The sequence below is a fragment of the Arachis stenosperma genome, chromosome 5 (assembly GCF_014773155.1).
Source record: "Arachis stenosperma cultivar V10309 chromosome 5, arast.V10309.gnm1.PFL2, whole genome shotgun sequence".
Lineage (NCBI taxonomy): Eukaryota > Viridiplantae > Streptophyta > Magnoliopsida > Fabales > Fabaceae > Arachis > Arachis stenosperma.
In genome coordinates this window covers 129750474-129894652 of record NC_080381.1, presented here as the reverse complement: position 1 = coordinate 129894652, position 144179 = coordinate 129750474, and the positions used below count along the sequence as shown (strand labels likewise).

Below are 144179 nucleotides of genomic sequence, written 5' to 3'. Positions count from 1 at the left end.
TCAACCTTGTCCCTAATTTATAGCAACTAAAACCCCGTTATTATGTTGTTACTATTTCCTTAATTCTCTCTCTAATTCTTGAAAGTTTCAAAATCATGGAAATATGGAATCCATGTTCTCCTCAAATTCCTCACCTTAACAACACCGACATCAAAATCAACAACTTCACATTCACACTTCCCCTCTAAACTCACCAACTAACTAAAAATGGAGATTCAGCAAACCCTAAAGCTCATGGTCCACCACCACAACAGAGGAAAGGAAAACAACACACCAAAGCTGAAATGGAGGAAAATTTTCACTCTCCAACGATCACCGCCGTCATCAAAACCCATCCAAACTCCACCGCCGGAAGAGTTCATCTGCCCAATCTCCGGTACTCTAATGGCTGACCCTGTGATCGTATCTTCCGGTCACTCCTTCGAACGAGCGTCCGTACAATCATGCAAAGATCTCAACTTTACCCCTCAACTCTCCGATGGAACCACCCCTGATTTTTCCACCGTGATCCCCAACCTCGCCCTCAAATCCGCCATCTCCAAATGGTGCCACGCGTCATCCACCCTCCTCCCTCAACCCCCACACCGGTCCCTCACCGACAACCTCGTACGGACCCTCATTTTCTCATCTTCCTCCCGCAAAAACAACGCAAACGAGTTAGTGGGAGAGAGAATGCTAACAGCGAACCCTTCTTGTTGTTCTTCTTCTTCCTCCGTTGAGTCTATTGCCACGTCAGCATCGAGCTCCACCCCACCCGCTCAACTTACTGCAAAACCAAGCTTCTGCTACTCTTCGCCTTCTTCCTCCGAACTCGAACCAACAACCCCAGAGGCCGAAGAATTCATCTCGAAGCTTCGGAGCAATCAAGTCTTCGTAATCGAAGAATCTCTGCAGAATCTGAGGAAGCTCACTAGAACTAATGAGGACTCAAGGATCACACTCTGCACCCAAAGGATGCTTTCGTCTTTGCGTGGCCTCGTTGCTTCGAAGTATAAAATGGTTCAAGTGAATGCCGTCGCATGTGTCGTGAACCTCTCTCTGGAGAAAATGAACAAGGTGAGGATCGTACGGTCAGGGTTAGTTCCGCCATTGATAGAAGCTTTGAGGATTGGATCCCCTGAGGCGCAGGAACACGCTTCCGGTGCGCTCTTCAGTCTAGCGCTTGAAGACGATAATAAAACCGCGATTGGGGTTCTCGGAGCTCTTCCACCGTTGATTCACGCGCTTCGAGTTGGGACTGAGCGGACTCGGCATGACTCGGCCTTGGCGCTTTACCATTTGTCGATGGTTCAAAGTAACAGAACCAAATTGGTTAAGATTGGATCGGTTCCGGTTTTAATTGGGATGGTTAAGTCTGGTCAGATGACGGGTCGGGTTTTGATGATTTTGGGCAATTTGGGTTGTGGGCCGGATGGGCGGGCTGCAATGTTGGATGTGGGTATGGTTGAATGTTTGGTCGGGTTGTTGGCTGGGTCCGAGTCAGTTCATGGATCAATAAAGGAGAGCTGTGTGGCGGTGCTATACGTGTTGAGTCACGGAGGGTTGAGGTTTAAGGCCGTAGCGAAGGCGGCAGGAGTGGTGGAGGCGCTCGAGAAGGCAGAGAAGGAGGTGGGGAGTCATCGAGCGAAGGAAAAGGCAATGAGGGTTTTGGAGATGATGAAGGGCAAAGAGGACGATGAGGAGGAAGAGGTGGATTGGGAGGAGCTGCTCGACTCCGGTCTAGGAAGCCGGAGTCACAACCACCATGATGGCGAGTTTGCCGGGCTCAATGGGACGACCTCAATCCTCTGAATTTTGAGTAGGACTGATGGTCTGTTTTCTTATTTTTGATGTAATTATTTTTTATTTTATTTTTTTAATAATCTTAAAGTGGTTTTAGACTTTTAGTTTACCCTTGGTTTTCTTTGAGTTATGTATAATTTTTTTTATGGTTTTGAAAATTGGATGGAAATTTGTAACATTGAACAACAAAAATGCAAATAACTTATTTCACATTTTTGCTTTAGTGATTTTTTCCCTTTTATTTATGGGTTTAGTGGGATGGAAATAACAAAATAAGGGATGGGGATGCAATGATGCTGTGGAGTAAATGAATAAAATGGCCAATAATCGTTGAGGATTTTTGGACCTGAAAGTGTCCATCTTTTGCTTTATTCCTTCACCTGCAAAGTTTTTTTTTCCTGGCCAAGTACCTTTACACACATCCCGCTCCTTTTTTTTTTTGGCATGGGTTTTATATATCAACTCCTTAGTCATAACTAGGATTTAAACCCAGTGCAACATCTAACAAGACAAACATAATTGTCACTAAACTATGCCATCTGCAAAATTTACCTGCTAATGTTCAACTTTTTTGTTTTTATGCCTTTTATCTTTTATCTCCTTTTGGACTTAAAATTTTGGCATAAGCTGCATGATTCTTTTTATTTTCACAACCAAATTCATTCCGATCAGATTCGCCGTCCAATGACCGTTGTTAGTGTGATCAAATTTTGATTGTTTTGACTTTATTTTGAGCATGCTTAACTTAGCATCAAATGAGTTGAGGCTTTAATTGATAGGGTAAATTATGTTTATTTAAATTCGAAACTTGGTAAAGGCCAAATAGTAGATGAGAATTCTCAAATGTGATATGTATAATGTGTGTGAGTTTATAATATTATATAGCTGTTGAATTTATTTGACAAAAAAAAAAACTTAGCATTAAGTGTAATATAAACATACAGTTACTTAGAGATGTATTTATTTTTAAAAATATCTTAATTCATTGTATTTATATTTTACTTATTTAGTTAGCAGGTTAAGCTTTATGTTAGTGGATATAGTAGTTTTATCTTTAACTTAATATAATGTGTATAACTACCTCCTAAATAATTATAGCCATTAGATAGAAAAGTGGGCGTTAAAAATTACTTTTTAGTTTTGTGATTGATGTGAATAAGTAAAATTGAATGAGTTTCTTTTGTTGCATAAAGAAAGTGAATAAGTCACCAAAAAAATAAAGAAAGTGAATAAAAGACAGAATGATTTCCTTTTTTTAATTTAAAAAAATATTTTAAAAAACTGTTAAAAAGATTTAATTATTAAAAAGAACCTTTAATACTAAAATTATTAAGAAGGATTAATTTTTTTATAATATTTAAGAAGAAAAACCAAATTATTTTATAAAAAGACAAATATATTTTTAACTATTTTTTATTTTTTTCATAATCTTTAATATATATTGTTTGATTCTCAACGCTATATAGATATGTATGAATTACTCTAAAAGATCGGTGGAGAGATTTAATTATTAAAAAAGATCTTTAATATTAAAATTATTAACAACAAACAAATCTTTTTAATATTTAAGAAAAAAGACCAATTTTTTATAAAGAGACAAATATACCTTTAATTAATTTTTATTTATTTATTTATAATTTTTATATTAACAAACTTTTTTCTAAAATTTTAGTAATTTTTATTATTTATTTATTTATTTACTTTTTTGATCTTTTGTCTTTTTTTTTTGTTAGGTAAAGATCACAAAAATAAAAAAATAAAAAAATAAATAATTAATAATAATTAATAAAATTTATCTTCATAAATATTATAAAAAATAAATAAATAAATAATTAAAAATATATTTGTCTTCTTATAAAAATATTTAATTCTTCTTCTTAAATATTATAGAAAGATTTGGTCCTTTCTAATAATTTTAGTATTAAAGATTCTTTTTAATAATTAAATCTTTCTAATGGTCCTTTAGAATAATTTTTCCTAATTTTAATTTATCTCAAACTATGATATAGACAAGGTTGAGAGATTTTTTTATATATAAAAAAATTTTATAGATTGTAATGTGATTTTCTTCCATTCAATTTCAATCTATTCATCTTGAGTGTCTTTTTTTCATTTTAACACTACAAATTATTTCTATTCTCATGAAAAGCTCTCACAAATCAAAAGATTTCAGCCTAGTTTAATTAGAAATTTATTATGTTTGAAAATCAATTTAATTATAAACTTTTATTTATTTCAAACTCACGCTAAATGATCTAAGAATTAGTACTAAATTAAGGTATGAAAGTACACTTGGTTATGTATTAAATACATCTATAAGAATAAGTACAATTTAGTTTCTATGATTTAACTCGAAAATTGAATTCGTTTCCAATATTTTTTTTGCGTTTGAATTTGTCCTTAAAGTTCAATTTAGTTTTAAAATCGTTCTTTTGGACAAAAATACCTCTCACTGAACACATATCATTCTCTTTCACACACCTCACTCAACATACACACCTCCAGGAAGAAAGAAAAACAGAACAGAGGGAGAGAGAAGCAGGGAAGGAAAAGGGAAAATGAAAGGGAAAGAAGTGGAAGGTGGGAAGGAAAAGAGAAAATGAAAGGGGAAGAAGTGGAAGGTGGAATCGACAAGTCAAAGTATTGCTATTGTTGTCGTTATTGAAGAAAGAAGCAAAGAGAGAGGTTGAGAAAGAGAAGGGACGTAGAGTAGTGAAGAATCAAAGAAGGAAGGAGGAGAGGAAAAAGAAAGAGGGTGCAGCAGTAGTGAAAGGACGAACAGAGAAGGACGCCATGTAGAGAGAGAGAGAGAAAGATAATCGAAGAGGGGTTGATAGAGTCTTTTCACAAATGGATTTGCTAGTGGATAATTCTAGATCAACAGGGCTAGATGTATGCTTCAATTTGTTGTCCGATTCGGGTCAAATCAAGGTTCCAAAACTTTTTTTCACCTCAAAGGTGGGATTTAGAGCTTCCTACTTGGAATTACATGATTGGTGATTTGAATTCGGGTGCGTGCGTATACACAAATTCTGTTTTCACACTTAAACTATGTTTTTAATTGTTTGACTTTCCTGGCAAGCTTGTAAACTTTCGTAACCTTTAATTAAGATATGACAACTTGTTTTTAGACTTGGGAATGAGTGTGAACTTATGGATCGGATTAGATTGACACTTTGGATGAGATTATGGACTTGAACTAATGAATTTTGATGAAAGCCTGTGAATAATGAGTTTACTGCAAATTGAATTAAGATAAGACATGAATGATGAGATTGACGATGACTGAGTGTAGCCAGATTGGCTGAGATGGTAAGGTCTGGTTAATATCCTACGTGCGTATGATTTGAGTATTTGTTTATTGAAGAGGTCTGGATATTGTCCCACTTGCGCGATGAATTGAATGTTGAATATTGATTGATATGATGCCTCCTTGGGTAGATACAAAAGCAAAAGCACAAACGCAAAAATAGAAGCAGGTAAAAGCAAAAATCAGAAGCAGAATAACAACAATCAAACAATAATCAACAGAATAACAACAATAACAATTTGAAAATCGAACCGGACCGGCCAGTTCAACCAAATTAATCGAAAACCAGAGTCACTAGGCCAGTTCTATTAACCTCATAAATTGCCTGGAAAAAAACAGGTCGAACCGACAGTTAATTGGTAAAAACAAACGATTTTTTAAAAAGATTTCCGGTTCGAATACCCATCCAAACGGCGCCGTTTTATACTTTATTAAAAAAAAAACCTAAATGGCTACCCAACCCACTCCCACTCCCACTCTCACTTCCACTCCTACTCCCACTCCCACCCCTCGCGGCCTCTCTTCTCTGAAATTGAAGAAAGTTTGAGATTGAAAGAAGACGAAGAACCCTAGCAACCCACAGCCACCCAGCCCATAGCCACCACAGCCCCGCATTGTTTGTCATCGCCGAACCCTTCTCTCCCTCTGTCGCCCTCTTTATCTCTCTGTCGCCGCTTCACTGCTTCTCGTCGTTGGTTGTCGCTGCTTCTCCTTTCCTCCCCTGCGTCGTTTCTGCTTCTCCCCTCCGCGTTGTTTCTACTTTTTCCTTCCTCGCCGGCGTCGTTTCTGCTTCTCTGTTTCTCTTTTACGTGTGGTGTCTCGCAGTTTATCTCCATGGCCAAATTTTTCAAAATTTCAACCCTCAGGTCTCAAGTCTCAGACTAACTCTCTCTTGACTCTATGACTCTATTCTTCTGGTATTTGAAATTTATTTTGAATATGCATATGATGTATTATTGATGATTCTGAGTATTGAGATATTAATATTTGGGATTTTTATTTGATGATTCTGAATTTTTTGAATTTTGAGATATTATTGATGATTCTAAAATTTGATAAATTCTGTCGTTGATGAGTTATACATTCAATTGTTTAATTTATTAATTTTGTTGAGATTGATTTTTAAATCTAATCTATTGTACTTGTTATTTTGGTGAATTTTTATTTTGGTGACTCTGATTGCTGATTTTCTAATTTTAAATTGTTGATGGTCCTATAATGTATGTTTCATTGCATTGTGCTGAATTGCTGAAATTTTTCTGATTTTGAGATATTTATGGTTTAATTTGCTGCATTGTGTTTATGATGGAATTTTTGTTTATGCTATGTTTTTTTTTATATATTTTGTTGATTATTTGTGAATTTTTAATAATAAATTATGAAAAATTGTAAAATTTTAAAATTTATCAGCTAAAAAATTATTAAATTCGAATATTTAAAATTATATATTAATTTTTTATAATTTTATTATATATTTAATTAAATTGGTTAAATTTTAATTAAATTTAGATTAAACTTCTAAATTATTAAACTAATTACTCTATCAATTTATTGATCTGTTTGATTCTTGCGATTTTGCATAAAACAGATGTGTGTATATATGGTTGGGACTCGGGAGGCTAGCGCCAATAGTGCCATAGAGAAGGCGCCCAGTGTCTATGCAAAAAATGAGGGTATTTTCCAGGGTGAAGGCGTCCCGCGTCCAAATTGTTTTTTTGTATATATATAATCAAAATGATGGTGCCCTTTTACAACAATCATCAACATATATATAGATATATATATACATAAGATAAGAATATATGATATAAAGTATAGGAAGCGGTTCTGGTATGTTATTTGCTTTAGTCAAATATTACATTTCATTCTTTTAAAATCAATCAGATTTAATTTAAAATATATAAAAGGTTCAGATTTAAGAAAGAACTTTGTTGTGGACATAAAGCCAAAAAGTGCATGAAGGATATATAACCAGTTCATTTTTTCTGCAGTGTATAAACATTAAACATGTCATGTGTATCCAACTTGGTGCTAAACTAGCTTTATGCCATTTACTTTAAGTAAAGCTGGCTTAAATGCCAAATGGTGATAATCTTCTTTATATATATATATTAAATAATTATAATTATATAATAATATTGAAATTAAAAAATATATTAAATTTGTTACAGTAAAATAATTTAAAATATTATTTTAATATAATTTTTTAATATTATAAATTTTTGTTACATATAATTAATTTTAATAAATAAAAAATACTCATATATTTTATATTTATATATTTTATATTTAATTATTTAAGAATAAAAGATCTTATTACCGTTTAAAGTATTATATATTAAAATATTGTCATTTAAAGTTTTTATTTATGTACTAAAATATTTGATATTTATTAGAGTCTATCAATACTCTTCTTTTATATTAGCCTTTGATTTTCATCTAATAAAATCTAATAGTCTATATAAATGTGGCTCGTTCAATAAACATATAATTGTTGAGTTCATTTTAGACATATTCAATTTATTTTGATAGTATTTTTTATTTTATTTTTTTAATGTTCTGGTAATATCTTTTAATTTATTTATTTAATTTATTAAATCAAATCAATTATATTAATTATGTGTATTAATTAATTGATTTGATTAATTTATTAGTTATTAAAATAATAAATTTACAAATAAAATAGATAACTAAAATATTTTTAACTAATAATTAAATCACATTAAATCATATTAAATCATATGTATTAAATTAAATTTAAATAATACGAATTAAAGAGTAAACTAAAATAAAATTATTTCTTACTTATTTTGTATAATGTTTTGCGTAGGGCAACAGAATATACACTAGTTTAGTTATAAAAGTTTGTGGGACGTTATTTTTTTTTGTAGCGAATGTTGGGGCTGGTTGTGGGCTTGTGGCTATGACTTATGATTATTCCTGAAGGAAATTGCCCGATACAGTCCCATATAGTATTGTGCAGTGACATTAATGGAAGTTTGTAGCATAAAGGTAGAATGATTTTAAGTGGCAAAAAGGATGGCAGTGGTGGCATACGCATAAACGGAAGCTAAAGAGATTAAAATTAAAGAAAAGAAGCAATAAGCATATGAAGTGTGCCCGTACTGTAGGCACAAATGTTGTTTATATTCATTTATAAAGTTAGAGTTTCTAAAGTGATGAGATTGATGAGGTAATAATGGAATTGTCGAACTCCATCTCCAATATCTCAGCAGTACTATACATTAATGGTTCACAGGGGACTTTACCCTTATCTTCGCATTCATCGTATGATTCCCCGTCAAACTCTTCCGCTTCTATTCCAATGTCCAGTGATCCTTGCTGCCCAGATTAAAGGAAAAAAATTACCACACTTGTGTATGTTCATCTAAATTAGAAATAGTAATTGAAACAATGAAAACATGCAAATTATTAAACATCATTCATACCAGAGCATAACCATCAACATCACCATCTTCGCCGATGCCATCGAAGGAGCCTTCCTCACCATGCATTGTCAATATCCGGTGCGGTTCGGCTACATGATGCCATTTTTCCCACCTCCAGATGGCCCAACTAACTCTAAACCCACCCCACCTTTGACGATGAAGATTCAATCATCAACCACCACAACAGTATGTCCCCCCTCACCATTGTTTTTTCGCTTCTGACACCACTCCGCCAATTCACTACTTCGCCAAGACACAATATCAGCCTAATTGATTTAATCTGGTTCCAACGACCTGGCGCTACAACTGGTTTTTATGAACTTCAGAAACCAATTAGCTATCAATCCTTGTTCTTGGTCATTTACGTCAATTCACTATCAAACTCGAAGATTTTTTTGAAATTTCGTACTTCACTACACGACAACAATAAGCTCGGCAACTTGTTCGTACCTACCATACCATGTTCCTCTCTTTTTGATTGGTACATGGGATAATTTTCCTAAAGTATATATAATAACCATTAACAAGTAATGGAGTTGGGCGACAGCCATGTATTTTGAAGCTTCTAAAGACGTTAGGTGCTAAAAGTTGACGTTAAACGTCTGTAACGTGTTAAATCTTTTTTTCACGTTTCAAAGACGCTCGGTGTCAACTGTGGGCAGTAAGCGCCTTGCTCTGTGAATAATAAAATTATGGGTTAAGTACGATTTTGGTTTTTAATTTAAAGGTAAAAAATTTATTTTATTTTCAATTTTTTTTCGCGATAAAATGGTCCCAAAAATTTAATTTAGTTTAAAATTGTTACGAAAATGTTCCTCTCTTTCTTCTTTTTTCCTCCTCTCTTCTTCATTAACATTAACCAGAAGCAGAAGCAGAAGCGTAAACACAGAAATAGAAGCAGACAAAAGTAAAAAACAGAAGTAAAATAACAACAATCAAACAATAATCTGTATAATAATAACAATAACAATTTGAAAATCGAACTAGACCGACAAGTTCAACCGAGTTAATCGAAAACAATCACCAAGCCAGTTCTGTTAACCTCATAAATTGCCTAGAAAAAAACAGGTCGAATCGATAGTTAATTGGTAAAACCGGCCAATTTTTTTAAAAATTTCCGGTTCGAATACCTATCCAAACTGCGCCGTTCTATACTTTATTAAAAAAAAAACCTAAATGGCTACCCAACCCACTTCCACTCCCACTCCCACTCTCACTTCTACTCCCACTCCCACTCCCACCCCTAGCGGCATCTCTTCTTTGAAATTAAAGAAAGTTTGAGATTGAAAGAAGATGAAGAACTCTAGCCACCTACAATCACTCAATCCGTAGCCACCACAGCCCCCACAGTTCCGCATTGTTTGTCATCGCCGAACCCTTCTCTTCCTCTGTCGCCCTCTTTGTCTCTCTGTTGCTGCTTCACTGCTCCTCGCCGTGGGTCGTCGTCGCCGCTTTACTGCTTCTCGTCGTTGGTCGTCGCAGCTTCTCCCTTCCTCCCTTGCGTCGTTTCTGCTTCTCCCTTCTTCGCCGGCGTCGTTTCTGCTTCTCTGTTTCTCTTTTACGTGTGGTGTCTCGCAATTTATCTTCATGGCTAAATTTTTCAAATTTTCAACCTTCAGGTCTCAAGTCTCTAACTAACTCTCTCTGACTCTATGACTCTATTCCTCTTAAATTTAAAATTTATTTTAAATATGCATATGATGTATTGTTGATGATTCTGAGTATTGAGATATTAATTTTTGGGAATTTTATTTGATGATTCTAAAATTATTGATGCTTCTGAATTTTTTTGAATTTTGAGATATTATTGATGATTCTAAAATTTGATGAATTCTGTCGTTGATGAGTTATACATTCAATTGTTTAATTTATTAATTCTGTTGAAATTGATTTTTAAATCCAATCTGTTGTATTTGTTATTTTGGTGAATTGTTGTTTTGATGTTATTGATTAAAAAAATATTACCACAATTCTACATTGAGTTGTTTATGCTAATTTTTTCTGATTTTAAATTGGTGACTTTAGTTATTGATTTTCTTATTTTGAATTGTTGATGGTCCTATAGTGCATGTTTTATTGTATTGTGTTGAACTGCTGAAATTTTTTTAATTTTGAGATGTTTATAGTTTGATTCTGCTGCATTATGTTTATGCTAGAATTTTTGTTTATGCTATATTTTTTTTATATATATTTTGTTGATTATTTGTAAATTTTTAATAATAAATTATAAAAAATTGTAAAATTTAAAATTTATCAACTAAAAAATTATTAGATTCAAATATTTAAAATTATATATTAATTTTGTTATAATTTTATCATATATTTAATTAAATTGGTTAAATTTCGATTAAAATTTTAAATTATTAAATTAATTACTCTACTAATTTATTGATTTGTTCGATTTTTGAAACCTTACTTAAAATTGATGTGTATATATGATTGGGATGCTTGCGCCAATAGCGCTATAGAGAAGGCGCCCAGCGTCTATGCAAAAAATGGGTATTTTCTAGGGTGAAGGCATCCGGCGTCCAATTTTATATATATATATATATATATATATATATATATATATATATATAATCAAAATGATGTCACCCTAGAACTTTTTATTTTTAATATAATGAAAGGAATGGTGTATATCTGAGTTATGGGGGTGTATGGTGATTCACCGACGTATGATTGTTGTCCAAGAGAAATCGGACCGTCCGATTTGAGGTACTGAAAATCCTGGGTCTGATTTGTGTACCGATAGAAAATTCTGGGTCCGATTTCAGAAAACTCTGGGTCCGATTTGTGTACTAGCAGAAAATCTTGGGTCCGATTTCAGAAAATCCTGGGTCCTATTTGTGTACTAGCAGAAAACCTTGGGTCCGATTTGTGTACTAGCAGAAAACCCTGGGTCCGATTTCAGAAAATTCTGGATCCGATTTGTGCCCCCTCTCTCTTTGCAATGAAATCGGACCCTCTAATTTGTATACTTTCCACAATTTTAAAAAACACCAAAAATTATAATATTAAAGTATATCATCATTCCTACTTTTATAACAAAAAAAATTAGCCACTCTTTTACAACAATCATCAACATATATATAGATATATATACACATAACATAAGATAAGAATATATATGATATATAGTATATATAATAACCATTAACAAGTAATGGAGTTGGGCGCTAGCCATGTATTTTGGGCGCTAGGCGTCCATTAATTAAGCCTCCAAAGACGCTTGGTGCTAAAAAGTTGATGTTAGATGCCTGTAATGTGTTAAATTTTTGAAAAAAAAGATAAATATGCTTTTGATTTTTTGTCTTATAGATATTATCGTCTTTGACCATTAAAAAATACTTTTAAGTTTTTGACTTTTATAAAATTTAGATGGATCAATTCCTCCGTTCAAATGTCTCCATCAGACCCAACAAAAAAGACTGATATAGCTCCCGTAATACTTATCATGCGTACTCGTGACGCGTCGTCTGAAAACTTGTACGCATCGCCATGAATTCAACAAATTCTCATTTCTTCATGAATTTTCTATTTTGCATACTTTTTTTCCATTTTTTTCAAACTATTCTTACCTTCAAAACTTTAAATCACTAAAACAAACATCAAATGGGAAAAAAGTAAGAATGATACAGCCTCTACATGATTAAAGAAAGTTATAATGATAAAACTGCTCTCAAAATTAAAAGTCACTGTTAGTAACATTTTTTGTCGTTTTTTTTCATCATTGTAGCCTTGTATTGTACATCAAAATGTTAATTTAGTATTCTTTTACATCGTACTCTTGTTCAATAACATTATTTTGGAATCCAACATTTATGATTATATTATTATCTATGATTAAATTTTTATTTAATTTGCCTTTTTTAATGAGATTATAATTTATATTATAAAAAAATTACACTAAAATATAGTACACGAGAATTACAATCATAAAAGAGAGTACTAAAAATAATAAAAATTAAATATTTATCTTGACAATGATGGAAATAAATCTAAAATTTTTTATGATATTTTTATATAGATATTTTTAGTACTTTTAGTACTCTTTTTTAATACGTTATAATTTTACTATTATTATTTTATACAAAAAAATAATAGGTAAAAAATGTATATAAACAAAAAAATTAAGAATAATAATATCCATGAGAGAGTATTAAAGAAAAAATATTATAAAAAAAAACAAAATTAATCATATAAACAATGAAGTATAAAATTGGGAGATAGAAAATAAATTTCAATCTAACGTGAAAATGTAAATGCAAAAACTATCATTTTTTACTTTGACTAAACTTAGGTTGAAGAGTATAATCATGTTTACGTTCAAAAGAAGAAAAAATAGGCAAACTAAAAAGTGAAACTTTCAAAGAAAAACTAAACCTACGTTTGATGCTTCAAACGCTAAGCCAAACACACCCTAAATGGCTAAATTTAATTTACTTTTTTCCCATTCGACGCCATGATATGTCTGTTTGAGTGATTTAAAGTTTTGAAGGCAAGAATAGCTTGAAAGAAATGAAAAAAAAAAAACATGCAAAGTGGAGAATTCATGATAGAACCAGTATTTGTTAAATTCATGGCGACGCGTATGCGTAATCCACGCATACGCGTGAGAGGGAAGTTTGCCAAGCGACGCGTACGCGTGACTCACGCGTACGCGTGACAAGTATTTTCCGTTGGGACCGACGGAGGCATTTGGACGGAAGGACTGATCCGTCCAAGTTTTGTGAAGGTCAGGAACTTAAAAATATTTTTCAATGGTCAGAGATGAAAATGTCCGTGGGACAAAAATTCAGGGACCTATTTGTCCTTTTCTCTAAATCTTTTTTCACATCTCAAAGGCGCTCGGTGCCAATTATTGTGGGCACTAATCACCATGCTCAGTGAATAATAAAAATAAGGGTTAAGTACGATTTTGGTCTCTAATGTAGAGGTTGAAAATTCATTTCGTCCCTAGTATATTTTTTTCTACAAAATGGTCCCAGAGGTTTGATTTAGTTTTAAAATCGTCCTTCAGAAGAAAATACCCCTCTCTCCTCTCTTCTTCCTCAACATTAACCAGAAGCAGAAGCAGAAGCGCAAACGCAGAAATAGAAGCAGGCAAAAGCAAAAACCAGAAGCAGAATAACAACAATCAAACAACAATAAGCAAAATAACAACAACAATAACAATGGATAATGGAATTAGAACGACAACAGAAACAAAACCAAAAGTAGAAGCAAAAACAGAAGCAGACAGAAACAGAAGCAACCAAAGCATCAATAACAACAATGGAATAAAAGGAATAAACAGAAGCACATCAACAACAACAACAATGGAATCCTTTAAATATGAAAAAATAAAGAAAAAAAGAATAAAAAATTGAAACAAAGAGGAAGGGTTGCGACAGTGATGGGGGAGGAAGGGTTGCGGCGGTGAACGATGCAGTGTTGGCGGGCTACAAATCGCCACGAGGAGGGCGCTGTGGTGGTCAGCGGTACTGTGAAGGGCTTCGTTCATCTCTTCTCTTTCTCTCTCCTTCTGCTCTCTCCTCTCTCCTCTCTTGCCGTTAGTGTATGTGTAGAAGAAGAAAGGAGAAGCGGAGGCGGCGTGGAGCGGCTGCGGTGACGTAGAGCAGTGACCTTTCCCCTTCTCCGATCCCTCTTCCCCCTCCCCCCTTTCTCCTTCCCCCTGGAAACAGTACCCCCATTCTCTTTCTCCCCCTCGTCCCTTTCTTTCTTTTTTTTCTTTTAATTTAATTTAATTTTATTTTATTTTATAATTTTTTTAGTTAGGGGTAATTTAGTAATAAAAATAAAAATTTGGTAAAAAAAGACAATTTTAAAACAAATTGAAATTTTTGGAACTATTTTGTAACGAAAAAAAGATCAAAGATAAAATAAATTTTCGACCTCTACGTTAGAGACCAAAATCGTACTTTATCCTAAAATTAAAAATAAAATTTTAAAAATAATTAAGAGAAAGGGTATAGTTTATTAGAGTTAAAAAGCTAAAATGTAATTAACTTAGAGTATTGAAGAGCTACTGTAAATAAGTTAAATTGTTGATAAGTTAAATATAATTAATTAAGGTTTTTGGACTAAATTATAAATAACTAAAATTCTAAAGCTGAGTGTAAAACTTAAAGGTTAAAGGATAATTAAAAGCTAAAAGATATAAAAGGGTTTTAAGTATAAAGTGAGACAAGTAATATAAAAACTTAAGAATATAACAGTAATTATAATAAAAAATGTAGAAAGAATATTTAGTAACTTAACTTCTAGGAATTTTTTTATAAAACACTTTAGGAAGAGGCTTGAGATGAGAATCAAATGATTAAATATTCACGTACCAAAGAGGAAAGTTCTATTCCCCATGAACTCTTTGAGTATTGATCTTGGGGATGCCCACAAATTGTAGGATTGCTATTTCTCTCTATGCATATATTATGGTATCAAGTTTTGTGACGATTGTCGGTTGTCACGAACTAGTGGTGCTTTTTACCACATCGACACATATGCACGAACAGTACACAAAGGAAAACTATATCGAAAACTGGTTCTTAGATAATGTAGAGTTGCAGAATGTAAACTGACATATAAGTTCATGACATGCATAATACAGACATACATCATATTTATTTATGCATATTTTTCTGTTATACATATATTCTGTGTGTATGTGTATGCTTTTTGTATTCTTGTTTGTGTGATATTTCTGTATTTTTTGTTTGCATATTGCTTTCTGTATTTTACTATTTTCTATATTTCCTGTTTATACACCATTTTTCTAGTAAACAACAAAACCTTAATAAACTTAATTAAGAACCCCTAACTTTACTAAGAACCTGCAAGTTCTTACCCTTTTTCTCCCCTTAAGATGGAGCACCGGTGATCTAGTAATGATGTATGATCGTGTAGATGAGCGATGGATGATATTTTGTATTTTGATGGCGTCGACTTGGTTCAAGTTTTTTAAGATCTAGAGTATTATTCTCTTGCTTTTGTAGTCTAGAAAAATTAGAGGACGTCATACATATGTGTATATAAATAGTTAATAGTTAGTTACTTCTAGAGGCATTATAACTAAGTATTGCTAATTAATATGATGAAGAATGCTTAAGTGTGGTTATCTATAACTGCTTTATCTGTTATTATTTGTGATTTTATTTATATATGTCTTTTTGATTAACAAATCAATCACTTTCAAACAAATTCTTCTACTAAATAACTACGGGTTAACAACGAATCAAAAAGTTAGTTAAAGATTAAAAAAATAAATTAGTAACACTTAGCTTCTAGTATAATCATAATTTGCTAGAAGTTGTATTGTTAAAAAAAAAAAAAAAGTATATTTTACCCTTTTGCATATTATTCAAAAAGAAAAAAAAATAATCAAATTGACTTGAACGATATATTTCATTATCAAAGTATCAAAGAATTAAAAGAATTCTACAATTACTTTCAACATTCTTCCAAAATCGTTTTAATCCTATGACAATGAACAAGAAAAAATATTACGCATTGTATAGGATATCATAATGCATGCATCCATCCACTCCCTTCCTCTTTCTCTTTTCTTTCTTTTGCTAATGCTCAATTTGGGCATGCATCAATGAGAGAATTTTGTATGCAAAAATAGAGACGATTTCTCTAGCAAGGTTGACCAACTCTACATTTAAGGGAGCCAGCAAAAGAAGTAAGTCTTTGCACATATGAACCAGGCTTTGCTGTAATCATGTCCTTGCTTGAGAATGGTTTGGTTATCATTTCTGGTCCAGATTGTACGAAAAATGCTCCATTCTCAAACTCATCATTGATCGATCTCCATTGCCATGATTTCCAATCTCCAGTGGTTACTCTCTTTGTGACCTTCACCAATTATCCAAAAAAAAAATCACATTTTGTCAGAATATTATAATCTTTGTTAAAGACAAAAAAAAAAAAATTTCTATTCCAATCCTTATTTTGTTGATTAAAAAACGCATGTAGTATATTACAAAATATTATTTTGAGGTCCTTAACTAAATATCCTACATATATGAGGAGGATGAAATCAAGAGAAAAACATAATGCAGTAAAAGCTAAATATGTATGGTTGAGTAAGGAACAAAGATAAATGCATAAAATCAAGAAACTATGAGTAAAAATAATACAAATGCATGCACAAATTTGCAAGTGATATATTTTTTTCTAAGCATGAAACTGTGTATAAGTGCATGTGTATATGCATACCTCTTTAGCATTGTTGTTATCAGGAGCCACAAACCGATTGCCTTCACTAATAATTGTTGGATGACTGCTACCACCAATGGCATACATTTCCCAATGAGTATAATCATTATTGACAACATGCACAAATCCGAATCTGCACCTTGGCATCCTTTGGATTAACCTTTTACCAAAGTGGTTAAAAACCAGGGTGATTTGCATCACCTTATCAATTGTGTGTTCGTCATTAGCACCAAAGAGCATCACCTACAACACAAACAAAATCAGTGAAATAAGTAAAGAAAAGACACATAATTCTTTATTTTAGGATGATTGTCATTTAAGGATATTTTATAGGTATCAAAAGAAGTATATAATTGTGTTTATTTTTAAATTATAAATTAAAAAGGAAAAGAAGACATAATACAATACCATGGTAGTTATAAAAATACATTAAAAATGCATAAAATTTATAAAACGTATTTAATATTTTATAATGATTTTAAAATAAGAACGATTAAATAAAGTATATAAAACCATTGAAATATATAAAAAATGCTCTTAGAAAAATAATTAACATAAAAAAATGTTAAACACTTGAAAGTAATTACTTACGTCATTATGATCCGTGAAATGACTATTAGAGATGGTAATGGCCGTAGATCCCATAATGGCGTCAATAAGTCCATCGGAGCATTTCCTCATGGAAACATGGTCAATCCAAATATTGCTGGCACCAAAGATGGAGATTCCATCACCATCACTGCGTGTCCTAAACCCAAAATGGCTCTCAGAATCCCTAATAAGTCCACCGGTACCGGGAACAATGTCATGAATCTTGATTCCATGGATGATGACATTATTGACGTATTGGAGAGTGATGCCTGCACCCTTAGTAATGTAGATATCAACTCCTCTTCCATCAATAGTCTTGTTACTAGAAACCATGAGCTCTTGGTTGAGTCTAATATTCATGCTATGAGCAAAGATAATCCACAAAGGTCCATCTCTTGTGACTGCATGGCGAAGGGTACCGGGTTTTGGATTAACCATGTCATTGTCAGCAGGACTAGTAACAATGTAGATTGGACCTCCCTTTCCTCCAGTAGTATTTCTTCCAAAACCTTGAACACAATTTACAAGTTTTTGGCGATTATCTGCCCAATTGGGGTCACACCTCCAACATCTGTCAATGTTATTGGTTGCCTCACATGCAACTCCTGCCCTTTGACCATTCAAGTTCCTTCTTGCATGCCTGCTACCAGCCACATGTCTAGTTTTTCACAAAAATAAAATAGACAAAAGTTTATTTATCATGTTATAGATATTAATTACCATATATAATCGAATCAATGTTATATTTCACTTGCAAAAGAAAAATGATAAAAAATTAAAAGATAATAACAATGATGAACAAATGAACATGTGTAGAAAATGTTAATAATATGACTCCGAAATAATTCGATGGTGCCTAAAGATATGGAATTGAATTTTGCTTTGTGAAAAGAAATTGTCCTTATAAATTGAATATGTAATAGCTTGAGAATACGCACTCAGCAATGGTAGAAGAAAAGTTTCTAGAAAGTTCATGTGGGTTAGGAAAATATGCTTCTTCGCTCATCTTTCTAGCAATAGCAGCCCTTTCCTTCCAGTATTTATTATCAACCATTTTGATATGTTGATCTACATTTGTAGTATTCTCTAAGATATTGGCTTGCAAGGATGGTATTACGACGACCAAACACAATGAAAGGAATAAGTTGTAAACCTTTGCCATAATGTTATTTTATTGATTTATGGCAAAAAGGTTTTGGTTTTCGATACCAATCTCGCTAAAGTAAAGCCAATACCTTAGCGAGATGGGAAGAACTAATTTGCAGAATATCGAAAAGTTCTTACAAATATATTGAACACATCATTTGGTAATAAATATGGTGGGACTATGAATGGTGACAGCAAAAGACGGTAAGACCACAAGCCAAATTTGTGATAAAGCCATAGATAAACACGGAACACTTTTTAATCATGCATAAAATTCTATATTAGGAATGGAAAAAAGGTAATATTTCCTTATTAAAGTCAACGAAAAAATTGGTGTGGTTCTTCTGGAATTAAAATCCTATAAATATAGTATGTTCAATTTTTAGACCCGTGAAGACAATGATGTTGATTTTGCTAATTCATGTTGTTTCAACTTTTATATATATATATATATATATATATATATATATATATAGTATTTTTACTCGTAATAATATTATAGAAATATAAATTTTTTAAAATTATGTTAGTTTTGATTTGATATTATAGATTATAGAACAAAAAATTCATAAAATCAAATTAATTTTACAAAAAAATCGTATGTAGGAGACAAAAGTTTTCATCGAGTAAGAAGATCATGATCTTCGTAGATAAAAAAATTAAACAATAAGATTTTTAGGTATTATTTTCATTTGAAAGAGTTTAATTTTTTACTAATAATTAATTTTAACATTCATTATCTAAAACTTTAAAAGAATTTAATGTGTATATTGTTACATTTGATTGGGTGTTAAGTTTATAGTATAAAAAATAATTAATTTTTATACTTGTTATTTAAAAATAATATATTTTCACACTCTCTTTATATAAAATATAATTAGGTATTAATATAAGAAATTATATTGATAATTATAAAATTAACTCAAAATTAATTTCTTTTTAAATAATTGAATCTTGATTCTAATTATTAAATATAATATTAGTATTTTTTCTAAATTATATGTAATAAATATTTGAAGAAAGAAAATTGAAAGTATAGTTAGAAAGATAAGCGATAAAAATTTAAAACTAAATTAAAAAAATAAAAAATATGTGCATAATAATAATATTTTTTATGTGAATAATATTATGGAATTATTTTTAGTTATATTTAATTATAAATTTACTATATTTTTTTATAATTTTATGAATTTATTTGATATATCATTTTATTAATCTTATTTTTTGTAGAATAGGTAGAGAGATAGAGAATGAGAGAAAAAAAAGAGAAAGATAAAGAAGTAAAGAGGGAGTTTGTTAATTTTTTTAAAAAAATTATTTTAATTGTAATAAAAGAATATCTCATGACACATTATGATTTGTTAAATTAATAATAAAAAATATAAATTATAAGTTATATATATAGAAAGAGCATAGAAAAATAGCAAAGATGAGAGAAAAAAAAATACATAAGATGAAAAAAATATTTATTAATTTTAGAGAAAAATATTTCATCCCAAAGACAATTCTCTACATTGAAAAAGCATACAAGACCCTACATACAACGTGTATTCTTGACTAAGAGAATCTTCTCACTTATTTCCAACATCGATGGGAGTTTAGTGTTGGACATAAGTATGCATGTCCAACAAAATACTATCATGAATTATTATTATTATTATTATTATTATTATTATTATTATTATTATTATTATTATTATTATAGATTTCTTTTTATAAGAATAAATTTTTATAATTTATGATAGTGTCCTTAATTAAAATTAGAAACGAATAATTACGATAGAGATCGTAATAATGAGATATACGTTTTTCGAGTACTTTTAATTTAAATTGTTCTTAATCATAGAATCACTAAAAATGGGACATTATTAGTAATTCAGATAGATTAATATATATATATAATAGTCTTCATTGGATGAAGATTAATATATCTCATTTATTAAATTATATATATAAATGGTATATATAGAGATATAACCATTGAACTGACTTACTCTAAGAATTCCTAATGGTTATAGTTACCGTATATTTGTCAATAGGATATTCTTATGATGAACATAATATTAGAATTTTTCTTTGACCCGCGACTATCATAGTAATTGATAATGTATTTGTTATACTTTGATTTCGGACACCTAACAACCTGCGGTGTTAGTTGAATAGACATTGGGTATAATTTAAATACTTATAGAATTAATTATTAGTCAAAATGGAATCCATCAACTATGGTAATGAGTTTGAGCTCTACGGTTATAATGAATGAATACAATGCCTTGCCCAAGCGGTTTGAATGAATTAAGAAATGAGTTTCTTAAGTCATTCATAATTCATTATAATAATGGTAACAAGTTAGAGTTTGACAATCAAACCGTACTCTAAAAGTTAGCCAAGAGCTGAAAACATGGAAGGAGTTCTATTTTTTGATCATCTTGGGTTCTTAGTAAAAAATATTATTACTTCATACTATCGGGTCGTCAAGGAGCATTGCTAGACGCCAACCTTGATTAGTAAATTTAGTATGACTAATTTACTACCCGCTTAGTATTGAACCTATGGGGTCACACACTAACAAGTGTTCTAATCCTTGGTAAATAATCATTTAATTAATATTTTGATTAGATCAAATAAATAATTATATTAATTCAAATGGAATATTATTATATTCTTTGCTAGCACCATGAATATAATAATTGAGAATATTAAATAATTAATTATTTATTCTATGATGAGTTTTAAACATGGATAAAATCCTAACTGATTCTGTTTTAAATTAAGTTGTAATTTGATTCACAAATCAGTCACCAATCTCATACTATATATATGTATCTGATAAAAGAAAGACAACACAAGTTTTTCTTTTAACTCCACATACACAAATATTCCAATTCTTAGTGAAGAATTGTTAGTGCAAGGAGTTGCGAGAAATTTCTCAGTTAAACCCATTGGTCAAGGAGTTGACAACAAGGATCAGTCTTGGTGTGGATACACATAGTACCTTCATACTATCGAAGGAGAAAGTTTTAATTAACTAGGATACTCAGGTATTAGCATCTAACCCATCTTATTTCAATAAAATTTTAAGCACAAAATAGATCAATAGAATTACTTTATTACTTCCGCCGCGTGTTATGAACACTTATAATCCTACAGTGATATCAGAGCCACGACCTTTTTGTGTTTAAAATTTTATTGCCAAAATTTTACAGAATTAAAAGGATTAATTTAGATTTTGTTATTATAATGAATGAGATTCCTAATAATGGCATGAATAATGGCATGGGATGCTATTATCAAAATTACAAATTTATATGGGATAAAATTATATGTATATTAAGGAACATACTGTTATTATTATTATTATTATTATTTATGAAATAAAATTGAAAGAAAAAAAAGGTAAATAGATTTTATACTTTGTTTATGAGGAGTTACCTGACAACCAGGAGATTCATACTCAAAGATAAAATTTATATATGTATTTGATACATGGAATGAATTAATTTTTACTTGAATCTAGACAACCTAGGGGTATAAAATATAATTTAATTAAATAATAACCTGACAACCAGGTAATTATTTGGGATTAAAATTGTATGTGATACATTTAATCATCTATTTAAAAAAAATGTATGAGTAATGATTTGACAACCAAGATACTCATTCATGATTTTAAATATATTTTTTTAACACTTAATTTAAGAAATAAAGATTTCTTAATTTTCTATAATAATAATTATTGTAGAAAGTGTTATTTGTATGTGTGAATATGTACTTATATTTATTTTTTTCTTTTAGATTCATGAATAATATGTCTGCTCTATCACTGTGTGGCATACTTGAAAATAACAAATTGGCTGGAGCCAATTATGATGATTGGTATCGCAATTTGAGAATTGTTCTCATGTATGAAAGGCTAATTGATATAATCGACAAGCCTGCTGTTATGGCCGCAGTTCCGAAAGAGGATGGAAGTATTGATAATGAGGCAACCAAGGCTTATGAGAAGTTCTTGGAAAATGATCTTACTACCAAATGCATCATTCTGACATCTATGGGTTCTGATCTTCAGAGGCAACATCAGAATATGGATCCACCAACTATTATTGAACATCTTAAGAAGATGTATGGTGCACAAAGTAAGACGGTCCGATATCAATTGTCCAAAACTTTGTTTAGATCCACACTTGATGTGGACTCTCCTGTTGGACCCCATGTTCTTAAGATGATTGATCTTATTAAATAACTTGAGAAGTTGGGATGCAAATTAGGCAAAGAACTTTCACAAAATTTGATCTTGCAATCTCTTCCAAAAACTTTTTCACAATTTATTGTTAGCTTTAATATGATTAAAATAAGTTGTGATCTTTATGAAATGCTCAACATGCTAATTAATTATGAGAATTAAATTGAATCTGAGAAAAAGAAAGGAGTTGCTATGATAGTTGGCTCCTCTTCTAAAAAGAAAGGAAAGTGAAAAGCAAAAGGAAACGGAAAGAATAATTTTAAAAGAGAACCCATGGCACTTAAGGGTGGTGTGACCAAACCCAAGGGCAAACAAGAAAAGGCAGATAAAAATGATGCTGAATGCTTTTATTATAAAGGCAAAGGTCATTGGAAAAGAAACTGCAAGGAGTACCTTGCTTCTTTGAAAACCAAAGAGGAAGATAAGACATATTGAAAAACAGTTTTCATGATTTCTTTAGCTACTATTAATTCTTCTATATGGGTATTAGATACCGGAAGTGCTCATAATATTTACAATTCATTGCATGGACTACGAGTAAGTAGATGGCTGAAGAAGGGAGAAACTTACCTTCAAGTCGGGAACAGAGCAAATGTTGCTGCTGTAGCTATAGGATCTATTTCTTTAACAATGCCTACGGGCAAGACATTAGTATTGGAGAATTGTCATTATGTTCCTAATTTTATTGCAAATATTATTTCTGTTTCTATGTTGGATAAATGTAGTTTTTATTTTAATATTAAAAATAGCATTTGTTCTATTTATTATGGTGATGATTTATACGTAAATGACTATCTCCAATATGACATTTATATTCTTCCCGATTTAAATGATAATTCTATCATGCATGTTTCTACTCTCAAAAGAGAGAGGAATAATCAAGTAAATGAATCATATCTTTGGCATTGTAGACTTGGTCATATAGGAGAAAAAAGGATTTATAAGTTACATAAAGAAGGTTACCTTAACAAATATGATTATGAATCATATGTAACTTGTGAATCCTGTCTCAAAGGAAAAATGACCAAAACTCCATTTATGGGATATAGAGAAAGGGCTACAAAATTATTGGGACTAATACATACAGATGTTTGTGGACCAATGAAAATTCAAGCCAAAGGAGGATATTCCTATTTTATCACTTTCACTGATGATATGTCTAGATATGGCTTTGTGTATCTTATGAAACACAAATCTGATTCATTTGAAATGTTCAAAATTTTTTGCAGTGAAGTTGAAAATCAAACAGGTAAAAGCATTAAGGTGCTTAGATCTGATAGAGAAGGAGAATATCTAAATAATAATTTTCTTGAGTACTTAAAGAAAAATGAGATTCTTTCTCAATGGACACCTCCTGGTACTCTACAACACAATAGTGTTTCAGATAGGAGAAATCGAACTTTATTAGATATAGTTCGAACCATAATGGATTTTACTGATCTTCCATTGAATTTATGGGGCTATGCTTTAGAAACAGCAGCATATTTGCTAAATAAAGTATCCACTAAAGCAGTTTCTTCAACACCATATGAGATATGAAAAGGACGAAAACCAAATCTCAAACACATTAGAGTTTGGGGATGTCCAACATATGTTAAGAAATTGCAAAGTAATAAACTTGATGCTAGGTACGATAAATGTAAATTTATTGGTTACCCTAAAAAAACAATAGGTTATTATTTCTATCACCCTTCTGACCACAAAGTGTTTATGGCAAGAGGTGGAACCTTTTTAGAAAAGAAATTTCTTTCTGAAGGAAGACAAGGTGAAGAAATAGAACTTGATGAAGTTCAAGAAATCAATGAAATAGTACAAGCTCAATAATATGAAATTCAAGTTAAGCAACCAATTTTGGATGTACTCAAACTAACACCAAATTTATCATCTTCAAGAGTTGAGGATAACGAACCGATAATAGTTCAAAGAGAGATTAATGAACTAATCCTTGAACTACCTTTGGAACCGGTTCAACAACCTCCAAATTTGGTACAAGAACTACCTCTTCAACGGTCCACAAGAGAACATCGTCCACTACTAAGGCTAAACCTAATGGTGCAAGATGATGTGGACAATGGGATCGATTATGATGATAATGATCCTAAGACTTATGAAGAAGCAATGCAAAGTTCTGAAAGTCTAAAATGGCAGAGTGCCATGGAATCCGAAATAGAGTCTACGAGGATCAACAATGTTTGGACTTTGGTTGAACCCTCAAAAGACATAAAGCCTATTGGTTGCAAATAGGTTTACAAGAAAAAAGATTGGAGCAGATGGTAAGGTAGAGACCTATAAAGCCCGTCTAGTTGCCAAGGGATATCGTCAAAAGGAGGGAATAGATTATAAAGAAACATTTTCTCCTGTGACAATGCTCAAATCCATTCGGATTCTACTTGCTATAGCAGCATACTATGATTATGAAATATGACAAATGGATGTGAAAACAGCTTTTCATAATGGAGAACTCAAAGAGAAAGTGTACATGACACAACCTGAAGGTTTCACACTTCAGTCTGATCAAAGTAAAGTTTGTAAGCTGCAACATGCCATTTATGGGCTAAAGCAAACTTCTAGAAGTTGGAACATTTGCTTTAATAAGATAATCGAAAAGTTTGATTTTATCCGGTGTGAAGAGGATCCTTACATATACAAAAGTTTAGTGGGAGTACAGTCATTTTCTTAGTACTCTATGTTGATGACATATTACTAATAGGAAATGATGTACCAGCATTGCAAAATACCAAAATTTGGCCATCTCAATAATTCTCCATGAAAGATTTGAGAGAAGCAGCCTATATTCTAGGAATAAAGATCTATAGAGATAGATCTAAAAGGTTGCTTGGACTCTCACAGTCTATGTACATTGATACCATATTAAAAAAGTATAACATGGAAAACTCCAAAAAGGGCTATTTACCAATAGGCACCGGAATTACTCTCGGCAGAAAGGATTGTCCTAAAACTTTTGAAGAGAGAGTACGCATGAGTAGAATACCATATGCTAGTGCAGTGGGAGCTATCATGTATACCATGACATGTACACGTCTTGAATGCGCTAGGAGAGCCAGTCGATATCAGGCAAATCCCGGTGAGGAACATTGGAAGGTGGTTAAATCCATTCTTAAATATTTAAGAAGAACCAAAGACCAATTCCTCATCTATGGAGATTTTGAACTTATACCAAAAGGGTTCACTGACGCAAGTTTTGCCTCAGACAAAGATGATAGAAAATCTACTTCAGATTATGTTTTCACCTTAAATGGTGGTGCAGTGAGTTGGAAAAGTTCCAAACAAGCTACTGTAGCTGATTCAACGACTAAAGCTGAGTACATAGCAGCAAGTGAGGCTGCAAAAGAAGCTGTGTGGATGAAGAAGTTCATAAACGAGTTTGGTGTATGTGGTGTCTTCAATTAAAGAACCACTTCCATTATTGTGTGACAATAATGGAGCCATTGCACAAGCAAAAGAGCCAAGATCACATAAAAAATCTAACCATATCTTGAGAAGGTATCATTTGATAAGAGAGATAGTTGAATGTGGAGGCATTGAAATTCAAAAGGTTGTTGGGAAGGATAATGCAGCAGACCCATTCACTAAAGCGATTGGATCAAAATAGTTTGATAAGCACATGTGGGAATTGGGATTGAAATATATGACTGAATGGCTTTAGTGCAAGTGGAAGATTTTGTTAAAAATACATGTATGCCCTAGATCCAATCTGTCATTGGCTCTAGTGCAAGTGGGAGATTGTTGGAGATAAGTGTGTATGTCTAACAAAATACTATCATGAATTATTATTATTATTATTATTATTATTATTATTATTATTATTATTATTATTATTATATTCCTTTTTATAAAAATAAACTTTTATAATTTATGATAGTGTCCTTAATTAAAATTAGAAACGAATAATTATGATAGGGATCGTAGAGATATACGTTTTTTGAGTACGTTTAATTCTTAATTGTAGAATCACTAAAAATGGGACATTAGTGATTCGGATATATATATATATATATATATATATATATATATATATATATATATATATATATATCTATATATATATATATATAATAGTAATTGACAATGTAGTTGTTATACTTTGATTCCGGACACCTAACACCCTACGGTGTTAGTTGAATGGACATTAGAGTTTGACAATTAAACCGTACTCTAAAAGTTAGCCAAGAGCTGAAAAGATGGAAGGAGTTCCATTTTTGTTCATCTTGGGTTCTTAGTAAAAAATATGATTATTTCATACTATCGGGTCGTCAAGGAGCGTTGCTAGACGCCAACCTTAATTAGTAAATTTAGTATGACTAATTTACTATCCGCTTAGTATTGAACCTATGGGGTCACACACTAACGAGTGTTCTAATCCTTGGTAAATAATCATTTAATTATTATTTTGATTCGATCAAATAAATAATTATATTAATTCAAATGAAATATTATTATATTCTTTGCTAGCCTTTTTAGTCCATATTAGATATCTCACTAACCTATGAGCTAAAGATATTCTTTTGACCTCCTCAAGTAAGACTCACGTTGATCAGATCATAGCCTAATCTCACTAGTAGAAACTGTTTATTACAGATGAATTTATAGACAAATTTGATTTTTATTACAGACGAATTTATAGACAGATTTGGTCTTCATTACAGACGAATTTTTGGTTACCGACAAAATGATCGACGGAATTACCGATCGAAAAAAGCCTCATCGGAAATTATTTGCGACAAATTTTTCTTGTGATCCTCATCACATATGCCGGGATCCCAAACTTTGTTCTTACACCCATCTTCAAGTTGGTTCTTGTGATTCCATCCGGGTGATAAGCAATCCGAATTCTCATTTAGGCACCAAACCCTCCTCCTAGATCCATTCAATTGAGCTCTACACCAACCATTGCACTTAAATTTTGACGATCCAAGCAAAATGAACCTAGAATGGCGTTTCCAACCACTGACTATCTCCCTTTTGCTCTTAAAGCCACAAAGAGCTCTAAGTTGACTATCCGTCTCAAGCAAACCATATTTAAGTGGAATAAAAAAACTTAGGGATAAGAGATTTACCCACTTGAATGAAAGAATGGATGGTGATGGCTTGGGGAGAGGTGTTTCCAATGGTCTTGCAAGTTTCACTCCCTTGTTCTCTTCTTTGATTACCTCCACCTTTTGGCAATTTTCATCAAATTCAACTTCTTCCTCACCAAATTCTTTAAGATCTTTCCCATCACTCAAATTATACATTGGAGATTGAGTAAAATCCATCTCAACATCAGCCTCAATTCCAAGGAAGGAAGACTCCTCGAACTCAAAGGATTATATGTTGGTGTAGAATTATTGTCACTAAGAGGACTTGTTGTTTACTCCATTTCTTCCCATTCTTCATTCACAATATGTCTTGGAGGTTGTGCACCCTCCTCATCATCAATTTCAAACTTCTCAGAAGAAGGCTCTACAACTTTAGATTCCTATGGGTATTCAACATCTCCTAAATCTTCAACCACTTTTTTTTCTTCAATAATTTTGGCTTCCTCCACTTGTTCCAATACGAAACTCCACTCTTCATCCTCCACCTTGGTTTTTAATCTCTCTTTCATACTACGCTCTTCACTTGATGCTCTACATTCGGCAATAGAAGTGCTTTGAGTGTATATGCATTGGGAGACTAAGTTGGTTACTACCTCGGTTAAGATAGCTATGAGTTCTACTTGCCTCCTTTGTGCTTTATGTCGCTCTTGAATAAATAAAATGAGAGTGTCGTTCATTAGGAGTTGGGATGGATAGAAGGGTTCATTATGTGGGAGAAATGTTTCATAATTGGGAGGTAGTTCATATTGGTGAAAATATTGAGTTGGTGTATATGGAATTTGTGGCTCTTGGGAGTATTGTTGTTGGAATGGGGGTAGTTCAAAGTATGGTTCATATGGGTCATATGGTTATTGGTACGATGGATATAGGTTAGGGTCATATGAAGGTGTTAGGTGGTATGAGGCTTGTGAATGAGGTTGAGAACAATGTTGTGGGATTAGTTCATATTGGGGTGCACTATGGGGAGGATTATGATCATTGTTGGATGGAGGAAATTGGTACGGATACCATGAGGTCCGTTCATGAGAATATGATTCATCTCTCAGTTGATTTCCGTTCCCATAGCGTCTACCATCATTGAAGTTCGGACTTCCTATAACATAGTTGTAACCAAACTCATAGCCAAAAGGATGAGAATTTATAGTAGCAAGAGAAAACAAAAGCAAACACTAGTAAGAAATAATGAAAATAAACTCCTAAAACTAGCAAAAACTAACAAACAAACCAAAAATCAAGATATTTACAATATCAACATATTAACAATAACCAATAACAAGCGCACATTTGCAATTCCCCGGTAACAACGCCAAAAACTTGATAGAGAGTTATTGCCAGTCTAGAATTTCTCAATAGAAAAGAACCTTGTTGTAAACATAGATCTAAATCAACAAATAACCCTATATAAAATCTGAGAGTATTTAAATCTCAGGTCGTCTCTCAAAGGAATTGCAGGGGAGTGTGCATATTATTGGTTATGAGAATTTGGGGGACGTTTGCAGATAAAGAAGCAAGAAAGTAAAATGACAAGAAAGTAAAACTACAACTAAGAAAATATAAATGCTAAAAGGCTACTCCTGGCAAGGATCAAGAGTCAAGGATTTTCATCTCGTATCATTGACTACAACATGGTAATTACAAAGGGTTAATTTCACTTAGTTTTTCTCTAACATCGGAAGGTTAAGTCAACTGGACGTAATTGGTCATAAAACCAACTAACAACCTTAAATCACTAATGACACTGGACATTAATGACATCAAGGCACCTAAGTCCTCAATCTCAAGCAAAGAGTATAAAAATCTACTCTAAAACCCAACCAAACATTTTTTCAAACACTTGGAAGGCATAAAAGGAAAGCATAGTAAATAGCAAGAATTAATAAAATCTAAAATTACCAAATACAAGAAAGTAACAATAACAACTCAATTAAATAATAAAAAATATAAAAAGACATCAATTGCATTAAATGGAAAGCAAAAGTAACAAGAGTTCATAAGTATAAAAACAACAAGATAAAAGAAATAACAAATAAAGCTACAAGAACTATGATGCTAGAAAAATAAAGAGTAAAGGAAATTAGATCAAAACAATAATTAAAACCTAAATCTATAGAGAGAAATAATCTAAAATCCTAATTTCTAGAGAGAAGAGAGAGTTTCTCTCTCTAGAAATCTAACCTAAAACATGGCTAAAACTAAAACTAATTACTCTCCTATGTTCCTTCTTGAATTTGGCCATGAATACTTTAGAAATGAGTTGGATATGGGCTTAAATGAGTCCAGAAATTGCCAGCCACGTTTTCTTTAATGAAGTCACGTGCTTCGTGTCCCACGTACATGCAAGGTCACGCGTACGCGCCGCATGACGATTTTCCAGGTCACGCGTACGTGCAAGGCCACGCGTATGCGCCACATGACATATTTCTAAAACTTCATTTCTTCATGAATTCTCTACTTTACATACTTTTTCTTTATTTCTTCAATCCAAAGTTTGCCTCCTAAGCCTGAAATCACTTAACAAAATACATCAAGGCATCGAATATAATTAGAATAAATTAAATCTAGCATTTTAAGAGTCTAAAAAGCATGTTTTTAATCTTAAGTGCAATTTAGTAGAAATTCATAAAACCATGCTATTTTAGTAAATAAATGTGGAAAAGGTTGATAAAATCCACCAAATTCAATACAAGATAAACCATAAAATTGTGATTTATCAATGACTACATCCCTGAGTCTCCCCTAGTAGATTTGGATATATCGATAGAGTCTCTTTCTACTCGCTCCTTTGACCCTTTCACCATAGAGCCTATCGGGACTTCATCCGTAGTTTCTGGTTAACACTCAGCAGTTGAGCAGCTTTCTCCTAGTGGTACAGCTTTCGCAAACAACAGCAGTGATGGTAATCCCCAGAGTACATTAAAGGTCATCGTTATTTCTGACGACGAGGACACCAAGGAGATAGAGATGGTGGATCTAACTTCTAAGGATGATGAGGATCTTGAATGGATATAAAGATTGTAGACTTGACTTCCAATAGTGATTAGGTAGCGACATCAGCATCTTCTTTGGGCATCTCTCCGGTTTAGTGTCTCTTTTGTTTTAGACTCACACTTTTGTTTTTTTGAGAGACAAGGTTAGAAGACTAGGCTAGTCTGGACGTCAGATTTGGGGCATCCTATATGGGCCAAACCCCGGAGATGTTTTGAGTTGTATATATGTACATAACTGTGAGGGAGTAACTAACTTTTTATGTGTGTGTTTATCGCTTTGGTTTGCGTAATCTCGCGATTCTCTTGGGTTGCGATTTTTATTTTCTTTAAGGAAAGTTTTTCATAAAAATCGAGTTTTGTTAACCTGATTTCAGGCTTGATATTATTAATAACAATGTCATTGTAGTTTCAAATTGGTAACACTCGATGTTTCGGTATGAGCATGCCATACTGAAAATTGAGTCGTTATATGTGACAGGGCTAAAGCTATAAAAAAGTCCGTTGTGAGATCTGTATTTACTAAAATATCTAAGCTCTTTATGCATACTATATTTGTTTTACTTGTGTTCTATTTAACTATTATGCTTTTGTATTCTCTTTTGCTGAAATTCTACAATCAAACTTCAAGCTATTGCGGATTAGAGTTGAAGTTAAATTTATTTCATCTTTTTTGTTGAACATATCTGCTACATATGCTATCATCTATTCTAAGACATCCAAACTTCATTGAGCACACCAGTGAAAAAGCCAATGAAACTAACGATATACAAGTGAGAGAGCTAGTGGATACATAGATTATGCATCACAGAAACTCTTGGAAGCAAAAGGAACTATGGATTAAGTTATAGTGTTGGGTTTTAAATTGTAGTAGAAACATTTGTTTGTATTTGTGAACATGTTGTAAAAGCAAGTATATCAATGAATTAGATTGACTGGTTTGTTGACATTGAATTCTTGAATTAGATTGGCAGTTTTGAAAAATTCTTCTATTCTTCACCTAACTACAAACAAAACAACTACAAAATCTTATTCAACAAGGTTTTCAAAACAACTAAAATGGTATATTGTCATAATTCCATATAAAGCATTAATATAGATGGGAATAACAACTTGCTAATAACATAGATGGTAGTAAACTATGAATTTGGCATATTGAATTCATCAATATAAATTCATGAAGCATTAATTTGAAAATTTAGTATCTAATATTAACTTGAAAATTTATGAAGCAATAATTTGAAAAGTCAGAATCTAATAATAACTTGTGTATTAGGACATTTCACCTAATAAGTTCTTGAATTTATAAAAATATATGAATCATCCTAACTATGTTCAACAAGAATCGTTAACAAGAACCACTTATTCTAATTGAGAATGGATCGCACATAACCACTCTTCTAGGAATCTTTTAAACCCCAGAAAACCTTCTCATGTGTGCATTACTAGCAAACTTCACCGCAACCTGCACCACCTCATTGTTATCAAATCCAAGCTGTTCAAGCTTTTTACTGACCATGAACTTCTCATTCACCCCATATATAGCATCTGCATGAACTTGGACATGATTTTTTTGGGCTGCAGTTGAAAACTGTACTTCTTCAACCATCATCTCTAGAATATCATTTTGCTTCTGCTTCTTTCCCGAATGCCTTCTGCTAGCTGCACCAGCATCAGAGCGTGAACCTGCACCTTGCCCTTCATGAAAACTTACATTTGCTAACATTTCGAAATCGTCCAAACTTGGACTACGATCTTCCTCCTCCTCTTGAACTTGCTACTGTGCGTCAAAACCATTTACTGCACCTGCACCCATGGCTTGATCCTTTCCGAATATACCTTTTAGTCGGTGGAACAAAGGGAATGGCTTACCAGGAGTATAGAATTTGGTCGGGTGTGCTTGCAACAAAACTTACAGAAGTTAGTATACATATTCTAAAGTCACAAATCAATTAATTTTAAGTAAGTTTGTTAACGAACTTCATCCACTCATCAAGAATGTCTCTATTGTCAACATCTACACACTGTTTATCAGAATTAAAATCCACTGCATGCTCGCATCTTAGAGGCATATTGATACTTCTCCTTCTATTGCTTATGTTTTTTCTTGCAATGCTTGGTAGTTAGCGTATAAGTTGGGAATCTCTCCAACATCGTCAAGGCTAATTTTTCAAAAATTTCTGGTCTGAATTGTCCACAATCAGCTTTCAAACCGTTAACAATATACTCCTCCATGAAACCAACAAATGCTTCAGTTTCTTCATCAGTCCACATGCATTTATCCATTGTCACCTAAGAAGAAATGTAACATGCAATAATTGTACAATCCAATAAAATCAAACATCACTTATAATAATACAAGACAAACAAATTACATCAAACAAGCAATAATAAGTCATATTAATAATTATAAAAAACTTACAACCAAGTCTTACAATAACCATTTATAAATTTTAATGACAATAAGTCCAGCAACACAATAGAAAATCTTGCAAACACAAATTTAGCTATTACATCACAAGTGTCATGCCAAATTAAACAAGGAGATTCAAGTTGGGCTTATAAGTTATTTCTATTACGTACGACTAGTTCGCCACTCTTCGTACATCTCAATTGTAATATTGTCATGCCATTATGTCCACTCATTTACATTTTTATAGGGTAAAAGCTAGGACTACTTCTTAAAATTGACCATCTCTTCTTGAGTAAACCAAAGCATTGCTCTATGACATTCCTAGTAGAAGAATGCTTCCTATTAAAATATTCCTGGTAGTTACGAGATGTATGTGCTCCTTGAGCCCACTCTCTAACATGATAGCGAGTGCCTCTATATGGTGCTAGGAACCTAGGACCATTTGTGTAACCTGCATCTACTAAATAGTAATTGTTTATAAACATTACATACAAATAACGTAAGCTCTACTATTTTGCAGTCAAGTTTAATGTCAAAATCTGACTTATGACTTATAAATTAGATATTACCATGAGTGATTGCATCTCGAAGTATTCTTGAATCAGATGCTGATTCCTCCCATCCATTAAGTACATAAACAAAGCTCATATCTCGATTACACACTCCTAGGACGTTGGTACATATTTTACCCTTCCTTATTTGATATCTTGACTTATCAGATTCAGAGACTGTTACCTCTGTATAAGTGTCATCCAATGCTCTCAAACAAGTCTATATTACTTTCCTATATAATTCTGTTGTGCTTGCAACTATAATAGTATAAATTGTTTAAAAGTGACAATCAAATATTTTATATTACTCTTTTTTTTTTTGCTTGAGAAAATGAAAAGAGAAGTTCAAATTGGGTTATTACATGCTCAAAGAGAGTGTTGACTCCAATATGAATCTAAATCCACGTATACTTGAATACGAAATGCACTTACTATAAAACTTTAATTTAAATTTAGTCTGCACCTTCTATGAGTATGAGTAGTTGAGCACACCTCCTTATCCAATTCCACCAAATTTGTAGTCCAATATTATTAAAAATCACACAAACTTTGTTATTCATTACTTCAACATATCTCATTGAATAAAATTATAAAACCATGAACAAGAGATAATAATACATATTAAACTCTGTCTATTCTGTCTTAGATATAGTAAGTAAGCGGGTAAGGGCATAAGACATTTTAGTTTCAACAAGAAATCAGCACACAAAATTAATTTTATTAAGACACAAATTTAGATTATGCAAGACACAAAAACAAAAAATACCGAAAGAAAAGATAATCTGCAGAACATACTGAAATATTCCAAAAATTTTAATAAATAGAATAGCAGAATTTTTTTAATAAAAAACATATAACTTCATACAACTTCGTATAAAACTACAACAAAAACAAACATAAATACAAAAGAGATGAGAAGATACGACAAGAAAAATGCGAATTTAGAATATTAGCTATTATTCCTTAACTACAGCTCTACAAGTTTCCTTGGCCCTTTGACTAAGCTTTAGCTACAACCATGAATATTAGCAATTTAGAATACATATTGGTCTTGAAGCCTAGCCGAGCATTAACCCATCAATAACAAAAGCAACATAGATGCAAGATAATAAATATCCATACCTCTTTTCTTCTTGTTTTTCCTTCCCTATTTTCTCCTTGTACTTCTACCTCTTTTATTCTAATTTAAGCCTTTCTTCAACCTAGTTCTAAGGGTGGTAAAGGGTCAATTTCATTTGAACAAATTAGGAACCAAACTGAATAAAAAAGTTTTTAAGGTTGGTTCTTCATCGGATTAAGTGGGAACTTTTTATGGTCTTTTTAAATCATATTTGGGACATTTAAGATAGCTAGACGTGTATTTTTTCGATATATATATTGAAAATTTTTTTGGTTAGAGATATATATATACCCTATAAATAGAGGCTTTGAATTAAAAAAAAAAAAAGAAAGTTGAGGGATTACATTGTAGCAAACTTCAAAGCTTATCCAAATTAACTCAAACAATGAGTTTCTTTCACCTCTTTAGTACCATTCCATAATTTCAGAGGTCGAAAAACAGGTGAGGCCAAAATGGAAGAAAAGAAAATTGGGATCAATGCAATAAGGGAATTGGCACGTTCTCACTTAGTTAAAGTAGGTACGAGTGCGCTTTAAAATTTCGTAAATTTTAAATATAAAATTCAGTAAGTCTTTGAATAAGAACTAAAAATCAATTATTTTATTGTTTAAATTATAGAAAAGTATAGGTAGATAATGAAAATATTAAATAATGTGAATAATGAATATATCGGATATTCATTTTATTAGGTGTGTGGATGGTTATTCTAATATTAAAATTTAGGTAAATAATTTGGATGTGTAGTTAGTGTATTTTTATTTGATTGGTGGTTGTTCATATTGTTCAAAAAAGTCATTGATTATCTAGTATTGTCCTTAAATTATTCAAACCAAACACATATAATACAATCAGGAATTAAATTCTTAGTCATAGTTATTTATTACTCGTAAAATTTTTATCTTACTTTGTATTAGATCGCATTATCTATTTCAACATTTAATCTTTATATCATATTAACTTTTCCAATCGCCAGAGGGTTAGTTATATCACATTGTACAAATATATTTTAATAAACAAATTAAAAAAATAAATAACCAAATTACCCTTAACTTCTAAATAGAAAAAAAATAAGCAATGTGATATATTTCAACATCCCTTGCCTAGGTTGCAAAAAGAAATTATTGAATTTCAACACAAAGTCCAAAAAGATAAAATTAAATAATTTTACAATAATTTCAACCTTTTTTTTCAAAATCTTTTTAATCCTATGGACAATTGAACAAGAAAATTGATCACACATTTAATAGAGCATCTTGCATATATCCCTGCATCTTTTGCCCTTTCCTTTTCCACTTGTTTGCCAAAACACAATTTGTGCGTGCATCAACTAGAAAATTGTGCAAGTAGAGATAAGGATGAATGACTAGCAAGGTTTACCAACTCTACATTTAAGGGAGCCAGCAAAAGAAGTAAGTCTTTGCACGTATGAACCATCTTTTCCTGCAATCATGTCCTTGCTTGAGAATGGCCTGTCTACGAGTTCAGGTCCAGATTGTACGAAAAATGCTCCATTAACAAACGCATCGTTGATTGATCTCCATTGCCAATTCTTCCAATCATCATTGGTTACTCTCTTCGTGACCTTCACCATTTATTTATTAGTATGTTAATGTAAAAATTCATTCACGTAGACTTTTTTATTGCCTTTAAACATGTTAATTAAATGTCACATACCTCTTTAGCATTGTTATTATCAGGAGCCACGAACCGATTTCCTTCACTAATGATCGTAGGTTTGCTGCTACCACCAATGGCATACATTTCCCAATGAGTATAATCATTGTTGACAACGTGAACAAATCCAAATCTGCACCTTGGCATTCTTTGGATTAATCTCTTGCCAAAGTGGTTGAAAACTAGGGTGATTTGCATCACCTTGTCAATTGTGTGTTGGTCATTGGCACCAAAGAGCATCACCTACATCACAAATAAAACAAAATAGAATCACTGAAATAAGCCAACAAAAGACAAAATAATTCTTTATTTTAGGATCATTTTCATTCAAGAATATTTTATAAGTATCAAAAGAACTATTTAATTGACTTGATTTTATAATAAAATAATGTGAGAAAAGTTGAAAGTAATTACTTACGTCATTATGGTCTGTGAAATGACTATTAGAGATGGTAATAGCTGTAGATCCCATAATGGCATCAATAAGACCATCAGAGCATTTTCTCATGGAAACATGGTCAATCCAAATATTGCTGGCACCAAAGATGGATATTCCATCACCATCACTGCGTGTCCTAAACCCAAAATGGCTCTCAGAATCCCTAATAAGTCCACCGGTACCGGGAACAATATCATGAATCTTGATTCCATGGATGATAACATTACTGACGTATTGGAGGGTGATGCCTGCACCTTTAGTAATGTAGATATCAACTCCTCTTCCGTCAATTGTCTTGTTACTAGACACCATGAGCTCTTGGTTGAGTCTAATATTCATGCTACGAGCAAAGATAATCCACAAAGGTCCATCTCTTGTGACTGCATGGCGAAGGGTACCTGGTTTTGGATTAACCATGTCATTGTCAGCAGGACTAGTAACTACGTAGATTGGACCTCCCTTTCCTCCAGTAGTTTTTCTTCCAAAACCTTGAACGCAATTTACAAGTTTTTGGCGATTATCTGCCCAATTGGGGTCACACCTCCAACATCTATCAATGTTATTGGTTGCCTCACATGCAACTCCTGCCCTTTGACCATTCAAGTTCCTTCTTACATGGTTGTTACCAGCTATGTCTCTGTTTTTTTTTTGCGAAAATGAAATAGAAAAAGTTTAGTTTATTATCCTATGGTAGATGTTATAATTACCATAATCCCAGAATCAATATGTTATGTTAAGAAGAAAATGTTAATTATTATAAATTCACATTATATTATGAAAAAAAATAATGGTAATAAGACTTATAAATAATGGAATTTGTTTTTATGAAAATATTTGTGAAGTATCCAAAGATCTTCCATTAAGTTTGTCTTCATGGAAAAACTTGTTCCTACGAAATTAAATATATAATAGTTTGAGAATACTCACTCAGTAATAAGAGAGGTAAAATTTCTGGAAAGTTCATGCGGATCAGGAAAATATGCTTCTTCACTCATTTTTCTAGCAATTGCTGCCTTTTCTTTCCAATATTCATTGTCAATTGTTGTGATATGTTGTTTCGCATACGTAGTATTCGCTAAGATATTGGCATGCAAGGTTGGTATCACAGCAACAAAACACAACAAAAGGAACAAGTTGTACACCTTTGCCATAGTGTTGTTTTATTGTTCTATGGCCAAAGGGTACTGTTTTGGCTTTAGATACCAATCTCGCTAAAGCAAAGCCAATACCTTAGCGAAATGGGAAGAATTATTCTGCAAAATGTGCAAAACTTCTTGCAAATGTATATGGCGTTGCAAATGGTAATAAATATGGCAGGATTATGCATGGTGATAGTAAAAGATGGTAGACCACAAGCCAAATTTGTCATGAAGCTATAGAAAAACACGGAATAATGGTTAATTATACATAAAACTCTATATATAGGAAATAACGTGTATGCTTTTCCGTTAATAACCCTTAAAGAATGGAGTAATACTTCCTGTAATGGTCAAGATGGAAATTGGGTGATACATTTTGTATTAAAGCCTATAAATTGATTATTTTCCATTTTTACACGTATGCAAACAAAATATTGATTTTGCTAATTTATTTTAATTTAATATTTTTTATTTGTTTCATGTGTGTTTGTATATGTGCACATGTGTCCGCGAGTGTATGGATACTATGTTTTCCTAATAAATAAAAAATAATAATAATAATAAGAATCTTGTGTCATTAGAATATTTTAAGTAGATAGAAAGCCAAAATTTTCGGATTTTTTTTATCTATTATAGCAAGTTTTTATCTCTCAACCATTTTAAAGAAAATCTTTTAATTTTCTGAATCAAAACCTTTTGAAAAAGTAGAAATATATAATTTCTCCTTTTTGATAAGTCATTCTATCATTTTCGTAAAAAAAAAAAATTGACTTCAAAGCAAAAAAATCTACTTTAAAATATCTTTTTGTTTCTGCTAGAAATAGAAATACTGACTTTTCACTACCATTTTCATCCAAGGTTCTATCTGCTAGAAGTACTGACCTTCCACCATCATTTTTGCTGGAAGCATTGGCCTTTCACCACTATTTTCACTGATAAGAGAAGAATCAGTTTCTACTGATATTACCTAGGAAGAACCGAATGCTAAAAGTGTTAAAAAAATAGAACTAATAAGAGAACAAATAAAAAAATCAATTACCTAATTGATTGTAATCTTAATAATTAGGTTATGTAAAATCAATATTTAATATTGAAAAGTATTTGTTATCATCATTATTTTAATATCTATTTTCTTGTGTAAAAAAATTGTATTTGTTGAGTTATTTATTCAAACGCTACAACTTTAAAATAAATACTTCTATAACTAAAAATTTAAATACAAAGTAACTTATATAAAAATCTTTATACTTCAAGTTCTTCCTTCAAATGAACTTATTTAAGTTATTTATCCAAATTGAACCATATATATAAACCTAACTATTCCATAAATGATTAGCACCCAATAGTTTTTATTAATATTAATTAATATTTTAAGTTGGCATTTTATTTTTCTATTATTAAAATTTAAAATTTAAAATTCAAAATTCAGTCTTTAATATTTAGAATTTTTTAAATATATTAATAAAAAATAATAAATTTTTTATTGATCTCATATCATTTCTCTTAAAAATATAATCAACTGCACGTTATTTACTTTCACTCTTCTTTTCTTTTCTAGTCTTAGTGTGTCATCAGTATCCTTGATGAGCTATACGTATATATATATAATAGTTCAAGGACTTAGATCGAAAAATAGAATACTGTTGTGAATTTAGAGGTAATTGGGTGCATAATAAACTTGTGACCAGATTGAAAGGTGTTGAGTTTGGATATGGTGAAGATATCGTTAATGTCAAAGTTGCCTAAAGAAACAGTGCGTTTTCTTTAGCTGACTTGAAAGGCATTAAGGCAATAATAGAATCAAGAGGATGTTTTAGTTCTCTTATTTCATGGCCTTTAAATTAAGTTCATTGAAATTTGTTGAATTTTTTTATAAATAAATAATTTAAATATTTTATTTACTAATATAAATAATTTATAGCATATTTATTATTTATTATTTTTTATATATTTTGTTTACACGATAAACGAATTAAAATTTTTTATATTTCGTTTACACTGCAAACGAGATATATAAAAATTTAAAAAGTATATAACGAGATATATGTATTATTACAAAAAAAAATTTATAATTAAAATAATATTTGTGATATGATTTAGATCAATTTATAAAATAAAAAAAGATACAATTTATTACTATTTAGATCAAATTAGATAAATTTATAAGTAAAATTTAATTTAATCTAATTTGACAAAAAAAAATCTGTATAAAAGATACAATTTAGATCAAATTAGATTAATTTATAAATAAAATTTAGATATAATATAATTTAAATTAAATAAAATAAAATTTAGAAATAAATTGGTACTGTTGCATTCAGAAGACCTAGATCTAATTCTTAGAAAATATAACTATAAATATATAATCTTTTGAGAAAGTCATTAATAACTACTTGTGTACTCACAGATTATTTTTATCTCACATTATAACATATTTTTCATATTTAAATAGTTAATTTTTTTTAACAAAATTAAATAAGCGATTAATCTCTCCCACAAATCTACAAAACTTTGATTTTTTCTAACGTTTTCAATTTAAATTCATAAATTAGTATTCAAAAGAGTACATACAAAAGTTTTTTAAATTTTGTAAAATTTTTTTATGTATTCTCTTAAATATTAATTTTTAAATTTAAATTATATATATTTTAAATTTTGTTCATTGCACGGTCATTTATCATATTGAGAATGTCAAAAAAATAAAAAATTTATAAATTTGTAAGAGTGATTAATTGTTTAAGACCGTCTAATTTTACAAAGTTAGGAGATGAAAAATACTTAAAAATGGAATAAGAAGAGTAGTTATTAAATATTAATGACTTGAACTAAGTCTTGTACACTGTAACCGTGTCAATTTATCACTAATTTTTTAGTTATATTTATATTATATTTAAATTTTACTTGTAAATTTATTTAATTTAATTTAAATAATAATAAATTGTATCATTTTTATTTTATAAATTGATCTAAATTATATAATAAATATTATTTCAATCGTAAATTTTTTTTTGTAATAATACATATTTTTCGTTAACACTATAATTAAGATAAATGTATTTTTTGAATTTTTATATATTATATTTATACAATAAATGAGATATATAAAAATTTAATTTGCATACAGTGTAAACAAAATAGATAAAAAAATAAAAAATAACAAATAACAAATAACATGTTACAAATTATTTATATTCATAAATAAAATATTTAAATTATTTATTTATAAATAAAAATCCAAAATTCATTATGTCTCCTGCAAACAGTGATTCCATGCTATGAGTTGATGTGAATTTGTTTTGAAGAGAAGGTTGGCAGAGTAAGGTGATGGCATATTATTATCAAATCAATGACTCAATCGAATTTTAATAAACCATAACTCATCTTCGTAGAAGCCGCCATGGAAACATTCAGCAAGTTTTGGAGGCTCTCACACTGTTTGCAAACGTGTCCAAACAAGCACTCATCGCCACCAGTCTGCTTCGCCACCAAGGTTTCACCTACTGCACCAACCAACCAACCTCGACTCCAGATCCGCGATCAAGATTTATACCTAGGTCGTCGTCGTCAAAAAACCTCTTCGTAGATCTTCACCTCACCGACCGTTAGCGTATTTAATGGTGTTCTACAACCATTGTTAAGCATTTTCACCATTCCAATCATAAAACAAATCCAAAGTCCACTGTTTACCGACCAACCCTTGCACAATGCAATAAATACCGAGGTCTTTTTTTCGTCCACCTTTCAGCAAGCTGTTGTTCACTTCTATCTCTCATTTTGAAGCTATCCATTACAGTTTTTGTGATATTGCAAATGGGGTATACAATGGTAATTCTAATCCGGAGTACACAACAAATTAATACCTGGTACCTGGTCGTACATGGAACATTGACATGTCATTTTCATGCTTTGCCACACCTAAAACTTTTCCTATATATATATAGATGAGTTTTGTGGTGGGTTTATATTTGGTGACTAAGGGTGACTAAGGCCGACTTTTGGTTAACCATCCAATAAATTTTAGAAACCTGGGTTGTTAGATTAAGTTGGTGAAGGCTTAGTCCGTTAAGTACGGTAACTATTTTTTGTTTACAGCTGGAACTTTTTGGAGATTTTAAGGTTAATAATTGTGGTTATGAAATGGACTGTAGTAGTTGGATACTAAAAATTTATAGGATTTTTGTTTACAATAAAATAAAAAAGATGAATCGTTTCCTTCGTTACTATAGGATTTTTGTATACAACTAAAAGGCTAGAATAATATTATTAGTATTATTATCATCATTTTTATTAATGTTATAATTATAATTATTATTATTGTTAGAGAAAATTTCACTCCTCTCCCTTACGAGATGCTAAAATGACACTCCACTCTCTTCTATTTTATAAATGTACATTCTCCTCCCTTCTAACTTTTAAAAAACCTCTTCTTTAATCCATTTAAAATTTTTTTGTGTTAATTAATGTTAACTTTATCCATTTTTTAAGAAAAAATAAATTATTTTTTGAAAAAATATCCATTAACAAAAATTTTATTTTTTATCATTAAATTTTTCTTACCAAAATACCCTTTAATAAATTATTCTTTTATTGATTAAATTGTATTTTTTACCAAAATATTTTCAAAAAATTTAATAATTAAATTATTTTTTTCTAAAATACTTACCCTTCAATAATTTTTTAAATATTAAATTGTAATTTTACTAAAATTTTTGTTAACAATTATTTTTATATTTACTATTAATTTTTTGATATCAATATATATTATTTTAACATTAAATAAAAAAAATCTTACCACTGTTAATATGTATAACAACTAATATATATTGATATTGAAAAATAATTTTACTAAAATTTTTTATTTAATGTTAAAATAATATATATATATATATATATCAAAAAATTAATAGTAAAATATAAAAAATTGTTAACAAAAATTTTAGTAAAATTATAATTTAAAAATTAAAAAATTATTAAGGGTATTTTAGAAAAAAATAATATAATTATTAAATTTTTTTAAAAATATAATTTAATCAATAAAAGAATAATTTATTAAAGAATATTTTGGTAAGCAAAATTTAATGATAAAAAAAATTTTGCTAATGGGTATTTTTTTAAAAAATAATTTTTTTTCTTAAAAAATGGATAAAGTTAACATTAGTTAACACAAAAGTTTAAATGGATTAAAGAGGAGGTTTTTTAAAAGTTAGAAGGGAGGGAAATATACATTTATAAAATAGAGGAAAGGAGAGTGTCATTTTAGCATCTCGTAGGAGAGGAAAATGGAATTTTCTTTTATTGTTACTATGATTATTATTATTAAAACTTAACAATTAAAATGTGTCACATGATTATTCTTTCGTTAAAGAATGGAGAACATATTTTTTGTTTTTTGAATTTAATAAATTCTGTTGTTCCGTCATCTCATTTACCTAACAATTTAGTATAGATTTATTTATATGAAAGAACTCTTTTTTGTATAAATTATCGAATGACATGAATTTAATTTAAATAATTCATATTAATTTCGTATCCTCCTGATAATTTGAAAAAAATATGAATTATTTTTTATGAATTATCAGGAGGATACGAAATTAATATGAATTATTTAATTTAAATTCATGTCATTTGATAACAAAAAATAGTCAAAAAAAATTTATACAAAAAAGAGTTTTTTCATATAAATAAATCTATACTAAATTGTTAGGTAAATGAGACGATGTAACAACGAAATTTATTAAATTCAAAAAATAAAAAATATGTTATCCATTCTTTAATAAAAAAATAATCATGTAACACATTTTAATTGTTAAGTTTTAATAATAATAATCATAATAACAATAATAATTATAATTATAACATTAATAAAAATGATGATAATAATACTAATAATATTATTCGAGCCTTTTTGTTGTATATAAAAATTCTATAATAACAGGATAAACGATACATCTTTTTGGTTGTATACAAAAATTCTATAAATTTTTGGTGTCCAACTACTGCAGTCCATTTCATAACCACAATTATTGACCTTGAAATTTCCAAAAAACTCCAGCGATAAACAAAAATTCGTTACCGTACTTAACTGACTAAACCTTCACCAACTTAATTCAACAATCCAAGTGTCTAAAATTTATTGAATGATCAACCAAAAGTCAGCTTTAATCACCCTTAATCACTAAAATATAAATCTACCACAGAACTCACCATATATATATATATATATAAGCCAATAGAACAATTGCCATCATAATTAGCAAGAGTCCCTCCATCTATGTATTTTTCGTTTTGTTTTGTTTTATATTTATCATCAATGACACGTGTTTTTTCAAATTTACATGAAGAGTATATGTTGGTTGAGTTCCACGTTGCACTACGCTACATGAAAACAAGTTTTTTGTTACGCTTTTAAAGCGTGACAAAAAATATAAAAACGTAACGATAGTTTTTTGTCATACTTTTTAAGCTATCGTCACGTTTTAGAAAGGGTCACATCTGTAAAAGTGCCGGTTGTCCTATCACAACGCTTTTGACAATCTATCGCCATGTTTTATTTTATGCCACACTTTTAAAGAGTGCCATACTTTAAAAGCGCGATCATATGTGCCAGATATAGCTACACTTTTAAAGCGTGCCAATAATGAGACATATGGCTACGCTTTTAAAGCGAGCCAATAGCGTGAGATACAACTACGCTTTTAAAGCGTGGCAAAAAGTTTGTTCAGTAACTTATTGTTCTTTTTTAATCTTCGTAATAAAACCTTAGAAACTTCATAGATAATTTTAAAATTTAGACAATGACCAATAATTTTAAATCAACCAACCCAACATGCATAAACTTGTCACCAAAAAAAGTGTTTAATCACATGATAGTATAACAAAATACCAAAAATCAAAGTCAGAGTTAATACTCAAATTGGCCCCTGAAATTTGACCCCCAACTCAATTTAGCCCTCAAGATTTCAATTGACTCTAATTGTACCCTGAAATTTTGACCGATGCCTCAATTTGTCCCTTACGTCATTTGCTGTCACCGGAAAGCTGACCTGACAATTTTGGTTGACACCTGGCACTCTCAAAACGATGTCGTTTTACTCTTGGCATTGAAAATATTTAGAAACGACGTTGTTTGACATGAGAAAGGGGTTAAATGAAAACCCAAACATTAACCACTTCAAAAGTGAAACCCCAATTGACCCTTCTCCTTCCTCCTCTTCCCCTCGTAAACGTTCCTGTAAGAGAATAACCACGGGTGTCGCTGTAACGGTGGTTTGAAGCTTTTCTTACGTGTTTCGCCCCCCATTGTGAAGATTAATTATCTGGGAGTTACCATCTCTTTAAAAATCAGTTAGTAACAAAATCGTTGCTCTCAACATACCATGGTCTGTTTTTTTTTTCAAAATGTTGGTTGTGGGTTGTTTTTCATTTTTTTCACTCTACTTCATTAGTGAAACTCTGGGTGAATATGGTTGATTATGGTTGTTGATGATGATAGAGTTCTTGTATGTTAAGGTTTAATTTTTTTGCATGTATGTTGCTGTGATCAACTGAATCTTTCAATTCTTTGTCCGTTTGAGCAGTCATTGATTTTTCATATTCCATTTTAAAATGACAATTTTACTCCTTCATATCCCATTAAAATTTAATTGTTGACTGGCTAATTTCTTGTAAAAATAAAGTATTTCATAACAATTTTAGTAAAGACCAATAGCTAACAAGTGTTAGAACACTCAAGTATTTCTTACCGTAGACATACACAAATTAAATATTGAGCCATTCTAAGATTTTTATTTAGTGTTTATACTGTATGCATTGATTTGGAGATCGAACATGAATAATTGTTTATGTTTTCTTTATTTTCTTTATTTCTTCCTGTTCTTTTTACTTCAAGTACAAGAGTGAAACCTCTGCCTCACTGTGGAATCTGTTATAAACGAAACTCTTTAATATCTGTCCAGTATTTTTCAGTTGAAATTACATATATTTATTTATTGGAGCAACTATTATTAGAACAATTGTATTATTCTTTCATCAATATAAAAGGACAATCTTATTCTTTCATGTTTCTCTAATAGTGTAACTGTACAACTACATATATTTAGACAATCATATTACTATAGCAACTCTTTAGTTTAGTGCTTATGAATTTTCTAATACTTGGTAATAACAAAACAAGAAAACCTGTTATTGCTGTAAGGTTGCTTTTTTAGGCTACTCGATATTCAGTGACATTGTTAAATTTTCTGATGCATTTAGTGGTCATGAAAATATTATTGATAAGCTGAAAAAATGGAGAACAATTTTCTGAAGTTGGGGACTATTACTTATACTTTAATTTTTCACTTATACTTTATTTGTTGAGTCTAAATTGTAGCAATGTATCTGACTCTTGGTATATGGATCTGTTCTCGCCAATTGATGAGTTAGAAAAGAAAAAGGTTCTAAGGCTGGAGAAACTACAGATCCAGCAAATGCTACTACTGCTGACACACAAGCTGATGAGATTAATGAAAATGCTCTATTAGCACCGCTTCAATCTGTTGATGATGCACACGCTTCAGAGATTGTACTCACCCAACCCACTTACTCACAGCCAGAAAATCAAGAATATATAGTGATTGGTTTCTAATATTTGATTAATTGTTATCTGGTTTGTATTGGTTTATAATACACGAGTAAATGTTGGTTAGATCCAATAGAATGATACTATTTGATTATATATTGATTGGTTTTATTTATTGGGTTGTATTGGTCACTGATTCTGTTAACAATTTCACTAGGTCCCTCCATCAGACCTACTTTTACCTCCACAATAGGTGACAAGGCCTGACAAGCTGCAACTAAGAGGAAAACAACTTCCAAGGTAGACCCAATGCAAGGAACAAGTTCTGGGACATCTGCACGCTTGGCAGAGTTTATGAAATTTGTCCCCACGTAGACTTCAAACCACCAACAACAAAATAGAAAACGATTTGCAATGTTGACTGGAAGTTGTGTAGAACATATTTTGTAGAAAGCCTTTGATCAAACTATACTCTTTTGATATTTTGATATTCTGTTATGTAGAGTAATATGTTTTGGTTTAGGATATTTTGAAACTATGTTATCTAGGATATTTAAAGTATGATACAGATACTGCTATTGCTAATGCTGTGATATTGATAATGATTAATGACTATGATATTTTGTATTCAATGTTTTCACAAATAAACTATACACTTAAATTTATTCACTAATGGAAGTGCATACTACATATATAGTTATTAGAGCCAGCTCCTGATCTTGTCTTCATACTTGACCAATTTGATCAAACTATGCCCTTTTGATACTTATTTAGTCATAAGTTATACCTCCTCTTTCATATAATCTCAGTTTTAAAGAATTTTTACAGGATATATCATTACCAAGAAAAACATAAAATTCCATTTCTATTTTGTTATCAAATACATAACAATGCTTCATTCACATAACCGATATCATAGTTACATATATTTCATCCCACCTAATCCATAAGCTACAATCACAAATCCAAAAATAATAACAAGCACAAACAACATAATATTCTACATTTTTAATATTCTAATTTCAGCTTCAACTATACTAATTTTTCATCCCAGAGATATTTTTCAATTATCTTTACTAACTGAACTTTCATTTCTGCCAACTATGGCTTCTTCTTCTTCAACATCTGCCCATTTAAAAAAATCGCACCATCTCTTACTGGTATTCTACAACACCAAAAATCTAAAAAAAATTGAGAGGAAGAATAACGACAAAACTAACAGGAATTTGAGAAATAAGACACACAATCAACTTGCAACAATTCAACCAACTCACATAATAGTTAGGGCATCCATAAAATGGTCTTCTGGATTGGAATCCGTCCTAGACCACCAAAGCATATGACACAACCCACAACCGCACCAATGTGGAACCTTTCCACATCTATCATGGTGTGCGTCTTCACCCAGCCACCATGCGAACGAGCTCTACTAGAGCTACCTGAGCCTTGGCTGCTGCTCCCCAACATTCTTCTCAACTCTTGGAGACACTCTTGCGATTTGAAAAAATTGGGGCTGCTAGATTTTATTTGAAACTTTTAGGGGTTAAATTGATGCATTCAAACATTTTGCCACGTCATCTAACTGCTGTGGTGCCAAGTGTCAACCAAAATTGTCAGGTCAGCTTTTTGGTGACGAAAAACGATGTAAGGGCCAAATTAAGGCACGGTCAAAATTTTAGGGTACAATTAGAGTCAATTAAAACCTTGAGGGCTAAATTGAGTTGGGAGTCAAATTTCAGGGGCTAATTTGAGTATTAACTCATCAAAGTCATAACAACTACACATGTATTCCTAATACATGAATTATAATTCCAACAACTTTGCCATGCTATCTAACAATAATTTTGATCAACCTTCTCGCATATGTGCACCCAATTCACCAAACTGATCATCAGCCTTCACTATGTCCTCAGATAGACGTACAACATCCATTTTCTGCTTCAGGATTTCAGTGGCATTTAGCAACAACTGAGAAGCTTTTATGGCTCCAGTAGTTTCTACAGTGAATATAAAGCTATCTTGTTTTGCATTGATTTCTACAAGGCCAGACTTCCCTATTGCTTTAGCTTTCTTGATGACCTCATCATCATAGGTGTATGCCTTAGCATCAACCACGCACCATAACCTGTAAAATACTAGAAGCAGTGATAACCAAAAATCAACATGGTATTTGAATGCACTGCTCTTCATCATCATCATCAATAGAAAGTAGATAGAGCCTGCCCTCATTCTCAAGCTATAAATAATAAAAATTAAAAATAAATAAATAAATGTATAAAGAAATCAAACTTTTAGTTAATTATCGTATCAAAGCTAACACCATACTCTGTCAAACAGAGCAATCAATAGAACATGGTATATTGAATAAGAACAAAGGAGAAATACCTCAACACAAAGACCAGCAACATCAGCACAAAGTGGATGATATGCTACTTGGCAAGAATTGTTTGAACACTACAGAATTGATATTTGAAATAGAGAAAAATACAATTGAGTCTCGCATAGAGTCTTTCAAAAAAGAAAAAAAAATCATGCACATGATTGTGCATTTGACAACTAATTGGTTTTTCTTTATGGTTCAGTTAATGCCTTAATGGAGATTTAGTTATCTAACTAGAAAATGCTTACTTAAAGTACTCTTCTATTAAAAGCTCAAAAGTCAAACTACTTGCTTGGATGCAAGCATCATAATATACATCACATATGCTACATAACAACTTCTAATAGTCCTATTCAGATTAAAAATTCTCAGGATCAATAGGAAAGTAAATCAACAGAAGTTATGCATGAACTGAATAAGGACTCTGGTAAAAAAAATTAAATATAGAAGATCTAAAAAGAAATAAACAAAATGATAAATACAGAAGAAAAGTCATTTAACAAAAAAATGAAATAGAAAAGTTTGCATATAAAATTCAGCTTGGATTGGCCGAATGAAAATTTATCAAGCAAAACAAGAATTACTATCCAAGGAAGCAGACCACACATGATCTGTATTGTGAAAATTTTATTCAATCCACACCATAGAATTTTTCAAAAAGAAAAAGGATGAATTTACAATGCATTTTGTATACCAGTTAATTATTAGTGTTTCAAATGCAGCAATTGCTCCTATACCTATTGCAATTGCACCTGTTTCAAAAATCCCAAATGCATCAACACAGTGTAGGTCTCCTTAGTCAATGGCTGGTAGTGTCAATGTTTCAAGAGGAAGAGTCATAACAACAAATATCAACAATTGAGATAACTGCAACAATTATTGGGTGTTTAGTTCAACATCACAAATTTTCTCCCTCTAAATGTTTTGTCAATCAATAAACAAACTAAATTAAAAATCTAAATTTAAAACTAATTACTAAATCAGCCAATCAACAAACTAATTATCTGAAATGTAAAACCCTAAATCAAGTAACTACTAATACAACAAATTAATTAACTAAGTAATGAAGAATCCAAACACAAGTAGGGGAGTAGGTAACTCACCCTCACCAAGCCATTGGATAAGCCAAAACTAGAAGGCGAGTAGACAATCGCGTAGCACGAGCCAGCAGCGATGGCAAGTAGAACCAGCGACAAGGGCGAAGGGAACTAGCGGTGAACCCAAGTTAGATTTTGTATTTCTTTTTTAAAATTAATATAAAAATACAAATTTATGAAGACCTTTCTGAAAATGATTACTGATAGTATAAACCCACTATCTATCTGCAAAAATAACACAGTTTCTATCTCATCAAAGCACAGAAGCAAAAAGACAGAATTGAAGAAACTTATTATAGAGATAGTAGATGAAGTACTTGTGAATTAGGAGAACCGCGAAAGAAAGATGGAGCTATTCAAAGCTTGGATTCTTGCGAAGAAGGAGGAGAAGGAAGAGGAGGAGAGAAGATGAAGCGGTAGCAGGCATTGGGAGAGTGATGGTGGAAAGTGTCAGTAAATATTTTCTCAATAAAATCGCGTTGCAAGTATAGTTCTAAACCGACAAATCAACCTCAATCAAATTTAATTTGTTTGTCACTTAAGCAAACCCAATAAAATTAACTGAAGTATTAACCTCGGGTCATCTCTCAAGGAATTACAGGGAAGTGTATTTATTGTTGGTTATGATAAAGTATATTTTTGGGTTTTTGAAATAAGGAACAAGGAAGTAAAATGGCAAGAAAATAAACTAATAATTAAACAAGCTCTTAACTAGGATTGAGAATTAGAAGTCATGTCCTCGTTATCATCATCAATTGTAATGGTAATTATATTTCGCTTTCACTTAGTTAACCTCTACAATGAAGGTGAGTCAAGTGAGCAAAATCAACTTAGGTTCACAAGTCCTAATCAAAGACTAGATTTAGTGAAGCCTAAGCCAATCAACTATTTTCAATTATCCTTCAACAAGAGAATTTGATAACTCTATAGTCTCAACTAATCAATTCAAGTCAAGAATGTAAAAAAAAAAAACTAATTTAAAATCCAGCCAAGCATTTTATCAAACACTTGGAAGGCATAACATCAAAACATAGAAAACTAACAAGACATAGCAAAATCTAAACAAACCAAAGCAAATAAATAAACTTAACAAAGCAATTGAACAATAAGAAACATGAAATATAAATTGCATTAATATGACTAAAAGGAAACAAGAAGAATTCATAAACCAAATTGGTAACATAAAGGAATCAATGCTAGAAGTAGATAACTAAAGCAATAAAACAAATAAAAATAAGAGAAAACTAAATTAAAGGAACATTGAATCTGAAATTTGAGAAGAAATAAACCTAAAAATCCTAAAACCTAGAAACCTACATCTAAAACCTAACTAATGTGTAAAGTGAATGAATAATTGAATGCATCCCATTCTGCTCTAATCCCAACCTCTAATCTCTACTTTCGGGCTAAAAACTAGGCCAAAAACAGTCCAAAAATTGCCCCCAGCGATTTCTGATATGTGCAGCATGTGGCTCTGTCGCTGAACTTTCGCAAGGTCACGCGTACACGTGATCCACGCGTGCGCGTCGTCTAACTGCATGGCAACTATGATAAATTGCATATCATTTTGAAGCCCCGGATGTTAGCTTTCCAACGCAACTGAAGCCGCCTCATTCGGACCTCGGTAGCTAAAGTTATGATCGACTTAGTATGAAGAGGTCAGAATTGACAGCTTAGCAATTCCTTCAATTTCTTGTATTCCTTCCACTTTTGCATGCTTCCTTTCCATCCTCTAAGTCATTCCTGCCCTATAAACCCTGAAAACACTTAACAAACATATCACGGCATCGAATGGTAATAAGAGAGGATTAAAATTAGCAAATTTAAGGCCAAATGAGCATGTTTTCAATCATAGCACAAAATTAGGAAGGAGAATGTAAAACATGCAATTTATACGCATAAGTGTGTGAATAATTGATAAAATCCGCTCAATTCAATACAAAATAAACCGTAAAATAGCAATTTATCAATCTCCCCACACTTAAACATTAGCATGTTCTCATGCTAAGTTCAAGAGAAACTATAAAAGAGTGAAGAGGAATGGTAGAATGTGTGAAATGCAACCTATTTATATGAATGCAACTAAATGTTAAACTGTTTCTACCTACTTGGTTAAAAGCAAAAAAAAAAAAAACTCTCCAAGACAGACATAAATAGATTCCACTAATTCAAATCACACAATAAGATACAAGTGAACTTGTAACAAGAAAGCTCATGAAAGCCGGGAACATAGGGTTGAGCATCGAACCCCCACTGGAAGTGTATATCACTCTAAGCACTCAATTGTCTAGGGTTAATTCTCTCTAGTCTCCTCTAGTCATGCTTTCTAAAATTTTGTTCTTTATCTAACCAATCAACAAATATTTAGTGTACAAATGCAAACATCATGAGGGCTTTTCAAGGTTGTAATGGGGCTAAGGTAAGGGTGCGGATATATGTATGGCCAAGTGAGGTATGATTTGAATCTTTGACTAACCTAAGTTCTCACCTAACATATACACGCACTCTATATAATTCTCAAATCATGCTTAGCTACCCAAATTCTCATTTTTGCAAAATTTCACACACTCATGTATTAGTTTTAATTCCATCACATATGTATTGATCTTTTTATTGAACTTAACATTGGGATAATTTTTTTCCCTATCTATTTATTCCTTTTCTCTCTTTGTTTTTGGATTTTTTTTAAAACATATATAATTGAAAGCATAATATATCAGTGCATATGGTTTCTCTAATTTTACACGAGTGAGCACCCAAATTCTCAATATTTGTCAATAAGAGCGGAAACACATTCTCATCAACCATAGTTCCCATATTTTTCCACACTTAGTTGACACACAATCTCTATCTTAAGCTAACCAAAGATTTAAATAGGGTAATTAATTGTTTTTCCACTTAAGACTAGTGATGTGGTAATATAAAGAACAAATGGGGGTTAAAAGGCTCAAAGTGGCAAAGAAAGGTAAATGAAATGGTAGACAATTTGGAATAAGTGAGCTAGTATCAAATGATGGCCTCAATCACATATATGCATGAATATACACTAAACAATGGACATATAGAATAGAACAAACTAAAGATTGCAATTATAGAGAAGAAAACACACAAGAAGAAAAAATCATGGTTAAATAATGTAACCATATAATTAAGCTCAAAATCTCACAGGTTGTGTGTTCTTAGCTCTTGAAACCATGTTCCAAATTAAAATCTTCAAACAAGTTTAACAAATTTTTTTATTTGAATTAATGAAATGCTATAGAATAGTGTCTTGAGAAAGAATTTATCACTCAACCAAGTAGTACCTAAATGCAAACAACTACTACTAGTCATGTAAGTTATTCTATGTAACAAAAGAAAAATAAAATATTGGTGTTGAAAGAGAGAAATGTTACCTCCGGAAGTCATTCTGACCTCCCCACACTTAAGGTTTGGCATGGTCCTCCGTGCCGTTAGTGATGAGAAAAGTGGTGTTGGGAGCATCGCTTCCACCGTCCGGCTCGTCATGGCTCTCCATGCTACGAGACGAAGTGGAGTCCGGGGTGTCTGTCTCTTCCCGAGGTGGGTGAGTGATAACAATCAGCTCCTTCAGGTAGTTATATCAGCGCTTGTTACGGCGCTCCATTCGCTCAGCCTGTCGGTCTTGCCGGTCCAACCTCTCAAGAATCTGAAGGAGCAGCTGATTGGTTGAAGGTGCTTGTGGTGTGGATGATGGTGGAGTGGAAGGAGAAGGAACGTTGTGGGTCGGGCCTTCAGTCTGGCTTGCAGTAGATGCTGGAGGCCTGATGTACTTCCCATTCGGGACATACTGATTATCTTGAGGAATCATGGCCTTCGTGTCTCCAGCCCGATAGGGGACTCCCGCTGCGGAGAACAAATCTGTAACTAATGCGGGGAAAGGTAGGTTGTCCGCTATTTGTACATGTTCCATGGCATGCCGGATGAGGCAGGGCAAGTTCAGTGGTTGCTCTGTCAGAATGCACCAGATTAGGACGGCCATGTCAGTAGTGAAGGTTGACCGTGGGTGCTCAGAAGGACGTAATGAGACAGAATATGTGCCCACACACGGGCATTGAAGGTAAGTGCAGTGGCGGAGATGCCCTTGGGTCTAGCCCGGTATTATCCATAGATCCAGTTGCTGCCAGGTAGGGCGATGATGCCAAGAACGCTTTTCCAGTCAAACTGGTATACTTGGCGTTCTAGCTGGGCTGCTTAATAAGCATCTAATTCCTCTGGGCTAGGTGAAAGATCTAGCACTCTCTAAATGGCACCTTCGAAGATAGGGACTAACTTTTGGTGAACATAGACAGACTACAAGGTAGGCGAGTAGAAGTTGGAGTAGAATTCAACTACCCAAGATAAGTTGGCCTCTTGCGGCTGCCTTCTTAAGAATCCCCACTGTCTCCTTTCGATGCGAGGTTCCACGAAGTCTACAAAATGTGTCGGAAGGATGAGGAGGTGCTCATTATTGTAGTTTCATTCCGCCAATATGGGGATCATCCGCTCACAGTAATGGTTGCTGAACCGTGCGAAGTCCCGGGCAGAAAATGCCTTTTCTGCTTCATCCACTCGGATAATCCTCTTCACCAGCTTAGTCGGTGGCTTGACTGTTGTAGAGGGCTGCTCCTTAGCTTGTGCTCTTTTAGTTCCTTTCGTTGCTGGTGTCTTGTTAGAAGCCTTTTCTTTACCCTTCTTGGTGGCCATCCTGAAAAAAAGGGAATAAAGAAAAGGGGTATCAAATTTAAATAGTTAAAACCGGGAGGAGGAAAGGCCAGGTGATAATCAATGCCAAAGGAGAAGATAGTGTCTTAAATACATGGTCGCTCTATTCAAAATCTTTTCCATTTCCCTCCTCGATGGACATCCTGAAAGAAAAGAAAAAGGAAGAAGAATAACCCACAAACAAAAATATGCAAACAAATAAATCTAGGTGGGATAATGCCAAATAATAATAAAGTTCTCAACTACATGGTAGCTACAACATGCAAACGAGAAAGCAATATAGGTGAATGGCATATCAATAGTGTAAGAATTGCAACAATGAGGGAGAGAGAGTGGGTCATGAAAGACAATATAAGTTCATACCAATGCAAAAGGAATACAAGTGTCATAGAAGATTAGCATTGACTTAAATAATATCACCCAATCAGAATAAAACAAGTCACGAAGCACCAGAATAATGCAAGAGATATTCAACAGTTGAGCAAGAAAATTCAACATCAAAGAAAAATGATCAAATTTAGAAAAGAAAATAAAAACATGCACAAAATTAGCACCTCCACGACATTTATTAACACCGCGCACAGTGCAACTCCGCCTCCTCCAAAACGGCGCCATCCGGCTCCAGCTCCCCTCGCAGCTTCGTAATTGCAGTGCCGAAAGGTTAATGGTTTGCAGTGACTGAAGGGAGCGTCGACGGAGGATTTGCAAGACAGAGTGAGCACCGAGGAGGAGGCCTTGCCAGAGGGAGTCACCCCCCGAAGGAGGGTTACGGCTTTAATGCGTATAGGGGAGACGGAAGGAGCAGTAATGGTGGGAGCACCGGAAAAGGGAGTGTCGACGGAGGCATTGCGATAGAGGAGAGAGTGCGAGCGCCGGCGATGAGAGTGTTTGTTACGATTCTTCGAAGATTTTTAGGCCATTATTTCGAAGGAGAGTGTGTTTTAAAGAAAAAAAAGCGTAGGGCTCTTTGTTGTGTGTATGCATAATGTAGCTCTGATCTCATTGTTTCGAAGTTGGAAAACCTTTTTTTTTTAACCTTGTAGCCATGTTTTTGAAGCGTGCCAAAAGAGTTAGAGGAAATGAACACCCGTTAAAAATGTCACGATAACGAAACTATTTTGCCACGCTTCAAAAGCATGCCTATTGTTCTCTATCGCTACCTTTTTGAAGCATGGCAAAAAAAGAACTATGGTCAAATCATGAAGCAATCGCCACCCTCATAAAAGCGTGATCAAATCTCTAATCATTTGCCCCCCTCATAAAAACATGACCATTGACTTCTTTCGCCACGCTTTTAAAGCATAGCAAAAAAAAACGTAACTAAATCTCTAATCAATCGCCATCCTTATAAAAGCATGACCATTAATCCCTTTTGGCCACGCTTTTAAAATGTAACGAGAAAAGAGCGTGGTCACAGACATAATGTCTTGTAGTGCTATTTGTAGTCACACCGTGAAATCAAAAATTAATTTTGTCAATTTTTTCATTTATTTATTCTATTTTTCTTAATTGTAAATAGTCATTTATCCTTATTTAAATATCTCATTTCAAATATTTTATAAGAAAAAATAAAGTGAATTGTATGTGTTGTGGATTTTGCTTTTTATAAATATTTAAATTAATAAAATATAATTGTTACATTCTCTCTGTATTCTATGCACATTATTAGTATGTATGTTAATATTGTCCTTTCATGTATACTTACCAAAATGTTGATTATTTGAATTTCAATTATACTTTAACTCTCTGGTTGACACCTATTTTTGGGAACAATGATTTTAGTTATGTGAGTTGGTACATAATTGTTGTTTTCAATTATATCCCACGTGATAAAACTAGTGGACTAAATTAATCATTTTGGTGCTTCATATGGATCGTTGCCACCATCAAACATAGGTGGCCTAAGATAAACCTTAATCAACATGACTTGAGGACTTAGCCATTGTGGATCTTTGTCTCAACAATCATTATTAAGAAGCTTAACTCCTTACAAAATGGGCTTTAATGCTAATTGAAATGACTTAAGTTTAAATTGTGTTTTAAAACTTCTTATGAAATAAACGAAAACCAAGAATGCTTAATAAGCTTTCTGGCTTGTGAGACAGAGAAATTTTAAGTTAGAATTAATTTAAAGATAACCTTAAGTTAATTGTTTATTAAAACCTGATTTCTCATGTGTGTTCAAAACAAAGAAAGACTCGGAAAGTAAAGACATGGGTTTAGAAGAAAGTACACCAAGATATATATACTGGTTTGGCCGAGACTTGTCTATGCCCAATCCAAATAATAGTTGAGATTTTCACTATGTAAAGTATTGTTACAAGATATTTTTTTATTAACATTCTCAAATAACCACAAATCAGATCCATCCGTCTAAGATTTTTCGATAATCTTTCCGCAAATTTTCTCAAGCTAAGCATTCATTCATATTATAAGATCTAAGAACTTTAGATATTCTTTTTTCGAGTCTTTTTAGGCTAAGCAATCATCATTATTGCAGTTAAAAGTCTTTGTTGTACGTATATTTTCATTTTACTAATTAGTTTATTATGGCCAAAAGTTGAACTACTAATTATAAGGCAAAGAGGAAGAACAAAGCGACATCGACAAAAGACATATGTCTAGAGTAGTTGGAAGTACAACATGGACTTGATGAAAAGAAAGTTCACTTGGTACGTAGAGATGTAACTTAGTAGAAATGTACGTATAAAGTCTTCAATGACTTACACCTAAAAGGGTCTGTCAGATGGTCTTTCATTGTTATTGGGTCAAAAAAATGATTCCGTGCAATACGCGGATCTAAACCTAGTTATACATAATTTCAAATAAAAAAAATGATATATTTCAACAACCCTCCTCACTTAACTTGCAGAAAAAAATAAATAATCAATCCACGCCCCCCTTTCTTTTTTATCTCATTTGCCAAAGCTCAATTTATACATGCATCAGTTAGAGAATTCTTTTGGTAGAGACAAGGATGATTGGTTAGCAAGCTTCACCAACGTAACTCTACATTTAAAGGAGACAGCAAAGCGAGTAAGTCTCTGCACATATGAACAAGGCTTTGCAGTAATCATATCCTTGCTTGAAAATGACTTTTCTGCCATTGTAGGTCCAGATTCCACAAAAAAATGCTCCATTCTCAAATTTGTCACCGATTGATCTCCATGGACATGATTTCCAATCTCTAGTGGTTACTCATTTTGTTACCTTCACCAAATTATTCAACAAAATATCAAATTCTGTGAGAATAATATGAAGAATCTTAGATGAAAAAATTCTCTCCCATTTTTCTTGAATTCAACATGAGATAAAACTCCATGTAATGCAAAAGAAAGAATATTATTTTCAGCTCTCTAATTAGATATCCTACACGCAAGTGGATAATAAAATCAAGAAGAAAATAAGAGCACTAAAAGCTATTTATGTATGGATAAATAAGAAGCAATGATAATTCTATAAAATAAAAAATAACATGAGTACAAATAATACAAAGGGTTAAGTATAATTTTGGTTCTTATGGTTTAAGCCAAAAAAATTTTTCATCTTCAATCTTTTTTGCATACAAAATCGTTCCTAAGGTTTAACGTAGTTTTAGAATCGTCTTTCAGACAATTATACCCTGTTCAATATCATTATCTCCATCACAAAGAGAAAAAAGCAGAAACTTAGAGAGAGAAGCAAAAACTCAGAGAGAGAGAGAGAGAGAGAGAGAGAGAGAGAGAGAGAGAGAGAGAGAGAGAGAGAGAGAGAGAGAGAGAGAGAGCCTCGCTGTCACCCTCACCGCACCTCGCCGTCACCGTCTTTTGGCCCTCGCCCTCCCAACGGCATGACTTGCACTCCAGTCTCGCCGCGACTTGCTCCCTAGCCTCGCTGCAATTGGCCCTCACCTAACCGCGACACGCCTGGCCTTCGCCCTCATGTTCCTCGTTGTCGTCGGGGAGGTGGTTGTGGTTGTCGTGTTCCTCGCATCTTCCAACCGTGTCTCTTCCTCTGGCAATTAGATAGTACCTTTAAAATCAGCCACCAAGAAAAAACGTAACCTTCCAGGAGTGCCAGGTACAAACAAAAATTGAAAAAAAACGTCATTTTTATTTTCTTCTTTCTTCTGATTTTATTATAATTTTTTTCTTAAAATATATGTATAACCTTCACTTTACATATCCAGATGTTGAGGTGATTGCTCTGTGTCTAAAGACCCTATTGGCGACGAACAAATTTGTGTGCCAAATCTGCAATAAGGGTTTTCAACAGGATCAAAACCTTCAGCTCTATCGAAGGGAGTCACAAGCAATTCATCTGAGTTTTATTGACTATTTTTAGTAATTAGATTTATGGATTTTTTGTTCTTTTAATTGAAGATGAATTTAAAAATTTCTGATTATTATAATTGGATCGAATTTTGTTAATGGAAGAAGAAGAATTTTAGTTCCGAGTTTTGTTAATGATTCTGAGTTTTAACGATGATGATGGTTTTCTTGTTTCTTGTTAATGATGATGGTTTTGGTGATGAATTATTATTTTGGTTTTGATTTATTTGAGGTTGTTGTTGAAGGTTGGATTTTTTTATTGGATTCATGAATAGATGGCGATGGGATGGTAGTAGGTGGGGTGATGAAGATAGTGATGGAGTGGTAGTGGGTGAGATGCTGATGAGAAGAGAGAGGAGATATTTTTGTCTTTTAAAAAATTAATCTATTAAAAAAATTTAAATTTTATTGAATTTTAGGGACAATTTTGTATGTAGAAAAAAGTTGAGAATAAAAAAAAATTTCGACCTAAATTATAGAGATCAAAATCATATTTAATCCTAATACAAATCCATACATAATAATAAACTTAAATAAAATAACTAATATATAAAAATATTTATAGGCTCCAATAGCTCTAACTTTTGAGGATTTTCTCGAAATATGTGCCCTCAAACTTAGAAAAATAAGATTTATACTTGACCATAGAAGGGTGGTAAAGGGTCAATTTCGTTTGAACAAATCAAGAACCAAACTGAATCAAAAGGTTTAAGGCTCGTTCTTCATTGGGTTAAGTGGGAAACTTGTTATGATCCTTTTAAATCATATTTGGGACATTTGAGATAGCTAGGCGTGTATTTCTTCAATATGTATAGTGCAAAATGTTTTGATTGGAAAGATACACCCTATATATGAATAGAGGCTTTGAATTAAAAAAAAAAAGAAAGTTGAGGGGTTGCATTGTAGCAAACTTCAAAGTTTATATGCAAACTAACTCAAACAATGAGTTTCTTTCACCTCTTTAGTACCCTTCTATAATTTCGGAGGTCGAAAAATAGGTGAGGTCAAAATGGAAAGAAAGAAAATTGGGATCACTGCAATAAAGGGATTGGCACTTTCTCACTTAGTTAAGGTAGGTACGAGTGCGCTTTAAAGTTTCGTAAATTATTTACAGAATTTGAGTTCCTGTCAGTTTTAAATATGAAATTGAGTTACTCTTTGAATAAGAACTAAAAATCCATTATTTCATTGTTTAGGTTATTCAAACCAAACTCATATAATACAATCAGGAATTAAATTCTTAATCATAGTTATTTATTACTTGTAAAACTTCTATCTTCGTATTAGAGATGACATTATCTATTTTTAACATTTAATCTTTATACCATATTAACTTCTCCAATCTTCATAAGGTTGGTTATATCATATTGTACGAATATATTTTAATAACCAAATTAAAAAATAAATTACCAAATGATCCTTAACTTCTAAATAAAAAATAAGCAATGTGATATATTTCAATATCCCTTGCCTAGGCTGCAAAAAATATGATTGAATTTCAACTCAAAGTCCAAAAAGACAAAATTAAATAATTTTACAATAATTTCCAACTTTTTTTTTCAATTTTAATCCTATGGGCTACTGAACAAGAAAAATGATCACACATTTAGTAGAATAGCATGTTGCATATATCGCTACACCTTTTGCCCTTTTCCTTTTCACTTGTTTGCCAAAACTCAATTTGTGTGTGCATCAGGTAGAAAATTGTTCAAGTAGAGATAAGGATGAATGACTAGCAAGGTTGACCAACTCTACATTTAAGGGAGCCAGCAAAGGAAGTAAGTCTTTGCACGTATGAACCATCCTTTCCTACAATCATGTCCTTGCTTGAGAATGGCCTCTTTACTAGTTCAGGTCCAGATTGTACGAAGAATGCTCCATTAACAAACTCATCGTTGATTGATCTCCATTGCCAATTCTTCCAATCATCATTGGTTACTCTCTTCGTGACCTTCATCATTTATTAGTATGTTAATGAAAAAAATTCATTCACGTAGACTTTTTTATTGCCTTTAAACATGTTAATTAAATGTCACATACCTCTTTAGCATTGTTATTATCAGGAGCCACGAACCGATTTCCTTCACTGATAATCGTAGGTTTGCTGCTACCACCAATGGCATACATTTCCCAATGAGTATAATCATTGTTGACAACATGAACAAATCCAAATCTGCACCTTGGCATTCTTTGGATTAATCTCTTGCCAAAGTGGTTGAAAACTAGGGTGATTTGCATCACCTTATCAATTGTGTGTTGGTCATTGGCACCAAAGAGCATCACCTACATCACAAATAAAACAAAATAGAATCACTGAAATAAGTCAACAAAGGACAAAATAATTCTTTATTTTAGGATAATTTTCATTCAAGAATATTTTATAAGTATCAAAAGAACTATTTAATTGACTTGATTTTAAAATAAAAAAATGTTAAACACTTGAAAGTAATTACTTACGTCATTATGATCCGTGAAATGACTATTAGAGATGGTAATGGCCGTAGATCCCATAATGGCGTCAATAAGTCCATCGGAGCATTTCCTCATGGAAACATGGTCAATCCAAATATTGCTGGCACCAAAGATGGAGATTCCATCACCATCACTGCGTGTCCTAAACCCAAAATGGCTCTCAGAATCCCTAATAAGTCCACCGGTACCGGGAACAATGTCATGAATCTTGATTCCATGGATGATGACATTATTGACGTATTGGAGAGTGATGCCTGCACCCTTAGTAATGTAGATATCAACTCCTCTTCCATCAATAGTCTTGTTACTAGAAACCATGAGCTCTTGGTTGAGTCTAATATTCATGCTATGAGCAAAGATAATCCACAAAGGTCCATCTCTTGTGACTGCATGGCGAAGGGTACCGGGTTTTGGATTAACCATGTCATTGTCAGCAGGACTAGTAACAATGTAGATTGGACCTCCCTTTCCTCCAGTAGTATTTCTTCCAAAACCTTGAACACAATTTACAAGTTTTTGGCGATTATCTGCCCAATTGGGGTCACACCTCCAACATCTGTCAATGTTATTGGTTGCCTCACATGCAACTCCTGCCCTTTGACCATTCAAGTTCCTTCTTACATGCTTGCTACCAGCTATGTCTCTGTTTTTTCGCGAAAAATATCATAGACATTAGTTATTTTATTATCTTATAATAGATATACTAATAATCATATATTCTCGAATTAATATGTTATGTTATGTTAAACTTGTGAAAGGAAAAAAAATGTTAATTGTTGTGAATCTGATATATGTTATGTTAGAATTTGTGAAACGACAAAAATGCTATGTTAGAAAATGAATTTGTATAAAAAATACTAAGAAGATGAATCGAAATAGTTTTGAGGTGATAAACGACATGTCATTAAATTTGTATTTATGAAAAAACTTGTCCACACGAAATTGAATATGTAATAATTTGAGAATACTCACTCAATAATAATAGAGGAGAAGTTTCTAGAAAGTGCATGTGGATCAGGAAAATATGCTTCTTCGCTAAGCTTCCTAGCAATTGTTGCCCTTTCTTTCCAGTATTCATTATCAACCAAGTTGATATGTTGTTTCGCATATGTAGTATTATCTAAGATATTGGCTTGGAAGGCTGGTATTATGGCAGCCAAACACAAAGAAAGGAACAAGTTGTACACCTTTGCCATAATATTGTTTTATTGATTTATGGCCAAAGGGTTTGGCTTTTCGATACCAATTTCGCTAAAGCAAAGCCAATACCTTAGCGAATTGGGAAGAACTATTTTGCAAAATATGCAAAAGCTCTTGCAAATGTTGAACAGTGTACATGGTAATAAATATGACAAGGTCATGAACGATTATAGTAAAACAAGGCAAGACCACAAGCTAAATTTGTAACAAAGTTATAGAAAAATACGGAACATTGTTTAAATTTACATGAAACTCTATATATAGAAAGAGGAGAAATTGTAGAGTTTTCTTTTTATAACCATTAAGGCAAAAAAAATGGACGGTATTTTTATTTAAAACCTATAAATTGATAACACGTATGAAGAGAAAGATTTTGATTTTGCTAATTTGATTTTTATTTTCTATTTATTCGTTTACCTTTTCAGGACATGAATTAATTTTTGTTTAAATATTTAAAAAAAATCAGCATATTTATATGATTTTGGGCAAATAGCCCCATAAGTATAATTCTATAAAACATAGTAATATATAACCATAAATAAATAATATTAAGTAAAAAACATAACATTTTTACTATTTTATTGAAAAGACGAGTTGACAAAGTGTAACTATACAAAATTGATAGGTAGAGAATGATGGTAGGAGAGTTACAAAGTTATTGGAGTGTGTTTTTTTGGTGTGATAGTACTAGAAATACAGTTGTATGGACTTTTGACTCTGATGGTAAATACTTGATAAAACCATTTATGGATACAGCAAAAGGAAGAATGCATGGAGTACCAGAACAAAAACGTATCTTTAATGGGATATGACAAGGGTTGGTTCCACCTATAGTTGAAATATTGTCACACTTTGTGATAACTGTTGTAGTGAATATTAAACACAAGCTAGTAAGGAGGCATATCATAAATCAGGGCGAGGAATCATGTGCATATTATGGCAAGGCTTCGGGAATTCCTTATAAGTTATGAGGGTTAGCTGAACCTAGGAAAATGTTAATTAGGTAGGACATATGGTTTGAGAATTGGTTAGAACAAGAAGTACAATGAATGAGAAAGATCAGAAGTGGATTGTTGTATTATTTGTTGTTGTGTGTATTGTATGGAGTAGTATAAATCAAAAGATTTTTCAGGTTATGACTATATCTTATGAGAGTGCATGAAAACAAACTAAGTCCCTTGTGAACCAATGGTTTTTGTTTAATAAAGTAAAAATGAGTAAAGTGATGCAGTGAGTAAAGGGGTGAGGATATTAAATGAACTTGATGGAGTTATGTCTTTTATAGTCCAGATACAGGGCATTATATTGTATGAGCTACTTGACAACAATGATGGGAGAGTTTTGTGTCTTGTGGGAGATAAAGTTGATGGAAGAACAAGTAGTGAGATGACTATTACTGGAATACAAATTTCTATACCATTTTTGCTCGAAGATGTGAGTATAAAAGAGGATAACTTGCCCAGAAGCGAAGGAAAACATCAGACTCCGGGTGGGCTTACCGGGGAAGGAATATGCTAGTAAGAAAGCCAGAGGAAGATTACACGAATCATGAAGTTTGATATTTTGTAACGAAGTATGTAAAAGAATTGAAGTAAATATGTGATAGTTGTTAGAATTGTAAATCAGATATTAGGAATAATAAGAATTCATATATAAACTTGTTTATGACTCGGACTTTTGGTATTTTGTTAGAATGTTGTCATGATCAAAGTCTATTTTTTTAGTGACAAGTTTATATATGTTAGGTTGGTTACTGAACAAGTTTACTCTTTCAAACTATGATTTAAGATTATATATGAATTTTGCAAGGTTTTTATTAGAAAAAAAAAAAAAGGAGAACAATAGGTTACTAAACAAACTTATAGCCATGCTTAAAAAGAGTGGTCACATGGTATTGTAGTCATCAACGGCCAAGCTCAAAAAGTGTAGCCATATCTATGGCTATTGACGCGCTTCTAAAGCCTAGCCATATCTTTAGCTATTGGCACGCTTTAAAAGTGTAGTCATATCTTCAGCTATTACCACACTTTAAAAGCATGGCTATAGGGTTATACATATGGCCACACTTTTAAGCGTGACAATCAATAAATATGTGGCAAAAAATAAAGCATGTTAATAGATCGACAAAAGTGTGGCATGTTGATAGCTAAAAAAGCATGGCAAAAGTTATCGCTACGCTTTTCGGATTTTTGGCCACGCTTTAAAAGCATAACAAAATTGTGATTTTCTTATAGTAAAAAAGATAGTATGACAAGAAAATCCTCTCAAAAGACTTTGAACTAGGACAAAAAGTCTTGTTATTCAACTCACGGTTGAAGCTATTTTCCGAAAAGTTGAAAACAAGGTGGTTTAGACCATTTACAATAAGTAAAATGTCTCCATATGGACATATTGAAATAATAGAGAAAAGCACTGGGAGAAGGTTCGTAGTCAACGGACAGAGATTGAAGCCATATCTTGGAGAAGAAGTGGATCGACAAAAATTGACACAACTCCCATCCTAGAAAGCATCACTAGTTAAGCTAATGACGTTAAAAGAACGCTTGTTGGGAGGCAACCTAATCCTTTAGTATCTTTTACTTATTTCTCCATTTTTTGTTTTTCTTTAGTTAATTTTAAAAACTGTGAAGAAACAAAAAGCTTGAGACCCGACACCAATAAAGAAAATGGAGAAAGTCAACTCCCAAGGGGTGACGCCCAGCACCACGCTTGGGCGCCTAACGCTAATAGAGGATTCCATTCCCAGGGAAGCTAGCGCACAGTGCCATTCCTTTAGGCCAAGCGCCCATGAAGGAAGTTCACCTGGAGCTTGGTGCCAAAGATTAAAGCCAGGCGCCTTCAAAGTATTCTTTCTCGCTTACGTTGATTTTCAAGTATCTTCATTCATAGTTTTACTTCATGGAGTTTTAAATTCAAATTCAAAAACTAGTTTTTTAAAATTTTGCATGCATAATTTTTTCTGTTTCAACCACGACTATGATTAAATGTCATCTTCCCAATATTTCGCTCATCATCCATCAATGCAAATGTCTCTTCATATAACTTAAAACATTTATACTTAAGATTCTGACAAATCTATAAGTTTGGTATTCGTAATTAATGGGAAAACAAAGGCCTCTGAATGGTAGAAGAACACACACAAAAAGTCCTCGGACTCCGGAGGTGGAAGTCGAGACAAAGGATGAGAAAGGTATTAAGATGAAAAATGAACTTGGTAATCTGATTTTTCTTTTTTGGAGGTTAGTTGTTTTTTTTTCTTTTTCTTCTTTTTTTTCTTTTTCCTTTCTTTCTTTCTTTTCCTTTGCATCATGTTTTCTGCTTCTATTTTTTTTGTTTTCTTGTATTTTCTTTGTACTTGTTTTTCAGTACTTTACTTGTGTAAGAGGAGTTCTTCTGAATGAAAAGAATTTCAATAGTAAAAAGGAAGTTCAAATGAAAGTGGTGGTTCTTAAAAGTTTGGTTATATCTCATAGATTCAAAGTATATGAATGAATCTTGAGAAAAAAGAGATAGAATCTCCAAAGACAAAGGCTCTGGAGAAATATTATGAGAATCCAAACATCTAACTCCTTGACGTAGTTCAAAAGAGAAATATCAAAATATCGAAAAATCCAAAAGCAATAAGGTTTTGAGTATCAATGATTAGAGTACAGTTATGTACCTATGATGCCTGTGTGTCAAGAAGATGCTTGGGTAAGTAAATTCGAGAAATGCCTCACCATCCGATAACTTGGGCCAACTGGCTCGGGATTATCGATTGAAAATTCATATTAAGAGTTGCCTTGAGACAAAGCATTTAAAGTCCAAAGGCTCTAGGTATCTATATTTGGATGAATAATTTCTTAGTTATGTACTTGTAGTGTGATTGTGTCGAGGAGAGGCTTGGTGGGTGCTTTATCGCATGATAACTTGGGCCAACTGGCCTGAGATTATCGATCGAAAACCTATTAAGAGCTTCGTTGAGACAAAATACTTAGAGTCAAAGACTTCAAACATATTTCCTGGTTAAATTGTTAAGTAACTCCTTTCAAGGTCATACAATTCTAAGAAGATTCTCATAATACATTCTAGAATTGAGTTTTTGAATTGAATATTCTTGATTCTTAAGTATTCAAGATTCATCAAAGAAAGAAAAGTCTGCATGTAATCATAGAGATTATAGTAAACCTCACTTTTATTTGGACTTTAGTTTATCAACTCTTCAATTCTTTTTGCTAAGATAAAATCTCTTTACTCTTTCTTTATTTGAGGACAAGTAAAGTTTTAAGTTTGGTGTTATGATGCCAAGGTATCTTTAGTTGTTTTTAGGTTTCTTTTTGAATAGTTTTCTTAGGTTTAAATCAAAGTTCTTATGTTTTTAGTGAAGTTTTTATAACTAATCATATGTTTAGAGTTGTTTTAGAATGATTGTGTTTTCACGATTTATTTTCAACTAATCAGGATAAAAAAATTAAAACAAGAAAACACAAGCCTCCTAGGAGAAGAAACACAAAGCTAGCACCAGGCTTCAGGAGGCCAACCCAGCACCAGCATAGGGAAGCCCAATGCCAGGAACAGGCGCCCAACTCCTTGCCTCCAAGCCCGATGCCCTGTCTTCCAAGCCCAATGCCCAATTGGGCAGCCAACTCCCTCCATCCAAGCCCAGCACCTTCATGACTTGGGAAGGCCAAAATGGGCTAGTACCCAATTTTGAGAAGTGGCGCCTAGCACCACCCAACTTTCACACATTATCGTTGTGCGCCCAACTTCGGATCCAAACTTCAAGTGATTTTCCAACTCCCAAGGATTCAAAATTCATCAAAGCCCAGCTCCAAGTCCGATGTCCACTCCTAAGAAGCTCTAAATTCAACCAAGGTGCAAAATTCGGTCAAACCGTAAGTAATTAAGTAATTAATTAAATATGGACGAAAATGGTTAGAAAATGTAACCATTATAATTTGACCGTTTCGATATGATAATTGGACTCAGTGATTTTTTCTGAGTCGAAAAACATAGCTTTTTGCATAAAAACGCGAAATAGAATTTTGACCGTCAGTACTGACTAAGATCTATCTAGTACTACAATTGAGAAAATTAATTTTTATTAAAAAGGTTAAAAAGTTAAAATGGGTAATTGAGATGATAAAAATAATTAAACACACATTAAAATGCTAATTTTAAAGGTTTTGCCACAAAATTTGGCCAAACGAACCATATGTGAACCGGGCTCAAGTTGGACCCAAGCCCAGCATATGTAAGTCATAATTAATGGTCATTTCAGCCACCACGCACTCATTTCTCCCTTTAATGCTGAAAATGTGAAGAAGAGAGGTAAGAAGAGAAAAACCTTAACTTTCAAAATTTTAAATCACCGTATCTTTCTCTATGGGGATTTGGATCCTCTAAATTTTGAATCTCACTTTAGAGAGTAAAGTATGATCTATCATCATTTATTTCATAAGTAGGACACTGGGACCAAAAGAAAATATGAAAGAGAAAATATTCAATGGTGAGATATCTAACTTTATTCTCTAAAGTAAAAAATCTAAAATTTGGAAGATCCAAATTCCCTCTACGAATCTCCAATCAACGAGCCGTTTGCAGCCACGCGTCGCTCTTGATGAGCTCTTCAAGTTTATTTAGGTATTGTGATAAGAAATTTTGAAACTCGTGCCTAGTTTTTGTTTTTTCCCTAAATTTCAAGTTTGACTTTGGTTTTTAAGAAATTTTGTGGTTTTGGTTATTTAAGAGTGCTTTAGTATGAGTCATTGGTGAATTTCATCAACTAATTTCATGGTTTAAGGTAAAGAATCTTCAAATCCTTGTGATTCATGAATTTTATAAACCCTAAGTTGAAGTATATATGAAATTGTGTGTATTAGATTGTTGGGTACCCTTTTGGAACTTGGATAATACTTGTGGGAGTGTTGATACTTGAGCTTAGAGCTAAGATTTGGTGAAACTTTACAAGTTGAGAGCTTGATTTTAACTTCCAAGAAGTACGATTTTAGTTTTATTTAATTACCGTATAATGTAGTATGAAATCCTAGACTAGATGCCCCTAGGATTAGGTTTGGATTGTAAAATTGGTTGGTATTTATCTATATAGTTGATATGTTGTGGAAATTAAAGATTGTGTTGAGATTGTGTGAATAAGCATGTTTGGTGTGTTGAGAAATTTGATGAATTGGATAATGATTATTGGTTTGTGGAATACGTATTTAAATTGTGAATTTGGGCCAGAGGCAAAGAAAAGGTAAGGACTGTAAGTAGGGTGGTGCATGGCCCGGCTCGATCTGAAGACCCGGTCCGGTTTCGAACACTTTAGTGGCTATTTTGGTATGATTTTATCAAGTCTAAGGTCGGGTAAGGGTCTAAAAAATAGACCCGGTCATTATTTTGGGTCGGGTCCGGGCCATGGCTCGAGTCACCCGAACTCGGCCCGGTGGCCCAATCATCATACACAATTAATATTTTGTGTTATTAGTGATAGATGATGGCTATTCTTATGTGGAATTTTAGTATTGTAAACCTTAATATTTTGTGTTATTAGTTATTATAAGACTATAAGTTAATGTTTTATGTTTAAAATGCATAAGATTTTAGACTAATGCATAATATTGTGTTATTTGTATTGATTTAAATATTTGGTGTTATTAGACAATATTGGTATTGATGATGGTTATGCTTTAATTTTAGAGAAGAGTAGTTGGTTCTTGTTATATTTTTTTAAGTGAATTTTAACATGTCAAATAATGGTTGGAGTCTTAGAAATTTAGATATTTTCACATGCTAGCTTATAATAAGGTATCAAGGTAATGTAATGTTAACAGCCCAGTTTTTACTCGGTATAAGCGTGGCTCGAAAGTGGATAGGGATAAAGCTATTAATGAAAAACCTGCCAAACCCGCGAGTTTTGGCGAAGTGGCACGGGCCCGTTTGTCGTGCCAAAGGTTTTTTTTATAATAAAAAAGTGATTAGTACTATAAAAATTTACAATTATATAATTTTAAAATACATTTTTTATTTTTATTTTTTATTCTTCTTTTTGTAATTAATTTTTTTATTTTATTTTACACTTTTATATATATGCTAAAATTATGTGATTTATTTATTAAAATAAAAATAAATTTATTAACAGATATTATTTTAAATAATTTTATTAAAATTAGAAATTTAGAAGATAGTAAAAAATTATGTTATAATTTGATGTAAATTAATTATATGTGAATTATATTATAATTTGATGTAAAAAATTATATTAAAATTTAAAAGATAATAAAGAATAGTGCTCTGTTAGAGTTTCTTAGTGCTCTGTTAGGGTTTTTTAACGGAGTTCCTATTACCGTCAAGGCTATATTGTCAACGTCAATTAAATCTCAATACAAGTCTCCGTAATCTGCATGGCTGAGACAACGAGGGATGAAGATTGGACCGAGGAAGACAACTGAAAAGGAGGTAGGAATGTGATTCTACTAGAAGAGGCAGACATATCAGAAGGTATTAACGCTTGCTCCAATAGTCTCTATGGCAGACTCTTTACTTCCAAAACCTTCTCAATTGGAACCATGGGGAATGCTTTAAAGGCTATATGGAGAAACCCAGAAGAATTTAGCGTGAGTGATAAAGGGGATAATTCCTTCCAATTCTTTTTTAATAAAGAAGTAGATGTCTTGCGTGTTGAACGTGGTTCTCTATGGCTATTCAAAGATTATGTGCTCCATGTCAAGAGATGGAAGGAAGATCAGAACTGTGATGAAGAGATTATTTCCAATTTTTCAGTTTGGGTTCAATTTTGGGGTTTGCCAGAATCGTTTAAAACCCTCGAAGTTGGACGTAAATTAGGAGAAAAATTGGGCATAGTGTTGGAGGTAGGTAAATTTCATATGCGAGGCAGAGAAACTAGGATTGTGAAGACCAAAATCAATATTGATGCTGCCAGGCAAGTGAGAGATCAGTTAATAGTGGCAGGACCTAATAAAAAGGAGGTAGAAGTGGCACTGCGCTATGAGAGACTTGGAAAGTTCTGTACCTATTGCGCAAAATTGGGGCACGAGGTGAAAAACTGCCATGATCTGCTGAAAGACACAGAGAGTGATATGGTAAAAGAGGATGACATTGGCGGATGGGTTAAAGCCAGCCAAGTGGGAACGCGAATATACTCTGAAGGAGAAAGAGCATTCAACAACTCAACCCAAAACCAGAATAAGGCCACTCAACATAAGAAAAAACCGGTCTTAAACTGCTTATTGGAAGAATTTGCAGGGATGTCAATGCAAGAAGAGAAACAAAGTTTGAAACCACAAGACACTGATAATAGGGCAGCACCTGAGTCACCTCAATCAGCCAATTCTAGAACAGAATGCATGGAGGTTATCATAGCTGGTCAGTCCAATACCAAGGAGGATGAAGGGCAGCTTATGCAATTCGCTATTGGGCAGTGTATCACCACAGAGAAAGGTAGAAAGTGGAAAAGGTTAGCCAGACAAGGTGCTGCAGAGTCAGATACTAAAAGTGAACCCAAAAAAGGTTGATGAGTGGTATAGCTGAAGGATCTACAAAGAAAGCAAGAATAGAGGATGAAAATGCAGTTGAAGAGATGGTGGAGGGTGCCACCCTACAAATGGCACCCAAGGCGCCATGAGAACCATAGTTTGGAATTGTCGGGGTTTGGGGAGACCCCTGACAATTCACACCTTAAAAGGGATCTGTAAATCCCACTCCCCCGAGATTGTGTTTATAAGTGAAACAAAGAACCAATCTTGACAAGTGAAAGCAAAACTTCGGGTATGCGGCTACGAAAACTGGCATATTGTTAACCCGGCAGGAGTGGCAGGAGGACTTGTGCTAGCTTGGAAGGACAGCATCAGTGTTCAAATTATTAGCAATAGAGAATTCTTTGTGGCAACCGAAATTAAGGAAGTCGGAAGCAGTGAGGTATGGGCGTTCATTGGTGTCCATTTGAGTTGTTCGGAACAAATTCGATCTTTACAGTTTGAGGAGCTTACAACAATGAGCCAACACTTGGAAGAAAAAGTGGTAATAGCAGGCGATTTTAATGCTATAACAAGCCAAGCGGAAAAGGAGGGTGGAGGCCAAAAATCAGCAACCACCATTGCAACATTCACTAATTTTATTGACAGTAACGAATTAGTGGATATTGGAATGGTGGGGCACCCTTTCACGTGGACAAATCGAAGACAATGAGAGGATTTGGTGAAGGAGAGGCTTGACCGCTATTTAGTTGGGATGGAATGAAAGTTGAAGTTTCCGAATGCAGTGGTGCACAGGCTCACAGAGTCAGGCTCGGATCATGCTCCACTTTTGATGGAAACCGAACCTCAATCCTGGCATAGTAAAAGGCGGTTTAAATACCAGGAACGTTAGTGTGGAGAAGAGAATGTCAAGAGAATTGTCAGTGAAGTATGGAGAATGAAAGTTGTAAGCTCAGCTATGTTCTCCTTAGCCCAAAAGTTGAAAGTTTGTAGACATAGATTAGTTCAATGGCAGAAAACTCACAAAGCAAACTCTCGAAAAGAAATTGAGGACCTTCAAGCTAAACTAGAGGAGTTGCGGGTGGCTGGAATCAATGGGGGAGAGGAGGTTACCAGTTTGGAGAAGAAGTTGGAGCTGGCATATTTGAAAGAAGAGAGCTATTGGCGAGAAAAATCTAGAGTCAAGTGGCTAAAAGAAGGAGATCAGAACACTAGATTCTTTCACCAGAAATTTCAATCAAGGATGCGAAGGAACAGAATTTGGAGATTAGTAGGGAGGGACAATGAGATTGCATCGAAACCGGAGGATATTACAAAGATAGCTGAAGACTACTTTTGCGATATTTTTACTTCTTCGTGTTCGGCTGATCCGAATCCATACTTAGAGGATTTAGAGCCAAAGGTTACAGCTTCCATGAACCGTAGGCTCCAAAGGCCAGTAACTATGGACGAGGTCAAAAGAGCTACATTTAGTGTTCACGCTCAGAGTGCTCCTGGTGATGACAGGTTTACAGCTAAGTTTTTTCACTTTTTCTGGGATATAGTTGGAGGTGACGTTTTTAAGGCAGTAAGAAGTTTCTTTCACAGTGGCATAATTCTAAAAAGCTTCAATCATACTCAAATTTGTTTGATTCCAAAGGTGCCAGATGCCAATGACATGACTCAGGTACGACCGATCAGCTTGTCTTCAGTTATGTATAAAATTATTTCTAAAGTTATGGTGCATCGATTACAAGGTATTATGAATAAAATTATAAGCCCAAATCAGAGTGTGTTTCTCAAAGGTAGACTCATTTCAGATAATATCCTAATTGCCCACGAATGTATGCACTATTTGAAAAATAAGAGAAGTGAGGCAGAACATGAGATGGCTATTAAACTAGACATGAGCAAGGCTTATGATAGGATCGAATGGCATTTTTTATGGTATATTATGGATAAGCTGGGTTTTGATGCTAAATGGATTAACTGGACTAAGGAATTGGTAACGACTATTTCTTACTCTGTCGTTGTGGAAGGTCAACCTTTTGGCTATTTTAGGCCAAATAGGGGCATCCGACAGGGTGACCCCCTATCTCCATATCTCTTTCTTTTTTGTGCAGAAAGGCTTTCCTTCTTGCTACACAAGGCAGAGTAAAACAGATTAATTCAAGGAGTTCAAGTTAATCGGAGATGCCAAACAGTTAATCACCTTTTGTTTGCTGATGATTCAATCCTTTTTTGCAAGAGCGCACCTAATACAAGCCAAAGTATTCTAGAATTGCTAAAGATCTATGAGGGTTTCAGTGGGCAAAAAGTCAATCTGAATAAGTCAGCTATCTTTTTCAGTCACAATACACCTCAGAACACAAGACTAGCAATTGCTCAGATACTAAATATTGAACATATCGGAGCACAAGACAAATACCTGGGACTGCCCTTTATAGTTTAAAAATCAAAGAAAGCAACCTTTGGAACTATCAAGGATAAAGTTCAGAAGAGGATTATGGGTTGGAAAAGAAGTCTATTGTCATCAGGTGGTAGGCACACGCTATTGAGAGCGGTGGGGGAGGCGATTCCAATTTATACACTCTCTTGTTTCAAGCTCCCGGACACACTGTTGACTGAGATTCATAGCATGCTCTCGCAATTCTGGTGGGGTCAAAAAGGCGCAGAACGAAGAATGGTTTAGATTAAATGGGACACAATGACGAGACCGAAGAAAGATGGCGGGCTGGGGATCAAGGACCTAAGGGCGCAAAACTTGGCTTTATTGGAAAAACAATGTTGGCGTCTAATGAAATACCCTAATTCTACTCTATCAAGAATGCTCAAAGCTAAATATTTCAGATATACATATTTCCTACATGCAGAGATAGGAAGCGTACCGTCGTGGGGCTGGAGAAGTGTTCTTGAAGGGCGCAAGGTGATCGAGAAAGGCTTGTTATGGAAAATAAGCTCTAGCACTAATGTTCGCATCTTCCATGACCCCTGGATCCCACCGCCAGTGCCCTTTAATGTCCCTCAAAATCCACTCACAATCCCGCCAGATCTGCAAGTGTATTACATTAGTGCGTTACTAAATCCTGATAGAAGTTGGAATAGAAATCTGATTGAGTCGATTTTTTCAGTTGATATATGCAATAAAATTTTTTCAATCAAACCAACAGAGGAGGAGGATGGAGTTAATTGGTGCTGGACAAAATCTGGTATATATGAAGTTGGGTCAGGATACAAAATTGCTTATGGATTCTTTCATTCTCCTATTTCATTGAAGCCCCAGAACATACACAACAGAGTCTGAAATAGCATTTGGGAGTTGAAATTACCACATAAAATTAAGATTTTTCTATGGAAAAGTCTTCATGAAAAGCTTCCAGTGTTGCAACAAGTCCACAGCCAGTTCGCATCCACTCCTGCCACTTGTCCAAGATGCATGTTGAAAGCTGAATCAATTTCTCATGCTTTGTTCCAATGCCCCCTATCTTCAATAATATGGAGACTAAGCTTAATAACCCCTGACCTATGGATGAGAGAAGAAGAGACATTTTTCAATTGGTGGCAACGAGTCTTATCCTAGGCAACGGCTCAATTAGATGGTAGACAAAAGACCCTCCTCATAGCGGCGCTGTGTTGGAGCATTTAGAAAGCGAGGGATCGGTGTGTTTTTGAGAAGATAATAAGCCCGGCACCAGAGATAGTGAAAGAAGCCAACAATTTAGTGCGTGAACTCGTGAGCCATACCTGATAGATGCTGCTAATTTTCTTTACTCTTACTTTACTCTTCTTTAAGCTCTTAGTCTTTCAGTCACAGTTAGTGATAAATGGGAATACCCAATTCTTTTGTACTTCCTTATGAAAACACTTTTATTTTATATTAATAAAATAACATTTATCTTTGAAAAAAAAGAATTAATTTTAAATTTTATGCGAATCAAATCCAAAAAACTATCTTTTATTATTACAACCACAATTATACAATTTTTCATACAAACGAAAATTCCAAATTTTTATATCATAAACCCTAAAAAATATTCTCAAATCATCACAATATATTTTATAAAAGTATTTAAATATCTCAAATTCGAGTAATCACAATTTATTAAAATTTAGAAACATCTAAAAATTGTTAATTTGTACCTACAAAATAAAGAATAAATAATAAATAATAAACAAATTCGTTTAAATTCTTTGATTATAGATATTTATGTTTAAAATTATAGATGTTATAAATATAAAATTATAAATGTTATAACAACTTTTTTTATACAAGACATATTTTTATATATAGAGTTTATAAAATATAAACTAAAAAATAAAATATAAAAAAATTACGAAACAAATTTTTAAATATAATTATTTACTTATAAGATTAAAATAAATAAATAAATTAAACATACATATAAATATCAATAAAAAATATTAAAATAATTTAAAATTATGACATATTGGCACACGTGTGGAAACAATAATTTTAAATATATAATAAGACATAATTTGAAATTGGTAATATTAATTAAAAAAAATCTATTAATTATGAATATTATATATATATATATATAATTATGAATATTATAAATATAAAATTATAAATATTATCTATCTAAAGTTATGAATATTAAATTAAATACATTTTTACTAATTTCACTATGTAGTCATTTTTTTACTTACATACCAATTTTCATAAAATAAAATAAAATAAAATACAAACAAATATGAAATAATCTTTTTAAATAATATTTTTAGTTGATCGGATTATAATCAATAAATAAACACAAATATAAATATCAATAACACATATCAAATTAATTTAAAATTATACTTTATTAACACTTGTGTGAATAGGGATGTCAACATACATCCTACTTACATATACTCAATTCAACCTAATTCGGTTAATAAAGTTACCAATTTGATCTACGGTGAGTAAGATAGGGTACGGCTTGAACATTCACTCAACTCAACCACCTGCATCCTATATATATATGTGTTATATACTTATATAAAAATCCTTAACTACTAAGAGAAAATTATTAATTGATAATTTAATATTTTTATTTACATAAAAGTCAATTCTATTTAAAATTATCATCAAGTTATGTGCATCTTTTTTGAAATTCGCAAGTAGAATCGAATATCCGCAAATAAAAAACGAATAGAATTAGAAGTAGAATATTTTCAACTCACAAATAAAATAGAGTTAAATTTTTATAAAAATCTCAACCTACACGTAAAATTAGGGTTTGATCCAAACAGTATCCTATTCATTATCACCTCCTATATGTGAATTTTCATATTTTTAAAAACCTAGTGATTTGCAACATGCTTATTAGTCTTAAAAAATAAAGACTAAAACTTTAATGACATTTATTTGTTAAAAGAAAAAATTTGGTAACAAAAAATTTTTAATCATAATTAGCCAAAAATTTTTATAATTTACTTCATTTATATAATTTAATAACAGTTTTATTTTTTATCTCACTCTTCTATCAATCAACTTATCATATTCTTATCGGTCCCACTTATTAATAATATTAATTATAATATTATATTCCTTACTATTAGACATTTTTATAATCAACACTTAATTTTTTTATAATTTTATTTTTATATTTAAGAATACAATAAAGACTAATAATAATTATAAAGTATGGTAATGATAATTTGTATTAAATGAATTAATTGTAATTGATTTTTTGTCTCCGTCAAGTCATTTATCATCATTTAATGGAGATACAAAACCTAAAAACTATCCTAATATGGGTTTTTTTTCCGTTAATTGTAAGAACCCGATTTTTAAAAAATAAATAATGAATTATTTATGTTTATATATATGGTTTATTTTAGAAAATTACTTTTACTAAAAAGTAAATAAACCAAAGTTATGAGATTTCGAATTTTAAACTAATCCAGATTTATACTATTTCAATTACAATTAGATATTTTTTATTAATTGAAATTAATGATTTGGATTTTGCTTAATTAAAATTGTAATTTAAAAAATAAATAAGTATTCTTAAAATTAATTATATTGGATTAAATCTGGTTTTAAATTAAAACTCTATTCACATCCTAATAAATTTCCAATTTTAAACGCTATTTTTACTAACCCTAACCTTTCCTACCTAACTCACACACACGTATCCCTCTAACCTGTCAACTCCTTGGTGAGCCACGCTCACCCTCCCCTCGTTACTCACTCACCACTCACCGTCCGCAAGCCCCATATACGCACCTATAGAAAAAAATGAAGAAAGAAAGGAAAGACAGAAGTGGAAAGGACCAATTGGAGAAGAGGGAAGGGAGAACAGAGAGCAAAGGAAGGATAGAGGGAGGGGACGTGCTGCTGCCGTCGTCCAACCGCCTCGTCACTGCTGCCATTCATGCGTCGTCGTCGTTGACAAGGGAAGAGAGAAAGCTCGCAATGCAAAAGAAGAGAAGCCACCATCGTGAGTTGATTTCGGATTTACTGCGCCATCTCGCTGCTGGGATCACAACCATCGTCACCGTCGAAGCTGCGTGTTCACCCCTGGTTGCGCCGCCACCGAAGCTTCCCTCACTGCCGTCGACGCCAATCTATCAAAAGAGGAGAGGGAGAACGACACGAGGAGAGAGACAGAACGTATGCAGAGAGAGAGAAGGCGTCACGGGGTGGTTTCCGCCACCGTTTCTGCCGCTGTTGCTCTCGCCGCCATTGCCGTCGGTGGAGCTCGCTACTGCTGGCGGTGAACCGACATCATATCCTTGCTGTCCAGTGTCACTGCTGTTCCGTTTTCACGTTTTTTCTTTGTTACAGTAAGTACCCCTGTTTAGAAACCCTTACCGCTTGTGAATATATGTTCTGTTATAAGCTTTGAGTTTTACACGACGTTAATGTTTCAGGGTTGAGTTACTATTGTGTACGGTGCTTCTATGGTTGTCACTGCTACGGTAAATGGTCGGATTCGATATCGTTGAATTTGGACCAGGAGAAAAGGATCTTTAGATGCTTTTGCCTTTGTAGGTTTCGACTAACTGAGGTAGGAGATTTTATTTTGAAATTAACCGTTTTAAATTATGAATGTCATGGAAGTTTAGTGGGTATTTGCAAATAATTTATAATTGTTTGGAATGAGTGAATGATAAGATTGAGTTGTATTTGTGACTGAATTTGATGAATATATGTTTGATTTCTTGATTGTTTAAAAATGCTAAATTTTTTTATTATTAGCTGGTTATAATGAATATTTGTTCAGTTATGGTTGCGAATGGTGATAGATTTGGTAAATTCTCACCGATAAAATTATATTTGATAAGTGAACTGATGTTTGATGGATTGAGTGTTATTGAAATTTGATTGCATTTCATGTTAAATTTTGTTGATAAATTGATATTTTAATGAGGTTGTGTTTCGTTCACCCTGAAAACAGCTAAGACGGTGTTTTTAATGATAATATTGAGGGTGTTATTGTGTACATAATTGGATAATTTTGGCGAGATTTAATGGCCAAGAGATTATACTAAAAAATTACAAAGAATTGAAAACCAAAAAATCCTGAAAATGGATAAAATTTTAAGTTAATATTTTGATAACAAATGAAGCAGGATTTCGGTTTTTTTGGAGGACAATAAATCAGTTTAGAAATTTTATTTTGACAGGTGTAGTTTTATTTTTATAAAAAGACTGAGGTTATATTTATAATTATATAAGTTTTTGGATATTTTTGGACACTAAATAAAGAATAGGGGTAAAACAGATATTTTATTAAAAATTAAGATTATTTTTATAAATATAAAAATAAGTGAAGGTTTAAATATAATCTTATAAAATATTGAAATTAGAAATATAATATTAAAAAGTTTGTGATTTAGAAAGTAATTAGTAAAAATTTAAAAATAAGGTTTTATAAACTAAGTTTTAAAAGGAGAATGCAAATGTTATTTTAAATTTTTATTCAAAATTATTCAATTATATATTAAAATAAATTATTATTTATCAAAGATAATTTATATTGTGTATGATATGAAAGAAAAGAAGAAGAATGAAAAGTAAAGGAAAGAAAGATAACTAAAGGGATTTTTGTCATAGGAGAGCAGAGGACAAAGATAAAGAAAAATTTTTAAAAGGCTGTCTGCCACAGGAGAGTAGATGTGATCTTGTTTGGACTTTAGTGCCAAATGTATAGTGGAAATACTCACACACTGAGAACTGTTTTCCAGATGTAAGCATATTACAATATATTTAAAAGTCACAATGTATGCGGCCAGGCCGTAAGACTTATATGCACACTGTATGCATCTGGAAAGTCATATTTGGGACTGGTGCTCGGGTAATGTCGGGAGCGGTAGGCAACCGACACATGAGCTCATGGCCTGTACTATGACTAAACATGCATCATCGTTATTTGTATATTTGCATTTGATTGTGTTTGTTTATCTTGTTTCTCTGTGATTGTACTATTTATCTTATTGTAATTTGTTTGCGTGTTGATTTATTTTTTGCACTATTGTTTCTCTGTGATTGGGAACTTAGGTTGTGATTGAAATTTACTTTAAGTTTGAAAATTTAAAGATGGTAATTAATTAATAAAGTAAAAATAAAGATAGTATTTTCAAAGGTTTAACAAAATAGTTTTATTGAGTAAGTTAACTATTTGTATTACATTCATTACTTTTATGGCATTTCCATTCCCTATTGAGAACGTATGGTTTGTTCTCACCCCAAAATCTTCCACCCTTTCAATGACACAAGTTCGAAGACTCAGAATGAAGCTGCGGACGGTTAGTAGATTTACTTATGATTTCTGTTGCTTTTATAGAGTTCTCTCATCCTTGTTGTTTTAGTTTTTATTTTATCTAGAGGGATAAGTATTGTATTAGAGTTTTATACTGAATGTATTCGTATAGCATTTATTATTATTAGTAATTATGTGATTATTATTACTTGAAGATCTTTGATATGTGGTTTTAATTAATTAAAACAAAATTTTCTAGAATTTTCTTAAAAACTGAAACGCAATATCGACGTAAAGGCTCAATATTAAATAGATAATAAAAGAAAATAGGTTTGTAATGCGTTACTTTTGGTACGATCATGACGTACTGAAACTTGGGTCGTTACATTAATTTAATTATTTTCATTCAAAATTTACAACTCTAATACCATTGCAAGCACAATTAGAATAGGCCAAGTAATTTTATAAGAAGCCGTCTTTATCATTGCAAATAGCATGATATTTGAATTTGACCTTAATACGGTACTTATAGTAGAAGGTGTTGAAGAATTTGAACAACAGACGGACTCACCCGACAAGGTTATTGTCAGTCAACCAATTTTCGAGAATATGAAAAACTACACTAGTTTTGATGAGGTATGGTAATAAACTGATTTAATTTTCTTTCTGTATTTTTATGTGCATTTATAATTATATTGTACTAAGTTCATACACATAACATTCATAGATTCATATACATAACATCCATAATTACATACAATTAATGTCTAAAAATTAAATTCATATTTATTAGATATTACATCCATACATATATCATTATTAGTTATTGCATAAGTAACTATAAAGTTAACTCAGATGTTTTTAAATTTTATCATAATTGAATTTAAAAAAAATGTCAAATTCTTAAATTAGTTTATTCCATTGATAAATTTACTCATAACATTCATAAATTCATACATAACATCCATAATTTCATATTAATAACATCTATAATTTTGCACTTATAATATTCATAATTTCATATATATAATATCTATAATTAATAAATTTTTATAATTAATATTATCAAATTTTAAACTATACGTCTTATTATATTTTTTAAATTATTTCATACGTACACTAATATGTCATGATTTTAATTATTTTAATATTTTTATTTAATTTATTGATTTTAATATAACGAGTTAATAATTTTTTTTTAATATTTATTTTTTAATTTTTATTTATATTTTATTTTTATTTTTTAATAATTTATATGTAAAATATAAATTATATAGTAGAAGTTGTTAACAATTTTTAATTTTTCATAATTTTTATAAAGAATTATTATATTTTAATGAGTAATAATATAATTAAAGAATATTAAAAATTTAATTTAAAAAAACTGAAATTAATTTAAAAAAAACATTAATAACTTTAAATACACAATAAAATAATAGATAATAAAAAATAAATAATAAAAAAATATATATCACTTACTCATCAAAAAAATAAAAATTTTAACTAATACTCTTACATCGTAATTTTTAAAATTATTTTAGTTTATCTTTTAAAATTTCAAATCTACTCGCACTCAATATTCTCATGACCAGTTTCGACTTTGGAGACAGACTAGAAGAGAATGGAATAACTAGGGGGATGCCACTGTCTCTATAGTCGGTTGTTTCCCATCGCCGTCGTTGCTGGCATGGTTGCCGTTGAACCAGAATGGAGAGAGAGAATAAGAAGAGAGACGAGGGAGGGAGAGAGGGACTGGAGGTCGCAAGGGCGACGGCGGTGGGTACTGCCGCTGCTGCTGTCACCTTTGGGTTTGAAGGACATCGCTGAGCTACCACTGCCAGTGCTATGTTGCTCCTGCTCTGTCCCGCGCTGCTATTCTGTCTTGTTTGTCACCGTTGTCGCCATTGCTGCTGCTGCCGGATCTGGTCGGAGCCACCGCACCATCGTTCTAATAACCCCGTTTCACTTTATGGGTTGTTCTGCCCATATTTCTACTGGTTCTCCATTTTAGTGGATTGAGAAAGAAACAAAGCTTCTTTTTTATGGTTTGAGAGGTTGAAGAAGATATTGAAGACTTGGAGTAGAGAGAGGGTGCGGAGACGTAGTGGGAAAAGCATGGAGGCAGTGGTATTTGGGGAGTGGTGGATTCATGGAGAGAGAGAAGAAAAAAAGAGGGGACCTTTATTTTGTTTTTATTTCTTTTAATTAATAAAAAATTAAAAGTGTTTAAATAATTTTGTTTGTTTTATTTTTATATTTATTTTAAATTAAATAAAATATTAAAATATAATTTAATATGATATATTTTATCCTAAATACAAAATAAATTTAATTTAATCTCTGTCTTTTTGTGCCTGCTTCATAATTTCTATCTCTCCGTATGTTTTTCAAATGTAACTCGAAAGACTAATTAAACCATAAAACAATAGCAAAAGATTTTATCTATGCTGATAAAACTAATTATACAATTTCAAAACTAATTAATCCAATACTCAAAAAATACTCAAACTATATGACAAATTTAACTTCTGTATATATAGCTCAAGCTTTCGTTTGCGAAAGTCAAAAAGTGAGCACTAGCTAGGTGCTACTGCTACCATATACTAGTTTCTAGTTGCTTTAATATATTTAATTAAGTCCTTCTGACAGAGGTAGATGTCACGATTCAATACTACTGTAAATTTCATATGGTTAATTCAATCCATGTCTTAGACAAAGGACAAATAAAAAAAGGATCTGGCACCGCCATAATTTGATATGATGCCACAAAGATGGTAAACAAATCTACTGAAAAAAAATTTAGTTACATGGTGTTTTAAGGATATATTTTAATAATATAATAATAATTTTTCTAAAACTTTTTACTTGCTTAATGTATTAAAAAAAACTTATAATATTCTTTTAATAAAATATTTTTTTATAACATTCTTAAAATATTTATTTAGATTACGTATTAGCAAAAGCCTAAACAATATAATCATTATTTATTAATGTCATCTTCACACCTATTATTATTAGGGTGGCGTAAAATTTGAAATTGCATATGTAAAATATAAAAATATATTTAAGAATTTATTTTTATTAAAAAATATTAAAAATTTTATTTTTTTATTTTTTTAAATATATTTATTTTTAAAATAATATTAAACATATTTTTTTAATAATACATTAAAATAATACAATATATATGATAATTATAAATTAAAATAAAATATAAAAAAATATTTATTTTTTTATTTTTGCGAATATGCAAATATCTACACAAAATTCACAATTCGATTCTATTAGTGTGTAGATCGGATTCGATTATTTTACGAATCGGATTCATATCCACAATTTTTGAATCGAATTCGGATTCAGATTCGAATAAACCCCTATAAAATTTTCCTATAATATAACACATGAATATATATGATTTCATCCGGGTACACAGATATCAATTCCGCAGAGACAACCCATCAAAGTGGTGATCAAATAAAACCAACGATTAAACACACTGCTTAAAGTTTAAACCACATGATATATAACTCAACTTAATTAGTTGAAATAATACTAACCAAAAGTTCCACCTACTAATCAACTCAAACTTAGTTACTAGCAGTAACAAAAGAAATAATAATTAAAGTAAGGCAAAGATATAATATATGGTTTATGGAGTATTTGATTATTCTAGGGGCACTTGGATCTGTTGCCATGAGTGACCATATCAGTGTAGCATTTGCCACATTTTTCGCGGTTACCGTAAGTTCCAGGGGGCACACATTTGCAGCGCTCGCAGCAAGTCATGCATGCTCTCATGCACACTCTCGTCCTTGAGTGCAATTGGCACCTATAACCACATCGTGGCACGCAATCTACACATAAAACACAGAATCATAAATAACTAATAAATAAAAAACAATGGTATACATTGGAATAATATATTTAATTTCGTTTACAATAAATATATTTATCAAAATTTTAAGGTTAAATATATTTTTTGTTCTTGAAATTTAGTAAAAATTTTAAAAATACATTTAAGTTTTATTTGTTTTAATTTTGTCTCAAAAGTTTTCGATGTGCATTAAATATACTCTTGACGACTAAATTTTCAAAAAGTTTAAGATCAATCCAACAGTAATGCATGAAAATTATATTTGATTTGCTTGTATTGAAAACTATGTTTATGAAATTGTTGGTGATTTAGTCTTAAACTTTTTGAAAAATTAGTCGTCAATGATATATTTGATACAAATCGAAAACTTATAATACAAAATTAAAGCAAAATAAAATTTACTATATTTTTAAAATTTTTGTCAAAATTTAAGGACAAAGAATATACTTTACCCAAATTTTAAACTTTGCATTCCTATAAAAACTTTCATAGTTGGGAACCTTATCAGGTGTCCTACACGTTGGTTAAAAAAATTAATAACAAGGATTAAAATTGAAATTTTCTTAACCAAAAGTAGAAAAAGAAATTTACCGTGACTAGAAACAAATATTACAACATTCAAGGATACCAAAACTTTTTTAACCCGTTTAATTCTGGAATAAGGACTTTATGGATTATGGTTGGTAGACTTACCTTTGTTTGATTTAACTATGGGAGATGTTGGTGGTGCTGGAGTAGGAGTAACTGGGGGATTTACCACTGGAGGATGATAAGGTGTGGGTGGAGATATTACCTTGGGGGGTGTTGGAGTTGGAATTGGAATTGGTGGTGCGGGTGGTGGAGGGTAAGATGGAGATTTCACAAATGGAGGAGGGGGTACCTTCACTACAGGGGTATATGGTACCTTAGCCTTGGGTGGTGTGGGTACTGTGGTGGTCAATGGTGGAGGTGGCTTTGGTGGTGCTGAGGTGGCACCTACTGTAGGTTTTGTATAGCTCACCTGCACCAAAAATTATATATATTAAACATATTTGTAACATATTTCAAAAAAGGATTTATTTGTTAATGAATGTTTAAATAATAGTTAAAGAACTACAATAACATGTTCTAATAGAAAATATATTTTTTCTAAATTTTTTATCCATTAAATGTATATTAACAGTACATTGGAAATTAATTTTTTTTGTAATATTATCGGTGGGGACACTAGTTAATTAATTTCTTTTTAAAAATTGTTATCCATGCTCATCTACCTTGTAAAAAGAAAGATGCATGTGGAGATTTAGCGTGCCTAATAATAAAAGTATTGCATAAAATATTTTCTATCTTTAAGTTAAGGAATTAATGGTTGTTCTTCGTTTAATAGAGATGAGGAGGATGAGAAGATTAATTTGAAGCTAAGTGAAGACTGAACCGGAAAAAAAAAGAACGATTTTTTCTTATGATTTTTTATTCATGCAAAGGAAATTCGGTGAAACATAAAAGTAATGTGAATATACTTAATCCGATCCCCTCATTCTTCGTTTTTTTATGTCGGTAGGCATTATTATTTATGCAAATAAATATATAGTAACAGTTAGAGAAAGAGATTAAATGAAGAGAACACAGCATTAATAGTATATATATTTTGTAAGGTAAAATCTGTGAAGTTGATAGCTGATAATTGTTAGATGAAAATTTAGTCAAATCAGTCAAATTATTTAACAGTTTTTGTATATTAACTTCACGTAAAGTCGGCTGCACTTGAGTTTTTACTATTTTGTAAAACTATGAAAGTCCAGAAAATAAAGATTTTATAATATTAACAGCGTATTAACACCACACAGGAAGTGAATAAGTTATGAAATGAAACTTAAAGCTTTAGTGTGAAGTGTGAACATACTCACCTGCATCTTGAGATCTTCATTATATGAAGAAACCTGCATATGAAGATAAAAAAAGGTGGGATTTTCAAGTTAATATGTAATGCACAAGAACCAAGAACATAATTTCTTCTGTACAAATGATGAGTGAGCGTAAAACAAAAACAGTGAACCATATATATATAAGAGGAGTACCTTACTAGTAGCCATCACTAGAAAAATTCCCAGAAGAAGAATGGACTTATTGAAAGCCATTTTCAGAGAAGACGGAAAGGGCTATCGCTAGAAAGGAAAAATAGAAGAGGATTCAGGAGTAAGATGCTAGCTGTTGCTAAGAAGCAACTAGATCTTGTGTGTTATATATACAGGTCAAGGTGGGAGACCGGGGAAATATTAAATAAATATTTTGAGTAATTACTTCGTGTGTTTGTGTATATATACATACGGTGATATTACAACGAAAATTTTATAATTTCTTCGTGTAAAAGTATATTTTTTTTATTTTTGGATCTGCCTCGTCCATATTCGTCCGAATCCGAGTAGACCTGGGACGACCCTCCATTGCACGCCTCTTGTTCGGGTCTGGTATTACCGTCGGCCCATCATATGGTGGCCAGAAACCCTCTGGGATTGGAGGTTTGAATCCCATCTGATAAACACTAAAAACGTTACCGAGTCGATAGACTGGGTGGACATAGGAGTGCCAAGTGACTCGTGAGTAAGCACAGCATGCCAGTGCGTGCGGACAAGGGAAATGCAGTGCCTCGAAGTATCCGCAATCACATGTCTGAGATCCGAGTGACACCCTGTAGCTACCAAGGGAGAAAGAACTAGTAGGAGTGGTCTCTGCGACCGTGTACTCCGAGTTGTCCCTGTCATACAAAGTAACTGTGAAGCACCTTGCCGTCTTCAAGTTGGCCTCGATACATTTAACAAGGTGTTGACTGAATTGTTGTCCCGTACCTAGCTGGGCCTCCGCCTCTCTCCCCTTGCGAACAAAAAGTTCGGCCAACCGACCGTACGTTGCTTTAACCAACGAGCATACAGGAAGGTTCCTCACACCCTTGAGGATTGAATTCACACACTCAGATATATTTGTCGTCATGTGACCGAATCTTCGGCCCTCATCGCAATACCGTGTCCACGATGAATACTCAATCCGGTTTGCCCATTCACACATCGCCGGATCTTCCGAGCGAAGAATATCAAACCAGTAATGGAACTCGACCTCCGTCTTAGCATAGGCAGCGTTCACGAGAAGCCTCCTTGCGTCTTTACCCTTGAAGGTGAGGGCGAAATTTGCTGCTACGTGCCGAATGCAGAAAGCTCGGTATGCAGCCGGAGGTAGCCAGCCACCGTCGGGAGCCTCAAGGGCGGCCTTGATGCCGTTATGCCTGTCAGAGATAACGAGCAGACCTGGCTGTGGTGTAACGTGCTGACGGAGGTGGGAGAGAAAGAATGACCAAGACTCAGCATTCTCACCCTCGACTAGCGCGAATGCAACAGAGAGTATGTTGGAGTTCTCGTCCTGTGCAATCGCCACAAGCAGAGTACCCCCATACTTGCCATAGAGATGGGTCCCATCAATCCTAACCAACGGCTTGCAATGACGAAATGCCTCGATACATGGTGGAAAAGTCCAGAACAGTCTGTGAAAATAAGTCTGAGATTCGTCCAGCTGTTCCCCAACTCGAACAGGGCTAGTCCAAAGAACTGCAATAGAACTAGGCATTGTCACCTGCACTCCTAACACCCACCGTGGGAGCTCGTTGTAAGACTCATCCCAGTCACCATAAATGAGCGCAACAGCCTTCTGCTTCGCCATCCATACCCTCCTGTAGGTCGGCCTGAATCCGTAGTGCGACACAATCGCATTTAGGAGCACCTTGATGCTAACGGATGCATCAGCTCTAACCATTGGCATAATGAATGCCGATATCACATGATAATCCAAACTCCTGTGATCACTGGAGATAGAGCTGGCGAGACAAGTGTGCGGTCCATTGTACCGTTTGACCTCCCATATGCCCTTGCGCTGCTGGAGACTCAGCCGAATCAATCATGTGCACCCATTCCCGAACTCAGAACACTTGCCAACGTAACGGCGATAATCAGACTCCACAACCTTGAACTGTACACCTCGGCGGATGCTGTAAGTCTTCACACTTAACAGGGCATCATCCTTATCCTGAAATTGCTGACCAACCTGAAACTCTGTAAGTCTTCGGCAGGCTCACTCGCTCTGATCTCATCGCCACTATCATCAGCAATCATATCCGGCTCGACATCATCATCCTCTACATCATCAAACAATCTATCTCCAGCCCCAGCCGGTGCCGCACAGTGTACAGAGGTAGGAACAAGTTCCGCTGTTCCAACCTCGTCGCCAACACTGCCGTTGAGATCAACAGCGAACGAAGGGGAGGTAACAGGCGGGGCAGGTGGCTCATAAGCAGGGACTGAGGAAGATGCAACGGCAGGTCTTGAGCTAGAACCGGCAACCATCACTAAAGTGTTGGTATTCCGGTTCAAACCCCCCGAGCTGGACACCACATCAACCAGCTTTACCAACAGTTCCGGTGTCCGAACTTCGGGAAACTGCCGGCGACAAAGAAACATGACCTGCAAGTCCTCATCATTCCCAATCGTGAAACTATCATACTTCACGCTATCTTAGAGCACCGTGTTTGGAATGCGATAGAAAAACTTCTTTACCCTTTTAACACCTTCCAGACCAGGTTTTTCCAGTACAGACCTAGCAAGGTCATCATAGCTCGTCGTAGAACTCACGATAATACAGAGAGGATCCTTATCGATGAACTTGATACCTGACCGAGTTTTCCTCTTAATCGATCCTCTGTGGTGAACCAACACTATAAAATTGTCCTCACTAGCGATATGACCCCTCAATGTTGAGAGCAACTCACGTCATCACATATATATACAGGCCTGGAACCCACTAATTCGAAACAACATAATTCGAACTATATACACATAATTCGAATCAATTGAATTCGAAATAACTAATGCTTTGTTTTCCTTAGTAATTCGAGTCGACCTAATTTGAATTACGTATTGGTCCATTTTGCTACTAGTTCGAATCGACTTGATTCGATTTAATAAAGGATAATTCGAATCTACTTGATTCGAATTACATGCTTTTTATTTCAATGGTAATTGAAAACAAGTTGTTTCGAATTACTTGCATTTGCAATTCGAATCGAGTTGATTCGAATTATATATATTTGCTTGTTGGTGGATTGTTGAAAAAATTTTGGTTTTGGCTGATTTGGGTAATAAAATTCTCCCATTGGTTTATTTTGGTATTTTGCCCTTCAAATTAAGTTATGCTAAAACTAGATGTTCTGATCATAATTTGTGAGTCAATTTATTTATTCCATACTATTTAATTAAGGTTTAATTATTTTATTAGTCTCTGTAATTTTGTAAAATTTTTAATTAGGTCCTTGTATTTTTAAAATCAGTAATTTCACAATCAATATTTATATCGCTATTAAATATAATAGAAGCTAAAGATTATTTTTATTAAAATAGTAAATGTCAATTATTTGTTCATCAAAACTAAATGTACAAAGTAAAAGAAATCTTACATAACAAAGTACTAACCGAAATAAAAATAATTGTCAACTAAAAAACAACGAAAACAGGTCCTAACTAGGGATTCTTGTAAGCGGATTTGGATCTTCTAAAGTTTGAATTTCACTTTAGAGAGTAAAGTGTGATCTCTCACCATTGATTTTATAGGTGGGACCAATAATAAATATGAAAGAGAAATTATTCAAAGACAGAAGATCACACTTTACTCTCTAAAGTGAAATTCAAACTTTAGAGGATCCAAATCCCTTGTAAGCATATGCATCATTCTCTTAGTCATCCTTCTCTTTCTGTGCTGACGGTGTTGCCAGTGCTTATGTCGGTGCTGGTGCAACTGATGATGATCCCCTTCAGCAGTGTCGCTGTCACCAATACAGACTGTATCTTAGTAGATTGGCAGATCCTGTCTCATCTTGTATATTTGCTCTAGCTCTTGCTGCATGTCAAACTTTAGCAGGTGATAACTAGTCGGTCCTCCTCCACCACATCCTGGTTAGCTAGGCGAGTAAAAAAGTCCTATTATTACTACTCATCCTGGTACAGATGTTGACCTTGTTCTTGTAAGCTCTGAGTCAAATTCCAGACCTGCTTGTGAAGATCGGCATTCTGGGAAGCTGGAAGAGCACTGGTAGCTGACCTGGAAGACCCCTTCCTTAAAGGGCCTAAGTGAAGATAGAGTCTCACACTACACCGCATTAGGATCCACCAACACATAACTAATCGACTCGTGCCCTTCATCCTCATCCCCAAGAGAGAAAATATATTTGGACTTATCACAAGCCAGTTTTACAGGGAGAGTGCCATGTACACCTCACAGGGAGAGTGCCCAATCACACCTTGCAACTAGAGAGATGTGGGGGAAATTTATGAGGGAGAGTGTCCTACCACCTCTCCTAGAGGAATACTCAGAGAATAATATTCCGAGAGATAGTGTCCTACCACCTTTTCCACATCCGCACCGCAACTACGAATAAGCAGGATGGAACTTCTGTCCTTGTCTGGTGCAAGTGCCAAACCATAATACACAAGCGGGACGAACCCACGACCTTGCCTCGCAATCAGGATGAACCCATGACACTACCTTGCAAGTGGAACGAACCCAAGACCTTGCCACGCAAGCGAGACAAACCTCCGACCTTGCCAATCCAGCCATTTGGCTACAATCACTCAACATCAACGTCTTTAACTAATTTCACAAGTTATTATATTTATTAACTACAATTCTTTATCATTTTATCAAACTTAGATTCATTAATCTCACTTCTCTATCAAGTAATTAATTTTGTTTTCTAGTAAGTGGAATAACACCACCGTCTTTACTGTGGGCAGAACAAGGCTACCATCCCCACTTAACCCATAGCAAGTGGAACAAATTACAATCCTTGCATCTTACTCAGGTGTCTCAAATCTCAATTCAAAGCAAGTGGGACAAACTACAATCCTTGCATCTTACCCAGGTGTCGGAAATCTCAACTCAAAACAAGTGGGACAAATCACAATCTTTGTATCTTACCCAGGAGATTAACCAACAATCATTAACTTTAATAAATTTCATGAATTATTAGATTTATGAACCCTAATTCTCTACCAATTAATCAATTTCGTTTTCTCGTGAGCGGGATAACACCACCATTCTCACCATGGATGGGACAAATGTCTATCCCTGATATTTTCATCCAATTAACCAAATGTTTATCCGTGAATTAATCAATTTATTTTATTATATCACTCCCAAGTATATTCGAGGCTTATCAATTAGTTATTCGACTCCATACGAAGGTTAAAGGGGATTATAAACACGTTGAAGAAGTTAAATAGTTCAAAAATAGCATTTTGGCCAAAACTAGGTAGTTATACGTACGCACAGAACCTTCCCCTACTCCAAATTTTGTAAGCTTTGAAATTTTCAGTTTCAACTCCTAATTTTCAAACGTTTATAACTTTTTCTATAAAATTCTTTTTTCATCCATTCTTGGGTAGTTTTAAAACTCTCATTACCAGTTTTAATTCAAGACAAGTTTAATCAAATTTTGAACTCTGAGCACCAAGTCATGTCCTGTCGAAGTTGGTCAAAAATATTTTTTTTTACCAAATTCTGCATAATGGTCAATTTTACAAATTCACTTTTCATTTCATTCCAAACCATTCTAAACCAATTTTAGGCATCCTCAGTTCTCTTTCATCAATTCTCAATCACTTTCTAACCATTCGACATCCAATTAATCAATTCCAATCCATTAAAGCCTAATCATTCAATTCTAACTTATATAGCATAATTCACTACAGTTTTTCATTCACAACAACAACCCCAACATGGCAATTACACTAACTTACCATAACTTATTAAATAGGGAATATTTCACCCTATCACGGCCTCCAATCCAATTTTCATATCAATCGCCATAATAGGCAATCAACTCACAATTCCATGTCGAATTTCAATCATATTGCTTATCAATAATGCAATCCACAAAATCATAGCACTTCACATCATTTCATACAAGCATTCACACTAAGCAATTATCATTCAGAATAACCCATCATCCAACACTATCTTAGAGGCAGTTAACCTAGATTTTCATATAATTTTACATAATGCCTACCCAAAACTAAAACCTATACCTTATTGACGGCAGTTTCTCAACCTTCGATTTTCTTCTCCGCTCAATCCCAAGATTTAACTCGCATAATCGAGTCTCGACCGATCCTCTTCTAAGTTTCTACCAATCAAGCCAAGCTCCCAATTTGTACCAAATCAACCCAAGCATACAAGCCACCCTATTTCATCTTATACCACATGTTCATTGGTCAAAACATATTAGAAATGGTGGTTAAGATTTTTCACTAGTTAAATAGAATTGAAAAGAGAGTTGAAACAAACGTATAGCCACAAATAAGTCGTCGATTGGAGCTTCGGTTTGAGAGATATGTGGATTTGAAGTTTGGTGTGAATAGTAACTTAGGGTTTTCTTCTCTTCCTCTCTTCTCTATCCATGCTCTCTCTCAATGAAGGGGAAAAGTGGCTAAATTGTTATGAAATGCACTAAGTGAGAGGGTTAAGTATGTGGACTTGGACACAAGTGAAAGTCTGTTGTGATTTGAGATCATTTCGTCCACCTAGGACCAAAACCTTTAATATAAGTGCTCGGGTTTTTGTTCTAAATATTTTTCTTCTCACTTTTACTATTTTATTTTTTTCACTCGCAATATTGAATATACCAAAGTCGGTACAGTTAATTTTAACATCCGTATACGTTTTTCTACAATTAATTATATTTTTACGCTCAATTTTATTTTTTAAGTTAAATTTTTATCTGTATTTTTTTTAAATTACAAATTCTTAATTATCAACCCTTATCATTCACATTTAATTTATTAATTATTTATTTATTTAGTTAATATTTTTTCGAGTCTTACATTCTGCGATAATCTTGCTGTTGTCATGCTCACTGCAAATCCTGTGCTTCATAGTAGGTCGAAACATTTGGAAGTAGACCTCCATCTGATTCGGGATAAAGTAAATCATAAACAATTGTATGTGGTGCACATTCGTTTGAACTCACAAATTAAATAGCATATGTGTTTACAAAAGCCTATATTCCATGCAACCTTCACACTATTTTAAGACAAACTCAGAGTTTCTTCTAGAGAATACTAAGTTTGAGGGAGGATATAGATGGAAGTATATATTTTTAATTAGCATAGATAGAAAATTAGTTGTTTAGTACAGAGTGTTAAGAGTTTGTTTTATATAGAGAGATTGAATTAGTCTTAGTTCAGCAGGGTCTAAGACATTATGTGATATTCTAGTTTTGTATTATTATAAATACCTTTATGTATCCTTTTATAAATGAGTTAGTTAATTAAAGCATAATTTAGTATTCATAATTCTTAAAATCTCTTGTTTTTGTCTACTTCTCTGCTGCATTTTATATTTTCTTCTAGATTTTTTTTAAAGCATATGATATGAGGAAGTCATTTGTTTGTTGAGAATCCATTTTCCTCTTTGAAATGGCTAAAAGAGATTTTTAAATGATAGAAGTGATTAACTTAGATTCATATTTTAAGTAGAAACTTTATATTTGGTTTTAAAACTTATTTTTGATGTCTTAGACTATATATGGACTTTTTTTAGTTTTGAAATCAGTTTATAGGATCATTAAACAAATATAACAAATAATAACAAAGAAAAATATGTATAAAAAATTGTTATTTATAATATAAATAAGATATATGTATATTTATTTTATTTTTCTTGTAGATGAAATGCATAATATAAAATCAAAATATAAATTCTCCCATCTTCATCTAAAGACGCTAAATAATAATGTTGCTGGTTAGAATAGTATACTTAAAAATTCAATACAAAAATAATATAAGAATAAAATGCATAAATAAACTAAATTTTATAAAAAATTACACAATTCGTCCAAATTTAAAAATGTTACATACATTTTTTTATTTCACGTCTCTATGTAAATTGAATAAATCTAATTCAATTTAATAATTTCTATCTATGTAACTTTTGTAGATTTGGGTAAATTATGTAATTTTTTATTAGATTTAATTTATTTCTGTGTTTTACCCATAATATAATGAACATCAAATTGAGTAATATATTTATAAATTTTAAGGCTAAACTGTAAAGTCACCTATATAAAGTACTTAGCTTATAAATATAGTCACCTTTTAATTTTTAGTATAGAATAATACAAAGATTGTCTTCATTTAGAAGCACTCGAGTCAACACGGTTATTAAATGAAGTGAACAAAATTATAATATAGTAGTTCAAATATACTCAATTAAGTATTTGTTTATTTCATATTAGAACTTTTTCAAAGAAAAACATGATAATATCTGTTTAAAAAAATGAAAATAAGAAAGTGGGTGTGTTTCGGGAACACCTGCATATGGTGATGTAACACACATATCTGGTGAGATACATCACAGCTCATAAGAACTAAGAAGGAATGGACATTATTAAAATGTGGGGGCCAATTGCCACTCCTGTTACACATCATCAGTACTGCGCATTCAGCTTTTATATTTCCTATATTTTTTAATTCTGTCCTTTTTAAAGTTATCTTTATTAGGGCAGACGAAGGGGAACAGCCTCTGATGGGGTTGGGGTTGGGGATCGAGAGACTGCAATTATGATCACGATGGTATTGGCAGATAAATTATTAGATGTTTTTAAAATAAATTAAATTAGATAATCAATAATTTTTTTAAATAATATGAATAATAAATTTTAAAATTAGTCTGATTTAAATAAAATACACTATATTTTAAATTATTTATCTAAATTTTAATATTAAAATAATTATTTATACACTTAATAAATTAAATATTTGATATATTCATTATTCATATTATTTAATATTTTCGTTATTTATTTGTACATTTTTTTTTGAAATATATTCCAAGAGTGTTCTAGAAGTTTTACAACCGTATATTTGTTTAAACTAATAGTTTTTCACACAATCAAATTTAAAATATTATTTAATAATATCTTTTCTTAATACAGCATTATTTATATATTAAAAAATATTATTTATATATTAAAATTAATTATTAAAATTAATTATTATATATTCAATATTTAATATATATTTAATATTTAATTATTATTTAATATATATTTAATATTTTAATAATTAATTTTAATATACATCTAACATAATTATTAGGATAAAACACTTATATAAACTAAACTAATGCCAATATTATATAAATTATTCAAATCAAATAACGTTACATGAATGTCTCAAATCATACTTCTATATAAGTTGAATTAAATTAATTCGAATTATACAATATAGTAGTAAATCAAAACATATTAATTCGAATTAATTCGAATTAATTTAAAATTATTTATGTATTTTATATTAATTTTAAAATATAAATGTCAATAAAAAAGTACTCTCTATTTAAATTCAAATAAAATATTAAAAAATCAAAACGAAGAAGAATAAAAATTCAACTTTTGTGTTTTAGTTTAAATTTTAAAAAATCTACATTTTTATAAACTTATGAATTTAAAATAGAACATTAAATTATTTCTAAAAATTTATTAAAAACTATCCTTTAACTTATTAGTATCTACAAATTATTAACGGGACTTTTGATATTGAAAAAGTTAAGGTTATGTACGATTTTGGTCCTTAAGATAGGGGTTGAAAATTTATTTCGTCCTCAACTTTTTTTTCGCTACAAAATAGTTTCAAAGGTTTAACTTAGTTTTAAATTGTCCTTCAGACTAAAATACCCTTCCCCTTCCCCTTCCCCTCAAATTCAACCAAAACAAAGCAGAAATAGCAGCAACAATAAAACAACAACTAGAAGCAGAAGAACAACAACAACACCAGCAGTAAAAATAATAAAAATTAGAAACAAAATCAATGTAATCAGAAGTATAAACAGAATCAAAATCAAAGTGAAACGGAAACATAAACAGAAGCAAAAACATAAAGAAGATATGGAACAGAAGTATAAACAGAAGCATAAATACAAAGAAAGGGTCAATGTAATCAGAAGCAAAATTAATGTAATCAGAAACATAAATAAAAACAAAATCGGATGACTATCTGGTGGTACACGGCAGCAAGAGCATCTCTAATGAAAGGCCCAACCCAGAAAATCCAATGCAATGAAGAAAAGGAGATATGAAATTCAGAAAGAAATGAGTGCGAAAAAAAAATCAGAAACGAAGAAAACATACCTAATTCCATGCATGGTCTCTGTTGAAGATGATGGCATCACCAAGGCCCCTAGCTGGGTTAATCCCAGTTCCAGTGATAGGAATGGTTGCCAAGTGGACCAAGAAGACAGCAAACCCGATCGGAAGTAACGGTGACCGGCGAGGAGCAGCGACGACCGGTGACCGAGCGAAGAGGAGAAGCAGAAACGGCGAGCAGTGAGCGGCGCACAATGTCCACCCTCCCAGATCTACTGGCGTCGATATTGAGGAGAAACTGTGAGGACCGAACGACGAGGAGCAGCGGCGGCAGCGAGATCCAGGAGCAACGGCTGCGGACTCCCTTCCTCTTCCCTTCCCCACCATCCCTTCCCCCTCTTCTTCCATTAAAAACCCACCTACCCCAGCATGATTGCCCCTTCCCCTGTTCCGCAGCCTTTAACCTGTTTATCTTTTTTTTTCTTAATTAGGGGTAATTTGGTAATAAAAATTAAAATTTTGGTTAAAATGACGATTTTAAAACTAAGTTAAACTTTTGTGACCATTTTGTAACGAAAAAAAAAATCTGAAGACAAAATAAATTTTTAGCCCCTAACTTAAGGATCAAAATCGTATTTAACCCAAAAAGTTAATATAAAGTATAGCCCTCTAAGGTAGCATAGGAGTTAAAACTTGATCTTTTTTTCAGTGTCAGAAGTAACAGATAGTTATAAATTATAAAATGACTAACTATATTTATATAATATGTAATTTGAGAAATAATTAAAATACAGTATAAATATAGTTGGTCAAATTACATACCGTATAAATATAGTTAGTCATTTTATAATGAATAACTATCTGTTACTTCTGATTCTAAAAAAGTTCAAGTTTTAACTCTTATGCTACTTTGGAGGGTTATACTTTATATTAACTTTTTTAATATTAAAAGTTCCGGTAATGATTTTTTTAGATGTTAATAAGTAAAAGGATAATTTTTAATAAATTTTTAAAAATCGTTTAATGTTTCGTTTTAAATTCATAAGTTTATAAATGTAAATTTTTTTAAATTTGAACTAAAACACAAAAATTGGATTTCTATTCTTATTCGTTTTATTTTTTTGATATTTTATTTGAATCCAAATGAAAGATACTTTCTTATTGACATTTATGTTTTAAAATTAATATAAAATAAATAAACAATTAACTTGCAAGTAATTTAATTATAATGTAATTTGAATCAATATGTTTCAATTTACTATTATATTGTATAATTCGAATTAATTTAATTCGATTTATATAAAGTATGATTTGAGACATTTATGTAACGTTATTTGATTTTGATAATTTATGTAATATTGACATTGGTTTGATTTATATAAGTGTTTTATCCTAATTATAAATAATCCAATAGTTGTATTTATTTTTATTTTTAAAATTATATGTTATTTTGATGACGTATCAAATCAATTTCAAAATTCATAAAATTTCATTAGATTATTCTTGTAGTGAAATGTTGAAATTTAACCATCAAATCATTTATAAAATTTGCTGTGCATAAGAAGCTACTCAACCATGAAAGTCTTAAATAAAATTATGTATTTCTATCTTTATATTTTTCTTTTGGTTAAAAACACACCTTCATAGCTGTTGGATAATCTTAAAAATTGATAAAATTAAAATTAACAAATAAAATGAAAAGCAATAAGATTGCTCGAGTATCATATTTAAAATAAAATCATAAAAAAAATATATACATGTTATTTGATATAAATATGTTTTATTAATGTGAGAGCCATTACAACCCGCATGTAAAATTTTAAATTTCAATGTTAACTTATATATCGGATAAAACATAATACCATTGTACATAAAAAAACTGAGTAAAATGTATAATAATGCCCAATTTTCAAAGTATAACATGTGATAACATGTGGAAGAGCAAAGTCCAAACTCAATGCTAACCAGGTCGTCGTAGTTAGATTTAGCGATGATCTAGTCGAACCGATTAATTAATGTGTTTGCAATAATAAAGTCTTGTACAAAAAACACACTTTCGTGGCATGTCCAAATTTTCAATAGATATGGAAGATATGGTCTATCAAATCTAGATTCTTCCAGCATTGTAATCATTATAAAAATTTGGATAGCAGGGGATGACGATGTCTGTGCTAGTGGAGGAGAAAGACAACCTGAGAAGAAGCAAGAGAAAGCTTAGAACTGATGGAGACCATGAGTTCACTCAAACGGACAGGAGGCAGAGGAGATTGAGAAGATGGTGGAAGCTCCATCCACTAAGAGGTCGTATGGCAACTAACATGGTAAAAGGTCCAGACTGCGTATGACACTGACTCGGAGGAATTAAAATGGTAATATTTTGGGATAATTACCGTAGTTTTAATTGTCATTATACTCAAAAACGGTATTTTTCTAAAACGTTATAATCTGAAGTGCTATTTTGGATATTATGACAGTTTTTTAAAAACCATCATAATTACTATGATTCAATCAGTAGTTTTTGTAATGTTTAAACGGTAGTTTTTATAGTTTAAAGTGGCAGTTAGAAACCGCTATAATCATTGAGTTAAAGTGGTATTTTTTTGTTTAAAATGGTAGTTGAAAATCGTCAGAATTATTGAGTTAAAATGACATTTTTCCGTTATTTTAAATCGCAGTTGAAATCGTCATTTTTATCGAGTTAAAATGACAATTTTTGTTCGTTCCAAATGACTTTTTAATAATCATTTTATCTTATTAAAATGTGATTTTATGTCATTTAAAGTTTATTTTTACCGAATTAAAATAATAATTTTTTATCATTTAAAATAGTGACTAAACATTAGAATAAAAATCACTTTTTAGTGGTAAATTTTTAATGGTAATAATACAATGGCTAATATTTCTCTTATTTAACCTATGTTTTTGTGGGCATTCATTATAAGAAAAATGTTAAGTACTATCGAAATTATCGTTGAAAAAAACGAATAAAATTCAATGGTAAGTTAATTACCGATAAATTTACCAATGGAAGAAATCTGACAATATAAATCTCGCCGATAATCAATTATTGTTGGATTTTTTTGTCCGAGGTAATTACTGTCGGACTCTGCGACGAATTACCTACCCAAAAAACTATTTGGTTATTGGTGGATTTTTTCGAGGTAGCGTTGGCACCACAATATCATGTTTCTCGCACTATTATCATCGGATTATGTCCTCGGTAAATCAAACGGAATGTCAATTTTTTTTTTAAAAAAATTTGTGACGCAATTTTTTTAATTTTTTCTTTTTGTTTTTAATTTATTATATGAATTTATTTTTCACACGATTAGTGGCCAAATTATAAATAATAGAAACTAATTATGTAATATTAAATATCAAATGTTAAAATAAATTAAAAGTCAAATAAATCAAATACAATGAAACAATAAAACAAAGCCCTAATCACTAAAGATCTTGGTAGTAGTCATTGTCATTCCCGTGGTCCTTTTGAGGCGGCAGAGAAGGCGGTGATGTCTGTCTCCCACCTAGGGGTGGCAAGCGGGGAAGTCCGCCCCGCCCCGCCCTGCCCCGCCAGAAGCCCGTCCCGCCCCGCCTAGTGAGGCGGTCCTAGAATCCTAGCCCGCCCCGCCTAACAGCGGGCTGGCGGGCTAAGCCCGCCAAAGCTCCTCTTTTTTTTTTTTTTACTATTAACTACTAAGTAATATATATAATTTCACAACTATATTAATAAATTTATAATTTCTAATGGCATAAAAATTATATTTTTATATTCACAAACATTAAAGTCTTTATAATTATAAATATCTAATAAATATAATTATAAACCAAATTTTCATTCAAAATATAAGTATAAATATTCTCTCCAAAGAAAAATAAATATAATCCAAAACATAATTATAAATATTGTCTCCAAAATAACATAAACATAATTCAAAACACTCAATTTTTATCTTCATACTCTTGTAAGTTAGGTTGGGGGAAGTTAGGTATTGGCAAAAAAATTACAAAAATACCCCCTCACTAATAAAAACTTTAGCCCGGCGGGGAAGCCCGCCCCGCCCCACCAAAGCCTGCCAAAACCCGCGGTTTAAGCGGTGCGGGTTGGCGGGCTTTTGCTATTTGGCGGTCCCGATTTTCCAGCCCAGCCCGCCTTTTTTGGCGGGTTACGCGGGCCGGCCCAGCGGGTTTAGGCCCGTTTGCCACCCCTGCTCCCACCAATAGTACTTTTGCCACCAGTAGTGTTGCTGCTACCGTCGCGCATCTGAGCCTGTCACACCGCCATCTATTGCTCCATCCGCTGAAGCCGCTCCAGCTGCTCCCTCCACTCCAGCCTGAGGTCATCCGTGTCCGTCACGCATGTGAGGATCTCCTAATACCTCTTCCAAGTCTCGGCCAGCTCCAAAGCCTGTTCGTGAAGACTCCGGGTGAACTCCTACACCTGCAGCCTCAAATTAAAGCCTTCTTCGGGATCGACAGCTTGACTAGGGGCAGAGGTGGATGATAGCCTAAATTTGGAGGTACGGAGGTTGCTAGCGAAGAACAACCCCAGCCCATATTCGCAATTCTTATACGGCAATAAGGCGGTTTCCCGCCAAATCGCATTGAGATCGACAACAGAAGTAGCGGAGCCACTGATGTCCTCCACTTCGGTAAGATTGTTGAGTTGCGACCTCCAGTCTCTGCGTATAGGACTCCTGTGTAACACATGTTATTACGATTAGGACGACACTATATAGTTAATTGAAAATTTTATATCACAATATCATATGTTTACTCACATAATGATCTGTAGACTGTTGATAAGCAAATCTCTCTTTGTTCTCCTTCAAAGTGTGGGTGTACTTGAAGGTCTCAACCAATGTCGCATCGTGATCCAACAACTTCGACTGCATATGTTGTATTGAAGTAATATATTAGGATGCCTACTAATGATATGTCAAAGAATTTAACTAAGTTAATAACAAAATTAGAAAAGCTACATACTAGCCGGGCCTTAGTCTTCATGAAGGTCGCTAAGTCACCGGTATACTTGGACGACGTGACCGATGCCCTGTTAGCTCTATTTGTGAAACCTTGATGCTTGAACCCCTTATCAATCTCCTGGCAAACGTACAGAGCCTTCTTGATTTCCAAGGGGAGCCAGGTAGTGAGGTGGTCGCGCTTCTCATATACATCCTCCAACATCTGTTGCAGCTACCTACCCATTTGATGGTCTTATATCTTCATGATAAGGGCATCATGCTCCTTTTCCTATATAAAGGGAAGCTACACAAAGAAACTTTAAAATTAATTAATCAAAATATATCGTATTAAACAAAATAGAATATATAAACCAGCTAATAGGATTTGACTATATTAAGTTTTTACCACCCACTTATGAAATTATCGCTCTCTGGTCTTAGAGGGGATCTTCTTATAGCTCGGTCATGGATGGTCGTACATCAGTTTGATGACATTGGTCATCTCCTGAGTACATGCGTTGTTGTTTGGCACAAACTTATCAACAATTTACAAACAAACTAATATGGCAATATAAATTAAAACTTCATAAACAAAGAACTATAATATATAGGAATTTTTTTAGAAATTTTGATAGAGTTTCATCTATAATTGGAATGCGCCACAAACTCTATCTATCAACAATTAATTTAAACAACACCAATTGTCAACAATAAATGAACGACAGTCAATAATCAAGAAGCAACATCCATAAATCTACTAAAACTAGAATCAATAATAAAAAATAAATAGTCAAAATATATCAAATAGTTTCAACATATAAAAGACTTAAAGTATTACTTACGTCGTTCCGCCATCAAACCAGATCGTCAACTGTACAATGGGAGGTGACGGAGGGGCATCAGTTGGCTGGCTTCTGTGAGAGGATTCTGGCGCCGCAGCGTCCGTCGCTGGAGACGGCGTTGTCGAGACAGTGGGCTGCTGAGCGGATGGAGGCAGGGTTATCATCGTAGATGCGGGGACGTAGTTGGGGTTAGGCACCATGATGAACGACTTTTCCGATGCACCCGCAATCTATGACGTCACCGAAATAGTTGAATTAGAGGGAAAGGATCCATAATTTTTAGGGGTACTGGCAGAAACCCTCCTTCTACCACAACCACGACTACAACCACTAGGCTGATCCGCAATATCTCTACCTGTCGTCATGTCTGCAAAGAGCATACCAATTAAAAATGTGCTAAACATATTCACGATAACATTCAAAATACTTAATTAAAATAAACTACGTTAAATTTAGTTAAAAAAAATACGTTATCTGTTGAAATCAAATAAAAGAAAAGAGGTAAGTATACATTACTCTTTTATTTATTACTATAAGTAGTAGATAATTTTTGTTAAAAACATACAAAGTATTTTTAAAATATAGAAATACTAGACAAAAAAAATTTTTTTAACCAAGTTCAACCAAGTTAAATTTATGTACCTCCATTTTTTCTTTGTATGTTCTTCGATCTTCTTCTACTAAAAAAATAAGAAAAAGCTACAACAGTTTTTTTATGTGCGCAATTCTTTTTCAACGTCGTCGTCATCGTCATCGTTGTCTTCTACTTCTATTTCTTCCTCCAAAAAAGAGTAAGAAAAAACTACAGCACTCTGTTTTATGTGTGACGTTTAAGAAATTTCGGTGCTATTTTTTTCAAACAACTCCTCCTCCTCTTCCTCCTTCTTCTTTTCATAATTTTTTTTTGTTTCACACTCTCATTATTCTTATTGTTTTACTCTCTGAGAAGAATAAAAATTAAAAAAAAGAAAAAAATTAAACAAAAAGAGAAAAGAATAAAAAGAAAAAATTATGAAACTTTTATTTTATTGTTTAATTTATCCTTTTTGACAATAAACACAATAACTTTTGAAGAAAAAATACATAAATTTATAAATAAAAACACTGAAATTCTGCAAGAGAAAAGAAAGAAAGACGAATAAGAAAAAGAAAAAAAGATTGCATCATTCTATTTTATGTGTCACGGATAAAAAATTTTGGTACTATTTTTCTGTTTTATGTTTTTCCCAAATAACTCCTCCTCCTCTTCCTTCTTATTTTCATAGTTCTTTCTGTTTCACACTCACATACTTCTTGTTGTTTTATCCTCTAAGAAGAATAAAAATAAAAATAAAAAACAGAAAAAAAATTAAACAAAAAAGAAGAAATAAAAAGAAAGAATTATGTAACTTTTTTATTTTTTTTTTTGGTTTATCCTTTTTGACAATAAACAAACACAAATTTAAAAAAATACGTAATTTTATAAATAAAAATATAGACATTCTTCACAAAGAAAAAAGAAAGAAGAAGAATAAGAAACAAAAGTAAAGATGTAGCATTAAGTCCAAAACCTTAAAAAAATTTGGTGCCAAAATTAAAAACTTCTTTTGTCAAAGTTAATAACTTTATATATCTTTAAAAATTTCAGTGCTGTTTTTTATGGGAAGAGGAAAAAGTGTGATTTCATGCGCATGTCTATGAGAAATTTATATTGAATTTAAACAAACTTGATTGGACTTAGTTGATAAAATTACTTAGATGTGTAATAATTAGTATTTTTTATTTAAATTAAATAAATATAAAATTTACGAAGATACATAAAGTACAATATAATTACATAAATACACAATTAGCCACATTTCGGTTATTAAGAGGGTTTCGAAAATTGAACACATTATGGGTATTGAGTCCCCAATCTGTGTCAAAAGAATTAAATGAGGTCTCAATATCCGAAATACATGCAAAAATAAAAATGTAGATTCATATCCGAGATATATACTTAATGACTCAATACCCGAGATATGATCATTTTTTATTTTAGTGATATTTTTGATAGAACATATGGGTATAATCTTGATCATAGTGTTACTGTAGTTGGTTATGGTACAAATGAAAACTAGTACTAATTATTAGATGGTTAAGAACTCAGAATGAGGTGAGAAAGGGTACATAAGGATGAAATTATGAAAAGAGGCATATATACTGGTCTTGAATTATATGGAATGGTCCTAAATGGTTCTTATTCCACTGCATAACTGTGGGTGAATTCAAGTTTTTCTGACGAGTATGTTATTTACTTTAGATTCCAATGATATTTATATATTTAAAAAAAATAATTTTTATTTTATTAATAAATAATAAATAAATTAAAAATTAACTTTTTATAAAAAAAAGTAAGGTCTTTTTTATAAATAATGAATAGGTATATTTATTTTTATTAAAATAAATTAAATTATTAATTAAATATACTCGTATTATTATACTGATTATTTATGAGTAAGGATAAATTATTATATTTAATTATTTATATTTGTATATTTGATTATTATACTCATATATTTGATAATTTATAATAAAATTATTTATGATTGTTTTAAAAGAGTACTATAATAAAATTATTATCTCTTAGATATTATTGTGTGATATTATTATATTAATCTTATATTGTATAGATACTATTTTGCCATACCAACATAGAAGATTGCCTTATTAGATTAAGCATAGTTATTAGAACTGAATCGGTGATCGAATCGGTCAGGCTATCGGGTTACTGGGTTACTGGTTCAAATGGTAGATTACTGGTCGAACCGGTTAACCCAGTCACTAGTCAGGCTACTGGGTCACTGAATCATTGCTCACGTACAATTATTTTCATGTGAAGTTGATATTTAAGAACCGTTAGATAATTTGACAATTTTAACTAAATTATCATCTGACAATTTTCAACTATCAACTTCATATTAAGACAAATGTATGTGAGTCTTTACATATTATTATATACTACAAGTATTTATTGAAAAATAAATAAATTGTGATTAATAAAATTTTTTTGTTTATTTTTTTAATTTTTATTAAATATAAAATTAAAGTTAAATAAAATATAATTGATTTAAAAATGAGTGACTTTAAAATTAAAATAAATTAAATATAAGTAAAATAAAATATCCTATATGTATTATAATTTGTACTTATATTAGTAAGAAGTATGTAACTTGGTGGTCCTATCAACTTTGTTACTTCCTTCATGTAAGGGGTTCGAACCCCAGCATGCTGGTGCGACCGAGCAGTTCGGTCAGACCGATCTTCACCGGATTTGACCGATTCGTACTGGTTCTCTACCTTAAGCGATTGGAATCTTGGACCAGACTGGTCTGATCCGATTTTAATAACTATGAGATTAAGTATGCGTGTAAAGTGTAGTCAATTTATTTTTATACACGTATGATTTATTTTAATAATGTCATTTTTTAAATTAATTTTGTAGTACTCATAAATAACTAATACAACAATATAAGAATATTTGTTTTATTGAATTAAATTAAATTATTAATTTAAATTATAATCATCCAAATTCTAAATGAAATATTTTTATAAATTTAAAATTTAAAATTATTTGAATTAAATTGGATGAGCACATCTTAGATACTAAGTCACCAATTTGCGTATTGTGCATATCTCGAATACTAAATTCATATTCTATTCTTGCATGGATGTTGATAGTGAGACTCCATTTAACTCTTCTAACATAAATTGTATGTGGCCAGTTTTGCATTATATAATTACACTGTATTTCATATATTTTTGTAATTTTATATTTATTTAATTTAAATAAAAAAATTCCAACACCTAACAAGACTCTTTAAAATATGTGTTTATTATAAAATAAATTATACAATATTTAAAATAAGAACTAATTTACAAATTTTTACGATGTAAAAATTTGATTAAAATTTAATAAAATTATAAAAATCAAGTAATTAAATCTTATCATTATTTTCAAGAAATATAAAAAAAAAAACAAAATAAGAATGGGGCATTCCGAGAATTGAACTCGGGACCTCTCGCACCCTAAGCGAGAATCATACCACTAGACCAAATGCCCACTCTTTTAATCTCAATAATTAGAGAATTTTTCCAATAATAAAAAACATATCGCGCTATAAGCCCAGTTAATAGTTTAACACATCAAACTTATAAACAAAATATGGAGTATGTGCCAAAAATAAGATCCAACACTACATTTAGTTGTTGCCAAATTATGTCACGTTCAACTGTGCATGCTACATTCGGTCAGTAATATGAAAGTAGGCTTTTACAAGGAAAAATAAATACACACTTTTTTTCCCTTCTAATTTTTAGATGCATTTTCTCCATCTCCGGTGTTCTTAAATAACACACTAGTTTATTCAGCTGCAACATATTCTTCATCAAAACTCAGATTCAGTGTCTGTAATTTGAAACCCGAACCTTGTATTGTTTCCACCAAACTAGAAGCCACACCTGTTGCTTGGACAGTTGTCTGCTTCTTCAACTAAACAAACATCATAGAAATTCACCATTAATGATTTTTTATATAGAAGCAGATTCTATGTGCAATTTTTTAAAATAAAACAGAAGGTACATTCTAAATTGTTTCCAAGACATAGAATGGGTTCCTCATATTGAAAAGCTAAAAATGAAGTGTATGGCAAAGGTTACTAACCCAAACAATTATAATTTAACACCTATTGGGATGATCATTTCAAATTAATTGATAGTATAGAATGATTGATATATGAAACTTTTCAAAATTTTAGTTTTAAGCAGCATGTTTGTTCCAGAAAATATATTAAAGAAAAAAAAAATCCATGAGCATAAATTTATGGAGTTCGTCATTTTGTAGAATATTTCATCTTTGCATTACCTGCACTTCCAGGATAACACTATAAAAGTAGATTAAATTCTTTGAAATTTGAGTTTATCACTGGAATCCTTTTGGCAATATTAGAGTATACCTCTACAGTTGCGAGTCCCTCAAGAACCTGAACCTTCAAACTTGCAACACCCTCTATGTCCTGCCCAAAAAGAACTAGACTTGAGGAAATTGAAAAGCAACATAGGTTCAATTAAGCCAAATTTCACAAAGACAACGGCAACATGACTAAAGAAGAAAGAAGACAAGTCACAAGAGTCCCCAGCAAATTATTTCCTGGGAATATAGCTTAACAAAAGTCGCTAGGTGGTATGGATTTCTTTCCAGAAATTGTAACAAATCTGCAATATAACCACTCACAGAAAAGGAAGGAAATGTTGAATGCAAAGAGAGAAAAAGTTCAACCAAAACACAAGCAACTTCACTTGCTTTTCCTCTCTTACCCCATATTACAAATTTACATTTGTTCTGCAATGCATATGCAGAATCTAAAACATTCATGAAATAACTGTTACAAATTCCAGCTAGTTCACCTGCATTGGCAAATCAATTTTTGGTACAACAGTGTGTGCATCATGAGCTACTTTTCAGAATACCAGAACGCTGCTATAAAATTACATAAATGACAACGTTATTTCACATTTTTATCCAATTCTGTAGAATGCATTAGACCCTACAACTAGAGGAAGAGACATGGTCCAGCATAAATAGAAAGTCCATGTCTGACACCTCTATCTACACCCTCCTTAATTTCTTCATCATCATCCTTTTATCATTTCCTCAATCAAAGATACACACAATTTCTAAAGTATTATTTTAATTTACAATTGAACACAACATGCATTGGAATTGGGATTAAAAACCATCACAAATGTTTGTCATACTTCCTACCCTCCAACATCATTACAATTTATAATCACCCAACAAAAACTGATATGGTCATTCTGAGAAGAAAATAGCAGATAGTTACTTCAAAAGCATATTCTAATTATAAGTATTATTGCTACTACTGCTACAGGGAATCCAAAGAATAAACACATACAAGGAAATACGTCAAATCAAAGTAATAGAACAATAAAAGAAAGTTTTCGGATGCACCTCTAAGGCCTTGGATACGGTTGGAATGGCTGATTCACTCATTGTTCCCTCTGCCTTCAAATTTGCGAAATGCAGACAGTTAGTCCCAAGAAAGAAGAAACAATTAAAAAAAAAAAGGAACACAACTACAATTAGTAGTAACCGAAAGTTACTAAACACTCGAATAGACTCAGATTTTACCAGTTTAGTTTCCTGAATTGAGTTTAGGAGTGAAATTGTATTATTAAAGTGTGTAATCTCTCAAGTTTGAAAACCTTGCTGAAGACGTAATTGCACAAACACTCAAACACAACCCAGCCATTGAATGTTCAAATTAGTACCCAAAGTTCACCAAGAAAAAAAAAAGTATTGATTGAGTGAACACTACTAGTAAAGAACAAAAATTGGAGTCACAAGTTAAAGGCGCATCAACATAACTAGTTAAATTAACAGGCAATGTTCCACTCCAACTCTAGAATTTGAAATTAGGGCATTCTAACAAAAGCACGGGAACTGGATTGGGGTGCGTGTATTAATACCTGAAAAAACATGGTGAGAGTATCAGACGGAGAAACGGGAACAACAACGGGTTGTTGTTCGGTGGTGGCTTCTTCTTGTTGCTGTTGTTGAACCTCTTCTTCAACAGCTTTGGTAACGAATAACCACCTACTTCTACGGTTGTTGTTGGTGTTGTTGCAGGTTGTGCGTGCCCGCCGAGGAAGAAAAAGCTTGGAATTTTGGAAGGGGAAGAAGGTGCGAAAAGCAAGTGAAGAAGAAGAAGAAGAAAAGGAAGGAGTGAGGAGTGTAGAAGAAGAGAAAGGAATGGAGCGAAAAGAGAGTGTGGCCATTGCGGCAAATTCTCAAACAATGAACGCTCACTGTGGACGTTATTTGCCACTGGGCACTGGGTGGCGTCACCCTATCTGTCTATCCAGTATGCACACAAACACAATCACAAGCAAACGACGCTAAATAAAATATAGAATAGAGTATGCAATCTCAAAGGTCAAATTGTGGTAGAAAAGATATCGAGTTAATCCTCAAAATGCTCCTGAAATTTGGAGACACATTCAATTTGATCCCAAAATTTTAATTGACTCGATTTGAATTTTTAAATTTAAATAAGTGATTCATGTTAATTTTTCTGTTAATTTTCATTAACAATACGTTTATTTAGAACGTTAAGTGACACGTGGAGTTGATAAGTGGCCTTATTAAACGTTGTTGATATAGACAAAAATTTTTTAGATTCAATTTAATCCCTTTTTTAATGAATATAAAACGCTAACAAGTACCAAATTCTCAAATTGATATCGTTGTTTGGGTGTTGAGAAGATGATGAGGAGCACCAGTCAAAATTTCGGAAATTGCAACAGATCCCATTCACATGGAAGTTTGGATAGGAATCTAAATCGAGCTAGATCTGGAAAGGTTCCACACTGGTGTGGTTGTGAAATACGTCCCGTTCTTTGTTGGTCTAGAACAGAAACAAATTCAGAGAGACCATTTTTTAGATATCCAAACTATAATGTGAATTCTTGAATTGCTTCCTTCTTGAATTTACATCTTTTTGTAATACATGCATAATTTATTTTGTGGTTCTTGTTGTGATAGACCTCTGAAAATAGATAGTGTAAACTTTTTGTGTGGACAAATAGCGTGGAAGAAGAAGACATGACTGATAGACATGAAACTGAAAATAGAATTGAGTATTGGAAGATGAACGTGGGTTGGAAGATTAGTGCAATAGAAGCTGAAATTAGGATTTTAAAAGTATGGAATAGTATTTTGAATTTTTTTCTTGTTTTGTTTGTAGTTGTAGCCATTGGCTATGTCTTGGGTGTAGGAAAGTGATGAATAAAATTGAATTAATGTCACTACAATTATGTTTTTTTCAATACAAATCTATTTTGTAAATTATAAGGTTTGACTAAACCTACAAATTCAGTAAGGATATTACAAATAGGTATGATTCTGTAAATTAAAAGTTGTGACTAAACCTATAAAAATAAAATGGTAAGAATAAACAAGAGACTGATTATAAATCTGCAAATATCAATAATAAACTAACCTATAATTTATCTACCAAATCTCTAAATTGCAAAATAAGTTATAATAATAAACTTTGAATCTGATTTTATAGGTCAACCATAGTCATTTCAATGACCATTGTAACACATGATAAACCAAGAGTGATGTCTAGAATGTCATCATTACAGTCACAAAACAAAGGGGCTATTTAAAAGGTTCCAAAACAAAACTCTATACAAGACATGACAAAAGACATACACAATCACTTATGCAAATTTTAGTTACAAAAGACAACATAATTTAATCTCTATTTCTTCCTTGGTGTTTTGAAGCCCGGAGTAGGGACAAACTTCATAAATTCAGTAAACTTTGACGTTGTCCCAAAACTAGCTTCTTGCATTGGTTCCACACCGGAAGTTGCTATTCTTTTATGCGGCAACTTATCCAGCCTTGTGAGTGGAGGCACCTACATGTAATTAGAAATATTTGATAGATGATGAATAAACACATAGTATTTTCCTAAATGTAATTAATTAATGTGTTATATAATGGTACTTGCTCTATAATTTGTGGCCGTGAAACAATGGGTTGGGTGATGTCAATTTCTGAAACGTGTGGAGCATCCACAGTTTGTATACCAGCAGTTGTCGCAGCATCATCGGGTGCATTTGCATTAGCTCCATCTTAGGATTTGGATTTAGCTACAACAGCTACTGCTGCAAGGGCACTTGTAATATCATCAGCTTTTCTATGAGCACAACTTTTTTTAGTGTGTCCTTTAACACCGCAGTAGGTACAAGTAAATTATTTGTAGATTCTCTTTAACTTTGTTGCAGTTTTAGACTTCTTACTGCTCGAAGGTTCCTCATCAGCGTCCTTTCTCCAAAGTTTTCTGGCCTTCTCTTTTAAGTGGACTCTTCCTTGGTTCATTCTTGCAAGATAGCACATCTCTAACAATTTCTTGTCATGTGAAAGTGCTCTCAGTCCATTCTTTAAAGGTTTCACAAGAATAAGCCACTAACATTCAACAATGTTAGCATAACCAAGCTCTTTGTAGTAATCCCTCAGTGAAAATACATTCAATCTATCTTCATCTAATCTAGATAATTCATCCGTATTGTCCGTTTCGTAAACAACACTGTCATCATTCTTTATAACAAAGATGCTTCCGTGATGATAGACAATGGTTATCAAATCACCCATCTACAAATATAATTCAAACAATTAACAAATTAACTTCAACAATCAATGCCTTTCATATCATGCATCAGATGATTCTACATTAACATGCCAATCAATATTTTTTCAGAACAGAAAATATAAAAATTCATATATAAAATTTATCCGTGTAACAACAGCTATACAATTTTTTGTTGTCCATAATTAACAGCTTCGCATTATCACATTGACAAGCATAATCTATTTACTCATTCATGAATTTCTCATTTTTTATTTTCAAAAAAAAAACTCAACTATTGAATCATTTAGAAGAGTTGAAGTAAAATGATAACAGTAAAACTAAACATCTCAAATTGAAACAAGTTGAATTTGTACTTGTTATTATGTACTCTATAGTACATAATTCCAACACTAAGTGCCAGTACTCATAACTCTCCACTAATTGCTAGCATGTTTAGTATAAATATGTAAGAAACAAATGATTCAATGTCCTCTCTTCTCTGTAACACAGTTAACGTTAATCATAATTAGTCTTTTAAAAGAAAAAAAATCATAACAGAGGACCAATAACTAAAACTATCCTCTTTCATATTGAACCCAATTTATTTGAATATCAAATAGAGCACAAATTAATGGCCTGTAAACCCCAACCAAGAGAAGACACAAAACATAACATTAAACCTAAACATAGAATGCTTGCGTTACTAACCCTTTTTGGAGAAACAGTGGTGCGCAATTTCTTCTTCCTCGTGCTAGCAAACGAGAACGCGTGTGACAAGCTTTGCTAGCGCCTTACACTACCAGCGACATTGATCTTCCACAGTATGATGCATGCGAGAGAATGAAGAAGAAGAAGAGTTTTCCTGTTTTGAGTGGTTTGATGATTGGTGTTGTTGAATTTTAATCTCATAATGAAAAACGCTGTCGTTTGAAGAGAGATTACCCACCAAGGAGAAAACGACTTCCTTTAATAAGCCCACCTGTTAAGCCCACGTGTCACTTAACATTCCAGGTAAGCGTGTCATTAACGGAGATTAACAGAAGGGCTAACGTGAGTCACTTATTCAAATTTGGGGGTTCAAGTAGAGTCAATTGAAATTTCGAGGGTTAAATTGAGTCTGTCTCCAAATTTTAGGGACCATTTTGAGTATAATTTCAAAAGATATCATATCAGTACACCGAATAGGATTGACTTTCATATAAAATTAAAATTATTATTAGAATTATCCATCTTCATCTCTGTAAAATTTGTCTGAAAGATTAAGAGGTTTTAGCCAAAAAAAATACAATTTTTTATCTTTGATTTTTTATTTTGTGGGACTAGTTAATCTTTTGTTAATAATCTCTCTTGAGTTAAAAATATGTTTATGTGGTAGATAATCAACTGATTTTTTAATTTTTTTTTAATATACAGTGACTATGGTTCGAAAAAATCAGATTTGCCGGTCAAACCAAGAATCATCAATAAAAACGATCCGATCTAGTACTTAAAACTGCCAAATTAAAAATTACTTGAAAATTGTTGAACTGGCTAGTTGGACTGGACGAAAAATTGACCGATTCTTATAAACAACATCGTTTTGAGTTCTTCTTTTAGAAAAAAAAAAAAACCACCTACCCCTTCCCCAACACCCCCCTTCGTGACTCATTCAGACTTAAAAAAGCAAAGTTTCAAAGTTAAAAAATTAGGGTTCTAAGTTCCACTGCCGCCACAAGGAGTGAGTCATTGTCGTCGTCCGTCGAGCTTTCGTTGCGACCCTCTCCATCCCTTGTTTGGACGTTTGGACTATTAAATAGTTCCATAACAAAACTTGTTTTTTAAGTTTTTTAATAACTGTTAAATAGTCATTTTCTAATTTTAATTACAAATAAACCCTATATATTTTATTTAATTATAAAAAACTATTTTTTATTTTATAAATTAATATTTTATTATTCATCTATTATGTTTATTAACAATCAAAACAAAACCAATAATGAATTAGATCTTCCATTGATTGTAATAACTTTTTGGCAATCCAATTGATTAAAATTTTATCTTTGATCCGTTACATCAGTCAAGGGTTGTGAAATCGTGTTTCTTAGAAAATCAATCGATTGGATTAACAAAACAATCGATTGAATTTCAGGTTTTCCATAACTCAATCGATTGGACTTCAGGTTATCGCAAAACAATCGATTGAAAGTTGTAAGGTAGTATGGTTTTTACAAAAATCAATGGATTGGTCATATTACCCAATCAATTGAATGATGACTAGAATGTGTGTTTTTTATAATTCAATCGATTGTTTATGTTACCCAATCGATTGAAGGCTTCAAAGCAACTTAAGGTCCCACAATTCAATCAATTGGTTGTGTTACCCAATCGATTGAAGTCTTCAAAGCAATATAGATTTACCCAATTCAATCGATTGGTTGTGTTACCCAATCAATTGAATTGTAAACTATGCCGTTCTCAATTTTCTTATCGTTTTCATAAATTATTATCTTATTATTTATCTATCTTATCTTTAAAATTCTATCTTCAATTTTTTATTTAGATACTCTAAACTTATCTTTTCTTTAATATTAAAATTATAAATTGGTGAATAATCTATCACCAATGATTCAATCTCACAATTAGAATCGTGTATCAATCTCTTTGATTGTAAAAAATTTCATTGTTTTTCTTTCGGATATCCATCTACTTAATATCCAATTTTTATTCATTTTTTATCCCTCTATTTAATATCCAATATTTGTTCATCCTTAATTGATAATCACAGTTACAACAATCAGCAAAGGTCCAATCAATTTTTTCATTGTAGTATTCAAAAAAAAATCCACCGTTTTGATTTCAAAATCGATGTCAGTGAATAGAATCTCTAATTTTGCAATTCTTTGTTTCAATATTTTATTCGTGAAATTGATTGTGTAATGAAAATTTTTTTCATCTTTTAATTATTTACAAACATTGAGAAATACTAAAAAATAAATAAATTTTATTATTTTTTATTATTAATTAATTAGCAATCAGGAACAGACCTAGAGGGGAGCAAATAGTGGCCTCGCCTCCCCCCCCATTTTAAGAAATTATATTTATATATAAGAAATGTGTTTAAAAAATAAAAAAATATTATATAATTTAATAGTTTTATATGTATTATTTTTCACTATCTAATGAATTTATGTCTTAATTGTTTAATTCACTAATATTTTTTATTTAACTAATTTAATATCATACCCTCAAGTTTTTTAACCTTTCAAATTAGTTTTTATATAATAATCTCTATATTTATTTTTAAAAATCTTTTATTTTTTTATATTAATATATTTAACATTCATATTATTATATTAATAATAACTTACGTAGTTATATTTTGATAATTACATTATGTACTTTAGATATTATTTTGTTGTAAAAAATACTCATTTTCTTCTAAATTTACGTTGTTAAAAGAAAAAATTTTATAAAGATATCTTATATTTTATATTCTATAAGTGTACTGTGTCTTTCAAATAATTTATAATTTATAATTTATTTTCAAATTTTTTAAAATTTTTGAAAGAATTAACTTTGATTAATAAAATATGTGATAATTTTTAACTAAACACTCTATAAATTATTGGTATTTTATAATTTTATCATGTACTATTGATATTGTTATATTTTTTATATAATTATTATATTAAAAATAAAATTATGAAAAAAAATTATAATTATATATATATATATATTAATAAATCTTTTAAAAAACTAACTCTAATAATTATATGTTAATTTCTTTTATAGAATAAAAAAATTATTTAAAATTCGATCCCTCCATATTAAAATTTTTAGATCCGTCCCTGCTAGCAATATTAGAAGCTATTTATTTTTTGTAATGTTATAAGACGGAGTGTACTGAATTTTTTTTTTCATTAGACATTTTTAAGATATTAGATATATTTACGAACACTGAGATGGATGAACAATACCTGGAAGACGATGACATTAACCGACAAAAAGAGCTAGTTTGTGACCAAGATATGATGGATGAACAGAATGAATTCGAACAAGATTTCTGAGATGAATTTACTGAGTGAACGTATTTTTCTGAATCTGATCAGTCAGAAGCTGCTTATGCGGTTGACTCCATGTAAGACATTACAACTTTGAATTTCAGTGAAAATTGTGCAGAAAAAATTGGTAAATATCACTTTTCTACTTTGCAGCTTGCATTTGATTTTTATCTGAAGTACTCAAAGTCGAAGGGCGTTGGACATTGTAAAGTCTCTCAGGACCATAAACTCAGCCACTGCAGACTTCTTACTCGTCCCAAAACCCACACAAATCGGTAAGACGAGTCAGGCTTGATATTGTTGTCACCCAATTCTACGACTTCATGATGATGGTTCTTGAGATTGCTTTCTTTGAAACCCAGGACGTCAAACACGTTTTGAAACATGATGTCGGAGTCCGCTCCTGTGTTGACCAAAATTCGCTTGACCAGACCGGTCCCGATTCTTGCCGTAATCACCATCAGCAGGTCCTCCGGGAGGTCGTCACACCAGCCGTAATCAGGTCCCGCAATTTTAGTTTACTTGGTTACAAAGGCTAGAGCAAGATTGAAGTTCAAACTTGGAAACACCACAAATTGATAAACACGCAAATTGCATTAAATAAGTCAATGTTATTCAAACCTTACAATGGAACCTAAGTCCCAAAACTAAACAGTGGCAATCTATATTACTATAAATATATGTTAGCATGTTCATGATCACATTTTGTCCCATGTAAGGTTTCTTGGTATGCTTAATATGCCACAACTACCAAGAAATTCCACATAACATATTTAACATAAATATATACTTATAAGTTTCTGGATTTTATGTGTTTCCTTAGCTACAACTTCCAACTAAATTTTCATTAACGTCTGAGATCCTCACAATCTTCTTCAACTTGACCAGCTGCAGAAGGTTAGGAGCCAACAATTACATAAATATAAATAAATCATCAAGAAAATGCAAGGTTGTTTTTGTCCTTTGATCAAGAATGAAAACAGGATTAAAGCAAACGTAACGATTTTACGGGCAAGAAACCGACTAACCTCCGAGATTTATGGCCAGGTTTGCTTGAGCATCAGCTTCAGAGTTTTTCTCCTTCAAAATCAACAGAAACATGTTACTTATACTTCATATAAAAGCTTATGACATATATGCTCATTACAGTCAAATTCTAGTTCGAAGTAGCATTTGAATTTTACACGATCTAGCTTCTCAAAACATTTAGATCATGTGATCGCTTCACTAGATATGCATGCGAATTACAAAACCAGAAACATGATATCAGAAACGCTTGTACGATGGCAGTTGTTTATCTAAGTTGCATGTGTGGAATTATCCACAGAAAAAAGGATGGGAAATTGGCAATAATTTCATTATATTGTACAAAAAACACTTAATATAATGCCATTTAGAAAGTACCCTAAGAACATGGTTGATTTGGAACGACAGAAAGTTCGCCTTCAGCTGGTTGACCTGAGCACATAACATGGCCATATTCTGATTTTTTTGCTTCCACTCACCGTTTACCTGATAGTTATTTTTATTCAAAAAAGAAAAAAGAAAAAACGCACAACACTTTTAGTCAAAGTAATAAAAATAAATCTTGGTAATGCTTAAAATTATATGGGCAGCCCGGTGCACAAACATCCTGCATTAATGCAGGGTCCAGGAAGGGCTACACCTAAAGGGTGCATTGTACGCAGCCTAACCTAATAATTACATCAGTGGCTATTTTCACGGCTTGAACCCATGACCTTGAGGTCAGACACAGAGACAACTCAACCATTGCTCCAAGGCTTTCCTTCAATGCTTAAAGTTACATGAATAGATAAAACTACCCTTAAATGTATGACCATATGTAATTAATGCTTACTCAATTATCACAATTAAATTAACGGTGTTATCCCAAAAATTAAAATATCAGTTATTTTGAAACATCAATCTTTTTGTTTTAAGAGAGATATTTTGAAACAAAGCAAGTATAACTAACAATTGGAATTACATTTTCTCATTCCTCAAGCTTATGGCATCTTTTAAGTTTTAAGAGATTATTTTTCTTTCTATTGGTATTCAGAAGCAACTTTAAGAAATGAAACACAGACGAAAAGAGGAAATAACGGGGAAAAAGAAAAAAGTAAAAATGGTGTGTTAGTCTGTAACATAACACACCTGCTTGCAGACAAGTAAGGAATCTCCTCGGATTTGAATGTGCCGATATCCTTTCTGAAGGGCCTGTTTCAATCCTAAAAGTAAAGCTCGATATTCAGCAACATTATTCGTCTGAGTACCTACTCCTTCACGTATTCGATAGACCTGTGAAAAGACTTTTTAGCAAAATTCTACAAAGAACGCAAAAACAAAATGAATATTTGTACGCAGTTTACACCTTGCTCCCATCTGCAGCACGAAGTATAGCTCCTGCACCAGCTGGTCCAGGATTTCCTTTAGAAGCACCATCGAACTCAAGGGTGCAAGAAAGCTGCAAATATAGATATGTAAAATCTTGAAGCTGCATTGTTCTATACATTAAGTGTCCCAAATACTATACGTGGAAAGAGAGGTGTACCAAAAAAGAACATCATATGAAAAAAGCCCCAAAAAATAATAATACATAATAATAAGAAAGGAGTGCAATCCAAATGTCAAATGCATTGATTTTGAACTAAGACCGATGAAGACATTTCATCCAAATAGAATGTCATCTGATATTATGCTTATATGCTGTTAAATGTTAGAAAGTCTAACAAATTCTTGACTTAGAATACTTCAGTGAAACTTGTAAGCATAAATTCATTGTGTTTTTCCAAATATTTTGAATAAATAAGTTGCAGAACAAACATAAGCAAAGAAAGAATACAATGTATATTTCCGCCCAGCCAGAACACGTTTTACTTTTAGCATTTTGAAAGTGAACACATGAACAATTTTATTCTGCCTTGCTGGTGGCTGGTGCCACCACTAACCTTCAGCTACAAGAATTATTGCATACATGCATGTATTAACATTAGTCTAGGATGATTGGGATTTTAGAGTTTCACATTTGAGATGTAAATCGTCCACAAAATGTCCAAAATAGAGTTAAATATGATTGCCAGAATTTTATGCTGTATCTTTAAAAATTTTTTCAAATACCAGAACTTATACGCATATAATGACTTTAAGAGTACTTATAAGTTCACACAATAACTAAGGAATGGGAAGTGAAAACTATATGAGTGGCAATTACATTAAATAATACGAACACCATGCACTTCGACAAATAGACATCTATGCTAGGAATTAGGAAGTGAATCCTGATATCGCAATGAAAATAATAGATAAACCAACTTACAGAATTAGACAACTGAGCTTGGGATCCACCTAGTGCGAGTTGCCTCTGAGAATTTGTTGAAACTAAAGGAGATACCTCTGGTGTAAGTTGCCTCTGAGAACTTGTTAAACCGAAAGATGACCCACCTAATAGAACTTGCCTCTGAGAATTTGTTGAATGTAAAGATGACCCAGAAAATTTCTGAACAAGAAAAGAAAAGGAAAGGAAAAAAAATTACGAATCAAAGACATACATCATATTTAAACAATCAAAGACATTACAAATTTGAGTCCCATCAAAGGCATAAAAATAGCCCTCAGACAACCCTAATAACTACAATAGATCAGAAATTTGCATGGACTGTTCATGCTGCAAGCATAGTGTGCTTGGCTACCCGTAAACCTCGGGAACATGCTATTTAATATCAATTCTTACAAATACCGATCACACAAAAGCACCAAATTTTTGCTTCAGTTTGACAGCATTTCTTTGCTAAAATTAGGTGTATTCTTGGTAGACAATATTAAATTTAAATGTTGCTTACACTAGTATCAGATTGAAAGGCTCCTTGCAATAACTTCGATGAGGAACTCACACCTAGAGACCTTCCTCCAGATGCACATGGATCCTGAAAGATAAATTAATCTCCTCATTAAGTTATAATGTGTCAGAGACACATAGACATAAGCTTAAGCTCCAATGCTCCAAATAGATAAGGAGTCTAAAAACAGGAATGGGAAGAGCATGTATGGAAGAAGCATCATCAAAATAGGAGTGGCATTAATCCACTCCCCTTAAAAACAATATGATAAATAATGCTAATAGTAAATGAAGCTCTCAGCATTACAATTGTTTGAAAGTTTTGACTTTGGAAAGAAAGGGAAGGAAGAGAAGGGTTTGTAAAATGGAGTAAGGTTTATGTTTCAAACCCTCCATTTCTCTTCCTATGACACTTTCATTCTAAATGGAAACTCACAAACATAATCAAGGTCACAAAAGGGTACTTTCTCCCATAAATGAGGAAAATTTTCCATTTTCTCACAGGAACTACCATAGACCATAGAGTAGAGGACAATTTGAACAAGAAGAATGTAGAGAGTTCCTCTAACCTGATAAGGACAAGCAACAAGTCTTCCAAAAAGCTCTTCATTCAAATTAGTAGCACTTATAGAATAAGGGGCTCCCTTAAGCCCATTTGATACAAGGAACTCTTCAGCTTTCTTAGTTAAACAATACCCTTTCAAAATGCTTACAGGATCATCAGACACCTGTTAGTTAAACTCAATCAAAAACCTATTGAGAGAATAAACCCTAAACATCAAAATGCATCCACACCCAAATGCAGAAAACAAAAAAGATAGAAACTTTTGCATCATAAGAGCCATAATAACAAAGGTTAGAGAAAAGGGTGTTTACCGAAGAAGATGCAATGAGAGGTTGAATGTCCTTGAGAGACTTGTAGATGCCAACAACACCCCCTTTCTTCACAACATAGAAGGCGTCCTTTTCTTCAGCCATTGGAATGAAAGAACAACCACCACACTGTAAAGCCACAAAGGCATAATCATAGCTCAAACTAAGAAAAAAAACGATAATCAATGAATAATAATAACATAGACATTTTTCAAAATTTTGAACTTCATCACTGTACCTCTTCAGTCTTCACTGACAGTGGAAAAGGACGTGATTACTGCTAATTGATTACAATGAGAGCCAGTAGGTAGTGAGAGAAGGTTTTTTTTTTTTTTTTTTTGGTCTGGGTAGTGAGAAAAGTTTGAACAGCCAATAAGCCAAAGTTTCAAACTTCGTGTTATTTTGGGGGAGAAAAGTCGAAGAAAGTGTGTGTTTGGATTAAAGTTTGTAAATAGAATTTGTATAAAATTGATTTTATAAAATTGATTTTAATAAAGAGTAAGTTTAGATTAATGTAATTTATGTTTGGTAATTTTTATATTAAAATTGATTATAGTAAAATAAATGTTGTTTAAATTATACTACTCAAAATTATTTTTAGATAAAAAATTATTAAAAGAAATATCAATTTAAATAATTTTTTATATATATGCAAAATCAGAACACTAACAAAAATAATATAAAAAATATTTATCATATAAATAAAATAAATATAATAAAAAATAAAAATATGAAAGAGAGAATTATAAATTTTATAATTTCAAACAAAAAAAAATATTCTATAATTTTTTTATACTGTAAGTACTCTTTAATTTAGTATTATTTTAAATTATAAATTTTTATTATTTATTACTTTATTGTTACTTATAATTAATTATTTATTTATTTTGTCTTTTTTTTATAGAGTACATCAAAGAAATAGAAAAAAAATCATACAAATAAAAAATAATAAAAATTTCATAAAACCAACAACATATATTATATAAAAAAAATACAATAAAAAGTAAATAAAATTTATATCAATAAAAAAATAAAAATATTTTATACACAACATAAATATAATGCAGTAAAGGATAAAAAAAATTATATAAACAAAAAATAATAAAAATATCATAAAAATTAATAAAATATCTAAAAGATAAAAAAAGTCAACAAACATTTATCATATGAATAAAAGAAATACAATAAAATAAATAAAAAAATCATATAAACAAAGCCAAAAAAAAAAGATTTCATACAAAATATACATATAAAAAATAGTATAATAAATGATTAAAAAAACTCATATAAAAATATAACATGAGAAATCAGAACACTACACAAATAATATAAAAAATATTTATTATATAAATAAAAAATACAATAAAAATTAAAATATGAAAATAAGTACTAAAAATAATACAAAAATTAAAATATTCAATTTGCTAGTGATTGAAACAAATCTAAACGATTTTGATAAAAAAAATTGTAACGAAGAACTATGAAGTAGGAAGAACTACAAAGAACTACTGTGAAAGTAATAGTTACTGGTATCATTCTTATAGAAGAAAATGAATGGTAAGATTGGTTAAAAAAAATTAATTTTTCACCTAATTTTCCAAGAGTAACTAGCAACTATGAACATGAAACGCAGAAGTTACCAATTTTAGTTTCTCCTGAACGTGCGTTCACAAGCAGAATCATTTTTGTGTTCAGAAAGATAAAAATTGCCAAACATAAAAGTAAAATTTTTAAAGAGGTTCAAACGCGCTTTTCTCTTTTCCAATACTTTTGTTTCAAAGAAAAAGCGAAAGATTGAAAAAGAGAAGAGAAAGAAGAAAAGTGCATCACAGAGCTTGAAGCCCAATTATATTTGCAGGCCCATTAAAATAATTTATATAAGCTCATAGAAAGGCTCAATCCAAAAAAAGGTTAGTTCGTAGGAAGGCTCTTCAAAGTCTTCAAAAAGAAAAAAATTGACCAAAAAAAGTATTCGAAAAAAACTAATTGACAATGTAAAATATAAAGAAAACTAAACCAACTTGAGTTAGTAAGTAGTTTACTATTTTATTTAAATAGGTGTTTAAAGTTTAAATTTCGTTTAAAAGTATTATTTATTTATTTATTATATTAAAAATATCTTTTTTAATAACAAATATCTTTTAAAAAAATGTAAATTATAGTTTCTAAAAAATTTTTTTTTAGTATTTTTATTTTATTACAAAAGTTTTGTGAAACACACTAAAATTTTTTTTTAATTATTAAAAAATTAATTTTTTCTAACAACTTAACAACATCCAAAGATACTTAGAAGCATATTAAGATGTAGTTGGAAGATTGGGATGTTCTAGATCACCTCATGAAGGCATTGTCAAATAATTTAATAGGATAGATCATTTTTAGTTAACTTATGTACTGTTTTAGTAAGCTTAAAGTTGCTTCTTCTGTTAAAGATCATATCAATGAAAGCAACGTGAATTTCAGTTAAATTGAGCTACATCTTGTTGATTTTATTGAACATCATGCATTTGATATCCTCTGGAATTGTTTTTTCATCCTACAGTGTTATTGGAATATATTCTATATCATGTATCATCAATGCTTTTGACATTAATGCCTTTTCATAAACCAGAACTGGTTTGTCATGCATTCATGCATATGCATATCCTTCTAACATATTTAAGATCAAGTGACATTATACACTTTCCTCCCTTTACATTCCATCTTTTTCTCCCTTCTAAATCATAGTGTAAAAGAATCAAAAGACATTTGATAACAAGAAACTGGAGAGAGAAATGATTCCCATTTCACAATCTGTAAGGACAGTAGATACAGTTATGTTGAATAATATTTTCTTAGTTCTAAAGCTTTACACAAGTGAAAATCCACAAAATGCCATCACTCTATAACAAATTTGAAGTCTACCAAAAAATGGGACAAAAGAAAAAATACAATCTTTTGGTGTATGGAGCCTCAATACTTATTATTGTTTTATAGTTTGTAGGCTTTTTCTTGCTTAGTTCTTCAGATGGTTGTATATTGGATGATGAACTTCAACTCAAATCTGCACAAGGGCTTCAAAAAACAAGTAGCAACCGATTCCAATTGCTCATGTTTTAACTCACCTGCTCACCAATTAAGTCCAAACCCATCACTAGAAATGCTAATCCTTGGAAGAGCAAGAAATAGAAATGAAGTCCTTGTGCTGATAGAAGGCTTCTTGCAGCTGCTGTGAGCAAAAGTAAAGCGAGTGCGAGTTCCTTCCTGTATAGCATGTTTCTCTTCTTTTTTGGTGCTTCGGCTTGCTTGAGTTTGCTTAGCAATTCCAAGCCAGAGTCTGAGTTCCTCCTTTGAATCTTCTCTTCGCTGGATAACTTTGATTCTCTCTCGGCAAAGGATAGCAAGTCTGACTCGGATGATCTGCCTGTCTTCTTTGTCACAACCCACTCGTAAGCACTTCCGAGCTGGAATAGACCAGAAACCATGGCATTGAATTTTGTTACTGACATGGTGTTCTCAAAGAGGAGATAGGGAACTAGGAAAGGGAAGGCTTTCGGGGCTGGAAGGATGTTCAAGAATGACATGAAAATAGGAACATAACAGACCACCCAAAGGGGAAGTTCAGACTCAGGTATGAACATGGTCAAGGGAAGGATGATGCAGAACAAGGTGAAGGAATAGAAAGGAAGTATCAGTTTCCTCAATAGGAAGAACAAGAATATCAAGTTACACTTCTTCCAAATTGAAATCTGCACAAAAAAGTACATAAGCATTCAGAAAATTGGATTCATTTTCCAGCATAAAGATTGAACACAAGTTAAATCATAACTGAAAACTACCTTGGAAGTTATTATAGCAGGAAGACACAGCCGGAATAGCTGCATTGGACCCGAGTGCCAGCGATGTTGTTGCTTCTTGTAAGCTTCATAAGACTCTGGTAATTCACAGAGAACTTTGACATCATTAAGGTAGATAAACTTCCATCCGTTTAAGTGAGCGCGGACAGCTATGTCCATGTCTTCGACGGTGGTTCTTTCGAGCCAGCCTCCTGATTCCTCCAAAGCTTTAATCCTCCAGACACCAGCAGTTCCATTGAATCCAAAGAAATTGAGGAAATGACCATTAACCTGTTGTTCCACCTCAAAGTGAAAGCACAAGTTAATGTTCTGAAGTCTGGTAAGTAAATTCTCATCCTTGTTCACAAACGACCATCTAGCCTGAACCAAACCCAAATCAGGTTTTCCCTGTAATGAAATTGCAAAATCACAAAATTATTAGAGAATTTTTCATACCGGACATAATAAATTACATCTTTTTATTTAGCCTATGAAGATATCTAACCTTGAAATGTGGAACAGTTAGTTTGAGGAAATCAGGGTTTGGCTGGAAATCTGCATCAAATATTGCAACAAATTCATAGTCTTTGACATAGTCACATGACATTGCAGAACTGAGATTCCCAGCTTTGTAACCAGTTCTGATCAATCTATGCCTGTAGATAATGTTGACCCCTTTATCTTTCCAAGAGGAAACCTCCTCGTTGATGAGTTGCTGCAAATTCGGATCGTCTGAATCATCTAGAACTTGAATCAATAGTCTATCTTTTGGCCAATCAAGTTGACAAACAGCACCAATTGATTGTGCAAAAACCTTTCAAGAAAAAAAAAAAAATCAAATTTTCAGCCTCATGTAAACTTAGAAAATCATACTATATCTAAATTAGGCTAAACCAATTACTAAGACAAAATTCTGGGCTCTAAAGAAAGCTAGGACCTATTGAGAAATTTATACCAATAGAAGAACTCAACAAGGTCAAACAATGGCAGAATATCAAAGAACATTCTAATCAAGTTGCATTGTTTTTTTTTTTATATATATTTATGTTATATATGTTTACCTCTCTCTCATTGCACATTGGAATCTGAACAAGGACCATTGGGAAGCTTGAAGGGTCTTCAATGTCATAAGCATCTTCATCAAAGGTTGGCTTGATCTTTTTGTACTTGATCCAGAAGCAACCAAGGCAAAGAACTAACCGATCCAAGGACTGAATCATGAACAAAACAATGCAGAATTTTGACATCAACAATACTAATGGGGCAACATACTCTTCTCTGAATGAAATCCAAGCCACATAAGACCATTCAAGAAACCCATCAACCTCCCAAGGTTGGATCACACGCAAGGTCCAATTGTTGTAATGAGCAATGATCTCAATGGCCAAACCAGCAATGGAGAGGGCAAGGAACACCCTTAAGAACCTGTATAACCTCCCTCTGTGCTTTGGACCTTCATCATCAGGCAATGAAACCCTCTTCTTGATCAAGCCAAAGGAGGATTTGAATCCATTAGTTAGCCATGACAATAGGGTCAAGACCCTATGAAGCTTGAGAAGCAGAAACCATGTTAACTGCTTGGGGGTTGAAGCTTTCTGCTTCTCAAGAAACTTAGCAGAATCTGAGTCATGGATTTTCAACAAGGTGAATTCATTGACATTCTCAATTGACACCGGAAATGAACTTGGTGGTGCCATCATAAGAATTCACAACCTCAATGAAACTAACTAAAATAGATGAAAAATAAAAAGTAGAGGTTGTTAATGGATTTTGATGGCGACCAAATGAGAGCTTCTCATACGTGTTACCTCAAAAGGGTCATTGCCATATCTCTCAAAATGTGAAGAACCAACCAAACAAGACAAAACCAAAAACCCACAACACAGAAATCTAAAAGGTTGTGTTGTGTTTGAGGAAGAGTTTTAGCACTCACAAAACAAAAGCAATGAGAATATAAGAGAGAATGGAAGAAAGAGAAAAAGAAAGAGAGAGAAAACTATAGAAGCATTTTGACAGGCACAAGGAAGGCATAAATAGTGATTCAATGGTAACAACTAACAAACCAGCTTAGAAATTTGATGTCTCTCTCTCTTTTTACTTTTGGTTGGGTGAAACTGAAAATAGCAAAAGCCAAAAACGATTCTATCTTATATGATAACCAATGGTTAGTTGACACGTCAGCGAGCACACCATAAGGGGTATATGATGCACCACATGGTAATGTTTTATTATTCTCAACCTGACAAGTGGAAACAGCGAAAATGCAGATCGGAGAATGCTTCTTGTCTGTGATGACACACTGGAACCAGAAATTTCCCAACTTTTTTTTCCTTTAATTATTTATATACTTTTCCTACTCCTTCACTTACACATGTTTTGTTCAGATTATCTGAGGATTCTAACATAATAGAAACTAGAAAGAGTGTTTTTTTTTTTCCCTTTCTCTTTAATGCAGAAAAAAGAAGATATTTACGGTATTTAATGATTTCCCTTTAGCAATCAATGATTACACGGCACATTAGTTGGATTTGGTGATGATTCTATTAATCACATAATATTCCAGAAAAGCGAATTGACATTTATGATATGTTCTTTAGGTATTTATAGAAAAAAAACAATTGAATTAAATTAACAAAATAATTTAAAATGTTTATAATTTATTCAATAAATTATTCATTTGACATAATCTTAAATAGATATCAAGTTAGTTTAAAACTTTAAATCTTTCCTAGTTAACCTTGTGAGTTTTTAAATATTTTAATATTAGAAATAGTAATTTATTCTATAAAAACTCTAAAATTTGAAATTAAAAAAAAAAGTAATATAGAACTAAAAAACTAAAAAAGTATGGGAAAGGCTTTTTTTTTTGGTGACTATGGGAAAGACAAATTGTTCCACTACTTTCCAAAGATTAGATAATAAATTACCAAAATATATATGCAGTTTGGGATGATTGGCTTAACTTAAATATAATTAGCACATGAATAAAGTCATTTTCGTATTTTAATGAAATTTAAAGTTTCATATTTAAATTAAACTCTAAACAACTAATTTATTGTATCATTTCTAGGTTCTAGCTCTTTTTATAAGAGCATAAAATTTAGGAAATATTGTTTGTATTGTATACGATATCCGGACACTATATAAAATAAGTAGATGTACAAATTTTAAATTTTTACAAGAAATAGAGGCACGATATAAATTAAATATAACGTATTTTTTATATAAATTATAATAATATTTTTATATTTTATAAATATTAAAATATAAATTAATATTTTAATTTTTTATGTATTTTTTAATTATATCGAGTATTTAATATATTTTTATTTTAATAAATATTTATATACATTATTTTTAAACTATTTTAAAAATACATATTAAGAATAAAACTGAGCATATTGATATTTATAGTATTTAAGTGTGTCTAACGTGTTTGAAAAAATTTATTATTTTTATTAAGATACAATTATACATAGAAGTAGACACATGTGTCTGATGAGTGTCATATCTGTGCTTGTATTTTAGTTTTAAAAAATATTAGAGTTGCTTTTAAAATTTCTATCAAGATATTTTTTAGAGTTAACTTGTGCTTTCTAAATTTAAAATGTGTAATATAATATTATATATTAATGAACATCAATATTTATTTTTATGGTTTATTATATTTATTTCTATAAAATTATTTAATAGTTTAATTATTTTGCTGATTTCTATAGTTTTGTGAAATTTTTAATTAGATTTTTATATTTTTTTTAATTGGGTCTCTACATTAATTTTTTTTTTCCAATTAGGTCAGGTAGTAATTGACTTAATTGTATAGAAATCTAACTAAAAAAAATTGGTATAGGGACCTAATTAAAAGAAAAAAATATAAAAATCTAATTAAAAATTTTACAAAACTATGAGAACCAACATAGTAATTATCTTATTTAAATATTAAAATTAATTTCATCAAATCGAGCCTTGATGAATACTCCAAAAACTTTTTCATTTAACTTTAACTATGGGTTAAATGAATTAAAAGTGTAATTATTTCATATGTTATAATATGCACGTTAAATCTATTTATTATGTGATAATTCCATGACAAAGAGTAATTTACTTCCTCAAAAGTTTTAAGAATATTGGAGCAATTGTCTTCCATACTTTTTAGTTTCGATCTTAATCTTTTTAGTTTTTATTATTCTTATTTGTTTTAGGTAAGCTTTTATTCTTTCGATCACATACAAAGAATATTAAACTTAAAAAAACAAAATTTAAAGGAAAAAAACCCAACGCTTGGAACTGTATAATTCACAACTTTCTTGTTTATTCTTTTCTTAGGGTATCTTCTTCCTTTACTTTTCCAAACTCCAGAGTATTTCAACCATTAAAATTGAATTTTCATAGCGAAGTATTAAAGAAAATTATTGTACATCTTACTTTTTATTAGGTTATTTTACCATTAATCTATATGTTCTTTATAACATTAATTACTAAATACTAATAGTTATAAAACACTAGCTATTAGCTACTACAACAACCCTAAAGTTTAAATGCCTTTATTATCCTCTTCATGAAATTTGTTTAGACTTGAAGTTAAATCCATTTGTTGACACATGATTCTTTTAAGAGAGAAGGACAAATTGATTTTTCATTTTTTGATTCGGATATTTAAGCTTCTGATAATTTAAAAAAATGTTTAAGTTTGTAATTTCTTTAATTTAAAATCCGGACATATTAATTTGTAAGTTTAATTTTTTTTATTTTAAAAACTCTTTCACGTGTGTATTTTATATCAACCATGTTAGTATAACAGATATCACATTTGATTTTTCTATTAGATCTGACAAACCCAAATAAACATGAGAAATTGATATGTCCAAATTTTAGAAAATTAAGAACTTAAATATATTTTTAAATTTTCGAAAACTTAAACGTACGCAGATCAAAAAATCAATGACATATTTGTTTTTGTCTCTTTTTTTATATCAAAAAGTGATTGAGAGTATTTATTTTATTTTATATACACAATTTATTTTATTTTATATATACATAAAGTGATTGACCATATTTGACACAAAGTTATATAAATCAAAATAAAAAAATATTTTTTTTAAAATATTCTTTTAATTTCTGAAATATAACCTTATAATCTGGTTTAATTCGTAAAAAATAATTAAAGATCAGGATAATAGCATAAATTTGGTGTACTAATAAATTTAAAAAAACATTAAATATATTAATGTAGAAAATTATTCGATCTACTAATAATCAATAACAGCTAAAATAATTGGCTTATTTTTTTTTAACAAATTATTCATCTTCCTTTTTAACTTCCCTTTTATTTCTCTTTACTTTTTGTTACATGGAGGGAGAAGAGAAAAAAAAAAGGAGGGGGGGGGGGTTGTTCATGTCCTCCTTTCATGGTAATCTTCAACTATTTCCACATCTCTAATTACTTTGCTTGTGGACTAACTGTAATTTCTTTCAAGAAATGAAATATTATCATAGAGAGATAAAACAACGATAGAAAGAAAATAGTCATTATTATTATACAATGATTGATGGAGTTATCACTATACTACAAATGAAAAACAAGAAAGGGGTTATATGATGTTCTTTCATGTTATGTGAATTATCATGTAATATATTCCATTTATTTTGATAATAATTTACAATTTTTTAGTCTTCAAAGTCAACACAGAGAGTGAGAGTCTATAATATGTATGAGAACATATAATAAATTTATTATTAATAAAAAATTTAAATATTTTTATTAATAAATATAAAATAAATATGTTAAAAATATAAATTTTTTATTTTTAATAAAAAATTTATTTTATAATTTTAATGTATGTCTTTAGACACAAAATAAATAAACTATATACATGTGTGTATGAGAGAATTTTACAAATGATTTTTGTGCCTTAATCGATGCCGTATTTAAAGGTTATTAAAATGCAGTCAATAATCCAGCCAAATGCAAGTTGACAAAATTGGGTGTTGAATTGAATAATAAATTCAACTCCTATTTTGGTCTCATACCTAGTACTACTGGAGTTATTAGTAATTAATTACCATGAGAATTTCCACTCAAAATTTCAGTCACCAATTTAATCCAATAGTAGTACTACTATTAGGGTGGCGCTAATTTTCATGTACATTTTTCACATGGTGACCAATTTTTGCAAATGTAAATGGCATCATTGACTTTGTTTAAGGTTTTTCATGCAACGTTGGATAACAGAGACAGCAGAGCCTAATATGATGGATCTGAAGAGCTTAATTAAAAATCGAATCTATATATAAATGAAATCCGGCACCGATTGATAAGCTCGTATGTGTTTGACCCTTTTACTCTAAAAGTAAATTAGGGAATATATTATATCTATATATAGTGAGCATGCTCCAGCTTGTAATGCTTCTAATTTTGGATCTCAGTGCAACTAGGAAGGAACATATCATATTTCAGTGTTGTATATTTGACACATTATTCATGTATAATAATAAAGAATAAATAAACATCATCATTGAATTTTTTTTAATTACGTTGTATCTGCATTTTTATAGTAGTTAGTGTAGACCCACAATGTATATCTTTCTGGCTTTGGCTTGGCATGATGAGCGTGTGTCGGTGGGATAGATTAGGTTATGACTTATGACGCGGTGTTCAAAATTTTCAAAATCATTACTCATTACGATATGTATCATATTTTCTGAATAGGAAGCTAAGGATTTTAAGCAATTTTAGTCAAAATAAATATTGACACATGTTATTATACAAACTCTCTCCATATTATGTTAATACAAATAAACAATTCCTTATAAGGTTTGTGCAGGCGGTGGACGTTTAATAATATAAAAATATTATTCATACATTAAAATTCATCGTTGAAAAATAATTATTAATATATATATATATAATTTATTTTTAATATATATTTATATTTTATATTGACTTAGTGATTAACTTTAATTAATTATTAACTAATTTTAATATATATAACATAATCTATATATTTATTAAAAAATATTAAGTGACAAATATTTTTTTATTAATATTAATTAATATTTTATATTAATATTTTATTATTTTATATTATTAAAATATAGAATTTTAAAATTTAAAATTTAATATTTAAAATTTATTAAGTGGTGATTAAAATAATAATTTTTGTTAATTATATAATATTAGTAATATTTATTTTGATTCTTGAAATTTTTAGTTTTTATTAAAATAATTTATAATTTTTTTAAAAAATTAAATTGATTTTTAAATTTATAAATTGTTAATTTTCATTAGTTTTTAATTTAATTGTTGTTAACTTAGTATTAATATAAAATATTATAGTGTCAACCTAACATTCTTAATAATAAGATACAATATACTATGTCTAATCTAAGGCTTCAGGATGATAACTACGCAAACAATGCTATATTCTTTTCAAATGATTCAAAAACCTTATTTGCCAATGATTGTCCTTTCCAGAAAAAAGTATATATATATATATATATATATATATATATATATATATATATATATATATATATATATATATACTTTTTGCTTTTATTTATGAATTATATTCATCCATCATATCATGCTTCTTATCTTGAAAAGTGCAAGTTGATTGATACCTGCATGAACGTTGTGGAGCAAGCAGGACTGTTCTTTCTGTTTTGATTTAATTGATACATATGCATGCATCCAAAGTCCAAACACGATTAATGTCCTTTTTAAGATTATTTTAAAACTGCAGAAAAGTTGATACTAACTTTCAGATAACACTGTCTAGAACTGAGAATGGATAGAAATATACAATATGATAGGATTTAAATTTTATTCTAATTTTATCTGTGAAATATTTTTTTTTAAATTTAATTCTAATTTATTTGTAGGTTGAAAATCTCTTCATCTTAATTTTATTCGCACTTTAAAATTCTCAACTCTATTTTATTCGATTCTATTCGCATTATCAATTTTTTTTAAACAAATATAAAATTCATCATTTCGTATTTTATATATATTAATAAAATAAAAAATAAAACTATGTTTATATTAAAATTAAAAATAATAAAATTTTAAAAAAATTAATATAAAATTATAAATAATATGATTATTAAATTTTTATTCAAATTAAAATAATATAAATTAAGATAAATATTTTATCACTACTTTTTTTTCTAATTCCAAATATTATTCGTTAAATAACAAATATATTAAATTAATAATTTAAATAATTAGTTTAGTGATTGATTAAAGGAGGTTATATAATTTTTAAATATATATTATATAATATATAATATATTAAAAGTGAATAGAATAATATATACTTTGAATTCATATCCAACTTTATTTATACATAAATTCGTACTATATTCTATTCTATTTATAATAAATCAAGTAAATAATCTTATTTAATTGAGTTAGGTCGGATTAACTACTTATATTTAAATATAGAGAAATTCTCCATATACAAGCATTTTTTTATACAAGTCTTTACAAGTTATTATATTAACGCGCTTGAACGTTACTGCACGTTCTTCTTCCTCTTCCTCTTCTTCTTTTTTTCTTTCGTTTCTTACTTTCTCTTTCTCCTTCTTCAACCGTTACTGCACAATTTCACTGCATCGTCTTCTTCTTCTTGCTGCACATTCTTCTTCCTCTTCTTCTTCTTCTTTTCTTTCGTTTTTTGCCTTCTCTTTCTCCTTCTTCATTTACGTGCTTTTCTCTTTGTTTTCTTTTTTCGTTATTCTTGATTTCCATTATTTTTTGATATCAAGCTCTGAAATCATTTTTGAAGAAGAAGAAGCAGCAGAATATGAGGAGGAGAAAGAAAGAGTTCTGAATTATGCATAAAGTGTCCTTTGGGTGTATTTTCTATAATCGTTTGGGTGTATTTTCTGTAATCGTTTGGGTGTATTTCTGAAGTTTCATTATTTTCAAAACGATTTCAAAGCTTGATTTCAGAAACCATGAAAATCGAAAAAAAAGAAGTAAGAATACCAGTAATAAACGAGTAAAACAACTAATGAAAAGGCAAAGAGAATAACGAAGAAATATCGTTTGGGTGTATTTTCTATAATCGTTTGGGTGTATTTTCTATAATCGTTTGGGTGTATTTCTGAAGTTCTATTATTTTCAAAACGATTTCAAAGTTTGATTTCAGAAACCATGAAAATCGAAAAAAAAGAAGCAAGAATACCAGTAATAAATGCAAGTAAAACAACTAATGAAAAGGCAAAGAGAATAACGAAGAAATATCGTTTGGGTGTATTTTCTATAATCGTTTGGGTGTATTTTCTATAATCGTTTGGGTGTATTTCTAAAGTTTCATTATCTTCAAAACGATTTCAAAACTTGATTTCAGAAACCATGAAAATCGAAAAAAAATGAAGCAAGAATACCAGTAATAAACGCAAATAAAACAACTAATGAAAAGGCAAAGAGAATAACGAAGAAATACATGGACGAGGAGGAAGAAGAAGAAGAAGAAGGAGAAGAAGAGGAAGAGGAAGAGGAGGAGGAAGATGAGTTGTTCATAATCCACGGTGAGTGAAGAAGAAGAAGAAGAAGAAGAGGAAGAGGAAGAGGAAAAGGAAGATGAAGATGAGTTGTTCATAATTCACGGTGAGTGTAGCGCTTTGAAAATTAAATAACGCATTAAAAAACTCTAATGTGTAGCAACTTGTAAAACTTGTAAGTCAAAAAGACTTGTATGTATAGCAAGCCTCTTAAATATATTTAGAGAGAACTAACCTCGGTTTCGAAAAAAAAAAAAGAATTGTAGGAATAACTCACCAAGCAAACTCTGACTGATAAAAAAGTAAACAACACAATCTTGATAAAAGAGATAAATTATTAAATTAACCTAAATTTAAAACTAGTCTATTGTAATTTTAAAACTAAATTAAATCTAATTGACCAAATTAATGTAACCTAATCTAAACCCTAATTAAACTAAATTAAATAACTTAATTAACCTAAAGTTTATTGTAGAAGAATGTTTCTGGATACCATATTGTTATCTATGATATAGAATATAAAACTAAAAAATTGGAAGAATAACTCAATTGTATCGAAATAAATCCATTTCAAGATTACAAGCATATCATGATACTTATACTAACCGACTGGAAATAGATATAAAAAATAGGATAAAGTATTATTTTAGCCTATAATATTTGAATCAAATTTTAATTTAATTTTTAATATTTTAAATATTTTATTTTTATTTCAAAGTATTTTAAACAAATTCAATGAGATTCTATCATTAAATTTGATACTAATAGTTAATGAAATGATGTGGATATTAATGATATTATAAGTTATATCATCTTTTTTCATGTATTAGAAAAATATAATCAAAAATTTTTTTTAACATTTTTTCTTTTTAATTTTTTGTGTACAAAGCTCTAAATCCTAATAATCAATCATCAACATTTCAAAATTAAAGAAAAAACTTTTATATTAATGATCGTTGGTGGATCAATTTTACTTACAAACTGAAATCGAATGCTATTAGCCTTTCAATATACGAATTATTTGTGTCAAATTTAATATTGGGATAATGTTTAACTGACTTAAAACTTTTTTGAGATTGAAATAGGACGTTTGAAGATCTTGGGACTAAAATAGGACGTTTAAAATGTTAGGAATCGGCTCAAACGTTGTACACTAAAATAATATTTTATAATAACCAAAATAATACTTTATTGTTAGAAAAGTAAAAGAAAGCAGTAGAGAAAATGTTTGTGTCTATTTAAGTCATAAGGAATAATACAAATAATAAAGATGTAATATCCTATAATAAATATTGAGATATGCTAAATAATTCTAATGAACGTTAATTTATCCTAATATATTGAATTTGAAACATATTTCAAACAATGAAATAAAGAAAAAAAACTACATAACCGATAGAATGGGTGCAGACAAAATTGCTAAAAAGAAGCGCAAACAAAACTTCCAGAAAGAAGCGCAGACGGAACTGCTGCAAGAAAAGTACAGACGAAATTGTCAAAAAGATGGAGAATTGCCTGAAAACGGCTGAAAAGTAGTAAACTACGAAGAGATAGTAAAATGCCAAAGGATGACGAATTGTCAGAAAGTGACGAAAAATATATGTTTTCGCCATGAGAATAGGTAAATTGCATATGACAATGGTGTTTGATTCATTAAATTCAAAATAACACAAGACGGAGAGGATAAACTAATCGTTGAGGTGAAAAAGCATTAAAGAAATGACAAAAGACAAAAAAATGGCATAGAAGAAAAATGTGAAAAATATAGTGATTTTACAAGAAGAAAAATAGTTTATTCTCTTCATGGATGATACCATGACCCTGATACCATGTTAGAAAAATAAGAGAGAGTAGTAAAGAAATGTTTGTATCTATTTTAGTTGTATGAAATAATATAACATTAAAAGATATTTATAGGTGCTAAGAGAATCGAAATAATAAAGATGTAACATCCAATAATAAATATTCAAATATGCTAAATAATACTAATAAAAACTAATTGATCATAATATATTCTAATATTTATAATGACCAAATAATAAAAACTAACACACAATCCAACAACTTGAATCATCCGCAATGTTTTCAACTTCATCCTAACACTCTATTTGTTGAATCAAATTATATTCACATGACAGTCAAACATAACTCGAATAAGCTCATAGCCTTCTAAATAAATAAAAGGACTTGATATTGAAAGCTCCCATTTTTTATTGTTGTTAGAAATTAATACCTGATATTTATTTTTTCATTCAATCCCAATACTCTCGTATTCATGAATATGAGATTCTTTGGCTTAACTAATAACTCTATCCGATGAATGCGCAATAATACAAGATGATCGCATTATTTGAACAAAATTTCGTAGTAATCATGTCTAATGTTACGCTGGGCACCAAACCGCTGGGCAGCTACGGGTTTGTGGAGTTGAGGGTCTTCATGGGTCTGTGATGGGGAAGGCTATGCTCGAGTTTCGTCCGGCGGAAATCCTTCTCATGGAGCCCGCAACGTCTGACGCGAACCGGTTAGTGTCGGCGATGGTGGGTCTTCATTCGTCCAGGGACCGAGGGGGAGAGGAGGAAGCAAATGAGAGGTCTGTAGCGATCAGAAATATTATTGCAGGCTGTAAAGACAATTCAGTTAAGGATGAAAGTGGCACCCTTGCTGACTGTATAACATTGAATGGTACGGGCCTTAATGGAGGCAGTACCAAGAACGGGGCTGCCGTGGAGATTGGCACTGAAAAATAAGAAAACAGGGATGTAACAGATGTGGAACGGGAAGAGAAGATGCTTGAAAACAGAAAGACATGGGAATTGACTGTTGAATAAGGAGCGGTGCAGTATAATGAAGAAGATGACATTATAGCCATTTTTTCAAGAACAGAATGAAGCACTAGCTCAAAAGAGGAGATTGACGAAGCAAAAAGAAAATGCACAAAGATGCAGACCCAAAAACTAAAAAAGGTGTGTAATAATATTTTAAAATAATTTTTAGCACTTGAAATGTTAGGGGGTTAAGGCGTGTTGGAAAGTTGAGCATGGTAAAAGAACTAAAAAAGAAGCAAAAACTGAATATGTTAGGTTTGATTGAGATTAAGATGTAAGTTGTGACTAAGTTTGATATAGTACATATCTGGGAGAGTGATGCTGTGGGGTGGGAGTTTGTAGGTTCAGAAGGCACGCCCGGAGATCTGTTGTTAATGTGGGATGAGATGCTATTTCAAATGAATAACTGTTACAAATGGGAGAGATGATTATGTGTTGAAGGAGTCCTATTAAAAAATGAATTCAATTGTACCTTTTGTTTAGTATATGGTGCTCATACTAAAGTGGATAAACTGACTGTGTGGGAGGAACTGAGCTTTGTAGCTTGGTGATGTCAAGTTTCGATATGTTACATGGGAGACTTCAATGAAGTTATACAGATTGAAGACAGGAAAGGACAAGACAGTTAACACCATTGGTAGAAGATTTTAAGGCTTGGATCCAAGGTATGCAGTTAGTGGACTTACCGTTGAATGACTGAAAATTTACATGGTTCAGAGGCCGATCTTGCAGTCGAATCGATAGAGCTCAATTGAGTATAGAATGGATTGAGGAATTTTCGGAGATTCGGTTGAAAGGTGGATCGAGAGGTTTGTCAGATCACTGTCCAATTATAGTTGAGGACTCCAAATTTAGGGGTAGACCACGACCTTTTCGAAGTTTAGATTCTTGGTTTACACATGAGGGTTTTCTAAGTATGGTCAGGGAGGAATGGAGGAATCTTGGCAAGCTGCAGTTCACAGAGAAGCTGAAGGCATTAACAATGCCTTTGGGGAGATGAAATAAGGACAATTTTGGAGATATGGACAAAAAAATTTAGCACTTTAAAGAGGAGATCAAGAAAATAGATGATATGACTGGCAATGGAATTTATGATGGTACAGTAGAGGCTAGAAGGAAGGCTCTGGTAAGTTATTGCAAGCGGTGGTATGTGAGAAAAGAAATACGCTGGAAGCAACTGTCTCGATCTAGGTGTGCGAAGGATATGGATAAGAACACTAGGTACTTTCATAACTTGGCATCGGCAAGAAAGAGGAATAATAGAATTGATGCTTTGGTAATCAATGGAAGGCTGATAAGAAATCAAGCTCGGATCAAAATTGCTATCAGAGAGTTTTACAAAGAATTGTATCACCAGGAGAGATCGCCGGTGGTGAAGTTTAGGGATGGTTTGGTAAATCGGATTGATGTAGAAAAGTCAGCAAATTTGGAGAGAATGCTGACAATGAAGGAGGTTAGAGAGGTGGTTTGGAATTGTGAATCATCGAAGGCTCCGAGAAGTGATGGGTATAACATGAATTTCATTAAAAAGTGCAGAAATGATATTGGTGTAGAGTTCACGTCAGCTGTGCTGGACTTTTTTCGGTCGTCAAGGCTGCTTTCTGATTCGAATATTATGTGGATGGCACTAGCACCCAAGTTCATTGGAGCCAAGGAGATTAAGGACCTCCGCCCGATCAGCATGGTTGGATGCGTATATAAAGTAATCTCTAAAGTGATGGTTCGAAGGATGAGGTCAGTGATGATAGGTCTAGTATGGGAGACACATAGTGCATTTGTGAAGGGTCAGAAAATTCATGATGGAGCACTTATTTCATGTGAAACTGTACAATGGTTAAAGATGGGGAAGAAGAAAGCGGCGATCATTAAATTAGACTTTCAGAAGGCGTATGATCGGGTAAAATGGAGCTTTGTGGATATTATACTACAGAAGATGGACTTCGTTTGGAGGTGGAGGGAATGGATGAAGAAGTGTGTTGGTACCGCTTCGATGTCAATTTTGATAAAAGGTTTACCAACTAAACCATTTAAGATGGAGAGGGGTTTGAGAAAAGGTGGTCCACTGTCTTCATTTTTGTTTGTTCTGGTTGTTGATGTTCTTCATAGGATGGTAGGAGAGGCAGTCAAAAAAATGTATTTCATCTTTGTTGATTTGCAAGGATAATATAGAGTTGTCACATCTTTAGTTTGCAGATGACACTATATTGTTCTGCCCACCAGAAGAGGAGACTATCAGAAACTATGCCAGATTGCTGAGGTGTTTTGAGATGATGTCGGGGTTAAGCATTAACTTTGATAAATCCAGTTTGATCCCAATCAACCGTAAACAGCCGTGGATTCACAATATGTGTAACTTATTGGGATGTAAGGAGGCGAACCTTCTAGTGAGATACCTGGGCATTTCTTTAGGAGCGAACCCAAGGCAAATCAGCACTTGAAAACTGATAATTGCTAAGGTAGGGGAAAAGCTTAGTCTGTAGAAGGCAAAAGTCCTTAACAAAGTGGGCAAGTTAGTCCTGATTAAGTCTATGTTGAATAGCTTGTTGGTGTACTATTTGAGTCTGTATAAGATGTCGAAAGCAGTGGCAGAAACGTTGATTTCGTTGCAGAGAAAATTCCTATGAAGTAAGGAGGAATGTAGACATGGTATGGCACTTGTCAAGTGGGCAGTGGTTCAGACTACTAGAAAGTTGGGTGGGTGGGGTGTGGGTGATGCCATGGTGAAAAACACAACTCTCCTTTTTAAGTGGTGGTGGCGTTTCTCAAAAGAGAAGTGTCCTTTATGGAAGAAGATTGTATGCTCTTGTCACAATTTGAATCCCCAATGTGATGTTGGCAGCTCAGACATTGCCTAGTAGAGGAGGTTCATAGAAGGATATCTGTCAGCTGAGTTCAAGGACCATATTGTGAGAAATAAGATGATTGCTGGGTTGTCTATGGAGATGGGTGATGGAAGGAAGACTCAATTCTGGAAAGATGTTTGGCTACAAAGTCGTCCACTTAAGATAAGTTTTCCGAGGTTCTTCTCAGTTTCAAACCAAATAGGATCTGTTATAGGGGATTGTGGGTTTTGTGATGGGTTATAGTGGATTTGGAACTTCTAGTGGAGGCGAAAATTATACCAATGGGAGTTGGAGTTAGTGGATCAATGGCAGAAGTCTTTAAGGCCGGTAAAGATAGCACATGATACGCAAGATAGAATTGTATGAAAGTTTGACAAGGAAGGCATTTTTTCAACTAACTCTTTTATGCAGGTGGTGCAGTCAAAAACGCTGCCGAAGGATATCACTAGCTACAGTTTCACCAAAACCATATGAAAAGATTTGGTTTTGCCATGAGTGGAGTTATTTATTTGGGTTGCTTTGATAGAAAGGGTAAATATAAAAGAAAGATTGCATAGTCTGGGCATTATTAACCACGGTGATAACTTGTGCATTTTATGTAAAAAAGATGTTGAACATATTCGCCACTTATTTCTTGGTTGAGTCTATCTGACAGGTGTTGTGTGAATGACTTTCTGAACTTGGGAGGCTGTGGTCTGTTCTGGGGTAACTAAAAGAACACTTTGAGAGTTGGACAGGTGTCATTAGTAGAAAAAAGGAGCGCAACAAGTGGCACATATAATTTTTTGCAGTTATATGGAATGTATGACTTGAGAGGAACGAGCGGATATTTAATAACAAGGAAGCCGATGTATAAGAGGTGTTTCACAAATGTTTGACCAATTATATAGAGTGGAGTAGTGTGGATTCTTTTATTGTTGATGACAATGCCAAAGATAACAATAGAGATTGTGTTTAGATTGCGTTTGTTGCTTTGTAGTCTGAGTCTTTTGTTTCTGTCGCTTCACTTTATTATGTTGAGCTCGTGTTGTCAAAAAAAAATTTATGTCTAAGGTTTGTATTAGGATACACACAAATATATATTCATTACTATCCATTTGTGAGAAGATAGAGAAAAAAATTAATAAAAAACAAAAGTATGTATCAAATAAGTATAAAATAAGTATAAATATCACAATATTTAGGGTTATATCCCACCTTAATCTTATTTGTGAGTTTAAACTTTGTACTCAATCTAAATCTTAGCTACTCACACATTAAATCTTTTAATCTGATCCTAAAAGACAAATTTACTTTTATTCAAATACAATTGTAATTAGTTCTTTCACATTTTATAATATCAAATATTATTTATATGTGATTAACAAATTGAATTACTTAATTTGGTGTACTAAATATTTGTGTAAAAGATAGAAAAAAGTTTAAATTCAGATTTTCACTCGCTCATCATAAATATATATATAAATTCATATTATATATTAAGAATATGAGTTGAACGAGTATGCTTGATTAGGCATTCGAACCTGGCCCAATCCACTCTGAGTTATGGTGCCACCCCTAATTTATAGACATAGTTCCTTTTTATTGTTTCATATCTCGTTTGATGTAGAAACAAACCAAATTTTTCCATATCTCGTGCAATTATGCCACGAAATAATATGGTTGGATATATAATACAAAAATGTAATTTTTCTTAGTTTTTGTCCAAGTTGATAATTCATATATTTATTTTATTTAAATTAAAAACCCTAAAAAAATGAGTGAGTGATCTTAAGTTTTCTTATGACGATTTATGTGAAAAAAAAAAGAAAAGAAGCACAAAAATAGACGTCGTTATGTTACAGGGAATTTTTATTTTTTTATTTAAAAAAATCAAGATATACAAGTAGTCAAGTAGTCATGTGACACACATATGCCATTAAATAGATAGACCTGAAGTAAAACAGAAGAAGAATATTCTATGAGAATAATATTAATTAGTTCCATTTTTCTGTCAGAATATTTATTTTCTTTTATTTGCTGTCTGAGATTGGATGAAGTTTAATATTTATCTAACAAGTTTTATGGCTACAGTAATTTATGAATCGAACTTTGACGGAATTATATTAATCGTTATTTTCTAGTCGACAAATACTCAATGGTTCATGTCTAGATTTAACCAAAAAAAGGTATAAAATGGAGAACAAATATAAAGACAACTAAATGCTAATCTAGTAATCTTGCTATATAAACTTTATTGGAACAATGAAGTTGACTGCTCCAAATATAACTAAAAAAATTGAAAAAAATAGTATACATGTAATGTTCTTGGTAATAATATAACCAGATAATTTAATCTAACCTTTATCAGGACCATGGATTGGAATGTGAAATTTTGTTAGGAAGTAGTGTTGGTTTCAAACGTGCTCCCATCACCTATAAAAAGGAATTGAAAATCAAGATTGATTTTAATTAGGAGTAGCTCCTTAAAATTAAATGAGATTCAATTTATTTATTTTCCTCCTTTCCACATATATACTGGTGTATTAAGGACGGTATAAAACATGACATGTATAATATTAAAGACCGAAAAGTAGTGGGCTCTATATCATTAATTTATTTAATTTATATAGCTGTAGATATTTTGCCTAGCTGTATGATTTGTTGTATTGAATTTTTTTTTCTCACTCTGGTTGTTGAACTCAAAGCTTTCATCGAGAATTAAATTTAATTTATGAAATTTTAAATAATTTGATTCTATTGTTTCATGTTATTTTAATCTATAATGAGAAAATATCATATCAATTATATATATATATATATATATATATATATATATATATATAAATGTTCACAAATTTATCAATGAATAAAATTAATATTTAGGTATTTTGTCATTTAAAAAAATCTTTTATAAGTATAAAATTAATTTCGTTTATTTATAATTAAATTTGTTAGTATTCTGAATTTATTATATAAGTAAAAATTGTAATTTATTCTTTGAAAAATAAAGTGTGTTTTACATTATTCTAACAAATGCATTTTGTTATCTAATGGTGTCTTAACAAAAAATATTTTTTAAATTTATTGGATGTATATACCTAAAAATAATTATGCATCTACTATGTATCTAATTTTTTGCTCATATACTTGAAATGAATTTAATAATAATATGTATTATTAACTATTAATACAAAAGATCGTCTAAAGTATTTTATATAATATAATATTTTAATAGTAATATTTTAATTTTTATGAAAAAAAATGATAGTTTATTTTTTTAATATATCCCACATTTTTAACTAAACAAAATATCCAAGTTTCATAGATTTGTATGTATAATTTATTACTTGAAATTTAAATTTTTTTTCTATTTTTTTTAATGAAAGAGTTCAACACACTAAAATAAAATAAATAATAACAGACATTTAAAATAGATAAATAATTCAAGAAAACAACACAATAACAAAAAAAAAGTTTTCATGTTATGCATCTTCGACATAACTATCAACAATATTAAAGATTTATACCTCTTTATTCGTTACAATTAAACATAGTTTAGTTGATGGTTTTTTTTACATTTTTATTTTTATCCTAAGATATTCTCTTATTTGTTTCTATTCAAATATTTTAAATGATCGCACAGAAGTATATTAACTACTGATTTCGATCCTCTTTTTTACGCGGCTTCTTTGTCTACTATATAATAACAATTGTGAGTCAACACAAAGTAGTAGAACATGGACTTTGGCGATGTGCAATTCCCATCATAATCAGACTTAGATTCATTAAATCATGCTATTTACAAACTATGATTTTATTTTCAATAATACATAAATCATATTAGAAAGGCAAAAGTGAGTTCTATATTGTTTCTTTTAGTATATGTCAGAACAAAATCAGAAGAAATATTGCTATCATGCATGAAAAATCTTATGTAATCATGTCACAGAGGATAATGGACCAATATAAGAGAAGCCAAATTAAATTATATATTATAGCACACACATTATGAATAGAAGATAGATATTGATATTGATGCAGACAAGCATAACAACCGTGGACAGGGTAGCTCATCACATGGGGTTCTTGTGTGTTGATTCTAACATCACATGACCCTGCTCATCAAACTCAATAACCAAGAGTCCAAGACAAATCCCATTGACATGTACATTATTATGTGCCCCTTTATATGTTATCTGATTAATATGCATTTCAGGTGTGTTTTTTTTTTTTTTTCAGTTTATTTATTTGGTCAGTTATAGATAACCTTACTTTTTTTCGTTTGAAAATAATACAATAAATAAATTACATATATTTTAATAATTGTTTTAACGAAATTATGCTGTCAGTCATTTTACAGGAACCGAAAATATTAATATTTCAAATAATAATAATAATAATAATAAACTGAGTATGTTAAGTGTTAACATTAATGTTAGAAAGATTTTGTTTAAAATTCTTTAAGGATTTTGACAATAACCAAACTAAAGTTATTACCGAATTATTACCCAATTATTCGACTCTAAACGGTCATAATTAATAAAATAAAATTAGAAAAAACGTTTAGATAATTTTACGCACAATCCGACGGTAACGACAGATTAATTTTAAAAAGGTTTGATTTTTTAACGTAAGTTCTAAAATTTAAAAACCTATAACAAAAATTTAATGTAATAAAATTATTAAACAACTCAGAAATCTAGTAACTAGAAATTTAGTGCTATTTTACATTATAAAACGATAAAGTTCGCTACAGATAGTATGAAATGAAGAAAATGTAATATAAAGTAACAGTACTAAAGATAAATACATACTTTTGAATTTTAATATGGAGCCATAGCTGGTGCTGGATGCTGATATGGGGAGGAGGGAGTGTTTTACATTGGTGTGGTATCAAGTAAGGGAGAATTCGGACCGTGCGACTGGCAGCACACAACTCAGACCGTGCGAGTTCCTACAACAAAAGCGGACTGTCCGATTTGTTGCTATCCGTAGCTTGGCGTGGTGTTCTTAGAGACGGTACCCATTTAACACTATCAACCACCCCGCTATTGCTCTATTGCATGCGTACCCAGAAAATTTACTTTTTCTTTCTTACCCAGCCAATTTCGAAACCTTCGTCTTCTTCCTCCCTCAACCATTTATGCTTCAGCTGTTTGAACCCAAAAAAAAAATCCAAATGTCAAATAAATCAAAATCTAAAAATATTGATCGTCCGAAACTTTACATGGTAAAATATCTCAACTATTCTGATGATGTAAGTTTTATTTGTTAAATTTTTTTTTATATATTTCAGAATTATATTTATTGTGTTTAGAAATTTAATTATAGTTATGATTGTTAGGAATTTAAATGAGATATGTATATGTGGCTTA

The 144179-nt window shown here is 31.7% G+C and overlaps 10 protein-coding genes, 1 long non-coding RNA gene and 1 other non-coding gene across 12 annotated transcripts in view; 2 read left to right on the top strand and 10 right to left on the bottom strand.

Moving 5' to 3' along the window:
• LOC130979831 (U-box domain-containing protein 40) overlaps window positions 1–1983 on the top strand; it is a 2148-nt gene extending 165 nt beyond the window's left edge. Inside the window, exon 1 of the mRNA XM_057903377.1 lies at window positions 1–1983. This exon is cut by the window's left edge and continues 165 nt beyond it. Coding sequence (XP_057759360.1) covers window positions 208–1791 — 1584 coding nt within the window. The 5' untranslated portion in view covers window positions 1–207 and the 3' untranslated portion in view covers window positions 1792–1983.
• A 14193-nt stretch (window positions 1984–16176) lies between these two features.
• On the bottom strand, window positions 16177–18511 carry LOC130983229 (probable pectate lyase 3). The gene is made up of 4 exons (XM_057907428.1): window positions 18288–18511; window positions 17350–18007; window positions 16759–17001; window positions 16177–16395 (listed from the first exon to the last, which is right to left on the bottom strand). Exons 1-4 carry the CDS (start codon window positions 18509–18511, stop codon window positions 16177–16179), a joined length of 1344 nt encoding a protein of 447 aa, XP_057763411.1.
• Window positions 18512–36268: 17757 nt separating this feature from the next.
• Window positions 36269–38169, bottom strand: LOC130983170 (pectate lyase-like). The gene is made up of 4 exons (XM_057907357.1): window positions 37946–38169; window positions 36998–37655; window positions 36580–36822; window positions 36269–36487 (listed from the first exon to the last, which is right to left on the bottom strand). Exons 1-4 carry the CDS (start codon window positions 38167–38169, stop codon window positions 36269–36271), a joined length of 1344 nt encoding a protein of 447 aa, XP_057763340.1.
• Window positions 38170–57755: 19586 nt separating this feature from the next.
• LOC130979735 (uncharacterized) lies at window positions 57756–59312 on the top strand. The gene is made up of 3 exons (XR_009086720.1): window positions 57756–57952; window positions 58029–58975; window positions 59085–59312. It is a non-coding gene; the product is annotated as an uncharacterized LOC130979735 (long non-coding RNA).
• A 1646-nt stretch (window positions 59313–60958) lies between these two features.
• LOC130983161 (probable pectate lyase 3) lies at window positions 60959–62894 on the bottom strand. The gene is made up of 4 exons (XM_057907346.1): window positions 62671–62894; window positions 61684–62341; window positions 61267–61509; window positions 60959–61177 (listed from the first exon to the last, which is right to left on the bottom strand). The coding sequence occupies exons 1-4, from the start codon at window positions 62892–62894 to the stop codon at window positions 60959–60961; spliced, it is 1344 nt and encodes a 447-aa protein (XP_057763329.1).
• A 20553-nt stretch (window positions 62895–83447) lies between these two features.
• Window positions 83448–86114, bottom strand: LOC130983017 (gibberellin-regulated protein 14-like). Its single transcript, XM_057907183.1, has 4 exons — window positions 85997–86114; window positions 85826–85858; window positions 84633–84939; window positions 83448–83919 (listed from the first exon to the last, which is right to left on the bottom strand). Exons 1-4 carry the CDS (start codon window positions 86054–86056, stop codon window positions 83735–83737), a joined length of 585 nt encoding a protein of 194 aa, XP_057763166.1. The 5' UTR covers window positions 86057–86114; the 3' UTR covers window positions 83448–83734.
• LOC130981393 (uncharacterized) lies at window positions 86059–87719 on the bottom strand. Its single transcript, XM_057904994.1, has 2 exons — window positions 86347–87719; window positions 86059–86083 (listed from the first exon to the last, which is right to left on the bottom strand). Exons 1-2 carry the CDS (start codon window positions 87717–87719, stop codon window positions 86059–86061), a joined length of 1398 nt encoding a protein of 465 aa, XP_057760977.1.
• Window positions 87720–96138: 8419 nt separating this feature from the next.
• Window positions 96139–96480, bottom strand: LOC130981391 (uncharacterized). Its single transcript, XM_057904993.1, has one exon. It carries the CDS (start codon window positions 96478–96480, stop codon window positions 96139–96141), a length of 342 nt encoding a protein of 113 aa, XP_057760976.1.
• A 9428-nt stretch (window positions 96481–105908) lies between these two features.
• On the bottom strand, window positions 105909–105980 carry TRNAP-AGG (transfer RNA proline (anticodon AGG)). Its single transcript has one exon. It is a non-coding gene; the product is annotated as a tRNA-Pro (tRNA).
• An 89-nt stretch (window positions 105981–106069) lies between these two features.
• On the bottom strand, window positions 106070–108856 carry LOC130979754 (uncharacterized). Its single transcript, XM_057903290.1, has 4 exons — window positions 108407–108856; window positions 107889–107942; window positions 106873–106932; window positions 106070–106409 (listed from the first exon to the last, which is right to left on the bottom strand). The coding sequence occupies exons 1-4, from the start codon at window positions 108713–108715 to the stop codon at window positions 106281–106283; spliced, it is 552 nt and encodes a 183-aa protein (XP_057759273.1). The 5' UTR covers window positions 108716–108856; the 3' UTR covers window positions 106070–106280.
• Window positions 108857–115435: 6579 nt separating this feature from the next.
• LOC130982219 (uncharacterized) lies at window positions 115436–120173 on the bottom strand. The gene is made up of 10 exons (XM_057906118.1): window positions 120065–120173; window positions 119830–119955; window positions 119523–119681; window positions 118958–119041; window positions 118435–118614; window positions 117490–117582; window positions 117273–117416; window positions 116523–116630; window positions 116147–116198; window positions 115436–116006 (listed from the first exon to the last, which is right to left on the bottom strand). The coding sequence occupies exons 2-10, from the start codon at window positions 119929–119931 to the stop codon at window positions 115966–115968; spliced, it is 963 nt and encodes a 320-aa protein (XP_057762101.1). The 5' UTR covers window positions 119932–119955; window positions 120065–120173; the 3' UTR covers window positions 115436–115965.
• Window positions 120174–122635: 2462 nt separating this feature from the next.
• LOC130979280 (xyloglucan glycosyltransferase 4) lies at window positions 122636–125616 on the bottom strand. Its single transcript, XM_057902690.1, has 4 exons — window positions 124703–125616; window positions 124147–124455; window positions 123645–124049; window positions 122636–123554 (listed from the first exon to the last, which is right to left on the bottom strand). Exons 1-4 carry the CDS (start codon window positions 125339–125341, stop codon window positions 122922–122924), a joined length of 1986 nt encoding a protein of 661 aa, XP_057758673.1. The 5' UTR covers window positions 125342–125616; the 3' UTR covers window positions 122636–122921.
• Between the last annotated feature and the right edge of the window lie 18563 nt (window positions 125617–144179).

What these genes read in the sequence shown, in the direction of transcription:
- LOC130983229 (XM_057907428.1), bottom strand. Translation starts at nt 18,511, where the DNA reads ATGGCAAAGGTTTACAACTTATTCCTTTCATTGTGTTTGGTCGTCGTA. An exon ending in ATTTCACGGATCATAATGAC is followed by an intron (nt 17,002 to 17,349) that starts GTAAGTAATTAC and finishes TTTGTGTTGTAG; the next exon opens with GTGATGCTCTTTGGTGCTAA. An exon ending in ATAACAACAATGCTAAAGAG is followed by an intron (nt 16,396 to 16,758) that starts GTATGCATATAC and finishes TAATTGGTGAAG; the next exon opens with GTCACAAAGAGAGTAACCAC.
- LOC130983170 (XM_057907357.1), bottom strand. Translation starts at nt 38,169, where the DNA reads ATGGCAAAGGTGTACAACTTGTTCCTTTTGTTGTGTTTTGTTGCTGTG. An exon ending in TTTACCTCTCTTATTACTGA is followed by an intron (nt 37,656 to 37,945) that starts GTGAGTATTCTC and finishes AAAAAAAAACAG; the next exon opens with AGACATAGCTGGTAACAACC. An exon ending in ATAATAACAATGCTAAAGAG is followed by an intron (nt 36,488 to 36,579) that starts GTATGTGACATT and finishes TAAATGGTGAAG; the next exon opens with GTCACGAAGAGAGTAACCAA.
- LOC130983161 (XM_057907346.1), bottom strand. Translation starts at nt 62,894, where the DNA reads ATGGCAAAGGTGTACAACTTGTTCCTTTCTTTGTGTTTGGCTGCCATA. An exon ending in TTCTCCTCTATTATTATTGA is followed by an intron (nt 62,342 to 62,670) that starts GTGAGTATTCTC and finishes GCGAAAAAACAG; the next exon opens with AGACATAGCTGGTAGCAAGC. An exon ending in ATAATAACAATGCTAAAGAG is followed by an intron (nt 61,178 to 61,266) that starts GTATGTGACATT and finishes TAAATGATGAAG; the next exon opens with GTCACGAAGAGAGTAACCAA.
- LOC130983017 (XM_057907183.1), bottom strand. Translation starts at nt 86,056, where the DNA reads ATGGCTTTCAATAAGTCCATTCTTCTTCTGGGAATTTTTCTAGTGATG. An exon ending in ATGAAGATCTCAAGATGCAG is followed by an intron (nt 84,940 to 85,825) that starts GTGAGTATGTTC and finishes TTTTTGGTGCAG; the next exon opens with GTGAGCTATACAAAACCTAC. An exon ending in CATAGTTAAATCAAACAAAG is followed by an intron (nt 83,920 to 84,632) that starts GTAAGTCTACCA and finishes TTTTATGTGTAG; the next exon opens with ATTGCGTGCCACGATGTGGT.
- LOC130981393 (XM_057904994.1), bottom strand. Translation starts at nt 87,719, where the DNA reads ATGGTTAGAGCTGATGCATCCGTTAGCATCAAGGTGCTCCTAAATGCG. An exon ending in GCAATGGAGGGTCGTCCCAG is followed by an intron (nt 86,084 to 86,346) that starts GTCTACTCGGAT and finishes TTTCCTTTCTAG; the next exon opens with CGATAGCCCTTTCCGTCTTC.
- LOC130981391 (XM_057904993.1), bottom strand. Translation starts at nt 96,480, where the DNA reads ATGGTGGGGAAGGGAAGAGGAAGGGAGTCCGCAGCCGTTGCTCCTGGA.
- LOC130979754 (XM_057903290.1), bottom strand. Translation starts at nt 108,715, where the DNA reads ATGGCCACACTCTCTTTTCGCTCCATTCCTTTCTCTTCTTCTACACTC. An exon ending in CTCTCACCATGTTTTTTCAG is followed by an intron (nt 107,943 to 108,406) that starts GTATTAATACAC and finishes GCAAATTTGAAG; the next exon opens with GCAGAGGGAACAATGAGTGA. An exon ending in AGGGACTCGCAACTGTAGAG is followed by an intron (nt 106,410 to 106,872) that starts GTATACTCTAAT and finishes ATGTTTGTTTAG; the next exon opens with TTGAAGAAGCAGACAACTGT.
- LOC130982219 (XM_057906118.1), bottom strand. Translation starts at nt 119,931, where the DNA reads ATGGCTGAAGAAAAGGACGCCTTCTATGTTGTGAAGAAAGGGGGTGTT. An exon ending in TTGTTGCTTGTCCTTATCAG is followed by an intron (nt 119,042 to 119,522) that starts GTTAGAGGAACT and finishes TTTATCTTTCAG; the next exon opens with GATCCATGTGCATCTGGAGG. An exon ending in GTGCTGCAGATGGGAGCAAG is followed by an intron (nt 117,417 to 117,489) that starts GTGTAAACTGCG and finishes GTCTTTTCACAG; the next exon opens with GTCTATCGAATACGTGAAGG.
- LOC130979280 (XM_057902690.1), bottom strand. Translation starts at nt 125,341, where the DNA reads ATGATGGCACCACCAAGTTCATTTCCGGTGTCAATTGAGAATGTCAAT. An exon ending in CAATGTGCAATGAGAGAGAG is followed by an intron (nt 124,456 to 124,702) that starts GTAAACATATAT and finishes TTTTCTTGAAAG; the next exon opens with GTTTTTGCACAATCAATTGG. An exon ending in TAACTGTTCCACATTTCAAG is followed by an intron (nt 124,050 to 124,146) that starts GTTAGATATCTT and finishes ATTTCATTACAG; the next exon opens with GGAAAACCTGATTTGGGTTT.